The sequence below is a fragment of the Ranitomeya imitator genome, chromosome 3, assembly GCF_032444005.1.
Source record: "Ranitomeya imitator isolate aRanImi1 chromosome 3, aRanImi1.pri, whole genome shotgun sequence".
NCBI lineage: Eukaryota > Metazoa > Chordata > Amphibia > Anura > Dendrobatidae > Ranitomeya > Ranitomeya imitator.
The window spans coordinates 736,035,283-736,179,461 of NC_091284.1; the positions used below are offsets into that span (position 1 = coordinate 736,035,283).

At 44.7% G+C, this 144,179-nt stretch overlaps 2 protein-coding genes and 1 long non-coding RNA gene across 4 annotated transcripts in view; 2 read left to right on the forward strand and 1 right to left on the reverse strand.

Annotated features, from left to right (window-relative positions):
- Positions 1 to 17,626: 17,626 nt before the first annotated feature.
- On the forward strand, positions 17,627 to 32,566 carry LOC138671003 (germ cell nuclear acidic protein-like). Its single transcript, XM_069758831.1, has 4 exons — positions 17,627 to 17,669; positions 31,194 to 31,323; positions 31,421 to 31,628; positions 32,108 to 32,566. The coding sequence occupies exons 2-4, from the start codon at positions 31,206 to 31,208 to the stop codon at positions 32,193 to 32,195; spliced, it is 414 nt and encodes a 137-aa protein (XP_069614932.1). The 5' UTR covers positions 17,627 to 17,669; positions 31,194 to 31,205; the 3' UTR covers positions 32,196 to 32,566.
- LOC138671004 (uncharacterized) lies at positions 18,188 to 110,483 on the reverse strand. Of its 2 annotated transcripts, none has more exons than XR_011319409.1 (3): positions 110,457 to 110,483; positions 109,973 to 110,139; positions 18,188 to 19,001 (listed from the first exon to the last, which is right to left on the reverse strand). It is a non-coding gene; the product is annotated as an uncharacterized lncRNA (long non-coding RNA). The 2 variants fall into 2 exon arrangements; XR_011319410.1 differs by having other exon boundaries at positions 18,189 to 19,001; positions 109,973 to 110,122.
- A 29,224-nt stretch (positions 110,484 to 139,707) lies between these two features.
- Positions 139,708 to 144,179, forward strand: part of LOC138671749 (uncharacterized) — a 10,291-nt gene continuing 5,819 nt past the window's right edge. Inside the window, exons 1-5 of the mRNA XM_069759901.1 lie at positions 139,708 to 140,052; positions 140,137 to 140,223; positions 140,391 to 140,586; positions 140,733 to 140,892; positions 141,819 to 142,298. Of these exons, the coding sequence (XP_069616002.1) occupies positions 139,972 to 140,052; positions 140,137 to 140,223; positions 140,391 to 140,586; positions 140,733 to 140,892; positions 141,819 to 142,298 (1,004 nt within the window). The 5' untranslated portion in view covers positions 139,708 to 139,971. The remainder of the gene's footprint in view (positions 140,053 to 140,136; positions 140,224 to 140,390; positions 140,587 to 140,732; positions 140,893 to 141,818; positions 142,299 to 144,179) is intronic.

The following is a 144,179-nucleotide window of genomic DNA, read 5'->3' on the forward strand; positions in this document are numbered from 1 at the left end:
GCAGACCCGCGACAGCCCTACACAGACCCGGCAGACCCACGACAGCCCCAAACAGACCCCCGACAGCCCCACACAGACCGACAGCCCCACACAGACCCCCGACAGACCCGGCAGACCCCGACAGCCTCGCACAGACCCGGCAGACCCCTGACAGCCCCGCACAGACCCCTGACAGCCCCGCACAGATACCTGACAGCCCTGCAGATGCACCAGCAGACCCCTGCAGACTCATGGACAGCCCGCAGACCCCACCCGCACACACATACACAGTCACCGCCAACACACTCTCTCCTCTCGATCAGCAGTGTTTCATCCACAACTAAACCGCAGATCTTTTTTACATCTGCAGTTTTGCTGTGGATGTGCCCGACTCAATGCAAGTCTATGGGTGCAGAAACGCTGCAGATCCACACAAAGAATTGACATGCTGTGTAAAAAACAACGCTGCGTTTCCGCGCGTTTTTTTCCACAGCATGTGCACAACGGATTGGGTTTTCCATAGGTTTACATGGTACTGTAAACCGCATGGGAAACTGCTGTAGATCCGCAGCATCAAAAACAATGATTGGGGTGGTGGATAGGGCAATGATGGGGCTGGTGGGAGAGAACAATGATTAAGGTGGTGGAGAAGGCAATGATGGGGGTGGTGGAGTGAGCAATCATGAAGTGGTAGGAGAGAACAATGGTTGAAGTGGTGAGAGGGCAATGATGGGAGTAGTGGAGGAGAACAATGATTGGGGAGGTGGAGAGGTCAATGGTGGAGTTGGTGGGAAAGAAAAATTTATTGAGGTGGTGTTGAGGGCAATGATGGTTGTGGTGGAGGGGTAATGATGGTTATGGTGGAAGAGAACAATTATTGGTGTTGTGGAGGGGGCAATGATGGAGGTGGTGGAGAGGGCATTGATGAAGGTGAGGGAGAAGGCAATGATGGGGTGGTGGGGAAGAACAATGATTGGTGTAGTGGAGAGGGAAATGGTGGTGTGGGAGGGAGAACAATGATTGGGGTGGTGGAGAGGGCAGTGGTGGGAGAGAACAATGATTGAGGTGGTGGAGAGGGCAATGGTGGGGTGGTGGGAGAGAACAATGAATGGGGTGGTGGAGAGGGCAATGATGGGAGTTGTGGGAGAGAACAATAATTGAGGTGGTGGAGAGGGCAATGATGGGTGTGGTGGGAGAGAACAATGATTTAGGTGAGGGGGAGGACAATGATGGGGTGGTGGGGGAGAACAATGATTGAGGTGGTGGAGAGGGCAATGATGGAGGTGGTAGGGGAGAACAATGATTGGTGTAGTGGAGAGGGAAATGGTGGTGGTGGGGGAGAACAATGATTGGGGTGGTGGAGAGGGCAGTGGTGGGAGAGAACAATGATTGGGGTGGTGGGGAGGGCAATGGTGGGGTGGTGGGAGAGAACAATGAATGGGGAGGTGGAGAGGGCAATGATGGGGTGGTGGAGAGGGCAATGATGGGTGTGTTGGGAGAGAACAATGATTTAGGTGAGGGGGAGGACAGAGGCGTAGCTAGAGCTTTTGCCACCCGGGGCTGTTCCCGAGTTTGGCGCCCCCCCTCCCCCGGCTCAATACACACAAAGGTTACCAAAAATGGTTTTCCTGTTTTGTAGAACTTAAACTGGGCCTAATGGTGTCACCCCCACATGCCAAACCTGTGACTTAATACCACCACACCATGACCAGACCACATAGTGACCGAATAATACTACATACAAGGGACAAATACCACCGCACCATTTCCAGACCACATATTACCACCACATAGTGACTGAATACTACAATACTGATCAGTAATAAAAAAAAACCACAATAGTATCACCATAAGTGCCAGTATTCACAGGAGATCTGTACTTAGTATGCAGTGTCTGTGTAGAGGTAATACAGAGATCACTGGTGGTATTATATACAGGAACTCTGTATATAATGTATAGATAATACAGTGATCACTGGTGACATTGTACACAGGACCGCTGTATATAGTATACAGTGTATAGTGTCAGTGTATAGGTAACACTGACTCACCAGTGACGTCTCTAGGTGAAGTCCTTCATCTTTCATCCAGCACAGACCGCCATCATTCCTTCCAGCCAGGACTCGTTTCTGCAGGAAATAACACAGTTATCTCGAGCTCCGCTTGCAGAACACATTACTTAATTTTTCACAACTTCTACATTACACATGAAGAAAAAAAGGTGACATAGTGTCACTCTGCACAGTAACAGGACCGCCCCCTCATTTAAAACAGTGTCCTCAAAAAATAAAATAAATACATCACTGCAGTAATAATATCCCTTAATTAGCCCCTATGGTAATAATATTCCCCACCCTGGCCCCGTTTATCTCATTCCTGGCTCCAGCCATATGTTCTCGCATCCTGCCCTCATGAGTATCCATTCTACCCCATATGATCTCCCCATCCTGCCCCACCAGCCTCCATCGTATCCGTTCTGCCCCATGATCCAATCCTGCCCCATGATCCAATCCTGCCACGTGTCTCCAATCATGCCCCGTATCTACATTCTGCCCATGCCTCAAGTCCTGCCCCCAGTGTGTCCAGCATATTACCCCCATGTTGTCCAGCATTGCCCCAGTGTGTCCAGCATATTACCCCCAGTGTGTCCAGCAATCTGCCCCAGTGTCCAGCATTGCCCCAGTGTGTCCAGAAATCTGCCCCAGGGTCTCCAGCATTGCCCCAGTGTGCACAGCAATCTGCCACAGTGTGCACAGCAATCTGCCCCAGTGTGCACAGCAATCTGCCCCAGTGTGCACAGCAATCTGCCAGAGTGTCCAGCATTGCCCCAGCGTGTCCAGCAATCTGCCCCAGTGTCCAGTATTGCCCCAGTGTCCAGAAATCTGCCCCAGGGTCTCCAGCATTGCCCCAGTATATCCAGAAATCTGCCCCAGTGTGTCCAGAAATCTGCCCCAGGGTCTCCAGCATTGCCTCAATGTGTCCAGAAATCTGCCCCAGGGTCTCCAGTATTGCCCCAGTGTGTCCAGCATTGCCCCAGTGTGTCCAGCATTGCCCCCAGTGTGTCCAGCAATCTGCCCCAGTGTCCAGCAATCTGCCCCAGTGTCCAGCATTGCCCCAGTGCGTCCAGAAATCTGCCCCAGGGTCTCCAGCATTGCCCCCAGTGTGCACAGCAATCTGCCCCAGTGTGCACAGCAATCTGCCCCAGAGTGCACAGCAATCTGCCCCAGAGTGCACAGCAATCTGCCCCAGAGTGCACAGCAATCTGCCCCAGCGTGCACAGCAATCTGCCCCAGCATGCACAGCAATCTGCCCCAGCGTGCACAGCATTGCCCCAGCGTGTCCAGCAATCTGCCCCAGTGTCCAGAAATCTGCCCCAGGGTCTCCAGCATTGCCCCAGTATGTCCAGAAATCTGCCCCAGTGTGTCCAGAAGTCTGCCCCAGGGTCTCCAGCATTGCCTCAATGTGTCCAGAAATCTGCCCCAGGGTCTCCAGTATTGCCCCAGTGTGTCCAGCAATCTGCCCCATGGTCTCCTGTATTGCCCCAGTGTGTCCAGCATTCTGCCCCATGGTCTTCAGTATTGCCCCAGTGTGTCCAGCAATCTGCCCCATGGTCTCCAGTATTGCCCCAGTGTGTCCAGCATTCTGCCCCATGGTCTTCAGTATTGCCCCAGTGTGTCCAGCATTCTGCCCCATGGTCTCCAGTATTGCCCCAGTGTGTCCAGCAATCTGCCCCATGGTCTCCAGTATTGCCCCGGTGTGTCCAGCAATCTGCCCCATGGTCTCCGGTATTGCCCCAGTGTCTCCAGCATTCTGCCCCATGGTCTCCAGTATTGCCCCAGTGTGTCCAGCATTCTGCCCCATGGTCTCCAGTATTGCCCCAGTGTGTCCAGCAATCTGCCCCATGGTCTCCAGTATTGCCCCGGTGTGTCCAGCAATCTGCCCCATGGTCTCCGGTATTGCCCCAGTGTCTCCAGCATTGCCCCCAGAGTCAGATATAAAGAAAAAAAAAAATCCTCACCTCTCCCGTTCCTAGCGCAGGTCCGGTGCAGCCAGTCAGCGTCTCTCCGGCTCTGCAGCGCTCAGGACAGAGAGGCTGAGCGGCGCGCACAGTGATGACGTCATCGCGCCCTCTGCCCTGAGACGTCGCAGAGTCAGAGGGCGCTGAAGACGCTGCAGCTACCACAGGAACCAGGAGAGGTGAGTATTAGAGCGGGGGCCGGGGGTGGGGGGAGCCTGGTCTTGGCGGCGGACGGCGCCGCCCGAAGATTTAAAGTGCCCGCGTCTTTTTTTTTTTTTTTTTTCTTCCTCCTCCTGCAGCGCCGGCCGCCCCCCGCATTGTGCCGCCCGGGGCGGCCCCCCCCCCTTCCTACGCCACTGGGGGAGGACAAGGATGGGTGGTGGAGGGGGCAATGATGGAGGTGGTAGGGGAGAACAATGATTGGTGTAGTGGAGAAGGAAATGGTGGTGGTGGGGGAGAACAATGATTGGGGTGGTGGAGAGGGCAGTGGTGGGAGAGAACAATGATTGAGGTGGTGGAGAGGGCAATGGTGGGGTGGTGGGAGAGAACAATGAATGGGGTGGTGGAGAGGGCAATGATGGGAGTTGTGGAAGAGAACAATGATTGAGGTGGTGGAGAGGGTAATGATGGGGTGGTGGAGAGGGCAATGATGGGTGTGATGGGAGAGAACAATGATTTAGGTGAGGGGGAGGACGATGATGGGGTGGTGGGGGAGAACAATGATTGAGGAGGTGGAGAGGGCAATGATGGAGGTGGTAGGGACTTGTAATGAATTGAGAAGTGGCGGAGGATGCTCAGCACCTGATAGCGTCTTCTCCTATCTAAAAATTCATTATGATGCTATCAAAGACTTATAATTAATGAATGGGGGGGACACACAGCACTGGAACTAAGGCTATGTGCACATGTTCAGGATTTCCAGGATTTTCAGTCACATACTGAATAATTTATATTATTGGGTGATGGAGATTTTAGTTAATGGGGGGCACAGTGTTGCTTATCACTTTATATTTTTAATGGTGGAGTATATATCTGTATTCAGGGTTTCAGAGGGGAGACCCATGAATGTATACAGTATATGTGTCCCAGTTATTTTCAGGGCTGCGACGACCATCTCGACAAGACGAGTCGTGGCTGGGAGATGTCGATATGAGAGTCTGACCAAATGGAGAAGACGCAGCAGAAAACGGCTCTAATCAGACAAGAGGTCAGTGGTAAGTGCCTGCTTGTAAATTTTATTCTTTATCTGCACTGTGTAATGTGGAGTGGTAATGTTATCTGTAAAATCCCTTAAGGTACCGTCACACTTAGCGACGCTGCAGCGATACCGACAACGATCCGGATCGCTGCAGCGTCGCTGTTTGGTCGCTGGAGAGCTGTCACACAGACCGCTCTCCAGCGACCAACGATGCCGGTAACCAGGGTAAACATCGGGTAACTAAGCGCAGGGCCGCGCTTAGTAACCCGATGTTTACCCTGGTTACCATCCTAAAAGTAAAAAAAACAAAACACTACATACTTACCTACAGCCGTCTGTCCTCCAGCGCTGTGCTCTGCAACTCCTCCTGTACTGTCTGTGAGCACAGCGGCCGGAAAGCAGAGCGGTGACGTCACCGCTCTGCTTTCCGGCTGACCGACGCTCACAGCCAGTACAGGAGGAGTGCAGAGCACAGCGCTGGAGGACAGACAGCGGTAGGTAAGTATGTAGTGTTTGTTTTTTTACTTTTAGGATGGTAACCAGGGTAAACATCGGGTTACTAAGCGCGGCCCTGCGCTTAGTTACCCGATGTTTACCCTGGTTACCAGTGAAGACATCGCTGAATCGGTGTCACACACGCCGATTCAGCGATGTCTGCGGGGAGTCCAGCGACCAAATAAAGTTCTGGACTTTCTTCCCCGACCAGCGACAGCACAGCAGGGGCCTGATCGCTGCTGCCTGTCACACTGGACGATATCGCTAGCGAGGACGCTGCAACGTCACGGATCGCTAGCGATATCGTCTAGTGTGACGGTACCTTTATTCTACATTCTCACATTCGGGTGATATGTCTGTGTACTTCTAAATTTTTTTTTTTAGCAGACGGCACACATGGACTTGTAGAGTTTCATAGATAAATTCACACATCCGTGACAATAACGGCTCTGAGAATGAGAGTCAGAGAATGTCCTGTTTTGATCCGATGTTGAGGATCAGAATAGGACATGCTCAATGCATCTGTAAAAGCGGGCAGAACACCGACACTGCACATGGATACAGGAATTGAAACCTACAAAAGAAAAAAGTAAACGAAAACCCTGATGTAACTAAGTAAAAAAGCAAAAGTGCATTTAAATAACACAGAGTTTTTAGTAATACTGTTTTTTGATTAAAAAAAATAGCACAAAAGCCATCCCACCTCGTCACGGTAACTCTGATCGGGTGTGAATAAGGGCAGACAACAGAACTGGGCCCAACCAGTGAAACACTACTCTGGGGAAGCCTTATATAGTCTCTAGCTCGGAAACAGGGAGGCCACGCCCCGGCTTGCACAGAATGCAACAATACAGAGAAAAACAAACAAAATTGAGCTTAAATTGAGTTGCTACACATGCAGAGGTTAAACGCATGTTCACATTGGCCACAAAACATTGAAACCAACAAAAGAAAAAAGTAAACAAAAACCCTGATGTAACTAAGTAAAAAGCAAAAGTGCATTTAAATAACACAGAGTTTTTAGTAAAACTGTTTTTTGATAAAAAAAATAGCACAAAAGCCATCCCACCTCATCACGGTAAAGGTACTGTCACACTAGACGATATCGCTAGCGATCCGTGACGTTGCAGCGTCCTCGCTAGCGATATCGTCCAGTGTGACAGGCAGCAGCGATCAGGCCCCTGCTGGGAGATCGCTGGTCGGGGAAGAAAGTCCAGAACTTTATTTCGTCGCTGGACTCCCCGTAGACATCGCTGAATCGGCGTGTGTGACACCGATTCAGCGATGTCTTCACTGGTAACCAGGGTAAACATCGGGTAACTAAGCGCAGGGCCGCGCTTTGTAACCCGATGTTTACCCTGGTTACCAGCGTAAAAAAACAAACAGTACATACTTACATTCAGCTGTCTGTCCCTTGCCGTCTGGTTCCTGCACTGACTGCTGGCCGTAAAGTGAAAGCAGAGCACAGCCACAGCGGTGAGTCACCGCTGTGTGACTCACCGCTGTGCTGTGCTTTCACTTTCACTTTACGGCCAGCAGTCAGTGCAGGAACCAGACGGCAAGGGACAGACAGCTGAATGTAAGTATGTACTGTTTGTTTTTTTACGCTGGTAACCAGGGTAAACATCGGGTTACTAAGCGCGGCCCTGCGCTTAGTTACCCGATGTTTACCCTGGTTACCGGGGACCTCGGATCGTTGGTCGCTGGAGAGCGGTCTGTGTGACAGCTCTCCAGCGACCAAACAGCGACGCTGCAGCGATCCAGATCGTTGTCGGTATCGCTGCAGCGTCGCTAAGTGTGACGGTACCTTAACTCTGATCGGGACAGTCCTACACTGTCTAATATTAAAACCTTACATTGTGTCAATGTTGACCTCAGTGTGAATAAGGGCAGACAACAGGACTGGGCCCAACCAGTGAAACACTAGACTGGGGAAGCCTTATATAGTCTCTAGCTCAGAAAGAGGGAGGCCACACCCCGGCTTGCACAGAATGCAACAATACAGAAAAAAAAACACAAAATTGAGCTTAAATTGAGTTGGATACAGGAATGTAGCCTTATTATGTATAGCGCAGTGCGTTAGTATATAGTGTGCTCACTTATAATGTATAGCACATTCCCTTAGTATATAGTGTGCTCACTTATTGTGTATAGCACAGTCCATTAGTAGATAATGTACTCATTTATGCATAGCACCATCCCTTAGTATATAGTGTACTCACGTAATATGTATAGCGCCGTCTTTAGTTACATAGTTTTCTCTTTTATTATGTATAACACCATCCCTTATTACGTGTCATCCTCTCTAGTTATATGTAATGCTGTCCCTTATTATACAGCTTCCTCTGCCGTTATGTACAGCACTGTTTCTTACATAGTGTATTCTTATTATTCACTGTGCCCTCTTTTAGTATATAGTCCACTCTTGTTAGATATAAAATGACTGCTGATGGACCAGCATCTGACCAGAAGACCAGTGAATCAGCTCCTCCATTAGAACCAAAGCTTTTCTCAGGCTCCATCAGCCGTCATTGCATTATATATCTAGCAAGAGAGGACAGTATGTAATAAAGAAAAGGCTCTATATAATCCAATAGGTCACCGTGTAATAAGGGGCGTTAATATATGTAATAAAGGAGACTAGGTAAGATATATATGCAGGGCTGGCATTTGGGGCAGCCAAACAAGGCAGATGCCTAGGGCCCCCACCCACAAAGGGGGTCCCCTGTATCTGCAGAACTGTATGAAGTGCACAGAGGGAGTACAGCATTACTTACAGTGAATAATGATGTGCATCCTCTGCAGTCTCAAAGCGTATCTCTCTCCCTCTTTCATATCTCTCTCCCCCTCCCCATCTCTCTTCCTCTGCCCATCTCTCTTCCTCTGCCCATCTCTCTTCCTCTCCCCCATTTCACTCACTCTCCCCCGTCTCCCTTTCAACTTTCTCTCTCCCTCTCCCCCTTCTCTCTCCCTCTACAACCCCACTAACTCCCCCCCCCCCCCCACAGGGTCCAATTAGAACTTGAGAGTGAGGGGGAGGGACTGTCTCACAGCACAGCAGAGTTCAGACACCTGGGCAGGAAGATGCCTGCAGCCCTGTCTATGTCTGTGTCCTCTCCTCCTCCTCATGGCTGCTCCTAAACCACTGTCCTGGAATCTGCACAAGTGGAGCAACAGAATCTGGTGAATTTACATATATATGTGTATCTGTGCATGTACATATGCAGTATACAGTTTCTGTGTATGTCTATATAGTGTGATTGTGTAAATCTGTGGTGCGTGTGTGTGTATACAGTATATAGTATGTGTGTGCATATACTGTATACAGTATTTAGTATGATTGTGTATGTGCATATGTATATACTAGATTGTGGCCCGATTCTAACGCATCGGGTATTCTAGAATATGCATGTCCCCGTAGTATATGGACAATGATGATTCCAGAATTCGCAGCAGACTGTGCCCGTCGCTGATTGGTCGAGGCAACCTTTATGACATAATCGTCGCCATGGCAACCATTATGACATCTACGTCGATACTGTGCCCATCGCTGATTGGTCGAGGCGAATTCGCGGCAGACTGTGCCCGTCGCTGATTGGTCGAGGCAACCTTTATGACATCATCGTCGCCATGCTGTGCCCGTCGCTGAATCAGAGACGTGGGATTTCCAGGACAGACAGACAGAAAAACCCTTAGACAATTATATATATAGATATACACATATATGCATGTACATACAGTATATAGTGTATGTCTGTGTTTATTATATATGTATACTGCATATATGTATACTGCATATAAGCAGTATATTGTGTAAATATTGTGTAAATATATATATTGTGGTGCGGTTACCCACGTTACAGCCAGGGGGCGCTGCGTGTGCACTTCAAGATGCACTTGGAGTCATAGTTGTGATGAGACAAAGTATGGCAGAATTGTAGATGGTCGGTATGTGTGTCGCAGAGGAGGACACTCTGCGCTGTCAGTCTAAAGTTATGTTGTGGTCTGGGACCTGTAGTCCCACATGTAAATGTGTAAGCTCTAATGGGAGATTGGCAGGGCTAGTTATGTGAGATGGGCGGGACAAACTAGCCACACACACCCACACTCCCACCCAAGGGAGTGGTTACAGGTATGTAATGTGACCAGGGTGTCGGTCACATGGTTCCTGTGTTTGGATCTGAATGGTCCAAGTGCAAGGCCCAGGAAGCCTGTGTTGGAAATCCTGGGAATTCCTGAATAGCACATGGTTGGGCTTTGGCACTGAGTAGCCTGTGTGCTGTAGGTCCTGCACGGTCAGTGTTGGAGGCTCCTGGGATTGGAGTCATCCTGGAAGCACTGTGAGACCATCGACCTGGACGTTCCTGTTGTGGACCTTGGACTGACGTGGAGTCAACCTGTGGAGCAGGAGCTCCTAAGAGGTAACCCCTGGTATGGGGAAAAGAACTGTGTGCGCTAACAAAGGACAGTTGCTGAACTGTGCAGTCACCCGGTGACTGGAGAGATACCAGTGTGACCACTGAAGGATTTGTAAAGCCATATATGATGAACTAAAGGACTATGTGAGGTCGGTGATATGTAACATGGCCTACAGTGGTTTATGCTGAGAGTATAATAAACCACATGGACTGTTTATCTGAAAAAAACGTGCCTGTCTATGATTATTCTGCTGCCAAGCGAGTGGCCACAAGACACGTAGTGGGTGAAACGCTACAATATTTATAAAGTGTATTTGTATGTGAGCATACTGTATATGTGCTTCTGTGTGTTTATATATACACTGCTCAAAAAATAAAGGGAACACTTAAACAACAGAATAAAACTCCAAGTAAATCAAACTTCTGTGAAATCAAACTGTCCACTTAGGAAGCAACACTGACAATCAATTTCACATGCTGTTGTGCAAATGGAATAGACAACAGATGGAAATTATTGGCAATTATCAAGACACACTCAATAAAGGAGTGGTTCTGCAGGTGGGGACCACAGACCACATCTCAGTACCAATGCTTTCCAGCTGATGTTTTGGTCACTTTTGAATGTTGGTTGTGCTTTCACACTTGTGGTAGCATGAGAATGTCTCTACAACCCACACAAGTGGCTCAGGTAGTGAAGCTCATCCAGGATGGCACATCAATGCGAGCTGTGGCAAGAAGGTTTGCTGTATCTGTCAGCGTAGTGTTCAGAGGCTGGAGGCACTACCTGGAGCTAGGCCAGTACACCAGGAGACGTGGAGGGGGCCATAGGAGGGCAACAACCCAGCAGCAGGACCGCTACCTCAGCCTTTGTGCAAGGAGGAACAGGAGGAGCACTGCCAGAGCCCTGCAAAATGACCTCCAGCAGGCCACAAATGTGCATGTAAATAAATATATAACCCGGCACTCAACTTAGCAGTGAAAAATAGCAGTAGGTTTATTGATCCCAAAATATAACAAGACGTTTCGGTCCCAGATCAGGACCTTCATCAATCACGTTTTTAAAGGGATTTGTAGTAGTAAAAAGCGGCTGTGTGAGCCAGTGATAATAGCTAAACGTTTATGAGGAAAGAAATCCAATGGAAAGAGGGACGTAGCCTGTGTCCCGTGTGCTGCCGCTGTGTCCACCGCTGGGGAGAGTCACACGTCAGTGCCTCCAGTACGTGTGGTGACTGTTTCCTCACGTACCGGAGACACTGACACACGTAGAAACATTAAAATAAATGTGTCTCTGCACATGTCAACATGTTTTTACGGACCGTGTGTCCGTGTGCAAAACACAGAGACATGTCAGTGTTCATGGGAGCGCACAGATCACACGGACCCATTAACCCCTTCCCGACCTTTGACACATACGCTGCATCATGAAAGTCGGTGCCATTCCGACCCATGATGCAGCGTATGCGTCATGGCAGAATCGCGTTCCTGCAGGCCGGGTGAAAGGGTTAACTGTAATTTCACCCGGCGTGCAGGGACAGGAGGAGTTGTACTTTAGCCCAGGGGGGGTGGCTTCACCCCCCGTGGCTACGATCGCTCTGATTGGCTGTTGAAAGTGAAACTGCCAATCAGAGCGATTTGTAATATTTCACCTAAAAAACTGGTGAAATATTACAATCCAGCCATGGCCGATGCTGCAATATCATCGGCCATGGCTGGAAACACTAATGTGCCCCCCCAGCCCTCCGATCTGTGGTCCGCTCCCCTCCGTCCTGTGCTCCGCTCCCCCGTCCTCCTGTCCGCTCCCTCCGTGCTCCAATCCCACCCCCTGCACTCCGATCCACCCCCCCGCACACCGATCCACCCCCCCGCACACCGATCCACCCCCCCGCACACCGATCCACCCGCCCGCACACCGATCCACCCGCCCGCACACCGATCCACCCCCCCCATGCTCCGATCCCTCCTCCCTGTGCTCCGACGCCCCCCCCGTGCCCTGATCTCCCCCCCCCCTTATACTTACTGAGCCTCCCGGGGTCCGTCCGTCTTCTTTCCTGGGCGCCGCCATCTTCCAAAATGGCGGGCGCATGCGCAGTGCACCCGCCGAATCTGCCGGCCGGCAGATTCGTTCCAGAGTGAATTTTGATCACTGTGATAAAACCTCACAGTGATCAAAATAAAAAAAAAAACAGTAAATGATCCCCCCCCCTTTGTCACCCCCATAGGTAGGGACAATAATAATATAAAGAATTTTTTTTTTTCCCCCACTAAGGTCGGAGTTAGAACTAGGGTTAGGGGTAGGGTTAGGGATAAGGTTAGGGTTAGGGTTAGGAATGTGCACACGTATTCTGGTCCTCTGCGGATTTTTCCGCAGCGGATTTCATAAATCCGCAGTGCTAAACCGCTGTGGATTTATCGCAGATTTACCGCGGTTTTTCTGCGCATTTCACTGCGGTTTTACAACTGCGATTTTCTATTGGAGCAGTTGTAAAACCGCTGCGGAATCCGCGGAAAGAAGTGACATGCTGCGGAATGTAAACCCCTGCGTTTCCGTGCAGTTTTTCTGCAGCATGTGTACAGCGATTTTTGTTTCCCATAGGTTTACATTGTACTGTAAACTCATGGGAAACTGCTGCGGATCCGCAGCATTTTCCGCAGCGTGTGCACATACCTTTAGAATTAGGCTATGTGCACACGGTGCGGATTTGGCTGCGGATCCGCAGCGGATTGGCCGCTGCGGATCCGCAGCAGAGTTCCATCAGGTTTACAGTACCATGTAAACATATGGAAAACCAAATCCGCTGTGCCCATGGTGCGGAAAATACCGCGCGGAAACGCTGCGTTGTATTTTCCGCAGCATGTCAATTCTTTGTGCGGATTCCGCAGCGTTTTACACCTGTTCCTCAATAGGAATCCGCAGATGAAATCCGCACAAAAAACACTGGCAATCCGCGGTAAATCCGCAGGTAAAACGCAGTGCCTTTTACCCGCGGATTTTCAAAAATGATGCTGAAAAATCTCACACGAATCCGCAACGTGGGCACGTAGCCTTAGGGTTAGGGTTGGGTTGGAATTAGGGTTGTGGTTAGGGTTAGGGGTGTGTTGGGGTTAGGGTTGTGACTAGGGTTGGGATAAGGGTTAGGGGTGTGTTGGAGTTAGAATTGAGGGGTTTCCACTGTTTAGGCACATCAGGGGGTCTCCAAACGCAACAAGGCGCCACCATTGATTCCAGCCAATCTTGTATTCAAAAAGTCAAATGGTGCTCCCTCAATTCCGAGCCCCGACGTGTGCCCAAACAGTGGTTTACCCCCACATATGGGGTACCAGCATACTCAGGACAAACTGCGCAACAATTACTGGGGTCCAATTTCTCCTGTTACCCTTGAGAAAATAAAAAATTGCTTGCTAAAACATCATTTTTGAGGAAAGAAAAATGATTTTTTATTTTCACGGCTCTGCGTTGTAAACGTCTGTGAAGCATTTGGGGGTTCAAAGTGCTCACCACATATCTAGATAAGTTCCTTGGGGGTCTAGTTTACAAAATGGGGTAACTTGTGGGGGGTTTCTACTGTTTAGGCACACCAGGGGCTCTGCAAACGCAACGTGATGTCTGCAGACCATTCCATCAAAGTTTGCATTTCAAAAGTCACTACTTCCCTTCTGAGCCCCGACGTGTGCCCAAACAGTGGTTTACCCCCACACATCGGGTATCAGCGTACTCAGGAGAAACTGGACAACAACTTTTGGGGTCCAATTTCTCCTGTAACCCTTGGGAAAATAAAAAATTCTGGGCTAAAAAATTATTTTTTGAGGAAAGAAAACGTATTTATTATTTTCACGGCTCTGTGTTATAAACTTCTGTGAAGCACTTGGGGGTTCAAAGTGCTCACCTCACATCTAAATAAGTTCCTTTCGGGGTCTAGTTTCCAAAATGGGGTCACTTGTGGGGGGTTTCTACTGTTCAGCCACATCAGGGGCTCTGCAAACGCAACGTGACGCCCGCAGAGCATTCCATCAAAGTCTGCATTTCAAAACGTCACTACTTCACTTCCGAGCCCCAGCATGTGCCCAAACAGTGGTTTACCCCCACATATGGGGTATCAGCGTACTCAGGAGAAACTGGACAACAACTTTTGGGGTCAAATTTCTCCTGTTACCCTTGGGAAAATAAAAAATTGCGGGCTAAAAAATCATTTTTGAGAAAAGAAATTTTTTTTTTATTTTCATGGCTCTGCGTTATAAACTTCTGTGAAGCACTTGAGGGTTCAAAGTGCTCACCACACATCTAGATTAGTTCCTTTGGGGGTCTAGTTTCCAAAATGGGGTCATTTGTGGGGGATCTCCAATGTTTAGGCACACAGGGGCTCTCCAAACGCGACATGGTGTCCGCTAATGATTGGAACTAATTTTCCATTTAAAAAGCCAAATGGCGTGCCTTCCCTTCTGAGCCCTGCCGTGCGCCCAAACAGTGGTTTACCCCCACATATGGGGTATCTGCATATTCATGTGCATGTTCATATTGGCACCACCTAAATTCTGAATCAATAGTATCTGTGCGGGGTGCACAATTGGTTAGCCCAGAACAACTTAGTGGGAGAGAAAAACGTATACTTATCCCCAAAGTTGTTCTGGGCTAACCAATTGTGCACCCCGCACAGATACTATTGATTCAGAATAATATGAACATCTCTGGAGATCTAACCCTGGTTATAGTTATAAATCTTATCATCTATATATGCACATTTGCCTTGTTTAAAATCTGTGGGCACAAGTGAATACTTACCGTAATATACCGGATACAGCCCCTCTCACTACATCCAGGACCACCAGTCCAGAGGCCCCATGATATAGACAACATTGTTATATGATATCTCAATGCAGCATTATTGGAAGTTATAAATCGGTGCAAGATTTTCTAATGCCAGAATATATGTTTATATAAAGTAAATGTATTTCACATGTAATGGTGGATTTTGTAATAATGGAGTTATTTACTCGTTGGAGTAATTTTAATTGTTTTTAAATTGTGTGTAGCATTTCCTTGTAGAAATAAAATTTGATACTTTATTGCAACAAAAATTCTTTTGTGGAGTTCCAACCTTGGTGGGCATGTGCTTTTTTCTTTCTTAAAATTTTGAGGTACACAATACATGTCCGGTAGTGAACCCATTTGACTTATATGTGTTATTTTGGATGGTGCCCACTGAACTAGGTGTGTTTTTGCCTATTGTGTGGAATAGTGCCGTTTACTCTACTATTCCGCGCTGTCCCAGTCCAGCAGCCAGACAAGGACACCGGCCAGAAGACACTTAAAAAATAAATAAATAAATCTGTTGCACGTTGTCCTTCAGCATTTCTGTAGCGTTTTTGTCCCTATTCAAATGAATGGGAAACAAAAATGCAAGTGAAAAGGCTGCAAAAAAAAGCAGATTATTTGCTGTCAAAATCAGATTAATCCACAGCAAAAATGGCGCATGTGAACAGACACTACAGGGGTTTTCTAACAAGGTAAAAATAATTAGCATGAAATGATAAATCCCCCGCGTCTCCAGCACTGATGCTCCGAGGGTCTCCACCAGTCTCAGCACTGGGCTGCAGGGGTCTTGTGGCTCTGGGGGTCTCTGCCAGTCTTAGCACTGGGCTGAAGGGGTCTGGGGCTGCACCTTATATTATAGCTGCAAAGTGAATAATAACCATCTGGGACCCTGAACTGTCGAACATTTTTTTTAAATTGCTTTTTATTCTGCCGTTTGTGAGGTAGGATGTAGAAAAAGACGGCAGTTCTGCTAATGGTTTTTATTATGTGACTGTACAGTCTCCTTCACACAACTGTGTATCACGATTTTCACAGATGACACTTGTACGCTATTTAATCTACAGTGCTGCACTCATGTCCGTGTTTTCCCAGCAGCACAGGTGACAAGAGCCAATACAAGTCTATGGGTCCGTGTAAACATGCCATATGTGCGCCATTCGCGTGCCGTATGTGTGCCGTCCGTGTGCCGTATGTGCGCCGTCCGTGTGCCGTATGTGCGCCGTCCGTGTTTAACATGGAAAGTATGTGAGAAGCTTTGTAATTTAATTTCCAGTATCCATTACCAGAAAAACACGGATGGCACACTGTTTGAAAACAGTGATGACACCGATATCGTACGTGTTTTATATGGACATGGCTTAACAGTGTTGTTGGTGGAATATTTCAGGATTGGGGGCTCCACTTTGATTTTTTTCCCAGGGCCACAATTTGTCTAAAACTGGCCCTGTATATATGTATGTATAGGTGTATGTGGAAATATATATATATATCTGTAACTTTATCACCATAAAAGTAGAGGGGCTCAAACACATTTCTTCAACAGGAGCCCCAAGCGGTCAGTGTCCACCCATGCCCAGTCAGTTTTACCATATGGTGAACATGCTAAATAAAAAAAAACTATTGTGAAATTGCACTTTTTTTGCACTTTTAACGCATTTAGATTTTTTTTTTTACTATTTTCCAGTGCACTGTGGTAGAATGAATGGTGTCATTGAAAAGTACAATTCATCCCGCAAAAAACAAGCCTTCATATGACTACATTAATGAAAAAATAATGAAGTTATGGCTCTTGGAAGAAGGGGAGGAAAAAAGTGGTGCGCTTGGTGATGTCACATCAGTGTTCTACAGGGAATGTTGATGTCACACAAGTCGTGATGTCACAATATTAAGAGCTGATGAAAGTTCCGCTCGCTGTCACAGACTTTGAGGGTAATTAGAGTTTGTGGAGTGAAGGTTTTGCTATTTCTGTTGAACAAAATGTGTAAAAATATGCTCAAACATCGCTTTGTTATCGAGTCTGATATAGAGGATGACGGTATTATTGACCAGGTGAGTGGCGGCATCGATATGAAATGATTTAGTCTTAGTTTTTCCTCCTGGGTGTTCCTCCACCAGTGCCCATGCTGTGCACGTGTAATACTGCCCTGGGGTACATTTAGTAGTGCCCATATTTCAGCACACAGCAGTAGCTCCAGGCCTGGAATTTTCAGTGATTGTGACTTATGGAAATTTCAAATTAAAAAATGTAGTTATTTTTCTATTTTCCTTTCCCAGTTACCGGTCGATAAAAAATGCCGTAGTGTTTCTGCGTCCGACCTACAGGACGGCAGCGGTGATGAGAATCTCCGTCAGGTGAGCGCTCACTTCTCTCCAGCGCTTTCTGAGGCTGTGGGCGTCTAGCGGAAATCAATGGATGCCACATTCTGTGATTATACCGCTATATCGCTGCTTCTCCCTCAGTCTCAATGTTTGGGTCTTTGTGTTTCTTTATTTCAGTATCATCCACTTATTCGGAGGTCTCCAATGTGCCTTGGCTATGAAGATGGCGGCTCTGGTTCCCACCTGCTAAATACAGAGTCAGGTATGTAATAAAGCGTCTGAAAGGATCATAAACTCCTTCCTGTAAAATAAGAAATTAGACTTTTTATTGATTAGGAAAACTGAACGACACAGAAGTAAATGAAGATATTTGTTCTTTTCTCCAGAGCCCAATTTTCCTCGATCCAGCTTTGTAAAAGAGAAGACGGAGAGGTAGTGTATTCCTATATATCAATATTACCTGGGTCATGTTCATGCTATCTGGTCGCTAGGTGGCGCTACTATTGGCATTCTCTCCCATAATTTGTCAGTTGTGTGTCTGCAGGTCGTGTACGGCCTTAGTATATAACCAGTATTGATGTGTGATCCTCTCTGATGTTCTGTGACCAGGAGACAGGAGCGACCCATCAATTACTGTTTCCTGAGAGATCTGTCTTCTCTAAAATCTATATATGTCACCAACTTCCATAACAACAAACAGAAGTTGATACGGCGTCTGTACAAGTTTTATAACAGGACCGTCTTTGAGAACAAGGTATTAAGTCATAACACACAGCCCAGAATAGGGAGATATGGGGATGAAGTGTATATAGTATATACCTCTATATTCTGTAGGTATGGGGAATAGTGAATGGAGTGTTATACCTAGGGTTAGTGTATCCAGTATAAGTAGTATATACATAACAACAAAATACCCAAAAATCATAGCAAATATGCACAACTCAAAAAGCTAGGCTGTATCAAACAAAAAGGAAAAGAGTATATGTGCAATAAAAAATACACTTTATTAAATACACATTTAAAAGATAACTGTAGACATGATTGAAAACAGTAGGCTGCAATACCAAGTATAATAAATATGGGGGATAGTGACTGGAGGGTTAGAGTTAGTATCTAGAATATATAGTATATACGTCTATATTCTATAGGTATAGGGTGATATGGGGAATAGTGACTGGAGGGTTAGACCTAGGGTTAGTGTATCCAGTGTATGTAGTATATACCTCTATATTCTGTAGGTATGGGGAACAGTGAATGGCGTGTTATACCTAGGGTTAGTGTATCCAGTGTGTATAGTATATACCTCTATATTCTGTAGGTATGGGGTGATATGGGGATAGTGACTGGAGGGTTAGAGATAGGGTTAGTGTATCCAGTGTAAATAGTACATACCTCTACAGTCATGGACAAAAATTTTGAGAATGAGACAAATATTAATTTTTCCAAAGTCTACTGCTTCATTTTTTCTAATGGCAATTTGCATATACTCCTGAATGTCAGAGTGATCAGCTTAACAGCAATTACTGTACTTGCAAAGTCAATATTTGCCCATAAAATGAACTTTAACCCCCAAAACACATTTCAACATCATTGCAATCCTGCTTTAAAAGGAGCAGCTAACATCGTTTTAGTGATTGATCCATTAACACAGGTGTGGGTGTTGATGAGTGAAAAAGTTGAGTTTCAGCTCTTCCCCATCAGCAAATCCATGAGAGTCCACAGGAACATCCGAGCAAGGAAAACGCCACCGCCCAACGTCCTCTGCTGAGTAAGTAAGAAAAAAATAAAAATTAAAAAAAAATCCAGCTCCGGAGTAAAAGTCATCAATTTTATTTCCACATATTTAAAATTTGGTGTTGATGAGGACAGGGCTGGCGATCAATCAGTCATGATTAAGTAAGAATGATATCACTGGACACTTTAAAAGGAGGCTGGTGCTTGGTATCATTGTTTCTCTTCAGTTAACCATGGTTATCTCTAAAGAAACATGTGCAGCCATCATTGCACTGCACAAAAATGGCCTAACAGGGAAGAGTATCACAGCTACAAAGATTGCACCTTAGTCAACAATCTATCGCATCATCAAGAACTTCAAGGAGAGAGCTTCCATTGTTGTCAAAAAGGCTCCAGGGCGCCCAAGAAAGACCAGCAAGCGCCAGGACCGTATCTTCTACGAGCAGTGCCGAGCTTGCTCAGGAATGGCAGCAGGCTGGTGTGAGTGCTTCTGCACGCACTGTGAGGCGGAGACTCTTTGAGCAAGGCCTGGTTTCAAGGAGGGCAGCAAAGAAGCCACTTTTCTCCAGAAAAAACATCAGGGACCGACTGATATTCTGCAAAAGGTACAGGGAGTGGACTGCTGAGGACTGGGGCAAAGTCATTTTCTCTGATGAATCCCCTTTTCGATTGTTTGGGACATCTGGAAAACAGCTTATTCGGAGAAGAAGAGGTGAGCGCTACCACCAGTCTTGTCTCATGCCAACTGTAAAGCATCCTGAAACCATTCAATATCACCATTACACACTGAATGGGAAACCACTGGGTAAATCTGACAGGGAGAAGGACTTGGGGATCATAGTTAATGATAAACTTAGAAAAAAGAAGAAAATGTTCCAGCTTCCAAGTAAAATATTCAAACTTTAATCCAACATATTAAAATGAGACAACTCCTGGGACGGCATCATACACATGGTAGAGCGAGCGACGCGTTTCGACCAAGCGGTCTTTATCACAGCTGATCTGCTAAATGACATATCCGGTATAAAAAGAATATAGGACCAATCAAATGCTGAAAAAATGTCATGTGACACACAGGTCCTATACAATACAATATATACGGTATATAGATAGATACAAATAGTAAATGCATTGAAATGTTACAAAATATATAAAAGAAAAATATAAATGTGAATACAAAATAATAATTATATAAAAACAATAAGGGACATTGCTAGTAATGAAACATCAATTCATTTCGTTTATTTAGACCATTTGGAAACCTTGTACCCAAATTAAAGATCCAGAACGCTTCTCTGGTAAGTAACGCTCTGTGAATATCCCCACCGCGCGGAGGTTTTTTAATTTTCTCAATACCCGTTACTTTCAGAGAATCGGTATTTCGGGAGTGGAAATCAATAAAATGTTTTGCCACAGAGGAAATGGTGCGACTGTTATTTGTGGTACATTTTATATCATAAAGGTGTTCTGATATGCGATTTTTTAGTTTGCGAGTGGTGCAGCCGATATATGATTTATCACAAATTGCACAATCAATTTTATAGACTACAAAACGTGTATTGCAATTTATAAATGTTTGAATCTTATATTGATTTATATTGCCTCTAATGCCGAAAGATTTAGCGGTGATGAGATGTTTGCACGTAGTGCAGTTAGTTACGTTACATTTGTGACAGCCTGTGCAGTGCAGCCAGGTATTGACCGGATGTTCAGAAGAAAAATGATTAGGAGATATCATATTACCCAAAGTGGGCGCTCTTCTGGCCACTATATTACATCCATTGGACAAAATAAGAGCGAGAGTGGGATCTTCAAACAAGATTGGTATGGCTTTATTAATGATAGTTTTAATCCTATTAAATTGAGGACTAAATTGTAAACACACATATGGTTTATTGCCTATATTAATTTCGTTTCTATTTTTCTTTTTATTGATTCCACTATCCATTTCTGAAGGGATGAGATTTACTTGCTCTTTCTGATTGACTATATGTACCGCTCTGTCTAGCATCCAATGCGGATATCCCCGTTTTAAAAATTTGTTTCGTGATTGAACTAGATCTTTGGATAGATCATTATTGTTGTTACAGTTTCCCTTCAATCTAGTAAACTCACCCACAGGAATGGCTTTAACCGTATGACTGGGATGACTGCTTTTAGCATGAAGTAAACCATTGCCTGCCAATGGTTTTACAAAAGTCCGTGTGGAAATCAATTTATTGGGAACACCTGTCAACTCTAAATCCAAAAAAGAAATCTTGGACATGGTGTGAACATATGTAAATTTTAACCCCTTAAGCCCCGAGGGTGGTTTGCACGTTAATGACCGGGCCAATTTTTACAATTCTGACCACTGTCCCTTTATGAGGTTATAACTCTGGAACGCTTCAACGGATCTTGGCGATTCTGACATTGTTTTCTCGTGACATATTGTACTTCATGTTAGTGGTAACATTTATTCGATATAACTTGCGTTTATTTGTGAAAAAAACGGAAATTTGGCGAAAATTTAGAAAATTTCGCAATTTTCCAACTTTAAATTTTTATGCCCTTAAATCACAGAGATATGTCACGCAAAAAACTTAATAAGTAACATTTCCCACATGTCTACTTTACATCAGCACAATTTTGGAACCAAAATTTTTTTTTGTTAGGGAGTTATAAGGGTTAAAAGTTGACCAGCAATTTCTCATTTTTACAACACCATTTTTTTTTAGGGACCACATCTCATTTGAAGTCATTTTGAGGGGTCTATATGATAGAAAATACCCAAGTGTGACACCATTCTAAAAACTGCACCCCTCAAGGTGCTCAAAACCACATTCAAGAAGTTTATTAACCCTTCAGGGGTTTCACAGGAATTTTTGGAATGTTTAAATAAAAATGAATATTTAACTTTTTTTCACACAAAATTTATTTCAGCTCCATTTTGTTTTATTTTACCAAGGGTAACAGGATAAAATGGATGCCAAACGTTGTTGTACAATCTGTCCTGAGTACGCTGATACCCCATATGTGGGGGTAAACCACTGTTTGGGCGCATGGCAGAGCTCGGAAGGAAAGGAGCGCCATTTGACTTTTCAATGCAAAATTGACAGGAATTGAGATGGGACGCCATGTTGCGTTTGGAGAGCCCCTCATGTGCCTAAACATTGAAACCCCCCACAAGTGACACCATTTTGGAAAGTAGACACCCTAAGGAACTTATCTAGATGTGTGGTGACCACTTTGACCCACCAATTGCTTCACAGAAGTTTATAATGCAGAGCTGTAAAAATAAAAAATCATATTTTTTCACAAAAATTATATTTTCGCCCCCAACTTTTTATTTTCCCAAGAGTAAGAGAAGAAATTGGACCTCAAAAATTGTTGTCCAATTTGTCCTGAGTACGCTGATACCCCATATATGAGTGTAAACCATTGTTTGGGCGTATGGCAGAGCTCGGAAGGGAAGGAGCGCCATTTTACTTTTCAATGCAAAATTGACTGGAATTGAGATGGGATGCCATGTTGCATTTGGAGAGCCCCTGATGTGCCTAAACATTGAAATCCCCACAAGTGACACCATTTTGGAAAGTAGACCCCTTAAGGAACTTATCTAGATGTGTGGTGAGCACTTTGACCCAACAAGTGCTTCACAGAAGTTTATAATGCAGAGCCGTAAAAATAAAAAATCATATTTTTTCACAAAAATGATCTTTTCGCCACCAATTTTTTATTTTCCCAAGGGTAAGAGAAGAAATTAGACCACAAAAGTTGTTGTGCAATTTGTCCTGAGCGCGTCGATACCCCATATGTGGGGGTAAACCACTGTTTGGGCGCATGGCAGAGCTCGGAAGGAAAGGAGCGCCATTTGACTTTTCAATGTAAAATTGACTGGAATTGAGATGGGACGCCATGTTGCGTTTGGAGAGCCCCTGATGTGCCTAAACATTGGAACCCCTCACAAGTGACACCATTTTGAAAAGTAGACCCCTTAAGGAACTTATCTAGATGTGTGGTGAGCACTTTGACCCAACAAGTGCTTCACAGAAGTTTATAATGCAGAGCCGTAAAAATAAAAAATCTTATTTTTTCACAAAAATGACCTTTTCGCCGCCAATTTTTTATTTTCCCAAGGGTAAGAGAAGAAATTAGACCACAAAAGTTGTTGTGCAATTTGTCCTGAGTGCGACGATACCCCATATGTGGGGGTAAACCACTTATCTAGATGTGTTTTGAGAGCTTTGAACCCCCAAGTGTTTCACTACAGTTTATAACGCAGAGCCAGTTAAAATAATTTTTTTTTTTTCGCAAAAATTATTTTTTAGCCCCCAGTTTTGTATTTTCACAAGGGTAACAGAATAAATTGGACCCCAAAAGTTGTTGTCCAATTTGTCCTGAGCACGCTGATACCCCATATGTGGGGGGGAACCACTGTTTGGGCGCATGGCAGAGCTCGGAAGGGAAGGAGCGCCATTTGGAATGCAGACTTAGATGGACTGGTCTGCAGGAGTCACGTTGCATTTGCAGAGCCCCTGATGTACCCAAACAGTACAAACCCCCCACAAGTGACCCCATATTAGAAACTAGACCTCCCAAGGAACTTATCTAGATGTGTTGTGAGAACTTTGAACCCCTAAGTGTTTCACTACAGTTTATAACGCAGAGCCGTGAAAATAAAAAATCCTTTTTTTTTTTCCACAAAAATGATTTTTAGCCCCCCAAATTTTTATTTTCCCAAGGATAACAAGAGAACTTGGACCCAAAAAGTTGTTGTCCAATTTGTCTCGAGTACGATGATACCCAATATGTTGGGGTAAACCCCTGTTTGGGCACACGGGAGAGCTCGGAAGTAAAGGAGCACTGTTTTACTTTTTCAATGCAGAATTGGCAGGAATTGAGATCGGACGCCATGTCGCGTTTGGAGAGCCCCTGATGTGCCTAAACAGTGGAAACCTCCCAATTATAAATGAAACCCTAATCCAAACGCACCCCTAACCCTAATCCCAACTGTAACCCTAACCACACCTCTAACCCTGACACAACCCTAACCCTAATCCCAACCCTATTCCCAACTGTAAATGTAATCTAAACTCTAACCGTAACTTTAGCCCCAACCCTAACCCTAATGGGAAAATGGAAATAAATACATTTTTTTAAATTTTATTATTTTTCCCTAAGGCTAGGTTCACATTGCGTTAGGGAAATCCGTTTAGCGCTAGCGGATTGCGCTAACGCAATGTCTTTTTAGGTGTCGTGTTTAGTGGTCGCGTTAACGTCTCCGCTCTGGAAGATCGGGGATCGGACCTCGGGCGCGCCGCGCACGCTGCAAGCAGCGTCCGAGGCGCGCCACAAAAGAACGGCACCTTGCTAGCGCGAGCCGAAAATGGCACGCTCTAGCGATGCGCTACACCCGAAAATCACATTGCTGTCAATGGGTGTGCTAACGGACCCGTTGCACGGTGTTAATTGTGACATTTTCGCCGTGCAACGCTGTCCGTTAGTGTTAACCCATTAACGCAATGTGAACCTAGCCTAACTAAGGGGGTGATGAAGGGGGGTTTGATTTACTTTTATAGCGTTTTTTATATCGGATTTTTATGATTGGCAGCTGTCACACACTAAAAGACGCTTTTTATAGCAAAAAAGTTTTTGCGTCTCCACATTTTGAGACCTATAATTTTTCCATATTTTGGTCCACAGAGTCATGTGAGGTCTTGTTTTTTGCGGGACGAGTTGACGTTTTTATCGGTATCATTTTCGGACACGTGACAGTTTTTGATCGCTTTTTATTCCGATTTTTTTTGTGAGGCAGAATGACCAAAAACCAGCTATTCATGAATTTCTTTTGGGGGAGGCGTTTATACCGTTCCGCGTTTGGTAAAATTGATGAAGCAGTTTTATTCTTCGGGTCAGTACGATTACAGCGATACCTCATTTATATCATTTTTTTAATGTTTTGGCGCTTTTATACGATAAAAGCTATTTTATAGAAAAAATAATTATTTTGGCATCGCTTTATTCTGAGGACTATAACTTTTTTATTTTTTTGGTTATGATGCTATATTGCGGCTCGTTTTTTGCGGGACAAGATGACGTTTTCAGAGGTACCATGGTTATTTATATCCGTCTTTTTGATCGCGTGTTATTCCACTTTTTGTTCAGCGTTATGATAATAAAGCGTTGTTTTTTGGCTCTTTTTTTTTTTTCTTACGGTGTTCACTGAAGGGGTTAACGAGTGGGCCAGTTTTATAGGTTGGGTCGTTACAGACGCGGCGATACTAAATATGTGTACTTTTATTGTTTTTTTGTTTTTTTTTTAGATAAAGAAATGTATTTATGGGAATAATATTTTTTTTTTCTTCTTTATTTAGAAATTTTTTTTTTATTTTTTATTTTTGACACGTGTGGAAATTTTTTTTTTTTACTTTTTCACTTTGTCCCAGGGGGGGACATCACAGATCACCGATCTGACAGTGTGCACAGCACTCTGTAAGATCGGTGATCTTACATACAGCCGGGCAGGATTAGAGCTGCAGCTGCAGCCTGATCCTGACCCGGAAGTGCTCCCTGCAGGACCCGGATGCAGCCCCGCGGCCATTTTGGATCCGGGGACTGCAGGCAGAAGACGCTCGGTACACGGTGAGTACATCACCGTGTACCGATCGTCTCAGGGAAGCACGCAGGGAGCTCCCTCCCTGCGCGATGCTTCCCTGCACCGCCGGCACATCGCGATCATCTTTGATCGCGGTGTGCCGGGGGTTAATGTGCCGGGAGCGGTCCGTGACCGCTCCTGGCACATAGTGCCGGATGTCAGCTGCGATAGGCAGCTGACACCCAGCCGCGATCGGCCGCGCTCCCCCCGTGTGCGCGGCCGATCGCATATGACGTACTATCCAGTCACTGGGAATTAAGTCCCAGGTCACCTGGACGGGATAGTACGTCATATGGGATTAAGGGGTTAAATTAAAATTATTAACATTAATGTAATTCACAAAGTCCTGTACGGCAGATACATTGCCCTTTCAAATAATCAACGTATCATCGATGTATCTGCCATACCAGTGGATATATGAGGAAAACAGATTGGAAACCGCAAAGAGATGTGAATACTCCCAATAGGACATGACCAAATTTGCTAGGGAAGGTGAAAACTTAGCCCCCATGGCCACACCTGTGCATTGTAAAAAATACTCAGAATCAAAAGAAAAGAAATTGTGGGTTAACAAGAAAAAAGTTACCTGTAAAATAAAATTGGTCAAATCACTTGAATATGAGCTATACTTGTTCAGATGGAATTGTAACGCTTGAATTGCAACATCATGGGGGATACAGGTATATAATGAAACTATATCACAACTAAGCCAGGTATACTCAGATTTCCATTTCTTTTTTTGTTATAATACCCAATATGTCCTTAGTATCTTTAATGTAACCTGGAGTCCTGGAAACCAGTGGCTGCAATAAAGAATCAAGCCACTGGCCAAGAAATTCGTTCAAAGACACTATGCTGGAGACTATGGGTCTCATAGGTGGAAAAGCAGCTTGTTTGTGAATTTTGGAAAGCCCATATAAAATGGGCATAACCGGGTGAGAGACCCGTAAAAAATCAGCCTGTTTGATGGTTAAACCCCCCCAAAGAGACCCCTTCTTCAATGATTTTATCAATTTCTAATTTGTATGAGGAGGTGGGATCAGAGATTAATTTCTTGTAAACATTAGTGTCAGACAATGACTTCAAGATTTCATTTTTGTAGTCAAGGGAATTCATGATGACAATTACCCCTCCTTTATCACTAGTTTTTATAACTATGTCATTCATGTCCTTGATCTCTTGAATAGCTCGTCTTTGATTTTTGGATAAATTATTCTTAATTGGAACCCTTTGTTCTTGCAAGAGTTTGAGATCACGTTCCACTACTTCCTGAAATTTATTCATGCATTCAACCCGAGATTGTAAAGGGTAAAAAAAAAGGGTTCTTTGTTACCAAATTCAAAGATTGATTAACAGATCTATTAGACCCAATATCGTGATCTTGTAAATCCTGCAAAATCAAAAGGGACATTTGTTCATGAAAATCTAATGCATGAAAAACATTTGTTAACCCATTATTATCATCAGATGAACATTCCTCTTGGTCAGCTGAAAAAAAATGTTTTTTAATTGTAAGGTTCCGAATAAATTTATTGACATCCAAAATCGTTGCAAAAAGATTAAAGTCTTGATCTGGTACAAAATTCAAGCCATAAGTCAGCACCTGTAATTGGTCCTGTGTAAGGGATCTAGATGATAAATTTACAACATTGTTACTCATCTCATTGCGCCCTTTCTGCGGCGGGTCTGCACACCATTCAGGTTTTCTGTGCTTCCTCCCACCGCGCCTTTTGCGTTTTTTGGCTTACTCAATTGTCTTGTGGGACTGGTGTCTGTAAGCTCATTGAGGGAGATATCCGATGTGCTACAGCCATTATCATCAGAATCCCCCTCTCTTGAGCTAAAACTTACAAAACGCTTGTTTTGTTTTTTCCGACGGTTGGAGAAACGCAGAATGGATCTTGGCGTTCTAGAAGAGTCCATGCCTTCATTCCAATTGAAAACTTTGTTTGTCGCATAGTCATCCAAATCACGTTGAAACTTGCGTTTTATTCGTTGTATAATTTCATCTTCTAATGTTGTAACGTCTTCTTGGATTTTTTTATAAGAAACATTATTTTCAAAAATAACATTCATGCTCTGCAAGTTTGATTTAGATACGTCAATTTCTTTTTGTATATCATTCAGTTTTTTGTCCTCGTATTTCACAATTAGACGCATAAGATTGAGTGAACAGGTGCTCAATATTTCATTCCACTCCTCAGAGAAGGAAGAACCCAAATCAGTGGTGGCTTAATTCTTTATTCGCAAGCCTCTTGGCACCATATTTTTAGATATATAATTTTGAAATGTAGTTAAATCCCACCAAGTTTTGATTTCTTGAATCATAAGTTTTTTCAATGCAGACCATAAATTAAAGATTTCAGAGGTGGCAATAGTCTCTTCAAATGTACCAGAAAAAAACCTTGGCCGCCTTTTGCATGCGATGTATCTGCCATACCAGTGGATATATGAGGAAAACGGATTGGAAACCGCAAAGAGATGTGAATACTCCCAATAGGACATGACCAAATTTGCTAGGGAAGGTGAAAACTTAGCCCCCATGGCCACACCTGTGCATTGTAAAAAATACTCAGAATCAAAAGAAAAGAAATTGTGGGTTAACAAGAAAAAAGTTACCTGTAAAATAAAATTAGTCAAATCACTTGAATATGAGCTGTACTTGTTCAGATGGAATTGTAACGCTTGAATTGCTAAGGACATATTGGGTATTATAACAAAAAAGAAATGGAAATCTGAGTATACCTGGCTTAGTTGTGATATAGTTTCATTATGTACCTGTATCCCCCATGATGTTGCAATTCAAGCGTTACAATTCCATCTAAACAAGTATAGCTCATATTCAAGTGATTTGACTAATTTTATTTTACAGGTAACTTTTTTCTTGTTAACCCACAATTTCTTTTCTTTTGATTCTGAGTATTTTTTACAATGCACAGGTGTGGCCATGGGGGCTAAGTTTTCACCTTCCCTAGCAAATTTGGTCATGTCCTATTGGGAGTATTCACATCTCTTTGCGGTTTCCAATCCGTTTTCCTCATATATCCACTGGTATGGCAGATACATTGACGATACGTTGATTATTTGGAAGGGCGATGTATCTGCCATACAGGACTTTGTGAATTACATTAATGTTAATAATTTTAATTTAAAATTTACATATGTTCACACCATGTCCAAGATTTCTTTTTTGGATTTAGAGTTGACAGGTGTTCCCGATAAATTGATTTCCACACGGACTTTTGTAAAACCAATGGCAGGCAATGGTTTACTTCATGCTAAAAGCAGTCATCCCAGGCATACGGTTAAAGCCATTCCTGTGGGTGAGTTTACTAGATTGAAGGGAAACTGTAACAACAATAATGATCTATCCAAAGATCTAGTTCAATCATGAAACAAATTTTTAAAACGGGGATATCCGCATTGGATGCTAGACAGAGCGGTACATATAGTCAATCAGAAAGAGCAAGTAAATCTCATCCCTTCAGAAATGGATAGTGGAATCAATAAAAAGAAAAATAGAAACGAAATTAATATAGGCAATAAACCATATGTGTGTTTACAATTTAGTCCTCAATTTAATAGGATTAAAACTATCATTAATAAAGCCATACCAATCTTGTTTGAAGATCCCACTCTCGCTCTTATTTTGTCCAATGGATGTAATATAGTGGCCAGAAGAGCGCCCACTTTGGGTAATATGATATCTCCTAATCATTTTTCTTCTGAACATCCGGTCAATACCTGGCTGCACTGCACAGGCTGTCACAAATGTAACGTAACTAACTGCACTACGTGCAAACATCTCATCACCGCTAAATCTTTCGGCATTAGAGGCAATATAAATCAATATAAGATTCAAACATTTATAAATTGCAATACACGTTTTGTAGTCTATAAAATTGATTGTGCAATTTGTGATAAATCATATATCGGCTGCACCACTCGCAAACTAAAAAATCGCATATCAGAACACCTTTATGATATAAAATGTACCACAAATAACAGTCGCACCATTTCCTCTGTGGCAAAACATTTTATTGATTTCCACTCCCGAAATACCGATTCTCTGAAAGTAACGGGTATTGAGAAAATTAAAAAACCTCCGCGCGGTGGGGATATTCACAGGGCGTTACTTACCAGAGAAGCGTTCTGGATCTTTAATTTGGGTACAAGGTTTCCAAATGGTCTAAATAAACGAAATGAATTGATGTTTCATTACTAGCAATGTCCCTTATTGTTTTTATATAATTATTATTTTGTATTCACATTTATATTTTTCTTTTATATATTTTGTAACATTTCAATGCATTTACTATTTGTATCTATCTATATACCGTATATATTGTATTGTATAGGACCTGTGTGTCACATGACATTTTTTCAGCATTTGATTGGTCCTATATTCTTTTTATACCGGATATGTCATTTAGCAGATCAGCTGTGATAAAGACCGCTTGGTCGAAACGCGTCGCTCGCTCTACCATGTGTATGATGCCGTCCCAGGAGTTGTCTCATTTTAATATGTTGGATTAAAGTTTGAATATTTTACTTGGAAGCTGGAACATTTTCTTCTTTTTTCTTGGATATTCCTTACGTCACATCAGGACAGAGTTCCGGGCTTCCTGCATTTCTTCGGTGTGCTGGCTCCTTGTTTTCAATGATAAACTTACCTGGAGCAGCCAGTGCCAGGCAGCAGCTGCCAAAGCAAACAGAATCATGGGGTGCATTAAAAGAGGTCTGGATACACATGATGAGAGCATTATACTGCCTCTGTACAATTCCCTAGTTAGACCGCACATGGAGTACTGTGTCCAGTTTTGGGCACCGGTGCTCAGGAAGGATATAATGGAACTAGAGAGAGTACAAAGGAGGGCAACAAAATTAATAAAGGGGATGGGAGAACTACAATACCCAGATAGATTAGCGAAATTAGGATTATTTAGTCTAGAAAAAAAGACGACTGAGGGGCGATCTAATAACCATGTATAAGTATATAAGGGGACAATACAAATATCTCGCTGAGGATCTGTTTATACCAAGGAAGGTGACGGGCACAAGGGGGCATTCTTTGCGTCTGGAGGAGAGAAGGTTTTTCCACCAACATAGAAGAGGATTCTTTACTGTTAGGGCAGTGAGAATCTGGAATTGCTTGCCTGAGGAGGTGGTGATGGCGAACTCAGTCGAGGGGTTCAAGAGTGGCCTGGATGTCTTCCTGGAGCAGAACAATATTGTATCATACAATTATTAGGTTCTGTAGAAGGACGTAGATCTGGGGATTTAATATGATGGAATATAGGCTGAACTGGATGGACAAATGTCTTTTTTCGGCCTTACTATGTTACTATGTAAGGGTCAACACTGCAAATATTGACTTGCTGCATTAACTCATTCTAACTGCCAATATAACCTATTGGTACTCATAATATGATTGCAATTATATTTCTGTATGTGATATAAACATCAGGAAAACACTAATAAAAACCAGAGGGCAGCAGATCATGTGAAAATATAATTTTGGTGTCATTCTCAAAAATTTTGGCCATGACTGTATATTCTATATTTTCTCCTTCTTTCCTCTGTAGCTTCCTGCATATATGGACATAAGCTGGAATAAAAGGCTGTGTAAAGTGGCTGGTCGCACCGGCTTCCGGGAGAATAATGGGGTGCGCTACGCCATTATCCAGTTATCGGATAAAGTCTGCGATTCAGCAGGTAGGCTTCACATCGGGCACAATTTATAGATTTGCTTGTGTGACATCTTCCATACATCTTTACTCCCGATTGTAATTAAATGCTTCTTTGTCCTCAGAACGACTCCGAGACACAATGATCCATGAGATGTGTCATGCTGCCTGCTGGGTCATCGATGGCAATGGAGAATATGCCCATCACCAGCTATGGGAGCAATATTGTGGGAAGGCCGCACAGAGCCACCCCGACCTCCCACCCATTACTGCATTCCACAGTTGGGAGTACCACTACCCTGTGATATACCAGTGCTCAGAGTGCCCATACAGGTTAGATACAACTCACATAAACCACGGATAGATGGGAGTCTGATACTGGCCGTGGGAGTATGTGTTAGGCTACGTTCACACTAGCGTTGCGCCGCCCTGCGTCGGCGACGCAACGCACGAAAAAACGCGTTTTGCGACGCGTGCGTCGTTTTTTGACCAAAATCGGACGCACAGAAAATGCAACTTGTTGCATTTTCTTGCGTCCGACGCTAGCGTCGGAAACGACGCAAGTGTCGAAAAACGCCACCCTAAAAACGCACGCGTCCCCTATGTTAAACATAGGGGCACGTCGCCGCTGCGTCGCCGCTGCGTCGCCGGCGCAACAGCGACGCACATTGGCGGAACGCCAATGTGAACGTAGCCTTAGTTACTATCACTGCTTGCTTCTGCAGGCAGACATGGAAGGACTCTGTCAATGATGTTGGATGTGATTGCACATTTAGGATCATTCTTAATGTAAGCTTTATCTCCCACCCCAGAATCGGACGTTGGACGAATTCCCTCGACATCGAGAGGTTTGGGTGTGGCTACTGTGACAGCAAGTTGGTTCTTGCAACCACAATCTGAGAAGATCCATCAGTGACCACCCCGCTCTTTCATCAGTCCGACCATCGGCCCGGCCAAGATGGCAACGCATGGATCAAGCCATCCAGAAGACCGGTGGAAAGTTACAACTCAATCTTCCACCATAATAACATCTCACCATCTCATGGGCGGCACAGTGGTTCAGTGGTTAGCACTGGTGTCTGCAGTACTCGGGTCGTGGAAGAAAATCCGACCACAGGTGTCTGCATGGAGTTTGTATGTTCTCCCCGTGTCTGCGTGGGTTTCCTTTGGGTCCTCCGGTTTCCTCCCACACTCCTCCCACACTCCAAAAATATACCGATAGGTTAATTGGCTTCTTTACAAATTGTCCCTAGCATGAATGATGGGGAAACAAATCCATCATTAAATACAAATGTCTTACGCAAAGAAGTTTCATGTTGTCAATCATTCAGTATTCAGACCATTTACAGAAACACTTTAGCTTATAGAAATGTGTTGGCTCCAGCTTAAAGCCTAACCTGAGGGATTCATTACTTAAATTTAAGAGGGGACTGGATACCTTTCTGGAAAAGTATAATGTTACAGGGTATATACACTAGATTCCTTGATAGGGCGTTGATCCAGGGAACTAGTCTGATTGCCGTATGTGGAGTCGGGAAGGAATTTTTTTCCCCAATGTGGAGCTTACTCTTTGCACATGGGTTTTTTTTTGCCTTCCTCTGGATCAACATGTTAGGTTAGGCTATGGGTTGAACTAGATGGACATATAGTCTTCCTTCAACCTTAATAACTATGTAACTATGTAACTATGTAACCTTTAATGCAACTCCTGATATTAGTGCAGAATAATGCAAAATGTAGATTTTCCTTTCCTGAATCCAGAGCTTGTGCTTTTTCTGTCATCAGGGCAATGTCTTAATATATCCAGGGCCAGCTCCAGGTTTTTGACAGCCCCGGGCGAAGGAGTCTCAGTGGCCCCCCCCCCCCTTAACACATACCACGATTCATGATGCACAGATACAGCAGAGAAATATAGGGATAATCCAATGCTAGATTTCACTTCTTAAATGAGTGATAGTTATTGTAAATTCTACAATACCATAAAGCAGAGGGGCTTTATATAAGTCAACCCCTTATATGCCAATTTTGTGACCTACTCCCTCTTCCTCAGTTACCAGTAGGCATTTTATTGTTAGCTGAACTTGCTGCAAAGGAAAAACTGCATACATTGAATATAACAATTTTTTATTGGAAAACTTTTTAAAGTAAACATTAGAAAGTATTAACGTAGCACACTTGTAAAAGTGCAAACTGCGTAGCATATAGTACAGCCACGTGGTATATAGCACAGCCACGTAGTATATAGAACAGCCACATAGTATATAGCACAGCCACGTAGTATATAACACAGCCCACGTAGTATATAGCACAGCCACGTAGTATATAACACAGCCATGTAGTATATAACACAGCCACGTAGTACATAATACAGCCCTCGTAGTATATAGCACAGCCACATAGCATATAACACAGCCACGTAGCATATAGCACAGCCACGTAGTATATAACACAGCCCACATAGTATATAGCACAGCCACATAGTATACAACACAGCCCACATAGTATATAGCACAGCCACGTAGTATATAACACAGCCACATAGCATATTACACAGCCAACGTAGGATATAGCACAGCCACGTAGTATATAGCACAGCCAAGTGGTATATAACACAGCCCACGTAGTGTATAAACACAGCCATGTCGTATATAGAGCAGCCATGTAGTATATAACACAGCTGCCATAGTATATATCACAGCCCACGTAGTATATAGCAGAGCCACGTAGTATATAACACAGCTATGTAGCATATAGTAACATAGTAACATAGTTATTAAGGTTGAAGGAAGACTTTAAGTCCATCTAGTTCAACCCATAGCCTAACCTAACATGCCCTAACATGTTGATCCAGAGGAAGGCAAAAAAAAAACATGTAAGCTCCACATTGGGGAAAAAATTCCTTCCCGACTCCACATATGGCAATCAGACTAGTTCCCTGGATCAATGCCCTATCAAGGAATCTAATATATGTAACACAGCCAACGTAGTATATAGCACAGCCATGTAGTATATAACACAGCCACGTAGTATATAACAGCCCACATAGTATATAGCACAGCCATGTAGTATATAATAGTATATAACACAGCCCACATAGCATATAGCACAGCCACATAGTATATAACACAGCCCACATAGTATATAGCACAGTCATGTGGTATATAGCACAGCCACGTAATATATAACAGTCCACATAGTATATAGCACAGCCACGTAATATATAACAGTCCACGTAGTATATAGCACAGCCACGCAGTATATAGCTCAGACCACATAGTATATTGCACAGCCACGTAATGTATAACACAGCCCACATAGTATATAGCACAGCCACGTAGTATATAACACAGCCCACATAGTATATAGCACAGCCACGTAGTATATAACACAGCCCACGTAGTATATAACAGCCATGTAGTATATAGCACAGCCACATAGTATATAACACAGCCACGTAGTATACAACAGCCCACGTAGTATATAGCACAGCCATGTAGTATATAATAGTATATAACACAGCCCACATAGTATATTGCACAGCCCCATAGTATATAGCTCAGCCACGTAGTATATAGCACAGCCACGTAGTACAGTGTATAACACAGCCCACGTAGTATATAGCGCAGCCATGTAGCATATAACAGCCCACATAGTATATAACACAGCCGACATAGTATATATCACAGCCCACATAGTATGTAGCACAGCCACATAGTGTATAGCACAGCAACATAGTGTATAGCACAGCCGCATAGTATATAGCACAGCCACGTAGTATGTAGCACAGCCACGTAGTATATAGCACAGCCACGTAGTATATAGCACAGCCACATAGCATATAACACAGCCCATGCAGTATATAGTACAGCCACGTAGTATATAACACCGCTATGTAGCATATAGTAACATAGTAACATAGTTATTAAGGTTGAAGGAAGACTTTAAGTTCATCTAGTTCAACCCATAGCCTAACCTAACATGCCCTAACATGTTGATCCAGAGGAAGGCAAAAAAAAACCATGTAAGCTCCACATTGGGGAAAAAATTCCTTCCCGACTCCACATATGGCAATCAGACTAGTTCCCTGGATCAATGCCCTATCAAGGAATCTAATATATGTAACACAGCCAACGTAGTATATAGCACAGCCATGTAGTATATTACACAGCCACGTAGTATATAACAGCCCACGTAGTATATAGCACAGCCATGTATATAACACAGCCCACATAGCATATAGCACAGCCGACATAGTATATATCACAGCCCACGTAGTATGTAGCACAGCCACATAGTGTATAGCACAGCAACATAGTGTATAGCACAGCCGCATAGTATATAGCACAGCCACGTAGTATGTAGGACAGCCACGTAGTATATAGCACAGCCACGTAGTATGTAGCACAGCCACGTAGTATATAGCACAGCCACGTAGTATATAGCACAGCCACATAGCATATAACACAGCCCATGTAGTATATAGTACAGCCACGTAGTATATAGCATAGCCATGTAGCATATGACACAGCCATGTAGCATATAGCACAGCCCACGTAGTATATAGTACAGCCACGTAGAATATAGCATAGCCACGTAGCATATAACACAGCCATGTAGCATATAGCACAGCCACATAGCATATAACACAATCCATGTTGTATACAGCACAAGGGGAGTGGGGGCCCTAGGCAACTGCCTGCCCCTAACGCCGACCCTGCTAGCAGGGGCCCGACGGAGCCTCAGTGTACCGTACCATGTATGGGCCCCCGTCTAGCCAGGGCCCTGGCACTTGCCCAGGTGCTGACGCCGGCCCTGAATATATCCCCCATTCTGTAATGTATCCGCCTACAGAAGTTATTTGCCCTCCAGGGTCATATTCTCAGATTGAATTCAGATGAAGAACGAAGCAAGGAAGGTCCGTAAACTTGTATAGGCGATGCTGATAAAAGTCAAAAATCTCTTTGATTTTTTTGGGGGGAGAAACATCCTGCAAGAAAAAAAGAAAAAAGGGCATATAAACTATAGACTATAATAGAACTGAAATAATGAAAACCACAGATAGTTTATGTATGTGAGAAATGGACATCTGAATGAGACCTGTCATTACACATGCCAGGAGGAGAGCAAGACGGCGCGCACTGCAGCTGTAGTCTCCATGTAAATGACCACCGACCAACTATATACATGGCCTATTCACACAGGAGGACTGCACGTCTCCGTGCACATAGTGATTGTCAATATGTTCTGAGCAAGTAGGATGCCTTGTTTTCAGGAGCACATGTCCTGCTTAGCGGGAGCAATGTCTACCAATAACTATGATTTAAGCCTGCTAAAACTTGTGACATAATTGTTTTGCTCTTACATCAGGTGTCACGACTCTTTTGTTGAGTGTCCCAGGACCATGGGCTCCTTCCCTGTGCCTAACACTAGGGGCACTCTAGTTCATCCTGTTCCTTGGATTTCTTCTGATGGTGAAGACGCCGGGGCCACCTACCTTGCCTTTCTCCTGAATCTGCCCTCAGTCTGTACCTTTCCCCCACCCAGGGAAGAGGTGAGTAGTAGTGTACCGTAATACACCAACCAGACTAACAAGGTAATACGAACAGGGGTAACGGAAAATACCAAACATACAAATATACACACATAAACAACAGATGTAAGCACCGGGGAGTTGAGGATGGGGTTAAACCAAAGTAAAAGAAGGAAGGGAATTATCACACAGCAACAGTCACAGATAAATTCACCAAACGCCTTCTCAAATAACAACCACCAAGAACATCCTCCAGCCATGCAGCATAAGCTAGCTCTGACAACGAGTCCTAGCCAGGGCCCAGAATATATAGGAGAGGGGAGTGACTAACAGTAAACAGCTGAGAGCCTTAATGCAGGAAATTCCAGGAGCTCTCAACTGAGCAGATTAATCTTTGCACTGCTAAAAGTAACTTGCTCCGTTTAATATGAAGCTGAAGTGCTTCTAATCAGTGCAGGAGTAGGAGAAATCAGGCGCTGCTGCCTTCTGGCTCTTCTTTGTCGTGGTAAACCTGTGACAATGGGTGATTACTGACCTATTTAAATGAACCCATAAACAGGAAGGTGCGCTCCTAAGAACACACATTTCACCATTATTGGCTCGCCTAATTTGACCATAATTCAGTTTTTTTTAGGCTTGCAGGTCCGCAGCACAGACCACACATCATTGTTTGCTGCTGACCTGTGGTTCCACTATCTAGGGAGCAAGATTACAGAAGTTACAGGCGTGGGCCTGTGTTCTTGAAAATGTCAGAGCTGAATTTCAGCTCCAGTCCGGTCCTGGCTTGCTGTATATATGACGTGACATTTATCTCACTTGTCTTCCTTACAATATGCACATGATAGTTACTGTCACTGCTGCCCTGCGTGGAAGTAGTAGACATCTCTCAGCAGCTGTCTGCCATGTAGGTGCACATGGTACATGCTAAGTGCCCTGTGACCAGGCAGCTGAGGGGCTTGCCCTGTCTATGAAGACTCTGACCTTTCCAAGGACTCGGCCCCCCACCCCTTTATGCAGGGACAGGGAACCTAATCTGCTGACTAAGCACTGAGCCTGGGAAGGTTTTTTCTGTGCTAAATGTCAATGCTCTGATAACCTTTGCTGGCGAAACAGTCAGAGTAGCTCCAAACTCTTCATCTGTTCATTTGTAAGAGAGTTCTTGTAGTAAACGCATTGCTGAACAAGCGCTGATGACACAGATCTGTCTATAAGGGCGTATAGCCCTGATTGTGGCTACGAAGGATTAGTAAAGATCTCCCTGCCATCCTAAGGCCAGGGCTCGGGGTTTCCTCTCCAGCATGTATCAAATGTACATTGCAAGAATAGTACTGAGATCAACAGTCACAGCGGTTACTAAAATAGGACGGACTGCTGGCTCATAGACTTGACTTGACCTTTATTGCTGAGGGACACTTCAGGTTGAACACTCACTTCCTCTATGTAATTACACACACGCATGGCTATTTGTATTCAGTTTGTAAAGGATATATAATTATACACCATATTTTATATTGAAGCCTATCATACGGAAGACCAGCCCCAAAAGAGATGTCCGACCTAACTCACTTCTGCAAAGGGATGTTATGTGAATGGTACTGATGACTCTCCGATATCTGTCAGGACATTTACACAATCGGCAGGTATCCATCGACTTAGATCATCAACGTCGGTTAACTGTGGAAGCAAGCGACACCGGACAACCCTTTCAAAGTTTGATTCACAAGTCAATTGTACCGGTATGTGGGGTATTGCACATAACAATGAATAAATGTATACACAGTGACAGCATGTTCCTTTTTTCTGAGATGTTTCCACAAGGTTAAAGTAATTCACAAAAATCTACATCTGTTTTCTGCATTTGCTATGATCAATAGCATCCTCAATAATCAGAACCTCCCATTCCCGTCTCCAAGACTTTACACGTGCTGCGCCGATTCTTTGGAATGCACTACCTAGGTTAATACGATTAATCCCCAATCCACACAGTTTTAAGCGTGCCCTAAAAACTCATTTGTTCAGATTGGCCTACCGCCTCAACATATTAACCTAATGATCCCGGTGTGGCCTATCATAAAAAATAAAAAAAAAAGTTCCTCGTATCATGTTCTCATACACTTTATGCAGTTATTAGCCCTCTGTGTCTGTACTGCTACATACTTAGGCAGTTAACTGGTTCATGCAGCTTTACATGAACACCCGAGCCTTACACTATGGCTGGTCCGAATAACTAAAGCAATTGTTACCATCCACCTCTCGTGTCTCACCTTTTTCCTCATAGTTTGTAATCTTGCGAGCAGGGCCCTCACTCCTCTTGGTATCTATTTTGAACTGTGATTTCTGCTATGCTGTAATGTCTATTGTCTGTACAAGTCCCCTCTATAATTTGTAAAGTGCTGCGGAATATGTTGGCGCTTATAAATAAAATTATTATTATATTATTATTATCAATTATTGTTATACACTATGGCAGCAAGGTGGCTCAGTGGTTAGAACTGTTACTTTGCAGCACTGGGGTCCCAAGTTAAAATCCCACCAAGGAACACATCTGCAAGGAGTTAGTATAGGTTTCCTCCAGGTTCTCCAGTAATAGATGTGAGTCCCAGCGCCACAACACGCGTTTCATGGTTGGGTTCCTCAGGCTCTATCCTGCACTGCCCTTATTCACCATGACGTTGTGTGACACAATGTAAGGGTTTAATACTAGACAGGTTAGCACTGTCCCTATGGACACACCTTGTCATGGTGGAATGGCTTTTATACTTTTTTTTTTTTTTTATCAAAATAGCGTTAACTAAGTACCCTATGCTATTTAAATGTGCTATTACCATATACTTATTTACTTGCTCTTGGATATATCCTCATTTCTCATTTTGTTTAGTTTTGGATTTTGTCTGTAAAATGGCCACAGTGTTAACGTGCTCTTACACTTTGCACATCCTGGTATAGCTCATAGAGTCCCATGACTTTCAGTATCACCTCTAAGCTGATGACACATAGATCTACAGTGGGTACGGAAAGTATTCAGACCCCTTTAAATTTTTCACTCTTTTTTCATTGCAGCCATTTGGTAAATTCAAAAAAGTTCATTTTTTTCACATTAATGTACACTCTGCACCTCATCTTGACTGAAAAAAAACAAAGATTCATCTTCCAACAAGACAATGACCCTAAGCACACAGACAAAATAACAAAGGAGTGGCTTCAGATCAACTCTGTGACCATTCTTGACTGGCCCAGCCAGAGCCCTGACCTAAACCCAATTGAGCATCTCTGGAGAGACCTGAAAATGGCTGTCCACCAACGTTCACCATCCAACCTGACGGAACTGGAGAGGATCCCCAAATCCATGTGTGAAAAACTTGTTGCATCATTCTCATGGCTGTACTAGCTCAAAAAGGTGCTTCTACTCAATACTGAGCAAAGGGTCTGAATACTTATGACCATGTGATATTTCCGTTTTTCTTTTTTTATTAAATTTGCAAAAATTACTACATTTCTGTTTTTTACTGTCAAGATGGGGTGCAGAGTGTACATTAATGAGAAAAAAAATAACTTGTTTGAATTTACCAAATGGCTGCAATGAAACAAAGCGAAAAATTTAAGGGGGTATGAATACTTTCCGTACCCACTGTACCTCTCTGGACCCGATATCACCTCCCTATGAACCAGAATCACACAATGTCTGTCCGCTATTTCATCTTTGCTGTCTTCTAGATTTCTAAAACTTAACATGGACAAAGTAGAATTCATCATCTTTCCCCCATTTCACTCAACCCCACCAGTAGGCCTACCCATCAAAGTCAATCGCTGTTCACTCTCCCCAATCCCACAAGCTCGCTGCCTCGAGGCAACCCTCCTTCAAACCACATATCCAAGCCCTTTTCACTTCCTGGCGACTACAACTCAAAAATATTTCCCAGATCCGTACATTCCTCAACCAAGAATCTGCAACCTCCTGCTTTGTGGCCTCCCCTCTGGCACCCCTCCAATATATCCTAAACTTTGCTTGCCAACTAATCCACCTGTCCCCCTGACTATTCCCCAGCCTCTTCCCTCTGTCAATCCCTGCACTGGCTCCCCATTACCCAGAGACTCCAGTACAAAACTCTTACCATGCCATACAAAGCCATCAACAACCTGTCTCCTCCATAAATCTGTGACCTCGTCTCCTGGTACTTTCCTGCACGCAACCTCCGATCCTCACAAGATCTCCGCCTCTTCTCTCCTCTTATCTCCACTTCCCACAATCACATACCCTGGAACTCTCTGCCCCAACATATCAGACTCTCACCTACCATGGAAACCTTTAAAAGGAACCTGAAGAATCACCTCTTCTGACAAGCAAACAACCTGCAGTAGAACTTGTTCCACCATATTGCTTCACGACCAGCTCTACCCTCACCTATTGTATCCTCACCCATCCCTTGTAGACTGTGAGCCCTCGTGGGCAGGGTCCTCTCTCCTCCTGTACCAGTTGGTGACTCGTTTTCTTCCAGAATATTCTATTGTTTTTTATTATGAATACCCCTTTTCACTAGTAAAGCACCATGGAATAAATGGCGCTTTAGTAATAAATAATAATAATAATATACCAGCTTGTTGTCCAGCCCATTTATTTGGTTTTGCATGTTATTTTACATGAAATGTACGGTATATAAAAAGAATAAATCACAAATGCAGGAATCCTCATCTGTTCCATCAGGTTACAGCTCATACACAAGTATGGTCACTGGCAGAGGGCTACAGACTCGCTTGCTTGGTGTGCCGTCCTTGCTACATCAGCAATAGCAATGTCTTTCTTTATCTTTAATTTTATTCCCAGACACAGCTAAGAACAGAATTTCTTGCTATCTAGTTTCTGTCATTTTTAGAAGTGATGTGAAGGTGAATTGGCGAAATGTGCTGCTTTTCATTTTACATTTAGACTAGACACAATTTTGGATCTGGTGCTTTATAAGTTCTATTTAGTTGCAAAATTATTTTTTATTTCAATTTGCTATTAACCCTTTCCAGACCAGGCAATTTTTCATTTAATTTCAAGCTGTATGAGGGTTTTTTGGTTTTTTTTACGGGACAAGTCATAGTTTTGATTGACATCATTCATTTTACCAGATGTTATGGAAACAAAATTACAACTTGTGTGAAATAAAACAAAATGCAATCCATCAAATTATTTTTAAGACTTGGCAACATAATTTTTCAGGTTTGTGCGATTATGCTGATTAGGGCTCATTTCCACTTGCGAGAAAAACGGACGAGTGCAATCCGATAAAAAAAAATCGGATTGTACTCGGACCAATGTTATTCAGTGGGTGACATCTCATCTGCGATTAATTTCTCAGCTGAAATCGGACTGAGAAAAAATTGCAGCATGCCGCGTATTGCTACGATTCTCGGACGAGACTCGCCAATGTAAGTCAATGGGTGCGAGAAAAAAAAAATCGTACAGCACTCAGACCATGCGAGTGCTGTCCAATTTTTACGCAACGGTGTCCTTTGAAAAGCCGGCAATTCAGAGCGGTGTACAGTAAAATCACACTGACAGGTCAGAATAGATATATACACATAGAATAGTTATATATACATATATGTCACTGAGACATATATATATATATATATATATATATATATATATATATATATATTTAATGCAACGCTAGATAGCAGAAAAGCCGGTAATTCAATTGCCGGCTTTTGCTATCTCCCTCACAAACCCGACAGGATATGAGACATGGTTACATTCAGTAACCCATTTCATATCCATTATTTTTTTACATATTCCTCACTACTAATGTAAGAAGTGTCTTTGTGTAATATTTGGTGGCTCTAACTGTTAAAATAAAGGGTAAATCACGGAAAAAATTGGCATGGGCTTCCGCGCAATTTTCTCCGCCTGAGTGGTAAAGCGAGTGACTGAGGGCAGATATTAATAGCCTAGAAAGGGACCATGGTTATTGCCCCCCCCCCCCCTCCCCCCCCCGGCTAAAAACATCTGCCCCCAGCCACTCCGAAAAAGGCACATCTGTAAGATACGCCTATTCTGGCACTTAGCCTCTCTCTTCCCACTCCCGTGTAGCGGTGGGATATGGGGTAACAAAGGGTTAATGACACCTTGCTATTGTAAGGTGACATTAAACCTGGTTAATAATGGAGAGGTGTCAATAAGACACCTATCCATTATTAATCCAATACTAGTAAATGGTTAATAAAACACACACACATTAGGAAAAAAGTATTTTAATGAAATAAAGACACAGGGTGTTGTAATAGTTTATTATACTCTCAATCCAATTGAAGACCCTTGTCACCTGAAACAAACTTTAAATAAAAAAACAACAATATCCCATACCTCTCCGATGCTCAGTCATGTCCCACGCTGTAAATCCATCTAAAGGGGTTAAATAATTTTACAACCAGGAGCCTGCTAATGCAGCTGTGTTCCTGCCTGTAAAATCTGGTGAATGAATGGAAAGCAGGGGAACACAGCTACCTAGACTTGCGGTGCTGCGCCCCCTGCTGGTATAAACTCATATAAACTATAGCGTGAGAAAATATTCTGAAAAATTCCCAAGCTCGAGTTCATCTGAGGTTATACCAGCAGGGGGCGCAGCACCACAAGTCTAGGTAGCTACGTTCCCCTGCTTCCCATTCATTCTCCAGATTTTACAGGCAGGAACACAGCTATCTAGTATATGTAGTATATTGCCCAACGACGTAGTATATTGCCCAGCGACGTAGTATATTGCACAGCCACGTAGTATATTGCCCAGCCACGTAGTATATTGCCCAGCTATGTAGTATATTGCCCAGCCACGTAGTATATTGCCCAGTGACGTAGCATACAGCACAGAGCCACGCAGTATATTGCACAGCGATGTAGTCTACAGCACAGAGCCACGTAGTATATTGCCCAGCCACGTATGTCACAGGTTAAAAAATAAAAAATAAACATACTCACCTTCCGATGCGTGGGCCCTTTGTAGTTCTAACATACTCACCATACTTGTAGTTCTGTCGCCTGTGTGAGGTACAGGCGGCAGCTTCCGGTCCCATCCTGCTCACGCAGGCGCGCAGGGCCTGTGATGACGTCGCGGTCACATGACCGTGACGTCACGGCAGGTCCTTCTGCCAGACCATCTGTGCCACGGAACGTGGCGGTTGCATCGCGAGGAGCAGGAAAGGCGGAGTAGGTGAGTATATAATCGTTTTTTTTTAAATTATTTTTAACATTAGATGTTTTTACTATTGGCGCTGCATAGGCCGCGTCAATAGTAAAAAACTTGGTCACACAGGGTTAATAGCAGCGGTAACGGAGTGCGTTACACCGCGGGACGTTACCGCTGGCATTAACCCTGGGTGAGCGGTGAGTGGAGGGGATTACGTAGCGGGCGCCGGCAGTGAGTGCAGGAGACTGGAGTAGTGAGGGACTAATCGGACTGTGGCCGTCGCTGATTGGTCTCGGCAGCTGCCTGTCATGGCTGCCGCGACCAATCAGCGAACGAATAACCGTTACAGAAGGACAGACAGACAGAAGTACCCCTTAGACAATTATGTATATAGATAGGTGTCTCAGTGACATATATATATATACATATATATAACACTACCGAAAAAGGACCTTCACACAAAGACCAATAAGTAAAAAACATATATAATCTTTATTGAAATAATCATTAAAAACATAAATAAATAGTGCGACAGTAACCACTGATGCAGGACAAAAACAGTGGGACCCATGCAGGAACCAACCTCAAAAGAACAGTAGTACAATAGAGGTAACAGGCTAGGTATAAATCAATTAACATATGAAACTAAGTAAAGTGCGCATGAATAAGTACGAGCCCTATATACAGGTCCTTCTCAAAAAATTAGCATATAGTGTGTAAGGATTTCACTCACTCAGCTGTGACGGCTGACACTCAGGAGACGTGTTCCTTTAACCCCTTAGCGACCGCCGATACGCCTTTTAACGGCGGCCGCTAAGGGTACTTAAACCACAGCGCCGTTAATTAACGGCGCTGTGGAAAAAGTGTATAGCGCCCCCCACAGGCCGATTTTCTCCGGGGTCTCGGCTGCCGAGGGTAGCCGAGACCCCAGAGAACATGATTCGGGGGGTTTTTAACCCTCCCCGCATTTGCGATCGCCGGTAATTAACCGTTTACCGGCGATCGCAAAAAAAAAAAAAAAAAAAAAAAGCGATCTCTTTTTAATTTCTCTGTCCTCCGATGTGATCGCACATCGGAGGACAGAGAAAAGGGGTCCCAGGTGGCCCCCCAATACTCACCTAGCTCCCCCGATGCTCCTCGTGTCTCCCGGTGGGCGCCGCCATCTTCAAAATGGCGGGCGCATGCGCAGTGCGCCCGCCGGCCGGCACCGGGAGAATCTTTGGGGTCTCGGCTGCCGGGGGTAGCCGAGACCCCAAAGAGCATGATCGGGGGTCGGTTTTAGCGACCCCTGTTTTGCGATCGCCGGTAATTAACTGTTTACCGGCGACCGCAAAAAAAAAAAAAAAAAGTAAAGTGTAATTCTCTGTCCTCTGATGTGATCGCACATCAGAGGACAGAGAAATAGGGGGATTCGGGGACCCTAGCATACTCACCTAGGTCCCTGGATCCTCTTGCTGCTCCTCCTGGCCGCCGGCAGAAGAACATGGCGGACGCATGCCCAGTGCGCCCGCCATCTGTCTCCATCTGCCGGCCGGCAGGAGAACAGCAGTTAGGGCTAAAATTAGGGTTAGGGTTAGGGTAGGGTTAGGGGTAGGGTTAGGGTTAGGGGTAGGGTTAGGGGTAGGGTTAGGGGTAGGGTTAGGGTTAGGGGTAGGCTTAGGGGTAGGGTTAGGGGTAGGGTTAGGGGTAGGGTTAGGGTAGGGTTAGGGCTAGGGTTAGGTTAGGGGTAGTTTTACGGCTAGGGTTAGGTTAGGGGTAGGGTTAGGTTAGGGGTAGGGTTACGGCTAGGGTTAGGTTAGGGGTAGGGTTAGGGGTAGGGTTAGGTTAGGGGTAGGGTTGGGGCTAAATTTAGGGTTAGGGTTGGGGCTAAATTTAGGGTTAGGGTTGGGGCTAAATTTAGGGTTAGGCTTCTTTCACACTTACGTCGGTACGGGGCCGTCGCAATGCGTCGGCCCGACATACCGACGCACGTTGTGAAAATTGTGCACAACGTGGGCAGCAGCTGTAGTTTTTCAACGCATCCGCTGCCCAATCTATGTCCTGGGGAGGAGGGGCGGAGTTACGGCCACGCATGCGCGGTCAGAAATGGCGGATGCGACGTACAAAAAAACGTTTCATTGAATGTTTTTTTGTGCCGACGCTCCGCCAAAACACAACTGATCCAGTGCACGACGGACGCGACGTGTGGCCATCCGTCACGATCCGTCGGCAATACTATGGGCAAAAAACGCATCCTGCGGGCACATTTGCAGGATCCGTTTCTTGTCCAAAACGACGGATTGCGACGGAATGCCAAACAACGCAAGTGTGAAAGTAGCCTTAGGGCTAGGGTTAGGGTTGGGGCTAAAGTTAGGGCTAGGGTTGGGGCTAAAGTTAGGGTTAGAGCTGGGATTAGGTTTAGGGTTTGGATTAGGGTTGGTATTAGGGTTAGGGTTGGCATTAGGGTTACGCTTGGGATTAGGGTTAGGTTTGGGATTAGGGTTAAGGTTAGGGTTGTGATTAGGGGTGTATTGGGATTAGGGTTAGGGTTGAGATTAGGATTAGGGGTGTGTTGGATTTAGGGTTTTGATTAGGGTTATGGTTAGGGTTGACATTAGGGTTGTTATGGGGTAAGGGTTGTGATTATGGTTAGGGTTAGTGATTAGGATTATGGATCAGGTTGGGATTAGGGTTAGGGGTTGGAGCTAGAATTGGGGGGTTTCCACTGTTTAGGTACATCAGGGGGTCTCCAAACACGACAGCCAATTTTGCGCTCAAAAAGTCAAATGGTGCTCCCTCCCTTCTGAGCTCTGCCGTGCGCCCAAACAGTGGGTTACCCCCACATATGGGGCATCAGCGTACTCGGGATAAATTGGACAACAACTTCTGGGGTCCAATTTCTCTTGTTACCCTTGTGAAAATAAAAACTTGGGGGCTACAAAATCTTTTTTGTGAAAAAAAAAATATTTTTTATTTTCACGACTCTGCATTCTAAACTTCTGTGAAGCACTTGGGCACTCAAAGTTCTCACCACACATCTAGATAAGTTCCTTGGGGGGTCTAGTTTCCAAAATGGGGTCACTTGTGGGGGGTTACTACAGTTTAGGTATATCAGGGGCTCTGCAATCGCAACATAATGCCCACAGACCATTCTATCAAAGTCTGCATTCCAAAAAGGCGCTCCTTCCCTTCCGAGCTCTGCCGTGCGCCCAAACAGTGGTTTACCCCCACATATGGCACATCAGCGTACTCGGGATAAATTGGACAACAACTATTGCAGTCCAATTTCTCCTGTTACCCTTGTGAAAATAAAAACTTGGGGGCTACAAAATCTTTTTTGTGAAAAAAAAAATATTTTTTATTTTCACGACTCTGCATTCTAAACTTCTGTGAAGCACTTGGGCATTCAAAGTTCTCACCACACATCTAGATAAGTTCCTTGGGGGGTCTAGTTTCCAAAATGGGGTCACTTGTGGAGGGTTTCTACTGGTTAGGTACATCAGGGGCTCTGCAAATGCAACATAATACCCGCAGACCATTCTATCAAAGTCTGCATTCCAAAACGGCGCTCCTTCCTTCCGAGCTCTGCCGTGCGCCCAAACAGTGGTTTACCCCCACATATGGGGTACCAGCATACTCAAGACAAATTGGACAACAACTTTTGGGGTCCAATTTCTCTTGTTACCCTTGTAAAAATAAAAACTTGGGGGCTACAATATCTTTTTTGTGGAAAAAAAAATATTTTTTATTTTCACGGCTCTGCATTATAAACTTCTATGAAGCACTTGGGCATTCAAGGTTCTCACCACACATCTAGATAAGTTCCATGGGGGGTCTAGTTTCCAAAATGGGGTCACTTGTGGGGGATTTCTACTGTTTAGGCACATCAGGGGCTCTCCAAACGCGACATGGCGTCCGATCTCAATTCCAGCCAATTCTACATTGAAAAAGTAAAACGGCACTCCTTCTCTTCCAAGCTCTGCGGTGCGCCCTAGCAGTGGTTTACCCCCACATATTGGGTATCAGCGTACTCAGGAGAAATTGCACAACAACTTTTGTGGTCTAATTTCTCCTGTTACCCTTGTGAAAATAAAAATTTGTGGGCAAAAAGATCATTTTTGTAGAAAAAATGCGATTTTTTTTTTTTCACGGCTCTACGTTATAAACTTCTGTGAAGCACATGGGGGTTCAAAGTGCTCGCCACACATCTAGATAAGTTCCTTAAGGGGTCTAGTTTCCAAAATGGTGTCACTTGTGGGGGGTTTCCACTGTTTAGGCACATCAGGGGCTCTCCAAACGCGACATGGCGTCCAATCTCAATTCCAGCCAATTCTACATTGAAAAAGTAAAACGGCGCTCCTTCACTTCCAAGCTCTGCGGTGCGCCTAAACAGTGGTTTACCCCCACATATGGGGTATCGACGTATTCAGGAGAAATCGCACAACAACTTTTGTGGTCTAATTTCTCCTGTTACCCTTGTGAAAATAAGAATTTGTGGGCAAAAAGATCATTTTTGTGTAAACAAAAGCGATTTTTTTATTTTCACGGCTCTACGTTATAAACTTCTGTGAAGCACTTGGGGGTTCAAAGTGCTCGCCACACATCTAGATAAGTTCCTTAAGGGGTCTAGTTTCCAAAATGGTGTCACTTGTGGGGGGTTTCCACTGTTTAGGCACATCAGGGGCTCTCTAAACGTGACATGGCGTCCGATCTCAATTCCAGCCAATTCTGCATTGAAAAAGTCAAACGGCGCTCCTTCACTTCTAAGTTCTGCGGTGCGCCCTAACAGTGGTTTACCCCGACATATGGGGTATTGGCGTATTCAGGAGAAATTGCATAACAAAATTTATGGTTACATTTCTGTTTTTACACTTGTGAAAATAAAAAAAATGGTTCTGAATTAAGATGTTTGCAAAAAAAAGTTAAATGTTCATTTTTTCCTTCCACATTGTTTCAGTTCCTGTGAAGCACGTAAAGGGTTAATAAACTTCTTGAATGTGGTTTTGAGAACCTTGAGGGGTGTAGTTTTTAGAATGGTGTCACACTTCATTATTTTCTATCATATAGACCCCTCAAAATGACTTCAAATGTGATGTGGTCCCTAAAAAAAAATGGTGTTGTAAAAATGAGAAATTGCTGGTCAACTTTTAACCCTTATAACTCCCTAACAAAAAAAAATTTTGTTTCCAAAATTGTGCTGATGTAAAGTAGACATGTGGGAAATGTTATTTATTAACTATTTTTCGTGACATATCTCTCTGATTTAAGGGCATAAAAATACAAAGTTTGAAAATTGCAAAATTTTAAAAATTTTCGCCATATTTCCGTTTTTTTTCATAAATAATCGCAAGTAATATCGAAGAAATGTTACCACTAACATGAAGCACAATATGTCACGAAAAAACAATCTCAGAATCAGCGGGATCCGTTGAAGCGTTCCAGAGTTATAACCTCATAAAGTGACAGTGGTCAGAATTGCAAAAATTGACTCGGTCATTAAGTACCAAATTGGCTCTGTCACTAAGGGGTTAAAGTTCACTGGGTTTATTGCTTCATAAACCATGTGGCAAATAACAGAAAGCAAAATGGGCCTTTGGTTCAGGCAAAGAAAAGCAAGTGTCCAGTTCATCCGGCTCAGTCCTGAAGCCGTAACACACTCAGGAGGGTTTCACCTCCACACATATCTGCTGTGTAAAGGATTAGCCAGTCTTATAAAGAGCTAACCCCACCCAGTAACCCATCACATGATTAGCCATGTGGTCTGACATTACCACAGGTCCTGAAACACATATACAAGATTATGTGCAAGAAAGGAATACTCCGGGCTACATTACAGCAACCAGGCACTTATGTGGCACATACCTCCCATCGACTACAAACCCTTTAGCCATGCTACATACCTCCCCCCTCTGCCTAAAGCCGTGGGGCTTGGCACTTTCCCCCACTAAACAAGGGATTCTCGATAGGGCATCCGCATTACCGTGCAGCTTTCCGGCCCTATGTTCCACATGGAAACTGAAGTCCTGCAGGGCTAAGAACCAATGGGTGACTCTAGCATTTCTTCCTTTCGTTTCTCTCATCCACCTAAGCGGGGCATGGTCAGATACCAGTCTAAATTTACGTCCCAGCAGATAGTACCGCAATGTGTCCACTGCCCATTTTATGGCCAAGCACTCCTTCTCAACGACTGAGTAGTTCTTTTCAGATGAGGACAGCTTCCTACTCAGATAGAGAACAGGATGCTCCTCCCCATGTAGTTCTTGGGAAAGGACTGCTCCCACCCCAACATCTGAGGCATCTGTCTGAAGAATAAACTCTTTCTTGAAGTTTGGGGCCATCAGAACGGGTTGCTTACACAAAGCGTTTTTCATTTCTTGGAAGGCTGACTCTGTTTCTTCGGACCACTTAACCATTACTGATTTTGTCCCTTTTAGCAGGTCAGTCAGAGGCGCAGCCATCGTGGCGAAGTTTGGGATGAACCTCCTGTAATATCCCACGATTCCCAGGAAGGCTTTAACTTGTTTCTTGGAAACTGGTTTTGGCCATGTTTGGATTGCCTCCACTTTATTGATTTGGGGTTTTATTTCTCCATGACCCACTATGTATCCAAGGTACTTAGCTTCTTCTTTACCAAAGGCGCACTTCTTCGGGTTTATAGTAAATCCGGCCTCTCTTATAGCATCCAACACCGCTTGGACTTTCTCCAGATGACTCTCCCAGTCCGGGCTAAAGATGACGATATCATCTAGGTACGCAGCAGCGTAGGCCTTATGGGGTGCAAGGACTCTATCCATAGCCCTCTGGAAGGTCGCCGGAGCTCCCTGTAGGCCAAACGGCATCCGGGCATATTGGAAGCATCCATCAGGTGTCGAAAAGGCCGTCTTCTCCTTGGCTTCCTGTGCCATGGGGATCTGCCAATACCCCTTTGTCAAATCCAAGGTGGATATATATCTGGCGTGCCCAAGCCTTTCGATGAGCTCATCAATACGGGGCATGGGATAAGCGTCGAACTTGGAGACTTCATTCAACTTCCGATAGTCGTTGCAAAACCTCCACTCTCCATCAGGTTTTGGGACCAGGACAATTGGGCTCGACCAACCGCTCTTGGATTCCTCAATGACCCCAAGCCTCAACATACGCTCCACTTCCTTGGAGATAACTTCTCGACGAGCCTCAGGAATACGATAAGGTTTCACATTCACCCGCACATGTGGCTCTGTTAGGACCTCGTGCTCTATGACCTTCGTGTATCCTGGCAATTCTGAAAACAGGTCCCTGTTTTTTTCTGGGTCTTTGATAGCGTCTCTGCTATAGTAACCGCTCCAACCTCACCTTCTGGGTTGCTTAACAATGATGGAGTTGCTGTCGGCTCTCTATCTTGCCATGGCTTGATGAGGTTGACATGGTAAACTTGGAATGGTTTCCGTCTTCCTGGTTGGTGAATTTTATAATTTACCTTACCAAGTTTCTCGACAACCTCATATGGCCCTTGCCATTTGGCCAAGAACTTGCTTTCCACCGTTGGAACTAACACAAGAACTCGGTCTCCCGGATTGAACTGCCTCACTCTTGCAGACCGGTTGTAGACCCTGGCTTGAGCTTCTTGTGCTTGGAGAAGGTGTTCTTTCACGATAGGCATCACCTTTGCAATCCTCTGCTGCATCAGGGCCACATGCTCAATGACGCTTCTGTGGGGTGTGACTTCGGCCTCCCAGGTTTCCTTGGCTATATCCAGGAGTCCTCGTGGATGTCGGCCATATAGAAGCTCAAACGGTGAGAACCCTGTGGAGGCCTGTGGAACTTCACGAATGGAAAACATCAGATAGGGTAAGAGACAATCCCAGTCTCTACCGTCTTTCTCTATAGCTTTTCTCAGCATGCTCTTTAGTGTCTTGTTAAACCTCTCAACAAGGCCATCTGACTGGGGATGGTACACCGAGGTCCTCAACTGGGAGATCCTCAGGGCTTTGCATAACTCCCTCATCACCTTGCTCATGAAAGGTGTACCCTGGTCAGTCAGGATCTCCTTTGGCAGACCTGTCCGGGAAAAGACATGGACCAACTCGCGGGCTATGCTTTTTGAGGAAGAATTTCTCAAGGGAATTGCCTCAGGATAGCGTGTGGCATAGTCCAGGATGACTAATATATACTGATGGCCCCGAGCTGATTTAACTAAGGGACCGACCAAGTCCATGGCAATTCTCTCGAACGGTACCTCAATAATGGGCAGTGGCACAAGGGGGTTCCGGAAATGAGGAGTAGGAGCAGTTAGCTGACATGTAGGGCAGGACCTGCAATAGTTCACTATTTCCCGGTGACACCCAGGCCAATAGAACCTCTGCACAACCCGTTCCTGCGTTTTTTCCACCCCCAGGTGTCCACCCAAGATGTGTGAATGGGCCATGTCCAACACTTTCCGTCTATACGGACCCGGCACTATCAACTGCTCTACCAACTCCTCCCGTATTTTCGTGACACGGTACAACAACTCCCCCCTCAACAAAAAATGGGGAAATCTTGTGTCTGCCCCCGGCTCCTGTACCACCCCGTCAATAACTGTGACATTATTAAAGGCTTCCCTCAGAGTGGGGTCCCTATGTTGGGCAGTCCCAAAATTTTCACCGGTAACTTCTAACTCCAGAATGTCAGATGTAGGGGATACTTCCTCCTCATCCCCAACCAGAACACAAAAAGGAAAACTGTCTGCCTCTGGGTGTGGCGATACCCTTCCAGGGTTCACTGGTTCCCTGCCAGGGAGCTCAGAACCATTTCCCCACAAATCCCAAAACAAACAGAAATCCCGGCCAATAATTATAGGGTGCAACAAGTCCTGAACCACGCCGACTATGTGGGACTCAGTACCACATGCCGTTTCAATGTCCACCCTGGCCATAGGGTAGTCCTTTGCATCATCATGTATGCACCGCACTCCGACCTTCTTTCCTGGGAGCAGGTGGAGAGGAAAAATGGCCCTCACCAGGGTCACTAGGCTCCCCGAGTCTAACAGTGCCGTTACTGCTCGACCGTTCACCTTTACGGGACACGCTTGAGGTCCCTCGTTGGATGGAGAGTTCACACTACAGGCTGGATACGCATAGTATGAACAACGGCGTCCCATACTGCAGTCCATCTGCTCAGTGGTTTGGGAACAACGGGCAGCTATATGTCCTGGCTTGTGGCACCTCCAACAAATAATATCACCCGTGGGGACCTTGGGCACCACCTCCCCCGCCCTTTGTGACCTTGGACGCACCACCCCTTTTTGGGACTCAGCTGCCTTCTGGGACCCCCAGTACGGCATGGGCTGCCTCCCGAAGGAGCCTTCCAACCCTTGGTATCTCTCAACCAGTCCGATCAGCTCGTCGGCATTCTGGGGATCACCCTGGGCAACCCAAGACTGTATAGGCCTCGGGAGGGAATGGACAAACCGATCCATCATCACCCGTTCTACCATCTGTGCAGGCGCAGAGGATTCTGGCTGCAGCCATTTCTGGACCAGGTGCAACAGATCAAACATTTGGGAACGAGGTGGTTTGTCCCGGTGATAGCCCCAGGAGTGAACTCGCTGTGCCCTGACAGTCAGTGTCACCCCCAAACGTGCGAGAATCTCGGCTTTCAATTTGTGATACTCTTTGGCATCCTGCAAGGTCAAATCATAGTACGCCTTCTGGGGTTCTCCCGTCAGGTATGGCGCAAGTACCTCTGCCCACTGCTCTGGCGGAAGTTTTTCCCTCTCAGCGACCCTCTCAAACACCGTCAGGAAGGCCTCAACATCATCCCCGGGAGTCATTTTCTGCAATGCGCGTCTTACCGTCTTCCGGACGTGGGTGTCATCAGCCAAACCTGGGGTTGGGGCGCTCGCCTTGCCCTGGATGGCGGTTGCCAGAAGCTGCATCTGCTGCTGATGCTCCTGCTGGCTCTGCTGCATCTGCTGCCGCTGCTCCTGCTGACTCTGCCGTTGCTCCTGCTGGCTCTGTTGTATCTGCTGCATCAACAGCCTGTTGGTCTCTTGCTGCCTTTGCTCCTGCTGGCTCTGCCTTTTCTCCTGCTGTGACTGCATCTGGACCAAGTGTTTCAGCAGGTCCTCCATTTTCTCCGGCAATGCTTGCTGGCTTGCAACAGCCTTGACCCAGGACATTCAAAAATAAACTCACGTCTCCGCTGGGAACGCTGCTCGCACGTCTCCACCAATTGTAATGATTTCACTCACTCAGCTGCGACGGCTGACACTCAGGAGACGTGTTCCTTTAAAGTTCACTGGGTTTATTGCTTCATAAACCATGTGGCAAATAACAGAAAGCAAAATGGGCCTTTGGTTCAGGCAAAGAAAAGCAAGTGTCCAGTTCATCCGGCTCAGTCCTGAAGCCGTAACACACTCAGGAGGGTTTCACCTCCACACATATCTGCTGTGTAAAGGATTAGCCAGTCTTATAAAGAGCTAACCCCACCCAGTAACCCATCACATGATTAGCCATGTGGTCTGACATTACCACAGGTCCTGAAACACATATACAAGATTATGTGCAAGAAAGGAATACTCCGGGCCAGGGCTGCCACTAGAAATTTCGGGGCCCCATACTGGCAAAATTTTCGGGGCCCCCTTGAAACTCCGCCCAGGCTCCACCCCAGCCCCGCCTCCAGGCTCCACCCCACGAACTGTCCACAGTCCCACCACTCTCTCTTGGAAAATCTCCACTTCTCACCTATCACACATTTAGGCCGCCGTCACACATGCGAGTTTTACGGACGTAAGAGCGCAGAATCTACGTCCGTAAAACTCGCAAAAAATACGGCACAATTATTCTCTATGCCCCTGCTCCTATTTGCCGTATTTTACTGATCAGTATTATACGGCTTTCTACGGCCGTACAAAATCGCAGCATGCTGCGTTTGTCACCGTACTGCGCAAGAAATACGCCAATGAAAGTCTATGGAAGCGTGAAAAATACGGATTACACACGGACAAGCAGTGTGACTTGCGAGAAATACGCAGCGCTGTTAGAGAGAAAAGCCGGTAATTCAGTTCGGTGTACAGTAAAATCACACTGACAGCTTACAGTAGAATAGGTAGAATAATTGTGTACACATAGAATAGGTATATATATATATATGTCATTAGACACATATATGTATATATATTAATATTTATTCCAGCGCTAGACAGCTTGAAAGCCGGTAATTCAATTACCGGCTTTTTCCTTCTCCTTCCTAAAACCCGACATGATTTGAGACATGGTTTACATACAGTAAACCATGTCTTCTCTCCATTTTTTTTGCAGATTCCACACTACTAATGTCAGTAGTGTGTATCTGCAAAATTTGGCCGTTCTAGCTCTTAAAATAAAGGGTTAAATGGCGGAAAAAATTGGCGTGGGCTCCCGCGCAATTTTCTCCGCCAGAGTAGTAAAGCCAGTGACTGAGGGCAGATATTAATAGCCTGGAGAGGGTCCACGGTTATTGGCCCCCCCCTGGCTAAAAATATCTGCCCCCAGCCACCCCAGAAAAGGCGCATCTGGAAGATGCGCCTATTCTGGCACTTGGCCACTCTCTTCCCATTCCCGTGTAGCGGTGGGATATGGGGTAATGAAGGGTTAATGCCACCTTGCTATTGTAAGGTGACATTAAGCCTAATTAATAATGGAGAGGCGTCAATTATGACACCTATCCATTATTAATCCAATACTAGTAAAGGGTTAAATAAAACACAAACACATTTTTTAAAATTATTTTAATGAAATAAAAACAATGGTTGTTGCAGTATTTTATTCAACGCCCAATCCAGTCACTGAAGACCCTCATTCTGTGAGTAAAAAAACATAATAAACCAACAATATACTTACCCTCCGCAGATCTGTAACGTCCAACGATGTAAATCCTTCTGAAGGGGTTAAAACATTTTGCAGCAAGGAGCTGTGCTAATGCACGCTGCTCCTCGCTGCAAAACCCCAGGGAATGAGGCTAAAAATAGATCAATGATCTATATTTAGCTTCATTTGCGGTGAGGCGCCCTCTGCTGGATGTTCATAGATCGTGGGAAATTACCTAGAAAGCTCCCTGGCTTTCTAGGTAATTTCCCACGATCTATGAACAGCCAGCAGAGGGCGCCTCACCGCAAATGAAGCTAAATATAGATCATTGATCTATTTTTAGCCTCATTCCCTGGGGTTTTGCAGCGAGGAGCAGCGTGCATTAGCACAGCTCCTTGCTGCAAAATGTTTTAACCCCTTCAGAAGGATTTACATCGTTGGACGTTACAGATCTGCGGAGGGTAAGTATATTGTTGGTTTATTATGTTTTTTTACTCACAGAACGAGGGTCTTCAGTAACTGGATTGGGCGTTGAATAAAATACTGCAACAACCATTGTTTTTATTTCATTAAAATAATTTTAAAAAATGTGTTTGTGTTTTATTTAACCCTTTACTAGTATTGGATTAATAATGGATAGGTGTCATAATTGACGCCTCTCCATTATTAATTAGGCTTAATGTCACCTTACAATAGCAAGGTGGCATTAACCCTTCATTACCCCATATCCCACCGCTACACGGGAATGGGAAGAGAGTGGCCAAGTGCCAGAATAGGCGCATCTTCCAGATGCGCCTTTTCTGGGGTGGCTGGGGGCAGATATTTTTAGCCAGGGGGGGGCCAATAACCGTGGACCCTCTCCAGGCTATTAATATCTGCCCTCAGTCACTGGCTTTACTACTCTGGCGGAGAAAATTGCGCGGGAGCCCACGCCAATTTTTTCCGCCATTTAACCCTTTATTTTAAGAGCTAGAACGGCCAAATTTTGCAGATACACACTACTGACATTAGTAGTGTGGAATCTGCAAAAAAAATGGAGAGAAGACATGGTTTACTGTATGTAAACCATGTCTCAAATCATGTCGGGTTTTAGGAAGGAGAAGGAAAAAGCCGGTAATTGAATTACCGGCTTTCAAGCTGTCTAGCGCTGGAATAAATATTAATATATATACATATATGTGTCTAATGACATATATATATATATATACCTATTCTATGTGTACACATTTATTCTACCTATTCTACTGTAAGCTGTCAGTGTGATTTTACTGTACACCGAACTGAATTACCGGCTTTTCTCTCTAATATATGTGTCTACTGACACACATATATATATATATATATATATATATATATATATATATATATATATATATATATATATAGACAGTATATATATATTTTCTTTTCTTTTTGGGACACATGGATCACTTCTATAGCGGTATGTTGGTTTTGCTAGCCTGCGAGAAAACCACGCAGTACGGATGCCATACGGATTACATACGGAGGATGCCATGCGCAAAAAACGCTGACACACCCTGCCTACGGAGGAGCTACGGACCACTTTTTTCGGGACTTTTCAGCGTATTACGGCCGTAATATACGGACCGTATTGTTTTACGCTGTGTGTGACGCCGGCCTAACAGTTCCCATCACCAGATCACACATATAGCAGGCAGCTTTTGTTTTGGCCAAAAGATTTTTTAAGCCGCCACCACAACAAGGTAGACACTTTTGGCCGGGCCCTACTCTACTGTAACCTACTAAATATTTGTTAAAATATGCAATACAATTTAGGTATATTTTTATTTATTTTTCAATTTTTAAAATGACCTATAATACTACATACAAGGAACAAATACCACAGCACTATGACCAGATGACATATTACCACCACAGTGATCGAATAATATAAAATACAAGGAACAAATACCGCTACACCATGACCAGACCGCATATTACCTCCACATCATGACCAGACCACATATTACCAACAATGACTGAATACTACAATACTGATCAGTAATACAAAAAAAACCCACAATACTATCACCATCAGTGCCATTATGCACAGGAGATCTGTAATCAGTAAGCAGTGTCTGTGTACAGGTAATACAGTGATCACTGGTGACATTACACACAGGAGCTCTGTATATAATGTATAGATAATACAGTGATCACTGGTGACATTGTACACAGGACCTCTGTATATAGTATACAGTAAAAAAAAAGGGAAGAAGCCAGCACTGCTTATGGTCAGAACGCAATAACTGAAGTGCAATTGCACATAAATTCTAACTGTATTTCAAATATGAGACATTTAGCAAACAATTGATCAATTCTTTGAGCTACCCCGCCACTTCACGGCAATCTCATAATGGGGCAGTCCTAATCTTCGTATTTTATTTACGTTGTGCCATTATGGCTTCCTGAATGTATAATAAAAAAAAAAAAAAAAAAAAAAAAAGGACCACATTAAATGCAAACTGTACCTGGAGCATTTTCAGAATCACTCCCTTGGTGCCAGGAAAGGCAAGCACAGGTGAAGGCCGATCAGGTCCAGTGCGGACATATCCTGGCACTGGACCTGGCACCAAGGGAGTGATTCTGAAAATGCTCCAGGTACAGTTCGCATTTAATGTGGTCCTTTTTTTTTTTTTTTTCTTTTTATACATTCAGGAAGCCATAATGGCACAACGTAAATAAAATACGAAGATTAGGACTGCCCCATTATGAGATTGCCGTGAAGTGGCGGGGTAGCTCAAAGAATTGATCAATTGTTTGCTAAATGTCTCATATTTGAAATACAGTTAGAATTTATGTGCAATTGCACTTCAGTTATTGCGTTCTGACCATAAGCAGTGCTGGCTTCTTCCCTTTTTTTTTGCTTTGCATTGGTATGTGGCTGACCACCACTGTTGCCGCGCACGCTGGGTTATGTGCGCCATTCTTTCTGTGTTCACTGTGATTGATAGGCTGCTGTGCACACACACAGCAGCCCTGCCCCGCCTCAGGCTCAAGTTAATTGTGCACCTGTGTCTCAGCCTGTCTCACCCTTCATCTTTGGTGCGGGTTTGGCAGTGTGGAAGCCAGATCTGAAATGTCCGCACTGGATCTGATCGGCCTTTACCTGCGCTTGCCTTTCCTGGCACCAAGGGAGTGATTCTGAAAATGCTCCAGGTACAGTTCGCATTTAATGTGGTCCTTTTTTTTTTTTTTCTTTTTATACATTCAGGAAGCCATAATGGCACAACGTAAATAAAATACGAAGATTAGGACTGCCCCATTATGAGATTGCCGTGAAGTGGCGGGGTAGCTCAAAGAATTGATCAATTGTTTGCTAAATGTCTCATATTTGAAATACAGTTAGAATTTATGTGCAATTGCACTTCAGTTATTGCGTTCTGACCATAAGCAGTGCTGGCTTCTTCCCTTTTTTTTTGCTTTGCATTGGTATGTGGCTGACCACCACTGTTGCCGCGCACGCTGGGTTATGTGCGCCATTCTTTCTGTGTTCACTGTGATTGATAGGCTGCTGTGCACACACACAGCAGCCCTGCCCCGCCTCAGGCTCAAGTTAATTGTGCACCTGTGTTTCAGCCTGTCTCACCCTTCATCTTTGGTGCGGGTTTGGCAGTGTGGAAGCCAGATCTGAAATGTCCGCACTGGACCTGATCGGCCTTTACCTGCGCTTGCCTTTCCTGGCACCAAGGGAGTGATTCTGAAAATGCTCCAGGTACAGTTCGCATTTAATGTGGTCCTTTTTTTTTTTTTTTCTTTTTATATATTCAGGAAGCCATAATGGCACAACGTAAATAAAATACGAAGATTAGGACTGCCCCATTATGAGATTGCCGTAAAGTGGCGGGGTAGCTCAAAGAATTGATCAATTGTTTGCTAAATGTCTCATATTTGAAATACAGTTAGAATTTATGTGCAATTGCACTTCAGTTATTGCGTTCTGACCATAAGCAGTGCTGGCTTCTTCCCTTTTTTATATAGTATACAGTGTATAGTGTAAGTGTATAGGTAACACTGACTCACCAGTGACGTCTCTAGGTGAAGTCCTTCATCTTTCATCCAGCACAGACCGCCATCACTTTATCCAGCCAGGACTCGTCTCTGCAGGAAATAAAACAGTTATCTCGAGTTCCGCTTGTAGAACACATTACTTAATTTTCCCAACTTCTACATTACACCACATGAAGAAGGCAACATAGTATCACTCTACACAGTAACAGGACCGCCCCCCCATTTAAAACAGTATACTCAAAAAATAAAATAAATACATCACTGCAATAATAATATCCCTTAATTAGCCCCTATGGTAATATTCGCCATCCTGGCCACCGTGTGTCTCATTTCAGGCTCCAGCCATATGTTCTCTCATCCTGCCCTCATGAGTATCCATTCTACCCCATATGATCTCCCCATCCTGACCCATCTGTCTCCATCGTATCCATCCTGCCCCATCTGTTTCCAATCCTGCCCCATCTCTGTCCAGCACTCTGTCCCATCTCTGTCCAGCACTCTGCCCCATCTCTGTCCAGCACTCTGCCCCATCTCTGTCCAGCACTCTGCCCCATCTCTGTCCAGCACTCTGCCCCATCTCTGTCCAGCACTCTGCCCAGCACTCTGCCCCATCTCTGTCCAGCACTCTGCCCCATCTCTGTCCAGCACTCTGCCCCATCTCTGTCCAGCACTCTGCCCCATCTCTGTCCAGCACTCTGCCCCATCTCTGTCCAGCACTCTGCCCCATCTCTGTCCAGCACTCTGCCCCATCTCTGTCCAGCACTCTGCCCCATCTCTGTCCAGCACTCTGCCCCCCATGTGTCCAGCTTTCTGCCCCCCATGTGTCCAGCTTTCTGCCCCCCATGTGTCCAGCTTTCTGCTCCCCATGTGTCCAGCTTTCTGCCCCCCATGTGTCCAGCTTTCTGCCCCCCCCGTGTCCAGCTTTCTGCCCCGCCCCCCCCCTGTCCAGCTTTCTGCCCCCCCCCGTGTCCAGCATTCTGCCCCCCCGTGTCCAGCTTTCTGCCCCCCCCCCCGTGTCCAGCTTTACTGCCCCCTGTGTCCAGATTTACTGCCCCCTCTGTGTCCAGATTTACTGCCCCCTCTGTGTCCAGATTTACTGCCCCCTCTGTGTCCAGATTTACTGCCCCCTCTGTGTCCAGATTTACTGCCCCCTCTGTGTCCAGATTTACTGCCCCCTCTGTGTCCAGATTTACTGCCCCCTCTGTGTCCAGATTTACTGCCCCCTCTGTGTCCAGATTTACTGCCCCCTCTGTGTCCAGATTTACTGCCCCCTCTGTGTCCAGATTTACTGCCCCCTCTGTGTCCAGATTTACTGCCCCCTCTGTGTCCAGATTTACTGCCCCCTCTGTGTCCAGATTTACTGCCCCCTCTGTGTCCAGATTTACTGCCCCCTCTGTGTCCAGATTTACTGCCCCCTCTGTGTCCAGATTTACTGCCCCCTGTGTCCAGATTTACTGCCCCCTGTGTCCAGCTTTACTGCCCCCCTGTGTCCAGCCTTCTGCCCCCTCTGTGTCCAGCTGCCTTCTGCCCCCTCTGTGTCCAGCTGCCTTCTGCCCCCTCTGTGTCCAGCTGCCTTCTGCCCCCCTGTGTCCAGCTGCCTTCTGCCCCCCTGTGTCCAGCTGCCTTCTGCCCCCTCTGTGTCCAGCTGCCTTCTGCCCCCTCTGTGTCCAGCTGCCTTCTGCCCCCTCTGTGTCCAGCTGCCTTCTGCCCCCTGTGTCCAGCTGCCTTCTGCCCCTTCTGTGTCCAGCTGCCTTCTGCCCCCCTGTGTCCAGCTGCCTTCTGCCCCCCTGTGTCCAGCTGCCTTCTGCCCCTCTGTGTCCAGCTGCCTTCTGCCCCCTCTGTGTCCAGCTGCCTTCTGCCCCCTCTGTGTCCAGCTGCCTTCTGCCCCTCTGTGTCCAGCTGCCTTCTGCCCCCTCTGTGTCCAGCTGCCTTCTGCCCCCTCTGTGTCCAGCTGCCTTCTGCCCCCTCTGTGTCCAGCTGCCTTCTGCCCCCTCTGTGTCCAGCTGCCTTCTGCCCCCTCTGTGTCCAGCTGCCTTCTGCCCCCTCTGTGTCCAGCTGCCTTCTGCCCCCTCTGTGTCCAGCTGCCTTCTGCCCCCCTGTGTCCAGCTGCCTTCTGCCCCCTCTGTGTCCAGCTGCCTTCTGCCCCCCTGTGTCCAGCTGCCTTCTGCCCCTCTGTGTCCAGCTGCCTTCTGCCCCCCTGTGTCCAGCTGCCTTCTGCCCCCCTGTGTCCAGCTGCCTTCTGCCCCCTCTGTGTCCAGCTGCCTTCTGCCCCCTCTGTGTCCAGCTGCCTTCTGCCCCCTCTGTGTCCAGCTGCCTTCTGCCCCCTCTGTGTCCAGCTGCCTTCTGCCCCCTCTGTGTCCAGCTGCCTTCTGCCCCCTCTGTGTCCAGCTGCCTTCTGCCCCCCTGTGTCCAGCTGCCTTCTGCCCCCCTGTGTCCAGCTGCCTTCTGCCCCCCTGTGTCCAGCTGCCTTCTGCCCCCCTGTGTCCAGCTGCCTTCTGCCCCTCTGTGTCCAGCTGCCTTCTGCCCCCCTGTGTCCAGCTGCCTTCTGCCCCCCTGTGTCCAGCTGCCTTCTGCCCCCCTGTGTCCAGCTGCCTTCTGCCCCCCTGTGTCCAGCTGCCTTCTGCCCCCCTGTGTCCAGCTGCCTTCTGCCCCCCTGTGTCCAGCTGCCTTCTGCCCCCCTGTGTCCAGCTGCCTTCTGCCCCCTCTGTGTCCAGCTGCCTTCTGCCCCCTCTGTGTCCAGCTGCCTTCTGCCCCCTCTGTGTCCAGCTGCCTTCTGCCCCCTCTGTGTCCAGCTGCCTTCTGCCCCCTCTGTGTCCAGCTGCCTTCTGCCCCCGTGTCCAGCTGCCTTCTGCCCCCTCTGTGTCCAGCCTTCTGCCCAAACCTCCCCCCCCCCCGATCGCCGCTCTCCGCTCTTAATAGAAAAAAAAAAAGTTCTACTTACCTGCCGCGCTCCTCTCTCCACGCAGCTGCACTGTGCACTCGCCGGCGACTGACAATGACGTCAGACGCCGGCGACCTGCACGCTGCGGCTGGCGGCTGTTAACTATTGACGTGCGGGCGCGGGCCCGCATGTCAATAGCGTACAGCTGCAGCGCCGGCCGCCGCTAAGGGCCCGGTTCAGCCTGCGGCTGCCGGTAGGGGCCCGGTGAGCAGGTAAGAGGGGGCCCGATGCGGGCCCCCTCTGCTCACCGGGCCCCTTACGCCAGTCACGGCTGTAATGCCCTGATGGCGGCCCTGCTCCGGGCTACATTACAGCAACCAGGCACTTATGTGGCACATACCTCCCATCGACTACAAACCCTTTAGCCATGCTACAAGTGTTAAATTTCATTATTTACCATAATGTAATGATTACAATTAAACTTTCATATATTATAGATTCATTATCCACCAACTGAAATTTGTCAGGTCTTTTATTGTTTTAATACTGATGATTTTGGCATACAACTCCTGATAACCCAAAAAACCTGTCTCAATAAATTAGCATATTTCACCCATCCAATCAAATAAAAGTGTTTTTTAATAACAAACAAAAAAACCAACAAATAATAATGTTCAGTTATACACTCAATACTTGGTCGGGAATCCTTTGGCAGAAATGACTGCTTCAGTGCGGCGTGGCATGGAGGCAATCAGCCTGTGACACTGCTGAGATGTTATGGAGGCCCAGGATGCTTCAATAGCGGCCTTAAGCTCATCCAGAGTGATGGGTCTTGCGTCTCTCAACTTTCTCTTCACAATATCCCACAGATTCTCTATGGGGTTCAGGTCAGGAGAGTTGGCAGGCCAATTGAGCACAGTAATACCATGGTCAGTAAACCATTTACCAGTGGTTTTGGCACTGTGAGCAGGTGCCAGGTCGTGCTGAAAAATGAAATCTTCATCTCCATAAAGCATTTCAGCCGATGGAAGCATGAAGTGCTCCAAAATCTCCTGATAGCTAGCTGCATTGACCCTGCCCTTGATGAAACACAGTGGACCAACACCAGCAGCTGACATGGCACCCCACACCATCACTGACTGTGGGTACTTGACACTGGACTTCAGGCATTTTGGCATTTCCTTCTCCCCAGTCTTCCTCCAGACTCTGGCACCTTGATTTCCGAATGACATGCAAAATTTGCTTTCATCAGAAAAAAGTACTTGGGACCACTTAGCAACAGTCCAGTGCTGCTTCTCTGTAGCCCAGGTCAGGCGCCTCTGCCGCTGTTTATGGTTCAAAAGTGGCTTTACCTGGGGAATGCGGCACCTGTAGCCCATTTCCTGCACACGCCTGTGCACGGTGGCTCTGGATGTTTCCACACCAGACTCAGTCCACTGCTTCCTCGGGTTCCCCAAGGTCTGGAATCGGTCCTTCTCCACAATCTTCCTCAGGGTCCGGTCTCCTCTTCTCGTTGTACAGCGTTTTCTGCCACATTGTTTCCTTCCAACAGACTTACCATTGAGGTGCCTTGATACAGCACTCTGGGAACAGCCTATTTGTTGAGAAATTTCTTTCTGGGTCTTATCCTCTTGCTTGAGGGTGTCAATGATGGCCTTCTTGACATCTGTCAGGTCGCTAGTCTTACCCATGATGGGGGTTTTGAGTAATGAACCAGGCAGGGAGTTTATAAAAGCCTCAGGTATCTTTTGCATGTGTTTAGAGTTAATTAGTTGATTCAGAAGATTAGGGTAATAGGTCTTTTAGAGAACCTTTTCTTGATATGCTAATTTATTGAGACAGGTTTTTTGGGTTATCAGGAGTTGTATGCCAAAACCATCAGTATTAAAACAATAAAAGACCTGACAAATTTCAGTTGGTGGATAATGAATCTATAATATATGAAAGTTTAATTGTAATCATTACATTATGGTAAATAATGAAATTTAACACTATATACTAATTTTTTGAGAAGGACCTGTAAACAAAATAGGCATGTATAACAAATAGACAAAAAACTAAGGTAAACCCAGACAAATGATGGAGATACAGACTACTGCAAACAAAGTAATATAAGGCATAGTTACCTAGAGGAGGAACCCACCACACCCGACGCGCGTTTCTGCTTCGTCCAGGGGTGGTTGGGTACTGGCCAGGACTGGGTTATATGGCGGTCATGACCAATGAACAAAGACAAACAATAAATATGATAAGCGGCACCTGATGTTATCCTGTCGAGACCGGACCTGGATAGGTGAGCGGCGTAGCAAAGAGAAACCGAAAGTAACAGCAGCAAAGAATGACGTGGTCGGCGCATTCGCACAAAAGGTAAATGACTGTTGCTACAACGTGGGCCCCAGTGGATCAAAATGAAAAGCCAGTGAATTGCAAGGACAGACGGAAGCGCGTCCTATCCAAATGACGTTGTGAATGGTGCTAAAAAAACGCAGGATAGCCCAAATATAATACATATCATAACCATGGTGCGTTGTATAAATACTACAAAAATTGAGAAGCGCCAGAATAGAGACTTAATAAAGACCATGCAGCGCCGCAAAAAAAAATTCCTAACGCAGGAGCGTAATACCAACAACCATTACAAAAAGCGCCAGAGTAAGGACTAAGTTGCAACCATATAGCGCCACAGATAGATGAAAAATAGAACGCAGAAGCGTAATACCAAAACCTCGCAACACTAAGTTGTGTGGACCAGAAAAGATAAAAAACGCACGGTGCCAAAGACCCACTACCCCTAAAGCAGTGCTGAATATTGCAAAATGCAGAATATGAGGAGGCCCAAGTAAGTAATAACAAGTGTAAAAGAAAGACGCAGAATAGCCCGGATATAAAGGATATCAACATCGTGGTGCGATATTGATATATAGTATACAAAGAATGGCAAAGAGCGCCAAAATAAGGACTAAGTTGCAACCATAAAGCGCCGCAGATAGATAAACAATAGAACGCAAGAGCGTGATACCGAAACCAACATGGAAAAAATGCAGGGTAATGAAATAGGGCATAAATAGCGCATACGCCCTAAAAATAGGCAACAGTTGTTGCAGCAACTAGAACGACACTGCGTACGAACCTCCAATATACCGTATATACTCGAGTATAAGCCGAGATTTTCAGCCCAAATTTTTGGGCTGAAAGTGCCCCTCTCGGCTTATACTCGAGTCAAGGTGGGTGGCAGGGTCGGCGGGTGAGGGGGTGAGGGCGCTGAGGCATACTTACCTGCTTCCAGCAGTCCTGGCGCTCCCCCTGCCGTCCCACGGTCTTCGGTGCTGCAGTTCTTCCTCTATCAGCGGTCACGTGTGACCTCTCATTAGAGAAATGAATAGGCGGCTCCACCTCCCATAGGGGTGGAGCCGCCTATTCATTTCTCTAATCAGCGGTAACGGTGACCGCTGATAGAGGAAGAAGCTGCGGCACCGAAGACAGCTGTCCGGGAGAAGGAGCCGGACGCCAGGACCAGGTAAGTATCGCATAGTCACCTGTCCACGTTCCAGCCGCCGGGCGCCGCTCCATCTTCCCGGCGTCTCTGCGCTCTGACTGTTCAGGTCAGAGGGCGCGATGACGCATATAGTGTGCGCGGCGCCCTCTGCCTGATCAGTCAGTGCAGAGACGCCGGGACGAGACGCTGGGACCGGACGCCGGGAGCTGCAAGCAAGAGAGGTGAGTGTGTTTTTTTTTTTTTTTTTACTGCAGCAGCAGCAGCGACAATGGCAGAGCTTTCTATGGGGAAATATGAACGGTGCAGAGCACTATATGGGGCACAGCTATAGGGCAATAATGAACGGTGCAGAGCACTATATGGGGCACAGCTATAGGGCAATAATGAACGGTGCAGAGCACTATATGGGGCACAGCTATAGGGCAATAATGAACGGTGCAGAGCACTATATGGGGCACAGCTATAGGGCAATAATGAACGGCACAGAGCACTAGATGGGGCACAGCTATAGGGCAATAATGAACGGTGCAGAGCACTATATGGCACAGCTATGGGGAAATAATGAACGGTGCAGAGCACTACATGGCACAGCTATGGGGAAATGCAGAGCACTATATGGCACAGCTATGGGGAAATAATGATCTATTTTTATTATTAAGTATTTAGTCAGTCAGCAATAGTGCAAGTTCCACCACTTAAAAAGATGAGAGGCGTCTGTAATTTACATCATAGGTAGACCTCAACTATGGGAGACAAACTGAGAAAAAAAATCCAGAAAATCACATTGTCTGTTTTTTTAACATTTTATTTGCATATTATGGTGGAAAACAAGTATTTGGTCAGAAACAAACAATCAAGATTTCTGGCTCTCACAGACCTGTAACTTCTTCTTTAAGAGTCTCCTCTTTCCTCCACTCATTACCTGTAGTAATGGCACCTGTTTAAACTTGTTATCAGTATAAAAAGACACCTGTGCACACCCTCAAACAGTCTGACTCCAAACTCCACTATGGTGAAGACCAAAGAGCTGTCAAAGGACACCAGAAACAAAATTGTAGCCCTGCACCAGGCTGGGAAGACTGAATCTGCAATAGCCAACCAGCTTGGAGTGAAGAAATCAACAGTGGGACCAATAATTAGAAAATGTAAGACATACAAGACCACTGATAATCTCCCTCGATCTGGGGCTCCACGCAAAATCCCACCCCGTGGGGTCAGAATGATCACAAGAACAGTGAGCAAAAATCCCAGAACCACACGGGGGGACCTAGTGAATGAACTGCAGAGAGCTGGGACCAATGTAACAAGGCCTACCATAAGTAACACACTACGCGACCATGGACTCAGATCCTGCAGTGCCAGACGTGTCCCACTGCTTAAGCCAGTACATGTCCGGGCCCATCTGAAGTTTGCTAGAGAGCATTTGGATGATCCAGAGGAGTTTTGGGAGAATGTCCTATGGTCTGATGAAACCAAACTGGAACTGTTTGGTAGAAACACAACTTGTCGTGTTTGGAGGAAAAAGAATACTGAGTTGCATCCATCAAACACCATACCTACTGTAAAGCATGGTGGTGGAAACATCATGCTTTGGGGCTGTTTCTCTGCAAAGGGGCCAGGACGACTGATCCGGGTACATGAAAGAATGAATGGGGCCATGTATCGTGAGATTTTGAGTGCAAACCTCCTTCCATCAGCAAGGGCATTGAAGATGAAACGTGGCTGGGTCTTTCAACATGACAATGATCCAAAGCACACCGCCAGGGCAACGAAGGAGTGGCTTCGTAAGAAGCATTTCAAGGTCCTGGAGTGGCCTAGCCAGTCTCCAGATCTCAACCCTATAGAAAACCTTTGGAGGGAGTTGAAAGTCCGTGTTGCCAAGCGAAAAGCCAAAAACATCACTGCTCTAGAGGAGATCTGCATGGAGGAACGGGCCAACATACCAACAACAGTGTGTGGCAACCTTGTGAAGACTTACAGAAAACGTTTGACCTCTGTCATTGCCAACAAAGGATATATTACAAAGTATTGAGATGAAATTTTGTTTCTGACCAAATACTTATTTTCCACCATAATATGCAAATAAAATGTTAAAAAAACAGACAATGTGATTTTCTGGATTTTTTTTTCTCAGTTTGTCTCCCATAGTTAAGGTCTACCTATGATGTAAATTACAGACGCCTCTCATCTTTTTAAGTGGTGGAACTTGCACTATTGCTGACTGACTAAATACTTTTTTGCCCCACTGTATATATATATATATCATAGATGAAGGGGATAACAAAAATAGATTGAATAAAATTAAAAATAAAAATAAAAACTAAATGTAAAAATAAATAGAAATAGAAATAAAAATCAATATAAAAAAAAAAATAATAATAAAAATACCAATCAGTGACATATATATATACATATATATATATATATATATATCTCTATATCTATATCTATTCTATCTTTTCTATTCTAATCTGTCAGTGTGATGTTACTGTACACAGCACTGATTTGCCGGCTTTTCAAAGGACACCGGTGCGTAAAAATCGGACAGCAATACAGATGTTGCGATTTAAAAAAAAAAAAAAAAAAAAAAAAAAAAATCGCATGACACTCGCATGATTTACCTCCGTTTTTTCGATCCGTAAATCGTTTTTTTTCTCTCTAGTGGAAATGAGCCCTTAGGGACAGACACTGAAAGCTTGGGGCCCCTGTGCAAGAAATGTTTTGGGCCCCCTTACTTTTATCGCAACCAAGATACAGATATATACAGGACTGCTACAAAGAATTTCAGAGCCCCATACTGGCAACATTTTTGGGCCCCCTACTCTGCCCAGGCCCCACCCCAGCTCGGCCTCCACCCCAGATACACCTCCACCCCTCGAACATTCCACAGTACTGCGGCACACTCATGGAAAACTCCACTTTTGCACCTAACCAATCACACATTAACAGTTCTCATCGAACACCAGATGACATACATAGCCAGCAGCTGTTGAGGCATGGTCAACATTAGGCAGCTTGCTTTAATGTTATGATTGAATGATATATTACAAACAATTTTTGGAGGGTTATAATTTTGTTATCTTCAAAATGTACAAGTGCACAAAACATAATTGTGCCCAAATACTGTGTTCATATCATACACGTGATCGATCCTATCCAAAATTGGCAGTGCAGAGCTTTACTGCCCTCCAGTGGCCACAAATATGTTACACACTGGTGTTTGTTAAATGGTTATTTTCAATGTAATACGTTGTCTGAGTTCCATAAAATTGGGAAGAACTTACTGATCAATGGGGGTCAAAATATCCATCCTATCAAAATCGCTTCACAGAACAAAAATTCTGGTGATAACCTGGCTTCCTGCAGTCTAGATGTGGCACCCCAGGGTCTTGGTCATCACAGTAAAGTCGCTTTCCTCACGGGGAGAGTGATGCTACGTTTGAAGGCAAGAAAGGATAACTGTAACCAGGTACTACAAATATGCAACACATTCACACTCAGAGGGTTTACGGAGCTGTGCATGCCCTCAGAGCTGCAGCTCCCGGAAAGAGACATTTTAGAAAGCTGAATTGATTGCATTGAGCGTGCAGGAGAGGAAGCACAGGAGAGGATACTAGAAGGGGACCAGCCCCGAGTAGGCTGCCTCCTTCTGAGGTGCAGAACATTGGTAGCCAGAACACCGAGGTTGTAAGGAGCTCCACGCCTTACATCAGAGACCGGCAGGACAGCTAATTGCACGTTACCTGTCCGCACCCACACCCAGGAGGCACGGTGACACCCCACAGAGTCGGGTCATCTAAGAGACCCTATAAACAGGCTCAAGTCACCAGTCATATGGGTTTTGTCCTATCCAAACCGGGGGACAGAGAGAAAGAGATAACATCTGTGAGGACCTTATGTGAAGCTTAGAAGTAAGGGACTACACCACTACAGCGCAAAGAAAGGCTTCTATTTTCCACCTGGATAAGGGGACTCTGGACTTGCCTCCAAACCAGCTGGACCCTACCTGCCCTGTGATTCAGAGCTCTGGACTGTGGCTGCTGAAGTCTTCAGTAAACGAGGTAAAGAGACTGCAAACCTGTGTCCTCGTTCCTTACTGCACCTCTCACCATTCTACCATCTACACACTGGGAAGCCCTGGGGATATACTTCAAATGTGAGAAGGTATACCATCTAACTGCCATAACATCACCCCAGCGGACCCCTTAAAGCAGTGTCGTCACCCTGACAGAATACCACAGGTGGCGTCACGAACATAAACTTTATTCCCTTTAAAGACCTTTCCCTTTTACATGGGCGCCCTGGGTCACGAACCTGGTTGCCACCGTGACATCCCCCTGTGAACACCAGACCCAGTACCGAGTACCCCACGGCCCTGGCAGGGCGACTCATACACATTTCCCCAATATAAAACTTTTGGCATACTATGAAAGGAAAGATCTAGCAAATAAGCCCCAGGACTGTGGAGAAACTAGAAACCTACTACAAGAATGGGCCAACATTCCTGTCCCAAAACTGCAGCAATTGGTCTCATCACTTCCCAGAGTTTTACAAACGTTTCTAAAAAGAGCCGATGCTACACAATGGTAGACATGGTCCTATGCCAACATTCTGAGATGTGTTACTGTCATCAGTTTGTAAATTAGATAATTAAAAAAAAATGGAAAAATGTCTAATGTTCAGCTTCTGATCTGTGCTCGCTGCTTTGTTTTTTCATAAGAAAGGTGGAAAACCATTGTGTGATGGTGTCATATGTTATGTGGGTATCATTTTGTGTATATTTATACTTTACTGATTTTAATAGTGTTCTCTTGTTGCCCAGTATCTTTCCGTGTATTTCCCATATTGTCTAGAGTCTCAATTACCTTCCAAAAGGCTGATAATTGGATTTAGCTCACTTACTGTCTGCTGCCTGACTGTATCTATGCCTCTTGATGAACCTCCTGAAGTGCCTAAATCCCAGAGGCACCTTTGTCAGGTCTGGGAGGCCTGAAAACCACCCCAACCTGTCTGACAACCCCTGGAGATAAGAAGGGGGCTGGGGAGGACAGGAGCTGGGGAAGTCAGTTCCCCTGTGGTGAGGATGGTGTGAACTCAGCATGTCAGAGAGAAAGGGAAGCATATGGATTTTTTATCCTCTGTCTGCTGGATTATGGGACTCTCATCTCCTTGGACATTTTATCCTGTTAATGAACTGCATTCTCGTGTTCTGGACTATTGTATCCTCAGTGTGGTGGATTGTTTTTGGACCTTTTAGTTTTACCTATAATAAAGGTCTTGGGATTGTTCACACTTCCCTCACTCTGTTGATTATGTGGTATCGGAGAAGGACCCCGTGACAACTGGTGGCAGCAGTGGGATCAACAGAGTGTAACCCAATGGAGAACCACCCACAGAGTGAGTACAGAAATTGGACTGTATTCATTTTACAGGAGAGAGCCAGAGACCTGGTCCTGAACTACCAGGGACTGACTAAAAAAGGCTTAATTGACCTACTGGTGGGTGCTAGCCCGGCCACTTCCTAACAGATGTCTGAAGGACAGGCACTGGAGACAGGGATCCCCACCCCAAAAATCCAGTGGTTGGTGTGGTACGAAGAAGAGATGGCGGTTCTGGGCCCAGGTGTCTCTCAGGAGTATGAGGAGGAGGCTGCCCGCCAGGCACGGCGGGGACAAGAAGCAATGGAGCTTGAAAGAGAGAGTAATGCAATATGGAGTGTAAACCCAACGATCCGGGAGCCTGTACGGATCACCTAGACAGAGTTTAAGCCATTTGATGAGGCTTCTGCAGATGTGGAGGGGTTCTTCAAGGACTTTGAGCAGTAGTGTGCTGTGATGGAGGTGCCCCACTCTGGCTGGATGCGTTTGTTAGTGGGACTCCTGAACGGAAGCATGGCGGAGGCTTATCGAACCATTGACTCACAGCGGAATCGTGATTATAACATTGTAAAGCGGACTATCCTGGATTGCCATGCTATCACTCCAGACTCATATAGTGCCAAGTTCCAAAACCTCCCCTGCACCACGGGGGGATTATTTAGGATGTATGCACATAAGATGTCCCAGGCATGTCAGCGATGGCTGGAAGCAGAAAACGCCTTTACTGTGGAAGATGTTATACAGGCATTCCTTATAGAACAATTTCTTGCGAAGTGCCCCGCAGAGGTACGGGAATGAGTCTGGGAGTGCACGCCGTGTACCGTGGATAGAGCTGCAGCCCTGTCCAATGAAGCCCTTACTATCCGACCGCAATGGAGGAGGCTTCTGGACAATAAACCACGGCCTGCTCCCGCGCCCCATCCCCCTCCAATTATATCTGCCCTTCCACCTAGTCGCAAGCTGATGACAATCACGCCTCACCATCCAGGGCCCCAACAGTTCAGACCACGACCTGGAGGTATCACAGAGAGATGTTGTTATGGGTGTGGGCAACCTGGACATTTGCAGTCCGGCTGTCCCTCAAGGATTTGGGGGGAGCCCCATGCAGCCTCACCTCGTCCAGTGCATCTTGTGCACTCCATCCTGCCCGAGGAAGAGCTACCACCACCCCCACCAGAGTGGACCACCGACCACGGCACCATAGATACCCCTCCTGGAGTGTACGGACGCCGGCATTTGTTCTTTAGCTACCCAGAGCAACGGCAACGCCACCTGCAGGATGTCTTAATTGATGGATACAAAGTGTCAGAATTTAGAGTCAAGGGTGCATTCCTGACTATCGCTGACCCCCGTGTGGTGCGAACTTAAGCAATTCACCAGGGCCTGGGAATTCCCATTGTTCTGGCGGGGGGTGACCGCAAATATATACAACGAGCGTTGGTGCGTTTGGATTATGGTTTTGGAGAAAAACTGTGTTGGATTGGAGTTATGGGAGGACTTCCTGCAGATATCCTCCTTGGAAATGACATTGGGGAGTTGAAGTGTCATTTTATGTTATGATCAGGTGGCCTTGGAGCAGCATGAAATGACCTTCGCTAGAGCAGTGGTAACTTTACTGACCGCAATCCCTGATCCTATCACCGCAACTAGAAGTAGCCGTGGGGTGTGCCTAACCAGACCTAGACACCTCGACACAGCCTAAGGACTAAATATCCCTAAAGATGGAAATAGGAAAACTCTCTTGCCTCAGAGTAGACCCCCAAAGGATAGGTAGCCCCCCACAAATAATGACTGTGAGTAGGAGAGGAAAAGACACATGCAGACAGAAAACAGGGATAAGCAAAGGAGGCCACTTCTACCTAGATAGGAAAGGATAGTACAGGATACTATGCGGTCAGCATAAAACACTACAAAATATCCACAGCAGAAAAATACAAAAACTCCACCACCTAACTAAAGATGTGGAGACTATATCTGCGACTCCAACTAGACTGAGAAAAACATCAGGCACAGTCTAGCAGGAACAAAATAGAAACAAGATAAGCACAGAAAATAAACACACAGCAGTGTGTCTAAAAAAAATGAAGAAAACACTTTTCTTAGCTGAATTGGCAGCAAGCAGGAGGGGGCCAGGTGTTGTGAATTCTGTTGTCGGGCTCCCTCCTGTGGTCATGAATGGTACTTTGGCTGGTTCTGTCCATGGACTTCCTCTGGTGGGTGTTTGAGTTTCCTTCCCCAGGTGACGAGGTTAATTCGTTAGCTGGCTGCTCTATTTAACACCACTTAGATCTTTGCTCCATGCCACCTGTCAATGTTCCAGTATTGGTCTAGTTCTCTCCTGGATCGTTCTTGTGACCTGTCTTCCCAGCAGAAGCTAAGTTCCAGCTTGCATTTCTTTGGTTTGCTATTTTTCTGTCCAGCTTGCTATTTTTATTGTTGTCTTGCTTGCTGGAAGCTCTGGGACGCAGAGGGAGCGCCTCCGCACCGTGAGTCGGTGAGGAGGGTCTTTTTTGCGCCCTCTGCGTGGTCTTTTTGTAGGTTTTTGTGCTGACCGCAAAGTAACCTTTCCTATCCTCGGTCTGTTCAGTAAGTCGGGCCTCACTTTGCTAAATCTATTTCATCTCTGTGTTTGTATTTTCATCTTTACTCTCAGTCATTATATGTGGGGGGCTGCCTTTTCCTTTGGGGAATTTCTCTGAGGCAAGGTAGGCTTTATTTTTCTATCTTCAGGGCTAGCTAGTTCCTTAGGCTGTGCCGAGTTGCATAGGGAGCGTTAGGCGCAATCCACGGCTATTTGTAGTGTGTTTGATAGGATTAGGGATTGCGGTCAGCAGAGTTCCCACGTCCCAGAGCTCGTCCTTTATTATCAGTAACTATCAGGTCATTCCGTGTGCTCTTAACCACCAGGTCCATTATTGTCCTGACCACCAGGTCATAACAGTACAGGTGGCCCAAAGTACTAATGCATCTCAATAGAGGGATAAGAGAAGTTCTGAGACCATTTTTTTTTCTTTGCAGTGTGTTTTGTCTCTTTTTTCCCCTTTACCTCTGGGTGGTTCAGGACACTGGTGTAAACATGGACATTCAAGGTCTGTCCTCTTGGATGGATAATCTCACTACAAGGGTACAAAACATTCAAGATTCTGTGGTTCAGAATCCGATGTCAGAGCCTAGGATTCCAATTCCTGATTTGTTTTTTGGTGATAGATCTAAGTTCTTGAATTTCAAAAATAATTGTAAATTGTTTCTTGCCTTGAAACCTCGCTCCTCAGGTAACCCTGTTCAACAAGTAAAGATCATTATTTCTTTGTTACGTGGTGACCCTCAAGACTGGGCATTCTCCCTTGCGCCAGGAGATCCGGCATTGCGTGATGTTGATGCGTTTTTCCTGGCGCTTGGACTGCTTTATGACGAACCTAATTCAGTGGATCAGGCAGAGAAAATCTTGCTGGCTCTGTGTCAGGGTCAGGATGAAGCAGAGATATATTGTCAGAAGTTTAGAAAGTGGTCTGTGCTCACTCAGTGGAATGAATGTGCCCTGGCAGCAATCTTCAGAAAGGGTCTCTCTGAAGCCCTTAAGGATGTCATGGTGGGATTTCCCATGCCTGCTGGTCTGAATGAGTCTATGTCCTTGGCCATTCAGATCGATCGACGCTTGCGTGAGCGTAAAGCTGTGCACCATTTGGCAGTACTATCTGAGCATGGGCCTGAGCCTATGCAATGTGATAGGACTTTGACCAGAGCTGAACGGCAAGAACACAGACGTCGGAATGGGCTATGTTTTTACTGTGGTGATTCCACTCATGCTATCTCCGATTGTCCTAAGCGCACTAAGCGGTTCGCTAGGTCTGCCACCATTGGTACGGTACAGTCGAAATTTCTATTGTCTGTTACTCTGATTTGCTCTTTGTCATCCTATTCGGTTATGGCATTTGTGGATTCAGGCGCTGCCCTGAATTTGATGGACTTGGAGTATGCTAGGCGCTGTGGTTTTTTCTTGGAGCCCTTGCAGTATCCTATTCCATTGAGAGGAATTGATGCTACGCCTTTGGCCAAGAATAAGCCTCAGTACTGGACCCAATTGACCATGTGCATGGCTCCTGCACATCAGGAGGATATCCGCTTTCTGGTGTTGCATAATCTGCATGATGTGGTCGTTTTGGGGTTGCCATGGCTACAGGTTCATAATCCAGTATTGGACTGGAAATCTATGTCTGTGTCCAGCTGGGGTTGCCAGGGGGTACATGGTGATGTTCCATTTTTGTCTATTTCGTCTTCCACTCCTTCTGAAGTTCCAGAGTTTTTGTCGGATTATCGGGATGTATTTGATGAGCCCAAAGCCAGTGCCCTACCTCCTCATAGGGATTGCGATTGTGCAATTAATTTGATTCCTGGTAGTAAGTTTCCTAAGGGCCGATTGTTGAATTTATCTGTGCCAGAACACGCCGCTATGCGGAGTTATATAAAGGAATCCTTGGAGAAAGGCCATATTTGCCCGTCGTCATCACCGTTAGGAGCAGGGTTCTTTTTTGTGGCCAAGAAGGATGGTTCTTTGAGACCTTGTATTGATTACCGCCTTCTTAATAAAATTACAGTCAAATTTCAGTATCCTTTGCCGTTGCTGTCTGATTTGTTTGCTCGTATTAAAGGGGCTAGTTGGTTCACCAAGATAGATCTTCGAGGGGCGTATAATCTTGTGCGTATTAAACAAGGCGATGAATGGAAAACAGCATTTAATACGCCCGAGGGCCATTTTGAGTACCTGGTTATGCCATTTGGGCTTTCCAATGCTCCATCAGTATTTCAGTCCTTTATGCATGACATCTTCCGAGAGTTCCTGGATAAATTCCTGATTGTGTATTTGGATGATATTTTGGTCTTTTCGGATGATTGGGAGTCTCATGTGAAGCAGGTCAGAATGGTGTTCCAGGTCCTTCGTGCGAATTCCTTGTTTGTGAAGGGTCAAAGTGTCTCTTTGGAGTTCAGAAGGTTTCATCTTTGGGGTTCATTTTTTCCCCTTCTACTATCGAGATGGACCCTGTTAAAGTCCAGGCCATTTACGATTGGACTCAGCCGACATCTGTGAAGAGCCTGCAAAAGTTCCTGGGCTTTGCTAATTTTTATTGACGCTTCATTGCTAATTTTTTTACTGTTCCTAAACCGTTGACTGATTTGACCAAGAAGGGTGCTGATGTGGTCAATTGGTCTTCTGCAGCTGTAGAGGCTTTTCAGGAGTTGAAGCGTCGTTTTTCTTCTGCCCCTGTGTTGTGCCAGCCAGATGTTTCGCTCCCGTTTCAGGTTGAGGTTGATGCTTCTGAGATTGGAGCAGGGGCTGTTTTGTCGCAAAGAAGTTCTGATGGCTCGGTGATGAAGCCATGTGCTTTCTTTTCTAGAAAGTTTTCGCCTGCTGAGCGTAATTATGATGTTGGTAATCGTGAGTTGTTGGCCATGAAGTGGGCATTCGAGGAGTGGCGTCATTGGCTTGAAGGAGCCAAGCATCGCGTGGTGGTCTTGACAGATCAGAAGAATTTGACTTATCTTGAGTCTGCCAAATGGTTGAATCCGAGACAGGCTCGATGGTCGTTATTTTTCTCCCGTTTTGATTTTGTGTTTTCGTACCTTCCGGGCTCTAAGAATGTGAAGGCTGATGCCCTGTCAAGGAGTTTTGTGCCTGACTCTCCGGGTGTTCCTGAGCCGGCGGGTATTCTCAAAGAGGGGGTAATTTTGTCTGCCATCTCCCCTGATTTGCGGCGGGTGCTGCAAAAATTTCAGGCTGATAGACCTGACCGCTGCCCAGCGGAGAAACTGTTTGTCCCTGATAGATGGACTAGTAAAGTTATCTCTGAGATTCATTGTTCAGTGTTGGCTGGGCATCCTGGAATCTTTGGTACCAGAGATTTGGTGGCTAGATCCTTTTGGTGGCCGTCTTTGTCACGGGATGTGCGTTCTTTTATGCAGTCCTGTGGGACTTGTGCTCGGGCTAAGCCCTGCTGTTCTCGTGCCAGTGGGTTGCTTTTGCCCTTGCCGGTCCCGAAGAGGCCCTGGACGCATATTTCTATGGATTTTATTTCGGATCTCCCCGTCTCTCAAAAGATGTCGGTCATTTGGGTGGTTTGTGATCGCTTTTCTAAGATGGTCCATTTGGTACCTTTGTCTAAATTGCCTTCCGCCTCTGATTTGGTGCCATTATTTTTCCAGCATGTGGTTCGTTTACATGGTATCCCGGAGAACATCGTTTCTGACAGAGGTTCCCAGTTTGTTTCGAGGTTTTGGCGATCCTTTTGTGCTAGGATGGGCATTGATTTGTCCTTTTCCTCGGCTTTCCATCCTCAGACAAATGGCCAAACCGAACGAACTAATCAAACTTTGGAAACATATCTGAGATGCTTTGTTTCTGCTGATCAGGATGATTGGGTGTCCTTTTTGCCGTTGGCTGAGTTCGCCCTTAATAATCGGGCCAGCTCGGCTACTTTGGTTTTGCCGTTTTTCTGCAATTCTGGTTTCCATCCTCGTTTCTCTTCAGGGCAGGTTGAGTCTTTGGACTGTACTGGTGTAGATACTGTGGTGGATAGGTTGCAGCAGATTTGGACTCATGTGGTGGACAATTTGACATTGTCCCAGGAGAAGGCTCAACGTTTCGCTAACCGCCGGCGCTGTGTGGGTCCCCGACTTCGTGTTGGGGATTTGGTTTGGTTGTCGTCTCGTTATGTTCCTATGAAGGTTTCCTCTCCTAAGTTTAAGCCTCGTTTCATTGGTCCGTATAAGATTTCTGAGGTTATCAATCCTGTGTCATTTCGTTTGGCCCTTCCTGCTTCTTTTGCCATCCATAATGTGTTCCATAGGTCGTTATTGCGGAGATACGTGGCGCCTGTGGTTCCATCCGTTGATCCTCCTGCCCCGCTGTTGGTTGAGGGGGAGTTAAAGTATGTGGTGGAGAAGATTTTGGATTCTCGTGTTTCGAGACGGAAAATCCAGTACCTGGTCAAGTGGAAGGGTTATGGTCAGGAAGATAATTCCTGGGTTTTTGCCTCTGATGTTCATGCTGCCGATCTGGTTCATGCCTTTCATTTGGCTCATCCTGGTCGGCCTGGGGGCTATGGTGAGGGTTCGGTGACCCCTCCTCAAGGGGGGGGTACTGTTGTGAATTCTGTTGTCGGGCTCCCTCCTGTGGTCATGAATGGTACTTCGGCTGGTTCTGTCCATGAACTTCCTCTGGTGGGTGTTTCTGAGTTTCCTTCCCCAGGTGACGAGGTTAATTCGTTAGCTGGCTGCTCTATTTAACACCACTTAGATCTTTGCTCCATGCCACCTGTCAATGTTCCAGTATTGGTCTAGTTCTCTCCTGGATCGTTCTTGTGACCTGTCTTCCCAGCAGAAGCTAAGTTCCAGCTTGTATTTCTTTGGTTTGCTATTTTTCTGTCCAGCTTGCTATTTTTATTGTTGTCTTGCTTGCTGGAAGCTCTGGGACGCAGAGGGAGCGCCTCCGAACCGTGAGTCGGTGCGGAGGGTCTTTTTGCGCCCTCTGCGTGGTCTTTTTGTAGGTTTTTGTGCTGACCGCAAAGTAACCTTTCCTATCCTCGGTCTGTTCAGTAAGTCGGGCCTCACTTTGCTAAATCTATTTCATCTCTGTGTTTGTATTTTCATCTTTACTCTCAGTCTTTTTATGTGGGGGGCTGCCTTTTCCTTTGGGGAATTTCTCTGAGGCAAGGTAGGCTTTATTTTTCTATCTTCAGGGCTAGCTAGTTCCTTAGGCTGTGCCGAGTTGCATAGGGAGCGTTAGGCGCAATCCACGGCTATTTCTAGTGTGTTTGATAGGATTAGGGATTGCGGTCAGCAGAGTTCCCATGTCCCAGAGCTCGTCCTTTATTATCAGTAACTATCAGGTCATTCCGTGTGCTCTTAACCACCAGGTCCATTATTGTCCTGACCACCAGGTCATAACAGCCAGGCAGAGGACCAACACTTCCAAAGGAACATTGACTACTGGCAAGGACTAATGAGTCCTGCACAGCTAAATACCCCAGTCCGAATTGCAATTAGCAGAAACACCTGTCCAAGACTGCTGCTCAGGAATAACTGCATTACCATCAACAACCACAGGAGGGAGCCCAAGAGCAGAATTCACAACAATTTTGTGGGAGCAGTTACCTGACTACAGGCCCTTCAAGCACCATGACTTCTGGACCTCACAGGGGAGCAATCTGTTTAGCTGGAAGGTCCGTGGGCCTCTCACTCTTCTGAAAGAACAATTGGAGCGAGATATTACAGACATCAGAACGCCCATCATGCCCTACGTTCAAGAGTTCAGAGACCGTCTCGCCCAGCTAGCTACCTTGGCTAATGAACATCAGCAAATAACCCAGTCCAGTCAAAAAACCTGGTATGACTGTAATGCCAGGACCTGGGAATTAATGGAAGGACAACAAGTGCTCATAATTATTGCAACCTCTGCCACTGTACAAGGAACTATAAACAGTTGAGCAATGTGGACTAAAGTGAGCAGGCCAGAGGTCTGTGTAGACCTCATGGAGTGCACACTTATTATGAGGGGGGAGAGGTTGTGATATGTTATGTGGGTATCATTTTGTGTATATTTATACTTTACAGATTTTCATAGTGTTCTCTTGTTGCCTTGTATCATTCCGTGTATTCCCCATATTGTCTAGAGCAGTGGTTCCCAACCTTTCTGACCTTGAGGGCCACATTCAGCTCTGCAAGAGGGTTGTGAGCCACATCCAGTTCACGCTCCCCTTACAGTAGTGGCAACCAAAGCCCCCATTACGGGTATAATGATGATAAAATCTTTTCTACACAAATCACCCTGAAGCAGTATACCAAGATGCAGGGGTTCCCACCAAACCCCCATTCAGCATTCTTCCATTACGCACTCCCAATACACACAGTCACATCCAGCTTCAAGCTCATCCGCTGACCGGTAGTATCATCCTGTCTCCAGCGTACCATACTTACATTATCTCTAAACACCCAAAACCAGTAGATGTGTACCCAGATCTGCTCTTTTGTGCAGGGCTACTCACAAAGTTCACCATTTTGAGATGTGCTCTTCATACCAATTTACTAAATCTGGAGCTAATGCACCAAGCTGGCAGACAGCCGCGAGCCACAGTTAATGGGACTGTGAGCCACATGTGGCTCCCGAGCTACAGGTTGGGGACCCCTGGTCTAGAGTCTCAATCACCTTCCAAAAGGCTGATAATTGGATTAGCTCAATTACTGTCTGCTGCCTGGCTGTATCTATGCCTCTTGATGAACCCCTTGTAGTGCCTTAATCCCCGAAGCACTTTTGTCAGGTATGGGAGGCCTGAAAATCACCCCAACCTGTCTGACTACCCCTGGAGATAAGGAGGGGGCTGGGGAGGACAGGAGCTGGGGAAGTCAGTTCCCGTGTGGTGAGGATGCTGTGAACACAGCACGTCAGAGAGAAAGGGAAGCATATGGATTTTTTTCCTCTCTCTGCTGGATTATTGGACTCTCATCTCCTTGGACATTTTATCCTGTTACTGAACTGCATTCGTGTTCTGGACTATTGTATCCTCAGTGTGGTGGATTATTTATGGACCTTTTAGTTTTGCCTATAATAAAAGTCTTGGGATTGTTCACACTTCCCTCGCTCTGTTGATTGTGTGGCATCAGAGAAGGACCCCGTGACACATTGCTACCAAATCAATTTCAATTCCTAAAAAAGATAAAAGTAGTAACCAGACTGAAAGTTTTTCCGTTGGACAGGGTGACCCCAAAATGTGACATAAGACAATGAGTGACCACTTTGTGAATGAAACGTATGTAACTGACGCGTCCGTCATAATCCGAAATGCCGTTGCTTACCGATGAACCTTTGGGATGGGAAGGGTGTTGAATTAAACAAAACTTTCTGGCTTATTTCTTGGGAACAACTCCTAATGTGGAAACCCATAAATTGTAAAAAGGGGGTGTTTGTAAAAGGACCTTCAATTCTGCCCAAGGATCTCTCTCTTTGTAACTGTTCGGCAAAAACCTGAGGAAAATCCCTGGCTGGGGGGTTTAGTTGGCAGTTTTGTGGAAGGACGAGAGCACTTAACTGCTGCATGGAGGCCTCTGCAAGCTGAATACTCGTGTTTATATTTGTAGAGTCCATAAAAAAGGCAGTGACCTTTATTAAACAGTCAGCACAAACGAGTTTGCGGACAGCCACTGACCCCATGCTGGTGGTGGAATCAAAGGCCCCTGCATGAAATGGTGTTGGGGCATTTTGGGCTAACATAAGATGGGGCCAAGTATTTGTGGCCTTTAGCCTGAAACCCAATTGAGGATTTAGTGCTAACGCCATCTAAATTCCTCATCATAACACCACCAGGTGTTTCCAACATGGACTTTATAGAAATTATAAATAGTGTCAAGGTAAATAAATATCTCCGAGCAGCGCTCAGGTTGTTTTTGACCTATAAACACACTCCATGACAAAATATGCCTGCAGCCAATAATTAATGGTCTTAGTGACTTTCGGTTTTCGCTGAAAAACCCTATCCGCAGCATGACGTTCCTTATCAACTGTATGCTGGTCGGTGGACACCATGGACCAAATGTCGATGTAATCATTGGACCAAATCTTATTAATAGTCTCTTCAGCTAGGTGAGACCCTAGGAGGGTGAGACCACAGAAGAAACCATCTTTATGTATGCTAACACGGGTAGGAGGGGTGTCTTTTTTTAGTCATGGGGTTTTGACCTATAAACAGGTGTTTACAAGGATTTTAATGCTGTGTGGGGTTCTGGTATTAAGCAGACCCAAAATCATTTTAAGAGCTGACAATTCCTGTACTGTCCCCCCAAGCATCTAAATATTGGTAGTCACTGCTGGCTTGAGGAACCGAAGACACAGAAGGAAACAAGACCACCTGGGTATGTCCGACCATATCATTGGAGGGGGAAAGGACTGAAGAACTCTGGTGACGGCTGGACCTATGGAGGAAATGCATATGGGGACTTACTGATATATCTGACGATTCTTCCATGGTTGACTGTGAATGCCAGTATGAACATCTAGAACAGTGACTGCTACAGGAGTACCTTGAACTGCGTGACGAATGTCTATTACACCTACAGTGAGTTCTGCGTAGATCAGGACTATGGGAGGTTGATGTAGATTATAACTCAGTGGTGCGACTACGGCAGAAGTTGGTGGCATGGGAGGGCAACCGGAGAAATCAATAACTACAGCAGGTAAGGAAAGGGGGTTAGGAAACATCTAAAAGGGAAGTGCAATTTGTAAATGTGAATGGGGTGGCAACATGAATGTGGCCAAGTACAGAGATGTTGTGGATGAAAACCTCATCCAGAGTGCTCATATTTCATGTTTCAGAATGTTTCATGTTTCCTTCAATGGCAACCAGTCGTCCTGTCCTTGCAGCTGAAAAACACCCCCAGAGCATGATTCTGCCACCACCATGGGCAGGTGATGAGCAGTGCCTGGCTTTCTCCACACATACCACTTAGAATTATCACCAAAAAGGTCTATCTTTGTCTCATCGGACCAGAGAATCTTATTTCTCATAGTCTGGGAGTCCTTCATGTATTTTTTGTTAGAAAACTCTATGTGGGCTGTTGTGATAGGCAATTCAGTATCACAATGGACATAGCGGTCAGAGCACATACAGTGATCTGACAATAACCCAAAATAATAGAACGAGCTCTGAGACGTGGGAACTCTGCAGACCGCAATCCCCAATCCTCTCCAAACAACACTAGAGGCAGCCGTGGATTGCGCCTAACTCTGCCTATGCAACTCGGCACAGCCTGAGAAACTAACTAGCCTGAAGATAGAAAATAAGCCTACCTTGCCTCAGAGAAATACCCCAAAGGAAAAGGCAGCCCCCCACACATAATGACTGTGAGTTAAGATGAAAAGACAAACGCAGGGATGAAATAGATTCAGCAAAGTGAGGCCCGACTTTCTCAACAGAGCGAGGATAGGAAAGATAACTTTGCGGTCTACACAAAACCCTAAAGAAAACCACGCAAAGGGGGCAAAAAGACCCTCCGTACCGAACTAACGGCACGGAGGTACACCCTTTGCGTCCCAGAGCTTCCAGCAAAACAATTAGACAAGCTGGACAGAAAAAAATAGCAAACAAATAGCAAAGAAGAACTTAGCTATGCAGAGCAGCAGGCCACAGGAATGATCCAGGGAAAAACAAGTCCAACACTGGAACATTGACAGGAAGCATGGATCAAAGCATTAGGTGGAGTTAAGTAGAGAAGCACCTAACGACCTCACCAGATCACCTGAGGGAGGAAACTCAGAAGCCGCAGTACCACTTTCCTCCACAAACGGAAGCTCCCAGAGAGAATCAGCCGAAGTACCACTTGTGACCAAGGAGGGAGTTCTGCCACAGAATTCACAACAGTACCCCCCCTTGAGGAGGGGTCACCGAACCCTCACCAGAGCCCCCAGGCCGACCAGGATGAGCCACATGAAAGGCACGAACAAGATCGGGAGCATGGACATCAGAGGCAAAAACCCAGGAATTATCTTCCTGAGCATAACCCTTCCATTTAACCAGATACTGGAGTTTCCGTCTTGAAACACGAGAATCCAAAATCTGCTCCACAATATACTCCAATTCCCCCTCCACCAAAACCGGGGCAGGAGGGTCAACAGATGGAACCATAGGTGCCACGTATCTCCGCAACAATGACCTATGGAATATGTTATGTATGGAAAAAGAATCTGGGAGGGTCAGACGAAAAGACACAGGATTAAGAACCTCAGAAATCCTATACGGACCAATGAAACGAGGTTTAAACTTAGGAGAGGAAACCTTCATAGGAATATGACGAGAAGATAACCAAACCAGATCCCCAACACGAAGTCGGGGACCCACACGGCGTCTGCGATTAGCGAAACGCTGAGCCTTCTCCTGGGACAAGGTCAAATTGTCCACTACATGAGTCCAAATCTGCTGCAACCTGTCCACCACAGTATCCACACCAGGACAGTCCGAAGACTCAACCTGTCCTGAAGAGAAACGAGGATGGAACCCAGAATTGCAGAAAAATGGCGAAACCAAGGTAGCCGAGCTGGCCCGATTATTAAGGGCGAACTCAGCCAAACGCAAAAAGGACACCCAATCATCCTGATCGGCAGAAACAAAGCATCTCAGATATGTTTCCAAGGTCTGATTGGTTCGTTCGGTCTGGCCATTAGTCTGAGGATGGAAAGCCGAGGAAAAAGACAAGTCAATGCCCATCCTACCACAAAAGGCTCGCCAAAACCTCGAAACAAACTGGGAACCTCTGTCAGAAACGATATTCTCTGGAATGCCATGTAAACGAACCACATGCTGGAAGAACAATGGCACCAAATCAGAGGAGGAAGGCAATTTAGACAAGGGTACCAGATGGACCATCTTAGAAAAGCGATCACAGACCACCCAAATGACAGACATCTTTTGAGAAACGGGAAGATCTGAAATAAAATCCATAGAGATATGTGTCCAAGGCCTCTTCGGGACCGGCAAGGGCAAAAGCAACCCACTGGCACGAGAACAGCAGGGCTTAGCCCGAGCACAAATCCCACAGGACTGCACAAAAGTACGCACATCCCGCGACAGAGATGGCCACCAAAAGGATCTAGCCACTAACTCTCTGGTACCAAAGATTCCAGGATGACCAGCCAACACCGAACAATGAACCTCAGAGATCACTTTATTCGTCCACCTATCAGGGACAAACAGTCTCTCCGCTGGACAACGATCAGGTTTATTAGCCTGAAATTTTTGCAGCACCCGCCGCAAATCAGGGGAGATGGCAGACACAATTACTCCTTCCTTGAGGATACCCACCGGTTCAGATAAACCCGGAGAGTCGGGCACAAAACTCCTAGACAGAGCATCCGCCTTCACATTTTTAGAGCCCGGAAGGTACGAAATCACAAAGTCAAAACGGGCAAAAAACAGCGACCAACGAGCCTGTCTAGGATTCAAACGCTTAGCAGACTCAAGATAAGTCAAGTTCTTATGATCAGTCAATACCACCACGCGATGCTTAGCTCCTTCAAGCCAATGACGCCACTCCTCGAATGCCCACTTCATGGCCAGCAACTCTCGGTTGCCCACATCATAATTTCGCTCAGCAGGCGAAAACTTCCTGGAAAAAAAAGCGCATGGTTTCATCACTGAGCAATCAGAACCTCTCTGCGACAAAACAGCCCCTGCTCCAATCTCAGAAGCATCAACCTCGACCTGGAACAGAAGAGAAACATCTGGTTGACACAACACAGGGGCAGAAGAAAAACGACGCTTCAACTCTTGAAAAGCTTCCACAGCAGCAGAAGACCAATTGACCAAATCAGCACCCTTCTTGGTCAAATCGGTCAATGGTTTGGCAATACTAGAAAAATTGCAGATGAAGCGACGATAAAAATTAGCAAAGCCCAGGAACTTTTGCAGACTTTTCAGAGATGTCGGCTGAGTCCAATCATGGATGGCTTGGACCTTAACAGGATCCATCTCGATAGTAGAAGGGGAAAAGATGAACCCCAAAAATGAAACCTTCTGCACACCAAAGAGACACTTTGATCCCTTCACAAACAAAGAATTAGCACGCAGGACCTGAAAAACCGTTCTGACCTGCTTCACATGAGACTCCCAATCATCCGAGAAGATCAAAATGTCATCCAAGTACACAATCAGGAATTTATCCAGGTACTCTCGGAAGATGTCATGCATAAAGGACTGAAACACTGATGGAGCATTGGCAAGTCCGAATGGCATCACTAGATACTCAAAATGACCCTCGGGCGTATTAAATGCAGTTTTCCATTCATCGCCTCACCTGATTCGCACCAGATTATACGCACCACGAAGATCTATCTTGGTGAACCAACTAGCCCCCTTTAATCCTAGCAAACAAATCAGATAACAATGATGGAGGATCTGTTTATACCAAGGAAGGTGACGGGCACAAGGGGGCATTCTTTGCGTCTGGAGGAGAGAAGGTTTTTCCACCAACATAGAAGAGGATTCTTTACTGTTAGGGCAGTGAGAATCTGGAATTGCTTGCCTGAGGAGGTGGTGATGGCGAACTCAGTCGAGGGGTTCAAGAGAGGCCTGGATGTCTTCCTGGAGCAGAACAATATTGTATCATACAATTATTAGGTTCTGTAGAAGGACGTAGATCTGGGTATTTATTATGATGGAATATAGGCTGAACTGGATGGACAAATGTCTTTTTTCGGCCTTACTAACTATGTTACTATGTTACTATGTAATGGCAAGGGGTACTGAAATTTAACAGTGATCTTATTAAGAAGGCGGTAATCTATACAAGGTCTCAGCGAACCATCCTTCTTGGCTACAAAAAAGAACCCTGCTCCTAATGGCGACGATGACGGGCGAATATGCCCCTTCTCCAGGGATTCCTTCACATAACTGCGCATAGCGTTGTGCTCAGGCACGGATAAATTAAACAGTCGACCTTTTGGGAATTTACTACCAGGAATCAAATTGATAGCACAATCACAATCCCTATGCGGAGGTAGGGCATCGGACTTGGGCTCATCAAATACATCCCGGTAATCAGACAAGAACTCTGGAACCTCAGAAGGGGTGGATGACGAAATTGACAGAAATGGAACATCACCATGTACCCCCTGACAACCCCAGCTGGACACCGACATGGATTTCCAATCCAATACTGGATTATGGGCTTGTAGCCATGGCAACCCCAACACGACCACATCATGCAGATTATGCAACACCAGAAAGCGAATAACCTCCTGATGTGCAGGAGCCATGCACATGGTCAGCTGGGTCCAGTATTGAGGCTTATTCTTGGCCAAAGGCGTAGCATCAATTCCTCTCAATGGAATAGGACACTGCAAGGGCTCCAAGAAAAACCCACAACGCTTAGCATATTCCAAGTCCATCAAATTCAGGGCAGCGCCTGAATCCACAAACGCCATGACAGAATACGATGACAAAGAGCAGATCAAGGTAATGGACAGAAGAAATTTTGACTGTACTGTACCAATGGTGGCAGACCTAGCGAACCGCTTAGTGCGCTTAGGACAATCAGAGATAGCATGAGTGGAATTACCACAGTAGAAACACAGCCCATTCAGACGTCTGTGTTCTTGCCGTTCAACTCTGGTCATAGTCCTATCGCACTGCATAGACTTAGGTTTAATCTCAGGTAATACCGCCAAATGGTGCACAGATTTACGCTCACGCAAGCGTCGACCGATCTGAATGGCCAAAGACATAGACTCATTCAAACCAGCAGGCATAGGAAATCCCACCATGACATCCTTAAGGGCTTCAGAGAGACCCTTTCTGAATATAGCTGCCAGCGCAGATTCATTCCATTGAGTGAGAACGGACCACTTTCTAAATTTCTGATAATATACCTCTATCTCATCCTGAGCCTGACAAAGAGCCAGCAAATTTTTTTCTGCCTGATCCACTGAATTAGGCTCATCGTACAGCAATCCAAGCGCCAGGAAAAACGCATCGATATTACTTAATGCAGGATCTCCTGACACAAGAGAAAATACCCAGTCCTGAGGGTCGCCACGCAAAAAAGAAATGACGATCCTAACCTGTTGAGCTGGGTCACCAGAGGAGCGAGGTTTCAAAGCCAGAAATAGTTTACAATTATTTTTGAAACTCATAAATTTAGTTCTATCTCCAAAAAACAAATCTGGAATAGGAATTCTCGGTTCTAACAAAGAATTCTGAACCACAAAATCTTGAATATTTTGAACTCTTGCCGTGAGCTGATCCACACATGAAGACATTCCTTTAATGTCCATTGCTACACCTGTGTCCTGAACCACCCAAATGTCTAGGGGAAAAAAAAGTCAAAACACAGTGCAAAGAAAAAAAAATGGTCTCAGAACTTCTTTTTTCCCTCTATTGAGAATCATTAGCACTTTTGGCTTCCTGTACTGTTGTGGTAGGCAATTCAGTATCACAATGGACATAGCGGTCAGAGCACATACAGTGATCTGACAATAACCCAAAATAATAGAACGAGCTCTGAGACGTGGGAACTCTGCAGACCGCAATCCCCAATCCTCTCCAAACAACACTAGAGGCAGCCGTGGATTGCGCCTAACGCTCCCTATGCAACTCGGCACAGCCTGAGAAACTAACTAGCCTGAAGATAGAAAATAAGCCTACCTTGCCTCAGAGAAATACCCCAAAGGAAAAGGCAGCCCCCCACACATAATGACTGTGAGTTAAGATGAAAAGACAAACGCAGGGATGAAATAGATTCAGCAAAGTGAGGCCCGACTTTCTCAACAGAGCGAGGATAGGAAAGATAACTTTGCGGTCTACACAAAACCCTAAAGAAAACCACGCAAAGGGGGCAAAAAGACCCTCCGTACCGAACTAACGGCACGGAGGTACACCCTTTGCGTCCCAGAGCTTCCAGCAAAACAATTAGACAAGCTGGATAGAAAAAATAGCAAACAAATAGCAAAGAAGAACTTAGCTATGCAGAGCAGCAGGCCACAGGAATGATCCAGGGAAAAACAAGTCCAACACTGGAACATTGACAGGAAGCATGGATCAAAGCATTAGGTGGAGTTAAGTAGAGAAGCACCTAACGACCTCACCAGATCACCTGAGGGAGGAAACTCAGAAGCCGCAGTACCACTTTCCTCCACAAACGGAAGGTCCCAGAGAGAATCAGCCGAAGTACCACTTGTGACCACAGGAGGGAGTTCTGCCACAGAATTCACAACAGTGGGCTTTCATATGTCTTGCAATGAGGAGAGGCTTCCGTCAGCCACTCTGCCATAAAGACCCAACTGGTGGAGGGCTACAGTGATAGTTGACTTTGTGGAACCTTCTCCCATCTCCCTACTGCATCTCTGGAGCTCAGCCAAAGTGATCTTGGGGTTCTTCTTTATCTCTCTCACCAAGGCTCTTCTCCAAAGATTGCTCAGTTTGGCTGGATGGCCAGGTCTAGGAAGACTACTGGTGGTCCCAAACTTCTTCCACTTAAGGATTATGGAGGCCACTGTGCTCTTTGGAACCTTGAGTACTGCAGAAATTCTTTTGTAACCTTGACCAGATCTATGCCTTGCCACAATTCTGTCTCTGAGCTCCATGGCCAGTTCCTTTGACCTCACGATTCTCATTTGGTCTGACATGCACTGTGAGCTGTGAGGTCTTATATAGACAGGTGTTTCCAAATTAAGTCCTACCAGTTTCATTAAACACAAGTCCAATGAAGGAGTAGAACCACAAGATCACAAGGAAATGTACAGCATGTGACTTAAAAATGAGTGTTTGAGCAAAGGGTCTGAATACTTATGACCATGTGATATTTCAGTTTTTCGTTTTTAATACATTTGCAAAAATTTCTACATTTCTGTTTTCTTTTAGTCACATTAATGTGAAAAAATGACCTTTTTTGAATTTACCAAATGGCTGTAATGAAACAAAGAGTGAAAAATGTAAAGGAGTTTGACTACTTTCCGTACCCAATGTACACAGCTCTGCTACATGCACACTATATGCACATGTAGACACAACCTATATATTTACACATCCTGCAGTTCCTGATCTGGACCAGAATGGAGGCTACAGCAACAGAACATTTGCAGGACCTTCCACTTGATTAACTCAAGCACCTTTCAAATCATGTGATTAGTCACATGACCTAAAAGGTCCTGGAATTACTCGTGCAGAAGGTCCTGTCGCCTCCGTTATGGTAAGCGTCCTCTCCTGCTCTGAACCGATCACAAAGATCAGTGTCAGACAGGAGGAGAGACAGGAGCCCTCTCTGTGATCAGGAAGCACCCGGAGTCAGCACTCTTCTCCATCACAGGAAGCTGCCTCAGGACTATAAGACACACATTTTTAAACAATTCTTTCTAGTTAAAAAATGCATCTTATAGTCTGAAAAATATGGTAGCTTACATCAGTATTTGCAAGCCAAAACCAGAAGAGGGTGAAAAATTAAGAAGTGGTGACGTTTTTCTATTACACTTTTCCTCTCATTGCTCCACTCCTGACTTTGGCTTACAAATATTGACGAGTAGGGTTGAGCAAAACGGGTCGGTCATTTTCATAAGTCGCCGACTTTTGGCAAAGTCGGGTTTCATGAAACCCGACCTGATCCCTGTGTGGGGTCGGCCATGCGGTACGCGACTTTCGCACCAAAGTCACGTTTCAATGATGCGAAAAGCGCCATTTCTCAGCCAATGAAGGTGGACGCAGAGTGTGGGCAGCGTGATGACATAGGTCTCAATCCCCACCATCTTAGAGAAGGGCATTGCAGTGATTGGCTTGCTTTCTGCGGCATCACAGGGGCTATAAAGGGGCATTCCCGCCGACCGCCATCTTACTGTTGCTGATCTGAGTATAGGGAGAGGTTGCTGCCGCTTCGTCAGAAGCAGGGATAGCGTTAGGCAGGGTACATTAACCCCCAAACCGCTTGTGCTGTAGCGATTTCCACTGTCCAACACCACCTTTTGTTTGCAGGGACAGTGGAGGCTACATTTTTTTTCCTCAGCGCTGTAGCTCATTGGGCTGCCCTAGAAGGCTCCCTGATAGCTGCATTGCTGTTTGTACACCGCTGTGCAAACCAACTGCTTTTTTCAAAGCATAAATCCTGTTGCTCCTTCCTTTCTCCTTTCCTTTCCTTCCTTTCCTTTTTTGTGCAGCAGTCCACTCTTTGTTATTGCTGCCTGCCATACATTGCTGAGATTACTGCAGGGAGATAGTAATTGTAGGACAGTCCCTTTTTTTTTGTTGTTGTTTCGTTATATCTCTTCAAGCCACTTTTTGCCACAGAAAATATACTCTAATACAGTGGCCCAGATTTATTCACTAGTTTCCCTGAAGAAAAAAAAAAAGGGTGCAGATTAAAATTGGCAAATCTGTATCAGTGGCAGTCCTGTGTGTGGCATCTGTGTCTCATTTTCTGGCACAGAAAACATACAGTCTAACAGTGGGCCTGATTTCTTGCCAATTCTCCCATAAATAAAAAAAAAAAGAGTGGGAGATTAAGCTTGGCAATTTTGCCTCCGTGCGATGTGTGGCATCTGTCTCTAATTTTGTGCCACATTAAACCTAGTGTGTAATACTGGGCCAGATTTCTTTTAAATTCTCCCTGAAAAAAAAAATTTGTGGGAGATTAAGATTGGCATTTCTGCTTCAGTGCCACTCCTGTGTGTGCCACCTGTCTCAAATTTTGTGCCACATTAAACCTAATGTGTAATACTGGGCCAGATTTCTTTTAAATTCTCCCTGAAAAAAAAAATAATAGTGGGAGATTAAGATTGGCATTTCTGCTTCAGTGCCACTCCTGTGTGTGCCACCTGTCTCAAATTTTGTGCCACATTAAACCTAGTGTGTAATACTGGGCCAGATTTCTTTTCAATTCTCCCTGAAAAAATAAAAATAGTGGGAGATTAAGATTGGCAATTCTGCCTCATTGCCAGTGCTGTGTGTGCCACCTGTCTCAAATTTTGTGCCACATTAAACCTAGTGTGTAATACTGGGCCAGATTTCTTTTCAATTCTCCCTGAAAAAATAAAAATAGTGGGAGATTAAGATTGGCATTTCTGCCTCATTGCCAGTGCTGTGTGTGCCACCTGTCTCAAATTTTGTGCCACATTAATCCTAGTGTGTAATACTGGGCCAGATTTCTTTTAAATTCTCCCTGAAAAAAAAAAGTAGTGGGAGATTAAGATTGGCAATTCTGCCTCATTGTCAGTGCTGTGTGTGGCATCTGTCTCTAATTATGTGCCACAGAACATATACTGTATAAGAGTGGGCCACATTTCTTCAATATTCTCCCAGAAAAAATAAAAAAGGGGGAGATTTTTATTGGTAGTGTCTGCATCAGCGTCAGTCCTGTTAGTGGCATATCTGTCTGCCACTGAAGCTGTGTACTGTTATACATTGGGCCTGATTTTCCCTGCAGTCTCACACACCTATAAAGGGATATATAAATCCAACAGAAGTTTGAGTTCACCTTGTAACTGGTTTTACAGTAACAAATACCGTTAGTTTGGTTACGTTTTTCAAATAATGAGGAAGTTTGGTGGAAGAGGTCGTGGCCGTGGGCGGTCATTGCCAGCTGGTAATGATGGTAGTGGTGGTGGAGCATCAGGTGGTCGTGGGAAAAGCAATATAGCACCTAAGTCTCGAGTTGTTGAGCCAGGTTCGTCGTCTGGCTACACAAGGCCTCGAACACTCCCTTTTCTGGGAGTAGGAAAACCGCTTTTAAAGCCGGAGCAGCAAGAACAAGTTTTGGCTTTCCTTGCTGACTCAGCCTCTAGCTCTTTCGCCTCCTTTTCTGAAACTGCTAAATGTAAAAGCAGCGCGTCGTTAGTGGATGTTCACGGTCAGGAAAAAGTCGCTTCTTTGTCTTCTTCACCAAGAACAACAGAGAAGGATGCGTGAGGCAACACAACGGGTTACTCCATGGAGCTCTTTACACATACCGTTCCTGGGTTAGAAAGTGAAACAGTTAACAGGCCATGCCCATTACAAGTTGAATCGGACATGGAGTGCACAGATGCACAGCCACAGCCAGATTACTTGTTGTGAATTCTGTGGTCAGGCTCCCTCCTGTGGTCATGAGTGGTACTTCGGCTGGTTCTGTCCATGAGCTTCCTTTGGTGGATGTGAGTGGGGCTGCGGCTTCTGAGTTTCCTTCCTCAGGTGACGAGGTTAAGTCGTTAGGTGCTGTTCTATTTAACTCCACCTAGTTCTTTGTTCCTGGCTTCCAGTCAATGTTACAGTATTGGTCTTGCTCTCTCCTGGATCATTCTTGTGGCCTGTCTGCCCTGCATAAGCTAAGTTCTGCTTGTGTTACTTTTGTTTGCTATTTTTTCTGTCCAGCTTGCTATATTGGTTTGTTTTGCTTGCTGGAAGCTCTGGGACGCAGAGGGAGCACCTCCGTACCGTTAGTCGGTGCGGAGGGTCTTTTTGCGCCCTCTGCGTGGTTGTTTGTAGGTTTTTGTGCTGACCGCAAAGCTATCTTTCCTATCCTCGGTCTATTCAGTAAGTCGGGCCTCACTTTGCTAAAATCTATTTCATCTCTGTGTTTGTATTTTCATCTTTACTCAGTCATTATATGTGGGGGGCTGCCTTTTCCTTTGGGGAATTTCTCTGAGGCAAGGTAGGCTTATTTTTCTATCTTCAGGCTAGCTAGTTTCTCAGGCTGTGCCCAAGGCGCCTAGGTCTGGTCAGGAGCGCTCCACGGCTACCTCTAGTGTGGTGTGATAGGATTAGGGATTGCGGTCAGCAGAGTTCCCACGTCTCAGAGCTCGTCCTATGTTATTAGTAACTATCAGGTCATTTTCAGTGCTCTTAACCACCAGGTCCATTGTGGTTCTAAATCACCAGTTCATAACAGTACTGGAGGCCTAAAGTACTAATGCTTCTCAATAGAGGGAAAAGAGAAGTTCTGAGACCATTTTTTTTTCTTTGCACTGTGTTTTGTCTTTATTTTCCCCTAGACATTTGGGTGGTTCAGGACACAGGTGTAGTGATGGACATTAAAGGCCTGTCTTCTTGTGTGGATCATCTCACTGCAAGAGTACAAAATATTCAAGACTTTGAGGTTCAGAATTCTATGTTAGAACCTAGAATTCCTATTCCTGATTTGTTTTCTGGAGATAGAGCTAAGTTTCTGAGTTTTAAAAATAATTGTAAACTGTTTCTGGCTTTGAAACCCCGCTCCTCTGGTGACCCAGTTCAACAAGTTAAGATCATTATTTCTTTATTACGTGGCGACCCTCAAGACTGGGCATTTTCCCTTGCGCCAGGAGATCCTGCATTATGTGATATTGATGCGTTTTTTCTGGCGCTCGGATTGCTGTATGATGAACCTAATTCAGTGGATCAGGCAGAGAAAAAATTGCTGGCTCTGTGTCAGGGTCAGGATGAGGTAGAGATATATTGTCAGAAGTTTAGGAAGTGGTCTGTGCTCACTCAATGGAATGAATGTGCGCTGGCAGCAATTTTCAGAAAGGGTCTCTCTGAAGCCCTTAAGGATGTCATGGTGGGATTTCCTATGCCTGCTGGTCTGAATGAGTCTATGTCTTTGGCCATTCAGATCGATCGACGCCTACGTGAGCGTAAAACTGTGCACCATTTGGCGGTATTATCTGAGCATAAACCTGAGCCTATGCAATGTGGTAGGACTTTGACCAGAGCTGAACGGCAAGAACACAGACGTCGGAATGGGCTGTGTTTTTACTGTGGTGATTCCACTCATGCTATCTCCGATTGTCCTAAGCGCACTAAGCGGTTCGCTAGGTCTGCCACCATTGGTACGGTACAGTCGAAATTTCTTTTGTCCGTTACTTTGATCTGCTCTTTGTCATCCTATTCTGTCATGGCATTTGTGGATTCAGGCGCTGCCCTGAATTTGATGGACTTGGAGTATGCTAGGCGCTGTGGGTTTTTCTTGGAGCCCTTGCAGTATCCTATTCCATTGAGAGAAATTGATGCTACGCCTTTGGCCAAGAATAAGCCTCAGTACTGGACCCAACTGACCATGTGCATGGCTCCTGCGCATCAGGAGGATATTCGCTTTTTGGTGTTGCATAATCTGCATGATGTGGTCGTGTTGGGGTTGCCATGGCTACAAGTCCATAACCCAGTATTGGATTGGAAATCTATGTCTGTGTCCAGCTGGGGTTGTCAGGGGGTACATGGTGATGTTCCATTTCTGTCTATTTCATCATCCACCCCTTCTGAGGTCCCAGAGTTCTTGTCAGATTACCGGGATGTATTTGATGAGCCCAAGTCCAATGCCCTACCTCCGCATAGGGATTGCGATTGTGCTATCAATTTGATTCCTGGTAGTAAATTTCCTAAAGGTTGACTGTTTAATTTGTCTGTGCCTGAGCACGCCGCTATGCGGAGTTACGTAAAGGAATCCTTGGAGAAGGGTCATATTCGCCCGTCGTCGTCGCCATTGGGAGCAGGGTTCTTTTTTGTGGCCAAGAAGGATGGTTCGTTGAGACCTTGTATTGATTACCGCCTTCTAAATAAAATCACAGTCAAATTTCAGTACCCCTTGCCGCTGCTGTCTGATTTGTTTGCTCGGATTAAGGGGGCTAGTTGGTTCACCAAGATAGATCTTCGTGGTGCGTATAATCTTGTGCGTATTAAACAGGGCGATGAATGGAAAACAGCATTTAATACGCCCGAGGGCCATTTTGAGTACCTGGTTATGCCATTCGGGCTTTCCAATGCTCCATCAGTATTTCAGTCCTTTATGCATGACATCTTCCGAGAGTACCTGGATAAATTCCTGATTGTGTATTTGGATGACATTTTGGTCTTCTCGGATGATTGGGAATCTCACGTGAAGCAGGTTAGAATGGTGTTCCAGGTCCTGCGTGCGAATTCTTTGTTTGTGAAGGGGTCAAAGTGTCTCTTTGGTGTTCAGAAGGTTTAATTTTTGGGTTTCATTTTTTCCCCTTCTACTATCGAGATGGACCCTGTTAAAGTTCAGGCCATTTATGATTGGACTCAGCCGACATCTCTGAAGAGTCTGCAAAAGTTCCTGGGCTTTGCTAATTTTTATCGTCGCTTCATCAATAATTTTTCTAGTATTGCTAAACCGTTGAGTGATTTAACCAAGAAGGGTGCTGATGTGGTCAATTGGTCTTCTGCTGCTGTGGAAGCTTTTCAGGAGTTGAAGCGTTGTTTTTCTTCTGCCCCTGTGTTGTGCCAGCCAGATGATTCGCTCCCGTTCCTGGTCGAGGTTGATGCTTCTGAGATTGGAGCAGGGGCTGTTTTGTCGCAAAGAAGTTCTGATGGCTCGGTGATGAAACCATGTGCCTTCTTTTCCAGGAAGTTTTCGCCTGCTGAGCGTAATTATGATGTTGGCAATCGAGAGTTGATGGCCATGAAGTGGGCATTCGAGGAGTGGCGTCATTGGCTTGAAGGAGCTAAGCATCGCGTGGTGGTCTTGACTGATCACAAGAACTTGACTTATCTCGAGTCTGCCAAACGGTTGAACCCTAGACAGGCTCATTGGTCGCTGTTTTTCTCCCGTTTTGACTTTGTGGTTTCGTACCTTCCGGGCTCTAAGAATGTGAAGGCGGATGCCCTGTCTAGGAGTTTTGTGTCCGACTCTCCGGGTTTGCCTGAGCCGGCGGGTATTCTCAAAGAGGGGGTAATTTTGTCTGCCATCTCCCCTGATTTGCGGCGGGTGCTGCAAAAATTTCAGGCTAATAGACCTGACCGTTGCCCAGCGGAGAAACTGTTTGTCCCTGATAAATGGATGAGTAGAGTTATCTCTGAGGTTCATTGTTCGGTGTTGGCTGGTCATCCTGGAATTCTTTGGTACCAGAGATTTGGTGGCTAGATTCTTTTGGTGGCCGTCTCTGTCGCGGGATGTGCGTTCGTTTGTGCAGTCCTGTGGGAATTGTGCTCGGGCTAAGCCCTGCTGTTCTCGTGCCAGTGGGTTGCTTTTGCCCTTGCCGGTCCCGAAGAGGCCCAGGACGCATATCTCTATGGATTTTATTTCGGATCTCCCCGTCTCTCAAAAGATGTCGGTCATCTGGGTGGTTTGTGATCGCTTCTCTAAGATGGTCCATTTGGTACCCTTGTCTAAATTGCCTTCCTCCTCTGATTTGGTGCCATTGTTTTTCCAGCATGTGGTTCGTTTACATGGCATTCCAGAGAACATCGTTTCTGACAGAGGTTCTCAGTTTGTTTCGAGGTTTTGGCGAGCCTTTTGTGCTAGGATGGGCATTGATTTGTCTTTTTCCTGGGCTTTCCATCCTCAGACAAATGGCCAAACTGAACGAACCAATCAGACCTTGGAAACATATCTGAGATGCTTTGTTTCTGCTGATCAGGATGATTGGGTGTCCTTTTTGCCGTTGGCTGAGTTCGCCCTTAATAATCGGGCCAGCTCGGCTACTTTGGTTTCGCCGTTTTTCTGCAATTCTGGTTTCCATCCTCGTTTTTCTTCAGGGCAGGTTGAGTCTTCGGACTGTCCTGGTGTGGATACTGTGGTGGATAGGTTGCAGCAGATTTGGACTCATGTAGTGGACAATTTGACATTGTCCCAGGAGAAGGCTCAACATTTTGCTAACCGCAGGCGCTGTGTGGGTCCCCGACTTCGTGTTGGGGATTTGGTTTGGTTGTCGTCTCGTTATATTCCTATGAAAGTTTCCTCTCCTAAGTTTAAGCCTCGTTTCATTGGTCCGTATAGGATTTCTGAGGTTCTTAATCCTGTGTCTTTTCGTTTGACCCTCCCAGCTTCTTTTTCCATCCATAATGTATTCCATAGGTCATTGTTGCGGAGATACGTGGCACCTGTGGTTCCATCCGTTGATCCTCCTGCCCCGGTTTTGGTTGAGGGGGAGTTGGAGTATATAGTGGAGAAGATTTTGGATTCTCGTATTTCGAGACGGAAACTCCAGTACCTGGTTAAGTGGAAGGGTTATGGTCAGGAAGATAATTCCTGGGTCTTTGCCTCTGATGTTCATGCTGCCGATCTGGTTCGTGCCTTTCATTTGGCTCATCCTGGTCGGCCTGGGGGCTCTGGTGAGGGTTCGGTGACCCCTCCTCAAGGGGGGGGTACTGTTGTGAATTCTGTGGTCAGGCTCCCTCCTGTGGTCATGAGTGGTACTTCGGCTGGTTCGGTCCATGAGCTTCCTTTGGTGGATGTGAGTGGGGCTGCGGCTTCTGAGTTTCCTTCCTCAGGTGACGAGGTTAAGTCGTTAGGTGCTGTTCTATTTAACTCCACCTAGTTCTTTGTTCCTGGCCTCCAGTCAATGTTCCAGTATTGGTCTTGCTCTCTCCTGGATCGTTCTTGTGGCCTGTCTGCCCTGCATAAGCTAAGTTCTGCTTGTGTTACTTTTGTTTGCTATTTTTTCTGTCCAGCTTGCTATATTGGTTTGTTTTGCTTGCTGGAAGCTCTGGGACGCAGAGGGAGCACCTCCGTACCGTTAGTCGGTGCGGAGGGTCTTTTTGCGCCCTCTGCGTGGTTGTTTGTAGGTTTTTGCGCTGACCGCAAAGCTATCTTTCCTATCCTCGGTCTATTCAGTAAGTCGGGCCTCACTTTGCTAAAATCTATTTCATCGCTGTGTTTGTATTTTCATCTTTACTCAGTCATTATATGTGGGGGGCTGCCTTTTCCTTTGGGGAATTTCTCTGAGGCAAGGTAGGCTTATTTTTCTATCTTCAGGCTAGCTAGTTTCTCAGGCTGTGCCCGAGGCGCCTAGGGTCTGGTCAGGAGCGCTCCACGGCTACCTCTAGTGTGGTGTGATAGGATTAGGGATTGCGGTCAGCAGAGTTCCCACGTCTCAGAGCTCGTCCTATGTTATTAGTAACTATCAGGTAATTTTCAGTGCTCTTAACCACCAGGTCCATTGTGGTTCTAAATCACCAGTTCATAACAATTACTATGCTGTTCCTCTGACTCAGACCAGAACATTGCCCTCGCAGTGTACTGATCCAGAATCAGACCCTGATGAGACTATTGTGCCCTGTCACGAACGCTATACCACCGGCTTACACGGTGACACAGGCGAAGTTTCACACGAGATAGAAGAGGAGGTCATAGATGACCCAGTTGTTGACCCCGATTGGCAGCCATTGGGGGAACAGGGTGCAGGCGGCAGTAGCTCTGAAGCGGAGGAGGAGCCGCAGCAGGCATCAACATCGCAACAGGTTCCATCTGCCAGGCCTGTATCTGGCCAAAAACGCCTGGCAAAACCAAAACCAGTTGTAGGACAGCGTGGCCATCCGGTTAAAGAAGCTCAGTCTGCAATGCCTGAAAAGGTATCCGATAGTAGAAAGAGTGCAGTCTGGCATTTTTTTAAACAACATCAAAATGATCAGCGTAAAGTCATCTGTCAAAAATGTTCAACTACCTTAAGCAGAGGTCAGAATCTTAAAAGTCTAAATACAAGTTGCATGCATAGACATTTAACCACCATGCACTTGCAAGCCTGGACTAACTACCAAACGTCCCTTAAGGTTGTAGCACCCTCGGCCAATGAAGCTAGTTAGCAACGCTACATCCCTTCCCTCACTGTAAGCCCACCATTTCACGCACCACCTGCAGTAGATGTGCAGGTTTCGTCGCCAGGCCAAAGCAGTCAGGGAATCACCAGTTTCGTAGTAGGAAACACTGCATGTAGGGCACCAGCAAGAATACCATCACCAACCCTCTCTCAGTCTGCCATGTCCACCGGCACCCCCGCTAGTTCCACCATATGCAGCTCTCCAGTCCAGCTCACCCTACATGAGACTCTCGTTAGGAAAAGGAAGTACTCATCCTCGCATCCGCGTACACAGGGTTTGAACGCCCACATTGCTAGACTAATCTCATTAGAGATGATGCCCTACCGGTTAGTTGAAAGCGAAGCTTTTAAAGCCCTGATGGACTATGCTGTACCACGCTACGAGCTACCCAGTCGACACTTCTTTTCGAGAAAAGCCATCCCAGCCCTCCACCAGCATGTAAAAGACCGCATCGTCCATGCACTGTTGGGAATTCTGTGGCTGAGTTCACTTCTGTGGTCACAAGTGGTATTGCAGTCTCTGGGCTTCCTCCCTCAGGTGTTTTGGTGAGCTCGTTGGCTGCCTTGCTATTTAGCTCCACCTGAGTCTGTCTTCCTTGCTCCTTGTCAATGTTCCAGTGTTGGATCTGAGCTACTGCATCTTTCCTTGGGTCTGCTGCTCTGCTAGATAAGTGCTTCTAGTTTGTTTTCTGTTTTTTCTGTCCAGCTTGCTATTAACTTTTGCTGGAAGCTCTGAGAAGCAAAGGGGTGCACCGCCGTGCTGTTAGTTCGGCACGGTGGGTCTTTTTGCCCCTTTGCGTGGTTTTCGTTTTAGGGTTTTTTGTAGACTGCATAGTTCTCTTTGCTATCCTCGCTCTGTCTAGAATATCGGGCCTCACTTTGCTGAATCTATTTCATTCCTACGTTTGTCTTTTCATCTTGCTAACAGTCATTATATGTGGGGGGCTGCCTATTCCTTTGGGGTATTTCTCTGAGGTAAGTCAGGCTTGTATTTCTATCTTCAGGCTAGTCAGCTCCTCAGGCAGTGCCGAGTTGCATAGGTAGTGATAGGCGCAATCCACTGCTGCTTATAGTTGTGTGAGGATAGATCAGGTACTGCAGTCTACAGAGATTCCACGTCTCAGAGCTCGTCTTATTGTTTTTGGTTATTGCCAGATCTCTGTATGTGCGCTGATTACTGCACGCTGTGTTGCCTGATTGCCAGCCATAACAATGCACTCAGGCAATCTGTGAGTACAAAGGTGCACCTGACAACAGATGCATGGACCAGTAGGCATGGCCAGGGACGTTATGTGTCCATCACGGCATGTGGTGGATGCAGGGTCCACAGGGGACAGCAATATTGGGACAGTTCTGCCTTTCCCACGGTCTAGGAAACAGTTGGCTGTAGGTGTTTGCCGCCCCCCCTCCTCCTCGTCCTCCTGCAGAAGCGAGAGCTCGTCCACAGACCGCAGTCGCACAACCACTCCATCCGCAGCTGCCCATGTTGCACTCGAGGTGTCCCATTATGGGACAGCTAGTGGCAAGCGTCAGCAGGCTGTATTGGCAATGAAGTGTTTGGGCGACAACAGACACACCGCAGAAGTTCTGTCCGAGTTCTTGCAGAAAGAAACTCAGTCATGGCTGGGCACTGTAGATCTTGAGGCAGGCAAGGTAGTGAGTGATAACGGAAGGAATTTCATGGCTGCCATCTCCCTTTCCCAACTGAAACACATTCCTTGCCTGGCTCACACCTTAAACCTGGTGGTGCAGTGCTTCCTGAAAAGTTATCCAGGGTTATCCGACCTGCTCCTCAAAGTGCGCAGACTTTGCTCGCATATCCGCCGTTCGCCCGTGCACTCCACCCGTATGCAGAACCATCAGCGGTCTTTGAACCTTCAACAGCATCGCCTAATCATCGACGTTGCAACAAGGTGGAACTCCACACTGCACATGCTTCAGAGACTGTGCGAACAGAGGCGTGCTGTTATGTATTTGTGGGAGGATACACATACACGGGCAGGCAGTTGGATGGCAGACATGGAGTTGTCAGGTGTGCAGTGGTCGAAGGTACAAGACCTGTGTCAAGTCCTTCAGTGTTTTGAGGAATGCACACGGCTGGTTAGTGCAGACAACGCCATAATAAGCATGAACATCCCCCTAATGCGTCTGCTGATGCAAAGTTTGACGCACATAAAGGAGCAGGCGTCTGCAGCTGAGGAAGAGGATAGCCTTGATGACAGTCAGCCATTGTCTGGTCAGGGCAATCTACAGGACGAGGTAGCGGGCGAAGAAGAGGAGGACGAGGATATTGATGATGGGGATGAGTATTTTTTGAATGAGGAAGCTTCTCCAGGGCCAATAGAAACTGGTGGCGTTGCAAGGCCGGGTTCAGGTTTTTTGAGGGAGACAAGTGACGTAGATTTGACTGAAACTGCCCCTCAACCCAGCACAACCGCAGATTTGACAACTGGAACTTTGGCCCACATGGCGGATTATGCCTTACGTATCCTCAAAAGGGACCCACGCATTATTAAAATGATGACCGATGATGATTACTGGTTGGCATGCCTCCTTGATCCTCGCTATAAAGGCAAATTGCAAAATGTCATGCCACATGAGAACCTCGAACAAATATTAGCAGCCAAACAAGCAACTCTGGTAGACCGTTTGATTCAGGCATTCCCAGCACACAGCGCCGGTGATGGTTCTCACACGAGCTGCAGGGGGCAACAGGGCAGAGGTGTTAGAGGTGCACAAATCAGAAGTGGCGTTGGACAGAGGGGTTTTCTGACCAGGTTGTGGAGTGATTTCGCAATGACCGCAGACAGGACAGGTACTGCAGCATCAATTCAAAGTGACAGGAGACAACATTTGTCCAGTATGGTTACTAACTATTTTTCATCCCTTATCGATGTTCTCCCTCAACCGTCATTCCCATTTGATTACTGGGCATCCAAAATAGACACCTGGCCTGAATTGGCAGAATATGCATTGCAGGAGCTTGCTTGCCAAGCAGCTAGTGTGCTATCAGAAAGAGTATTCAGTGCTGCTGGTTCAATATTGACTGAAAAAAAGACTCGTCTGGCTACCCAAAATGTTGATGATCTAACCTTCATTAAAATGAACCACTCATGGATTTTGAATTATTTTGCCCCACCTTTCCCAGCTGACACTAGCTCTCCTATAAAAAGGTCTCGCTTGTGGACGGTCTTACTGACTGTTCCAATCTCTTAATTTGCAGCAGCTGTTTGTCCAGCATACAACATGTTTACACCTCCCTAAATGGGCTAACTTCCCCCCACGGGGCCGTGGTCTCGCCACTTGGCGCAAGCACCCGTGAGAGTGCCGTTTGTCAGAAGAGGTGGGTGTGCCCGTTTTTGGTCGACGGCACTGCCACTGGGTCCCTCATAGTACAATAAAGTGTCTCTGGCGGTGGTGGGCCTGTACCACCGGCCACAAGAGAGTTTCCCCCCACCAGCTCAAACACTGCTCTACCACTTGCAAAATTATCTCTCACAGCTCCATCAATGTTTAGTCTATGTGCTGACATCCTTCAATGCCTGGCACTGACAATACCAATTTGTTGACATGTATGATGCTAGTTAAAGTAGTCAGGGTCAGTGTCCTATATTGACACCAGTAAATACTTAGCGCCAAATTACTATGTCTGAAACTCAGCAGAGGAGCCCACCCCTGTACCTAAGTATGCCACCCTTTTGTTTTTTGGTTTTGTTGTTTTGCGAGACATTAACATCTATTTATTTTTTGGGAGTACTAACTGTGTCACACACTCCTTCCAATCGTCCTCCGCTGACCACACTAATGCTGCCTGTGTACCCCTGCAAGATAATTCAAACTGCTTTGAGCCTATTTTTTAAAATTTTAGGCCTACTAAGTCTGTCTGCGGTCCCTCCTTCCATTTGTCCTCCGCTGAACACACCAATGCTGACCGTGTACCCATGTAACTTTTTTTCATCCTGCAGTGAGCCTACTTTGTGGTGTAAGGCCTACTAGCAGTGTCTGTCTGCGCCACTTAATACAGCTGTCCTCCTTTAAAAAAAAAAAAAAAGGCTGATTTTCAGCTTGTCAGAATTATAACAATGTATTGGGGCTACAAGTTTCGTTGTGGTCTACAAACTGAGTCTTCCGCTCCAAGGTGTTCTCTCTGTTGCCTCTCCCTCGCTTCTATCTTGAAGCTAATGTTAAGTAGTTGTTGAAACAACACTGCATTAGGCCTACAAGTTGGGTCTGGGTTGTAGAGATGGTTTCTGCCGCTCCAAGGTGTTCTCCTGGTTGCCTTTCCTGAGCTTCAATCTTCAGGCTCTTGTTAAATAGTTTTTTAATCGAACAACTGCAGTGGGGCTACTAGTTTGGTTGGGGCCTACTAACAGTGTCTGCCGCTCCAAGGTGTTCTCCTGGTTGCCTTTCATGAGCTTCAATCTTCAGGCTCTTGTTAAATAGTTTTTTAATCAAACAACTGTAGTGGGGCTACTAGTTTGGTTGGGGCCTACTAACAGTATCTGCCGCTCCAAGGTGTTCTCCTGGTTGCCTTTCCTGAGCTTCAATCTTCAGGCTCTTGTTAAATAGTTTTTTAATCAAACAACTGTAGTGGGGCTACTAGTTTGGTTGGGGCCTACTAACAGTGTCTGCCGCTCCAAGGTGTTCTCCTGGTTGCCTTTCCTCTTCAGGCTCTTGTTAAATAGTTTTTTAATCGAACAACTGCAGTCGGGCTACTAGTTTGGTTGGGGCCTACTAACGGTGTATGCCGCTCCGTGCTGTTCTCCAGGTTGCCTGTCCTGAAATTCCATTTTCAGGCTCTCGTTAAGTAGTTGTTGAAACAACACTGCATTAGGCCTACAAGTTGGGTCTGGGTTGTAGAGACAGTGTCTGCCGCTCCAAGGTGTTCTCCTGGTTGCCTTTCCTGAGCTTCAAACTTCAGGCTCTTGTTAAATAGTCTTTTAATCGAACAACTGCAGTCGGGCTACTAGTTTGGTTGGGGCCTACTAACAGTGTTTGCCGCTCCATGCTGTTCTCCAGGTTTCCTGTCCTGAAATTCCATTTTCAGGCTCTCGTTAAGTAGTTGTTGAAACAACACTGCATTAGGCCTACAAGTTGGGTCTGGGTTGTAGAGACGGTGTCTGCCGCTCCAAGGTGTTCTCCAGGTTGCCTCTCCCTAGATTCTATCTTGAAGCTCTCGTTAAGTAGTTGTTGAAACAACACTGCATTAGGCCTACAAGTTGGGTCTGGGTTCTAGAGACGGTGTCTGCTGCTCCAAGGTGTTCTCCAGGGTGCCTCTCCCTAGCTTCTATCTTCAAGCTCTTGTTAAGTAGTTGTTGAAACAACACTGCATTAGGCCTACAAGTTGGGTCTGGGTTCTACAAACAGTGTCTTACGCTCCAAGGTGTTCTCCAGGTTGCCTTTCCCTAGCTTCTATCTTCAGGCTCTCGTTAAATTGCTTTTAATATAACACTGCATTTGGCCTACTTGTTTTGTTGGCCCTACTAACGGTGTCTGCCGCTCCTTGATGTTCTCCTACACTGAACAAACCAGTGCCGCCTGTTTGCTTCTGTTACCAATTTTGAACTGCATTTAGCCTACTTACTGATTTGGGCCTACTCACTGTGTCAGCCTCTCATTACAGTTGTACTCCACTGAACAAAGCAATGTCCCCTGGTTAGTCCTGTTACCTATTTTAAACTGCATTTAGCCCACTTTATTATTTGGGCCTATATCTGTGTTTCCTCCTCATCCTGCCCATTGCCCAGCCAGTGATAGATGAGTCTGCTGGTACATTGACCCATAACGCTACATTCCCCGTGCACGCTACACAGCCAGAATGTGACCCTGCTGAAAGTCAGGTTCCCCTTCCCGCATACCATACCACCTTACACGGGGACAAAGAGGAAGGTGCAGATGAAAGTGCAGGTTCCTTCATCAGGTGAGGGGGGAATACTCGTTGGCGACGTTACTGGCACAGGGCCCCTCATAGTACGCAAAAGTGTCGCTGCCGGTGGGAGGCGCCCCCGCCGTGCAAACACACCGCCGTACTTTGAGGGGCCCTGTGCCAGTGCCAATGCCAACGAGTGGGGCCCCTGCTTGCTCAGGATCACAGCACTTGCAAAGTTTAAATACTTACCTCTCCCTGCTCCACTGCCGTGACGTGGTCCAGATTTCCTGGGCCCACTAAATACTTGAACCAGCCCTACCCCCCACAACTTTAGCCAAATGACCCCCAATTTCCAATGCCTTACTATTATTATAAGGTAAATTAAGATTGACAAGCTTCAGTAACAAGAATGGATGTTTTTGCTATTAAAATGGGCACTGTAGGTGTTTTCCTGGCCTCCACTCACTGCCGACTATGCTCCCCCATTGACTTGCATTGGGTTTCGTGTTTCGGTCGATCCCCGACTTTTCGTGATAATCGGCCGATTCCACTCGACTCGACTTTTGAGATAGTCGGGTTTCGCGAAACCTGACTCGACCCTAAAAAACTAAAAGTCGCTCAACCCTACTGATGAGAAATACTGACCAAACACTGGACGTCAAAGAACAAAAGGACAAGTCTGTTGACCGAAATGTCGCTACAGGAGGCAGAATAAATGTAAGCTCTTATTTTTTTCACCATCCATTGTGGCGCTGTCTTTTTGTTCTTTGTGGTTTTGGTACTGTCCGGGATGGGCTCCCTGGTTTTGGACGTGCACCCTTGTGTCCGCTGAGACCTTCAATCTATAAAGAAAAGGGTGCGGTTTTGACTTTCTTTTGTTTTGACTCAAATACTAGACGTGTGAAAGTTACCACCCCCTGACGAAGGACGTGTTCCGAAACGCGCGTCGGGGTGCGCGATTCACGGGACATAGTGACCTCTGGTATAAGGTATATGATAGCAATATATTACCTCTTGTGAACTAGCCGATAGCATTATTTTGCACATTGCACATTGAACCTCAGCCGTGTGGTTAATCCACCTGTCTGTGGAACATATTATAACCTGTAGGCACTTTGTGCATTGATTGATAGCGTGATTTGCACACAGTACATTGCACTTTTTAGTGGTGTTGTCGTTCTACTTGATTGTAGCACACATTGTGCCCTGGTGGTACACAGCACAGTGCACTTTTTAGCGGTGTTGTTTATTCACTTGATTATAGCACGTATTGTGCCTTGGTGGTACTTTGAGATTTCTTTTTGCACACTATTGTTGTTATTTTTTGTAGCAGCACAATTTTAATTTTAGTATATATATTTAGTATATATTTTTTGAAATTTTGGTGTGTTTTTTGTAGTGCACTTTACAATATATTATATTTTTTTATTTATTTTTATATAATACTTTTTACTGTTTTTTCTCGCTATCATCAAATGAAATATATATATATTATATCCAGCAATTTTTACCAGGGTCACCCGTCTATATCCTAAATTGTTTTTATATATGTTTTTTGACTGTCCTGTTATTTTCGCGTACTATGTATTGAATTTTAGTAATTTCTTTGTGCCTATTGCCAATATAAATAAAGGCTTATATTTAATAATTCTCTGTGTGGACACACCTTTCTGGCTATCCGGGTTTGGGTTGTGGTTTAGTTCTCTAGTCTTAGTGTTTAATCACTATTTTTTGCTCACAGACACCATCGGGTTTTATTGATATTTATATATATATATATATATATATATATATATATATATATATTTATATGGTTTTTATTGGATATCCGTTGGTATTTTGTGTTATATAACCTTTTTGTTCTTTGTGGTTTTGGTACTGTCTGGGATGGGCTCCCTGGTTTTGGACGTGCACCCTTGTGTCCGCTGAGACCTTCAATCTATAAAGAAAAGGGTGCGGTTTTGACTTTCTTTTGTTTTGACTCAAATACTAGACGTGTGAAAGTTACCTTAGACTAAAATCTGCTGAAAGCGAATATCGAAAGGATCGGATGACCATCTTTTGTGTGCGGGTCTTTCTCGACTCTTCTTCAACAGATTATCCCTGGGAAGATAAGACTAGAGCCTGAATTCAAATTCCCAACCCTTCTCTTTTCTGGGAGAGATGTCTGACAGCAGTTTTCTGCTATGTAGGACTTGGCTATCGCATATATGCTCAGTAGCAAACTGAACCATTCTAAACATCTGAAAAAGAAGGAAACCAATGTATGCCTAGATCGTGGAGGTCAAGATAGACAAAGGAAATGGGGCCTAACTTTAACTGGTGAATGCCTGAGGTTGTCAACATTTTCCAGTCAGACTTGGTGGTCGCAATGTTGGGGCTGACAGGGAAAAAGGACAAACTAAGAGTAGATACTGATTGCTGTGCATTGGGGTTAATCAAGAATTGGGATTGTAGTTTTCTCTGATCCCAGCCACTACTGAACTTATACCTGATAGTTTTGTAAAAAAAGGATGACCTGTATATACAGAATTATTGGGAGAACTATGCCACATGCTCACCACAGGGGAGCCAAATAGCTTCTCATCTGTTTACTACAAAATTGGAGAGGAAGGATGTGTCCAGGGCTGGAGATGTGTGCCGGACCAGTAGATGCGTGAAGTGATTACAGTCAGTGGACGTAGGGCTGTTCTGCAGGTAGCCTGTGTACAGTCAGCAGAACAGTGAAGCTTCTGTCTCTCTGGCATTAGAAGTTACCATTCAATACTATAATTTTCATATGCATTATGATGTGATTAGGACAACTACTGAGGACTCTCAATTTTTATTATTAAAAATGATGAACTATTAAAATGGTGGGAAAGGCAAAGAATACAGGATTTATGTCAGACAATGCACCAAGGACAACACTAATGTGACTGGGTAGATCACATAGAAGTTGATCAACATGTCTAAAATGGAGAGACATTAACCCTTAGACCACTGTCAGAGGCTGGTCATACAGGCAAATCATGCATTGCACTGAGGAGGGGCAACACCACCGGAAACTGGAAATTGATATTCTGGTTTGGTTTTTATCCTAAGTTATGTCGCAAGGTCCGTAAAAGGGATGATAATGACTTTTAGATTTGCTACTTTCAGTAGGTGGCACTAGCGTTGTAGTCATCTTCCTCTCTGAAGAGTCTATTTCTATACTGAATTTGGAATAAATCACCGAGTGTCATTAGTAAAGCACCATCACCGCTCCCTCCATGCTTCATAGTGGGAACCACAGATGTAGAAATCATTTGCTCACCTTTTATGCATCTTACAAAGACTTGGCACATCTCTAATTTGACTCATCAGACCATAGTACAGATTTCCACTGAATAATTGTCCAAACTTTGTATTTGATTAAAACCATATCAATACTTAGCAATAATTAATTGGAGTGTTGAAACCATTAAAAATAACTTACTACATTGGCTTAAACAAGTCTCTTCTTGTTTGCAGTCCAAATTAGTGGTTTCTTTGCTGCATTTTAACCATAAAGGCCTTTTTTCACGTATCTGACATGTCGGAGAAGTGATTTCTGTGCATCGTCTATGAGGGTTGCCATCTAGTGGGTCATGGGAGAGCCACGTGAGTCAGGGAAAGTATTATTTTACTTGGAGGAAACCTAGTGATTGACAAGGGATTATCCAAGTAGTAGACAATCCCTTTAAATTTTGTATGGTCCTGCAGTGGGATTAAAAAAAAAAGCAAAATAAAAATATTTTATAGGAATAAAAGAAAAGTGAAAGTACAAAATCATCTTTTTCCTTTTCTGAAAGGAATTACATGCAGGAATGTTATTATTTTTGACTCCTAAACAAAATGTACAAACAAAGTGATTGAGAAGGGGTTGTTTTCCGAGTAGTGGACAATCCCTTTAACTTTGTGATAGCTGGTGTAACACATTGCAATGTTTCTGAAACAACGAGGTCAAATCACATATCTCTGTTTTTATTTTTGCACACAGAAAGCACATATTTTATTGTCTTGCCTATTTCACTTGCAGTTTCTTTATCTTAGATTAATCATTAAACAGGTATGGCAGGCAAGCCCTTATATTCAACTGACAAGTATAATTAGGCAACACATATGCAAGGATATACCCGCAAAGCTATGGCAGGCCATCAGGATAGTGACCTTAAAGAAATTACAGGCTGGATGGGATCAAAAGGATATTTAAAAGAAAATAAATTATTGCTAATTCATGAAGCTCGTTCCATCCTTCAGCAAAAGCAGTATATAAATGAAGCAGGAAACGCTATGCTTAGATACATGAACATCAGTCATGGATACCATTATATGCAAGTGCCATTTCCCATCACAAAAGTGCAACATGTCACCATTGAAGAATGCATGTCTGATATTCTGAAATCAGAATGTTTCAGAGCAAGTAGTAGGAAAAAATACTTTGAAGACCTTAACTTCTGGAGTGCACATATTTCTAAGGAGGATATCGACACAACTTTTGAGGATGCTTACCAGTCCATACAAGGGGATTTTCATCCTTGCTTCTTATCACTGTACAAACAGGACATAAGAGACCAATTTGCCAATTCTCCAGCCTTTAAGAATTCTGAGTCACGGTATGGAAGTTTTGTGTTTTCTTTTTCACTGTCTGATCTTCTAGACCTATATGAGACACAGCACTGTGATAACAAAAAGCCATTATTCAAGTATTTGGGCACCGACTTATTCAAAAAAGAGATTGCCCATTACATAGTTATCCACAGTCCTGACACTGATAAGTTTGATGACCTTCAACAGGTTCCCAAGTTTGATGACCTTCAACAGGTTCCCAGATTGTTTACTAATCTCCCAGTCTATTGGATGGAGCAAAAATTGTATTGGCGACCTGAATCTACCTCTGAAAAGTTAACAGTGCTATTTTCTGATCATTTTCTAAAGAAGTTACAATATGAGAAATTTTGTGTTTGGAACAACCTGGTATTTGCATTTCACTTACCAGAAGGACGTTCCCTACGGATCCAAAAAAAACCTGTCTGCCTGCCATCCGACAGTAACACCATATCTGAATGTAACAAAAACCACAAGAGAAGAATCAATTGAAATGATACAGTCTGAAAAAAGATATTATCAATATAATTAAAAGATGGATGATTGCTGCAGTATAAAAGCATGTGATTAAATCATATACTCATTTTATTAAATCATAAAAACAGAAATTTTGCGAAAATTTTGAAAATTTTGCAATTTTCCAACTTTGAATTTTTATGCCCTTAAATCACAGAGATATGTCACACAAAATACTTAATAAGTAACATTTCCCACATGTCTACTTTACATCAGCACAATTTTGGAACCAAATTTTTTTTTTTTGTTAGGGAGTTATAAGGGTTAAAAGTTGACCAGCAATTTCTCATTTTTACAACACCAATATTTTTTAGGGACCACATCACATTTGAAGTCATTTTGAGGGGTCTATATGATAGAAAATAACCAAGTGTGACACCATTCTAAAAACTGCACCCCTCAAGGTGCTCAAAACCACATTCAAGAAGTTTATTAACCCTTCAGGTGTTTCACAGCAATTTTTGGAATGTTTAAATAAAAATGAACATTTCACTTTTTTTCACAAAAAATTTACTTCAGCTCCAATTTGTTTTATTTTACCAAGGGTAACAGGAGAGAATGGACCCCAAAAGTGGTTGTACAATTTGTCCTGGAATTGAGATGGGACGCCATGTCGCGTTTGGAGAGCCCCTGATGTGCCTAAACGTTGAAACCCCCCACAACTGACACCATTTTGGAAAGTAGACCCCCTAAGGAACTTATCTAGATGTGTGGTGAGCACTTTGACCCACCAAGTGCTTCACAGAAGTTTATAATGCAGAGCCGTAAAAATAAAAAATCTTATTTTTTCACAAAAATGATCTTTTCGCCCCCAATTATTTATTTTCCCAAGGGTAAGAGAAGAAATAGGACCCCAAAAGTTGTTGTGCAATTTGTCCTGAATATGCTGATACCCCATATGTGGGTGTAAACCACTGTTTGGGCGCACAGGATAGCTCGGAAGGGAAGGAGCGCCATTTGACTTTTCAATGCAAAATTGACTGGAATTGAGATGGGACGCCATGTTGCGTTTGGAGAGCCCCTGATGTGCCTAAACATTGAAACCCCCCACAAGTGACACCATTTTGGAAAGTAGACCCTTTAAGGAACTTATCTAGATGTCGGTGAGCACTTTGACCCAACAAGTGCTTCACAGAAGTTTATAATGCAAGGGTAAGAGAAGAAATTGGACCCCAAAAGTTGTTGTGCAATTTGGCCTGAATACGCTGATACCCCATATGTTGGGGTAAACCCCTGTTTGGGCGCACGGGAGAGCTCGGAAGGGAAGTAGCACTGTTTTACTTTTTTAACGCAAAATTGGCTGGAATTGAGATCGGACGCCATGTCGCGTTTGGAGAGCCCCTGATGTGTCTAAACAATGGAAACCCCCAATTCTAACTGAAACCCTAATCCAAACACACCCCTAACCCTAATCTCAACAGTAACCCTAACCACACCCCTAACCCTGACACACCCCTAACTCTAATCCAAACCCTAATCCCAACCGTAAATGTAATCCAAACCCTAACTTTATTCCCAACCCTAACCCTAACTTTAGCTCCAACCCTAACCCTAACTTTAGCCCCAACCCTAACCTTAACTTTAGCCCCAACCCTAACCCTAACTTTAGCTCCAACCCTAGCCCCAACCCTAAACCTAACCCTAGCCCTAACAGGAAAATGGAAATAAATACATTTTTTTTTATTTTATTATTTTTCCCTAACTAAGGGGGTGATGAAGGGGGGTTTGATTTACTTTTATAGCGTTTTTTTTATAGCGGATTTTTATGATTGGCAGCTGTCACACACTAAAAGACGCTTTTTATAGCAAAAAAGTTTTTGTGTCTCCACATTTTGAGAGCTATTTTGGTCCACAGAGTCATGTGAGTTCTTTTTTGCGGGACGAGTTGACGGTTTTATTGGTAACATTTTCTGACACGTGACAGTTTTTGATCGCTTTTTATTCCGATTTTTGTGTGGCAGAATGACCAAAAACCAGCTATTCATGAAATTCTTTTGGGGGAGGCGTTTATACCGCTCTGCATTTGGTAAAATGGATAAAGCAGTTTTATTCTTCGTGTCAGTACAATTACAGTGATACCTCATTTATATCATTTTTTTATGTTTTGGCGCTTTTATACGATAAAAACTATTTTATAGAAAAAAATAATTATTTTGGCATCGCTTTATTCTCAGGACTATAACTTTTTTATTTTTTTGCTGATGATGCTGTATGATGGCTAGTTTTTTTGTGGGACAAGATGACATTTTCAGCGGTACCATGGTTATTTATATCCGTCTTTTTGATCGCGTGTTATTCCACTTTTTGTTCGCTGGTATGAAAATAAAGCGTTGTTTTTTGTCTCTTTTTTTTCTTACGACATTTACTGAAGGGGTTAACTAGTGGGACAGTTTTATAGGTGGGGTCGTTACGGACGCGGCGATACTAAATATGTGTACTTTTATTGTTTTTGTTAATTTAGATAAAGAAATGTATTTATGGGAATCATTTTTTTTTTCTTTATTTAGGAATTTTTTTTTTCACACATGTGGAAAAAATTTTTTAAACTTTTTTACTTTGTCCCAGGGGGGGACATCACAGATCGTTGATCTGACAGAGTGCACAGCACTCTGTCAGATCAACGATCTGACTTGGAGTGCTGCAGGCTTACCAAGCGCCTGCTCTGAGCAGGCACTTGGTAAGCCACCTCCCTCCCTGCAGGACCCGGATGCCGCGGCCATTTTGGATCCGGGCCTTGCTGCAGGGAGGAAGGTAGGAGACCCTCGCAGCAACGCGATCACATCGCATTGCTGCGGGAGTCTCAGGGAAGCCCGCAGGGAGCCCCGTCCCTGCGCGATGCTTCCCTGCACCGCCGGCACACCGCGATCATGTTTGATCGTGGTGTGCTGGGGGTTAATGTGCCAGATGTCAGCTGCGATAGGCAGCTGACACCCGCCCGCGATCGGCCGTGCTCCCCCCGTGAGCGTGGCCGATCGCATATGACGTACTATCCCGTCACTGGGAATTAAGTCCCAGGGCACCTTGACGGGATAGTACGTCATATGGGATTAAGGGGTTAAAGAGAATCTGTCAGATAGATCAACCCTCCTAAACTTTCTATATGGGTATATAGGTCATAGAAAGTTTAATAAAATGATATTTTTGTATCATGTGATCCGATGTTTTATTCCAGAGAAATCCACGTACTAACTGATATGTAATTGATCTGTTAAGATCTATGGGCAGGACAAAGATCTCCTTGAAAATCTGTCTCCAGAGATTATGATAAAAGAAATGGGGAGTTACCAGTGTGAGACATGTAGGTCAGGACAAAGGAAGATGAACAGCGCTCCAGCCGGGTGTCGTGGTATCAAAAAAGGAAACTTTATTGGTCCATGTAAAAGCAACGTTTCGACCAGTATCCTGGTCTTTTTCAAGCATGTAGCACAGTACAAAGTGTCGGCTTAAATGGTGTGGATACCACACAGGGCACCAATCACCAACCAGCCACTAATTACATATACAAATACAAAAAGTAACATCAATCAAACTATATATAATACATTAAAATAGATACATACAATATCTGCAGCGTTAGAAACAAAGAAAATCAAATCTCAAAAGCATATAACATAATATTGCTGCAATGTTTATATTCCGTCCAGCCAATTAGGTTCCGGCATATCCGTAGTCACGGCTACAAATTTCCAATGAAACAGTCCTTGCAGCGATCCTCCTGTCCAATCCGGATCAATTCTGCGGTGGGCGCCAAAATTCAACCAGCCTATCAAACCCCATCATGCTTCCAAGCCAGTCCCAGGTAACCAATCAGGCAAACACTTATATCATATACCATGACTACATCACAACCCTGCGACTCACTACGGCAAGCCACCTGGCCGCAGAGGACTCAGAAGCACCCTGATAGGTGTAGCTGTGCGTCATGACAACAGCCCGCCCACCTCACGTGATCACACAACCGGGTCCGCCCCACAGTGACGCAACCATCCATCCCCCATGCACAGGGGAAGCCGCGGATGCGCGCAGACTCAGTACCGCCGGAAACCGCCGCATCGTAAGCCACGATACAGGCAGATCCAGCGGCACAGTGAGATGCCACGCCCCCCGCCAACCCACATGCAAAGAGGACGCCGGCGCGTCACAAACAGGACGTCCCAGATGCGACGTCACAGAGTCAGCTAGCCAGATGCCAATACACAGGCGCCTATAACCATTGGATCTGTGCAGCCACGGCCACAACGGGTTGCCAAGGGAACCTAAATAAATATAAATAGATATAATTAGCCATCTATAAGGTGTAACTCAAGATAAAACATGGAAAAAGCCATTTTGATCAGATAGATCAATAGAGTGACACTACCTAGGGACGGAAAAGGACATTGTATAATCAATCGCTAAAAACAATAAAAAACGACAAAAACACTATAAAAACAATATACCGATGAATAATGCCATAACCAAGAGGAGAGAGAACAATAAACCAGGGGAGAGAAAATATTACCTAGGAATGCAGACCTGTAAATTAAAGTCTAAATTAAGGCCTCCAGGTTGTAAGGTCCCTAATGAGTAAATCCATCTCATTTCTTTCTTCCTAAGCAACGATAATCTATCCCCACCTCTCCTCAAAACCGGAACACTATCTATTACCCTAAAGCGTAATTGGTTGACAGAATGTTTATTGTCCAGAAAATGTTTGGGGATCGGCAAATCTGTAAGTCCTGTACGTATCGTGCTTTTATGCTTACTGATTCGCGCCCGCACCTCCATCGTGGTCTCCCCCACATAAGCTAACCCGCACGGGCACGTAATCATGTAAACAACAAAGCTCGAAGAACAAGTGTAACGTTCCTTCAGATAAATCTTCTTCCCCGTATGAGGGTGATAGAAAAATTCCCCTTTAAGCATGTTGTTACAGCTCGCACACCCCAGACATGGAAAATTTCCAAGTCTGGGTGTGCTTAGAGTCGATTGGACTAGGGAGCTCTTAGATGATCCAATATCCGATCTCACCAAACTATCACCCAGATTGCGACCCCTTCTGTATGACATCATTGGATAGTTTTTAAACGCTGGTATAGATGGTAAACCGCGCTGCAAACCCATCCAATGTTTTTTCAAAATCCTGTCAATTTGACCACTAGCTGAAGTGTATGTAGATACAAAAGGGATACGTTCCCCGGGCTGCTTCAAGGACCCTGATTTACGAGTGGACTCCCGTGATATATTCCGAGCCTTATGACTAAATCTGCAAAGCTCCTTCTTGGGATAACCCCTGTTGGAGAACTTCAGACACATTTCATCCAGCCTCCGATCAACCACAGTGTCATCCGACACTATTCTCCGCACCCTCAAGAGTTGGCTCCATGGTAAGGAGTTAACCATTCTCCGAGGATGGTTGCTATCAAATAGCAACAGGCCATTTCTATCGGTCTCCTTCACAAAAATGTCTGTCTTCAATTTATCTCCTTCTTTATAAACAAGGGTATCCAAAAACTGGAGCTGAGAAGTAGAAGAGGTCAAAGTAAACTGTAATTCCACGTATACTCCATTAAGATAATGGTGAAACTCATTAAGTTCTGTCACATTACCATCCCAAATCAAAAAAATATCATCAATGTAACGCCACCAGGCTCTGACGTGGCGCCAGAGGCTGGAACAGTACACAAACCTGTCCTCGAATACCGCCATATAGATGTTTGCATAAGTGGGGGCCACATTGGACCCCATGGCGGTACCCCTCAACTGTAAAAAGAACTCATCCCCAAAGAGAAAATAATTCCTCCTGAGGATGAGCTCTAACAGTGTGAGGACAAGTCGTGCACTCTCCGGGGCCACGTCAGAGCCCGATAGCGCACAAGAAACTGCGTCGAGCCCCTTGTCATGCTCGATCGACGTGTATAAAGATACAACGTCAAACGATGCAAGCAAGGTGGTCTCAGACACAGTGATGCCTTCAAGTTTGTCAAGGAAATCATTCGTGTCACGAATGTAAGATCTAGCTGATATAGCATAGGTACGCAATACTTTATCTAAGAAAATCGCTGTCTTATTAAATAGAGAGCCCCTCCCCGACACGATAGGCCTTCCGGGGGGGTTTTCCAAATCCTTATGAATTTTCGGTAGTATATACAGTGGGGCAAAAAAGTATTTAGTCAGTCAGCAATAGTGCAAGTTCCACCACTTAAAAAGATGAGAGGCGTCTGTAATTTACATCATAGGTAGACCTCAACTATGGGAGACAAACTGAGAAAAAAAAATCCAGAAAATCACATTGTCTGTTTTTTTAACATTTTATTTGCATATTATGGTGGAAAATAAGTATTTGGTCAGAAACAAAATTTCATCTCAATACTTTGTAATATATCCTTTGTTGGCAATGACAGAGGTCAAACGTTTTCTGTAAGTCTTCACAAGGTTGCCACACACTGTTGTTGGTATGTTGGCCCATTCCTCCATGCAGATCTCCTCTAGAGCAGTGATGTTTTTGGCTTTTCGCTTGGCAACACGGACTTTCAACTCCCTCCAAAGGTTTTCTATAGGGTTGAGATCTGGAGACTGGCTAGGCCACTCCAGGACCTTGAAATGCTTCTTACGAAGCCACTCCTTCGTTGCCCTGGCGGTGTGCTTAGGATCATTTTCATGTTGAAAGACCCAGCCACGTTTCCTCTTCAATGCCCTTGCTGATGGAAGGAGGTTTGCACTCAAAATCTCACGATACATGGCCCCATTCATACTTTCATGTACCCGGATCAGTCGTCCTGGCCCCTTTGCAGAGAAACAGCCCCAAAGCATGATGTTTCCACCACCATGCTTTACAGTCGGTATGGTGTTTGATGGATGCAACTCAGTATTCTTTTTCCTCCAAACACGACAAGTTGTGTTTCTACCAAACAGTTCCAGTTTGGTTTCATCAGACCATAGGACATTCTCCCAAAACTCCTCTGGATCATCCAAATGCTCTCTAGCAAACTTCAGACGGGCCCGGACATGTACTGGCTTAAGCAGTGGGACACGTCTGGCACTGCAGGATCTGAGTCCATGGTGGCGTAGTGTGTTACTTATGGTAGGCCTTGTTACATTGGTCCCAGCTCTCTGTAGTTCATTCACTAGGTCCCCCCGCGTGGTTCTGGGATTTTTGCTCACCGTTCTTGTGATCATTCTGACCCCACGTGGTGGGATTTTGCGTGGAGCCCCAGATCGAGGGAGATTATCAGTGGTCTTGTATGTCTTCCATTTTCTAATTATTGCTCCCACTGTTGATTTCTTCACTCCAAGCTGGTTGGCTATTGCAGATTCAGTCTTCCCAGCCTGGTGCAGGGCTACAATTTTGTTTCTGGTGTCCTTTGACAGCTCTTTGGTCTTCACCATAGTGGAGTTTGGAGTCAGACTGTTTGAGGGTGTGCACAGGTGTCTTTTTATACTGATAACAAGTTTAAACAGGTGCCATTACTACAGGTAATGAGTGGAGGACAGAGGAGACTCTTAAAGAAGAAGTTACAGGTCTGTGAGAGCCAGAAATCTTGATTGTTTGTTTCTGACCAAATACTTATTTTCCACCATAATATGCAAATAAAATGTTAAAAAAACAGACAATGTGATTTTCTGGATTTTTTTTTCTCAGTTTGTCTCCCATAGTTGAGGTCTACCTATGATGTAAATTACAGACGCCTCTCATCTTTTTAAGTGGTGGAACTTGCACTATTGCTGACTGACTAAATACTTTTTTGCCCCACTGTATATCACCGGTATCACTGGTGCATCAACGATCAAAAATTCTGACAACTTGTGGTCAATGAGTCCCATGGCTAGGGAGTCACTGACCACAAGTTGTAATTCCTTCTGAAAACGAGTAGTGGGATTACTTGGTAGTTTCTCATAGACACATCGATCTCCCAGTTGCCGTAAGATTTCTGCTTTGTATTTTACACTGTCCATAACGACAACCGCCCCGCCTTTATCGGCCTGTTTAATGGTCAACAAAGAATTATCTGCCAAGGCCCTCAAAACTTTCTTATCAGCCACTGTCATATTACAATTGCTCGGAGGTTTAAATGTCTTTTTTAATCTATCGATATCCCTCTGAACCAATACAATATAGGATTCTACAAAATGATCCCTATTGGGTGGCTGAAAATCACTTTTGGTATATAACCCCAACTCCCGCAGAGTAAAACCCCGTGATGGTACATTCGTACTAAACGACTCATCATTACATTTATCAGCAAAAAATGAAGATAGTCTTAACCTCCTAAAAAAGGCATGCAGGTCAACTTCTAACGAAAACCAATCAGGGTTACTAGACGGGCAAAATGAAAGGCCTTTAGACAATACTTTGAGTTCAATTTCAGAGAGAGTGACAGAAGAAATATTTACCACCAAGCTCCTATTGTCATTTAACTGTCCTTCGTGTTCCTCATTTTCATCGTGTTCTTCCTCGTTGGACGTTGTTCTCTGTGCATACTCCGATTTTCTGTGTTTCCGGCCGCCTCCACCACCGGAAACTGGAAATTGATATTCTGGTTTGGTTTTTATCCCAAGTTATGTCGCAAGGTCCGTAAAAGGGATGATAATGACTTTTAGATTTGCTACTTTCAGTAGGTGGCACTAGCGTTGTAGTCATCTTCCTCTCTGAAGAGTCTATTTCTATACTGAATTTGGAATAAATCACCGAGTGTCATTAGCAAAGCACCATCACCGCTCCCTCCATGCTTCATAGTGGGAACCACAGATGTAGAAATCATTTGCTCACCTTTTATGCATCTTACAAAGACTTGGCACATCTCTAATTTGACTCATCAGACCATAGAACAGATTTCCACTGAATAATTGTCCAAACTTTGTATTTGATTAAAACCATATCAATACTTAGCAATAATTAATTGGAGTGTTGAAACCATTAAAAATAACTTACTACATTGGCTTAAACAAGTCTCTTCTTCTTGTTTGCAGTCCAAATTAGTGGTTTCTTTGCTGCATTTTAACCATAAAGGCCTTTTTTCACGTATCTGACATGTCGGAGAAGTGATTTCTGTGCATCGTCTATGAGGGTTGCCATCTAGTGGGTCATGGGAGAGCCACGTGAGTCAGGGAAAGTATTATTTTACTTGGAGGAAACCTAGTGATTGACAAGGGATTATCCAAGTAGTAGACAATCCCTTTAAATTTTGTATGGTCCTGCAGTGGGATTAAAAAAAAAAAGCAAAATAAAAATATTTTATAGGAATAAAAGAAAAGTGAAAGTACAAAATCATCTTTTTCCTTTTCTGAAAGGAATTACATGCAGGAATGTTATTATTTTTGACTCCTAAACAAAATGTACAAACAAAGTGATTGAGAAGGGGTTGTTTTCCGAGTAGTGGACAATCCCTTTAACTTTGTGATAGCTGGTGTAACACATTGCAATGTTTCTGAAACAACGAGGTCAAATCACATATCTCTGTTTTTATTTTTGCACACAGAAAGCACATATTTTATTGTCTTGCCTATTTCACTTGCAGTTTCTTTATCTTAGATTAATCATTAAACAGGTATGGCAGGCAAGCCCTTATATTCAACTGACAAGTATAATTAGGCAACACATATGCAAGGATATACCCGCAAAGCTATGGCAGGCCATCAGGATAGTGACCTTAAAGAAATTACAGGCTGGATGGGATCAAAAGGATATTTAAAAGAAAATAAATTATTGCTAATTCATGAAGCTCGTTCCATCCTTCAGCAAAAGCAGTATATAAATGAAGCAGGAAACGCTATGCTTAGATACATGAACATCAGTCATGGATACCATTATATGCAAGTGCCATTTCCCATCACAAAAGTGCAACATGTCACCATTGAAGAATGCATGTCTGATATTCTGAAATCAGAATGTTTCAGAGCAAGTAGTAGGAAAAAATACTTTGAAGACCTTAACTTCTGGAGTGCACATATTTCTAAGGAGGATATCGACACAACTTTTGAGGATGCTTACCAGTCCATACAAGGGGATTTTCATCCTTGCTTCTTATCACTGTACAAACAGGACATAAGAGACCAATTTGCCAATTCTCCAGCCTTTAAGAATTCTGAGTCACGGTATGGAAGTTTTGTGTTTTCTTTTTCACTGTCTGATCTTCTAGACCTATATGAGACACAGCACTGTGATAACAAAAAGCCATTATTCAAGTATTTGGGCACCGACTTATTCAAAAAAGAGATTGCCCATTACATAGTTATCCACAGTCCTGACACTGATAAGTTTGATGACCTTCAACAGGTTCCCAAGTTTGATGACCTTCAACAGGTTCCCAGATTGTTTACTGATCTCCCAGTCTATTGGATGGAGCAAAAATTGTATTGGCGACCTGAATCTACCTCTGAAAAGTTAACGGTGCTATTTTCTGATCATTTTCTAAAGAAGTTACAATATGAGAAATTTTGTGTTTGGAACAACCTGGTATTTGCATTTCACTTACCAGAAGGACGTTCCCTACGGATCCAAAGGGAACAACTTTTGAAAAACCTGTCTGCCTGCCATCCGACAGTAACACCATATCTGAATGTAACAAAAACCACAAGAGAAGAATCAATTGAAATGATACAGTCTGAAAAAAGATATTATCAATATAATTAAAAGATGGATGATTGCTGCAGTATAAAAGCATGTGATTAAATCATATACTGACCAACGCAAATCTTCCCGGGAGCAACATCTGCTCATTATATAGGTTTATCTATGACTAGCTCATACAAACCATGGTACATTTACTCCTAACTATTCTACATTGGCATGCAGCACATTAATCATTGTCATTTGTGGGGTTTACATGGGCCATATTATAGTATTGATATTTATTATGCATATATAGGACAGAACTGTATGATCCTCTGATCTGAGATTTAAGAATATCATGTATAATGTTGAAATGAAACTTTCTATGTAAAATGTCATAATGTAAAATCCTTAAGAATAAGAGTAAAAAAGGAATTAAAAATCTAGATGTAATCTGAAATAAATCCTTAAAAAATAAAACTACACATTTGTAATCTCAAATTTTTCCCATGTGCTTTTTTTTTTTTTTTTAAACTACGGTAGATTAGTAAAAGACAATGGTTTTAACCTAAGTTTTGTCTTATAATCATTTCAAAAAAGGGAAGTAAAATGTCAGCGATGGCGCAGAGAAATCTGTTGGGAAATATTACAGCTCCCATACATGCACATAGTAAGTATGACCGTACAGTAAGTGATATGTTACTGAGTAATCAGCTTTTTACATAATACTGTAAAGTAAAACTACTTGGAGCTACAGTGACCTAATTATTACAGTGACTTCAGCTTCATCCTTACTTTACATGACTGACGTCGTATACAGAACATGAAAACTATATAAAAAGAAATAGAAAGCAATGACTAGAAAGTGCTGAGCCTTGTAGTGTCAGCTATGGCTACTATGACAGTATTTATACCACTAATAGAACCCCTTACGAAAATAATATGTGGAGGTCACCTTCTCATTTACAGTATATAAGAGGGGCCCGTCACCAGCAGAAAAGGCTGTGATTTTATTTAATAGTTTTAATTATGGCTCAGCATTATTATCCCCTTGTACTTTAGCCCCTTAAGCCCCGAGGGAGGTTTGCACGTTAATGACCGGGCCAATTTTTACAATTCTGACCACTGTCCCTTTATGAGGTTATAACTCTGGGACGCTTCAACGCATCTTGGCGATTCTGACATGGTTTTCTCGTGACATATTGAACTTCATGATAGTGGTAACATTTATTCGATATAACGTGCGTTTATTTGTGAAAAAACAGAAATTTTGCGAAAATTTTGAAAATTTTGCAATTTTCCAACTTTGAATTTTTATGCCCTTAAATCACAGAGATATGTCACACAAAATACTTAATAAGTAACATTTCCCACATGTCTACTTTACATCAGCACAATTTTGGAACCAAATTTTTTTTTTTGTTAGGGAGTTATAAGGGTTAAAAGTTGACCAGCAATTTCTCATTTTTACAACACCAATATTTTTTAGGGACCACATCACATTTGAAGTCATTTTGAGGGGTCTATATGATAGAAAATAACCAAGTGTGACACCATTCTAAAAACTGCACCCCTCAAGGTGCTCAAAACCACATTCAAGAAGTTTATTAACCCTTCAGGTGTTTCACAGGAATTTTTGGAATGTTTAAATAAAAATGAACATTTCACTTTTTTTCACAAAAAAATTACTTCAGCTCCAATTTGTTTTATTTTACCAAGGGTAACAGGAGAGAATGGACCCCAAAAGTGGTTGTACAATTTGTCCTGGAATTGAGATGGGACGCCATGTCGCGTTTGGAGAGCCCCTGATGTGCCTAAACGTTGAAACCCCCCACAAGTGACACCATTTTGGAAAGTAGACCCCCTAAGGAACTTATCTAGATGTGTGGTGAGCACTTTGACCCACCAAGTGCTTCACAGAAGTTTATAATGCAGAGCCGTAAAAATAAAAAATCTTATTTTTTCACAAAAATGATCTTTTCGCCCCCAATTTTTTATTTTCCCAAGGGTAAGAGAAGAAATAGGACCCCAAAAGTTGTTGTGCAATTTGTCCTGAATATGCTGATACCCCATATGTGGGTGTAAACCACTGTTTGGGCGCACAGGATAGCTCGGAAGGGAAGGAGCGCCATTTGACTTTTCAATGCAAAATTGACTGGAATTGAGATGGGACGCCATGTTGCGTTTGGAGAGCCCCTGATGTGCCTAAACATTGAAACCCCCCACAAGTGACACCATTTTGGAAAGTAGACCCTTTAAGGAACTTATCTAGATGTCGGTGAGCACTTTGACCCAACAAGTGCTTCACAGAAGTTTATAATGCAAGGGTAAGAGAAGAAATTGGACCCCAAAAGTTGTTGTGCAATTTGGCCTGAATACGCTGATACCCCATATGTTGGGGTAAACCCCTGTTTGGGCGCACGGGAGAGCTCGGAAGGGAAGTAGCACTGTTTTACTTTTTTAACGCAAAATTGGCTGGAATTGAGATCGGACGCCATGTCGCGTTTGGAGAGCCCCTGATGTGTCTAAACAATGGAAACCCCCAATTCTAACTGAAACCCTAATCCAAACACACCCCTAACCCTAATCTCAACAGTAACCCTAACCACACCCCTAACCCTGACACACCCCTAACTCTAATCCAAACCCTAATCCCAACCGTAAATGTAATCCAAACCCTAACTTTATTCCCAACCCTAACCCTAACTTTAGCTCCAACCCTAACCCTAACTTTAGCCCCAACCCTAACCTTAACTTTAGCCCCAACCCTAACCCTAACTTTAGCTCCAACCCTAGCCCCAACCCTAAACCTAACCCTAGCCCTAACAGGAAAATGGAAATAAATACATTTTTTTTTATTTTATTATTTTTCCCTAACTAAGGGGGTGATGAAGGGGGGTTTGATTTACTTTTATAGCGTTTTTTTATAGCGGATTTTTATGATTGGCAGCTGTCACACACTAAAAGACGCTTTTTATAGCAAAAAAGTTTTTGTGTCTCGCCACATTTTGAGAGCTATTTTGGTCCACAGAGTCATGTGAGTTCTTTTTTGCGGGACGAGTTGACGGTTTTATTGGTAACATTTTCTGACACGTGACAGTTTTTGATCGCTTTTTATTCCGATTTTTGTGTGGCAGAATGACCAAAAACCAGCTATTCATGAAATTCTTTTGGGGGAGGCGTTTATACCGCTCTGCATTTGGTAAAATGGATAAAGCAGTTTTATTCTTCGTGTCAGTACAATTACAGTGATACCTCATTTATATCATTTTTTTATGTTTTGGCGCTTTTATACGATAAAAACTATTTTATAGAAAAAAATAATTATTTTGGCATCGCTTTATTCTCAGGACTATAACTTTTTTATTTTTTTGCTGATGATGCTGTATGATGGCTCGTTTTTTTGTGGGACAAGATGACATTTTCAGCGGTACCATGGTTATTTATATCCGTCTTTTTGATCGCGTGTTATTCCACTTTTTGTTCGCTGGTATGAAAATAAAGCGTTGTTTTTTGTCTCTTTTTTTTCTTACGGCATTTACTGAAGGGGTTAACTAGTGGGACAGTTTTATAGGTGGGGTCGTTACGGACGCGGCGATACTAAATATGTGTACTTTCATTGTTTTTGTTAATTTAGATAAAGAAATGTATTTATGGGAATCATTTTTTTTTTCTTTATTTAGGAATTTTTTTTTTCACACATGTGGAAAATTTTTTTTAAACTTTTTTACTTTGTCCCAGGGGGGGACATCACAGATCGTTGATCTGACAGAGTGCACAGCACTCAGTCAGATCAACGATCTAACTTGGAGTGCTGCAGGCTTACCAAGCGCCTGCTCTGAGCAGGCACTTGGTAAGCCACCTCCCTCCCTGCAGGACCCGGATGCCGCGGCCATTTTGGATCCGGGCCTTGCTGCAGGGAGGAAGGTAGGAGACCCTCGCAGCAACGCGATCACATCGCATTGCTGCGGGAGTCTCAGGGAAGCCCGCAGGGAGCCCCGTCCCTGCGCGATGCTTCCCTGCACCGCCGGCACACCGCGATCATGTTTGATCGTGGTGTGCTGGGGGTTAATGTGCCAGATGTCAGCTGCGATAGGCAGCTGACACCCGCCTGCGATCGGCCGTGCTCCCCCCGTGAGCGTGGCCGATCGCATATGACGTACTATCCCGTCACTGGGAATTAAGTCCCAGGGCACCTTGACGGGATAGTACGTCATATGGGATTAAGGGGTTAAAGAGAATCTGTCAGATAGATCAACCCTCCTAAACTTTCTATATGGGTATATAGGTCATAGAAAGTTTAATAAAATGATATTTTTGTATCATGTGATTCGATGTTTTATTCCAGAGAAATCCACGTACTAACTGATATGTAAATGATCTGTTAAGATCTATGGGCAGGACAAAGATCTCCTTGAAAATCTGCCTCCAGAGATTATGATAAAAGAAATGGGGAGTTACCAGTGTGAGACATGTAGGTCAGGACAAAGGAAGATGAACAGCGCTCCAGCCGGGTGTCGTGGTATCAAAAAAGGAAACTTTATTGGTCCATGTAAAAGCAACGTTTCGACCAGTATCCTGGTCTTTTTCAAGCATGTAGCACAGTACAAAGTGTCGGCTTAAATGGTGTGGATACCACACAGGGCACCAATCACCAACCAGCCACTAATTACATATACAAATACAAAAAGTAACATCAATCAAACTATATATAATACATTAAAATAGATACATACAATATCTGCAGCGTTAGAAACAAAGAAAATCAAATCTCAAAAGCATATAACATAATATTGCTGCAATGTTTATATTCCGTCCAGCCAATTAGGTTCCGGCATATCCGTAGTCACGGCTACAAATTTCCAATGAAACAGTCCTTGCAGCGATCCTCCTGTCCAATCCGGATCAATTCTGCGGTGGGCGCCAAAATTCAACCAGCCTATCAAACCCCATCATGCTTCCAAGCCAGTCCCAGGTAACCAATCAGGCAAACACTTATATCATATACCATGACTACATCACAACCCTGCGACTCACTACGGCAAGCCACCTGGCCGCAGAGGACTCAGAAGCACCCTGATAGGTGTAGCTGTGCGTCATGACAACAGCCCGCCCACCTCACGTGATCACACAACCGGGTCCGCCCCACAGTGACGCAACCATCCATCCCCCATGCACAGGGGAAGCCGCGGATGCGCGCAGACTCAGTACCGCCGGAAACCGCCGCATCGTAAGCCACGATACAGGCAGATCCAGCGGCACAGTGAGATGCCACGCCCCCCGCCAACCCACATGCAAAGAGGACGCCGGCGCGTCACAAACAGGACGTCCCAGATGCGACGTCACAGAGTCAGCTAGCCAGATGCCAATACACAGGCGCCTATAACCATTGGATCTGTGCAGCCACGGCCACAACGGGTTGCCAAGGGAACCTAAATAAATATAAATAGATATAATTAGCCATCTATAAGGTGTAACTCAAGATAAAACATGGAAAAAGCCATTTTGATCAGATAGATCAATAGAGTGACACTACCTAGGGACGGAAAAGGACATTGTATAATCAATCGCTAAAAACAATAAAAAACGACAAAAACACTATAAAAACAATATACCGATGAATAATGCCATAACCAAGAGGAGAGAGAACAATAAATCAGGGGAGAGAAAATATTACCTAGGAATGCAGACCTGTAAATTAAAGTCTAAATTAAGGCCTCCAGGTTGTAAGGTCCCTAATGAGTAAATCCATCTCATTTCTTTCTTCCTAAGCAACGATAATCTATCCCCACCTCTCCTCAAAACCGGAACACTATCTATTACCCTAAAGCGTAATTGGTTGACAGAATGTTTATTGTCCAGAAAATGTTTGGGGATCGGCAAATCTGTAAGTCCTGTACGTATCGTGCTTTTATGCTTACTGATTCGCGCCCGCACCTCCATCGTGGTCTCCCCCACATAAGCTAACCCGCACGGACACGTAATCATGTAAACAACAAAGCTCGAAGAACAAGTGTAACGTTCCTTCAGATAAATCTTCTTCCCCGTATGAGGGTGATAGAAAAATTCCCCTTTAAGCATGTTGTTACAGCTCGCACACCCCAGACATGGAAAATTTCCAAGTCTGGGTGTGCTTAGAGTCGATTGGACTAGGGAGCTCTTAGATGATCCAATATCCGATCTCACCAAACTATCACCCAGATTGCGACCCCTTCTGTATGACATCATTGGATAGTTTTTAAACGCTGGTATAGATGGTAAACCGCGCTGCAAACCCATCCAATGTTTTTTCAAAATCCTGTCAATTTGACCACTAGCTGAAGTGTATGTAGATACAAAAGGGATACGTTCCCCGGGCTGCTTCAAGGACCCTGATTTACGAGTGGACTCCCGTGATATATTCCGAGCCTTATGACTAAATCTGCAAAGCTCCTTCTTGGGATAACCCCTGTTGGAGAACTTCAGACACATTTCATCCAGCCTCCGATCAACCACAGTGTCATCCGACACTATTCTCCGCACCCTCAAGAGTTGGCTCCATGGTAAGGAGTTAACCATTCTCCGAGGATGGTTGCTATCAAATAGCAACAGGCCATTTCTATCGGTCTCCTTCACAAAAATGTCTGTCTTCAATTTATCTCCTTCTTTATAAACAAGGGTATCCAAAAACTGGAGCTGAGAAGTAGAAGAGGTCAAAGTAAACTGTAATTCCACGTATACTCCATTAAGATAATGGTGAAACTCATTAAGTTCTGTCACATTACCATCCCAAATCAAAAAAATATCATCAATGTAACGCCACCAGGCTCTGACGTGGCGCCAGAGGCTGGAACAGTACACAAACCTGTCCTCGAATACCGCCATATAGATGTTTGCATAAGTGGGGGCCACATTGGACCCCATGGCGGTACCCCTCAACTGTAAAAAGAACTCATCCCCAAAGAGAAAATAATTCCTCCTGAGGATGAGCTCTAACAGTGTGAGGACAAGTCGTGCACTCTCCGGGGCCACGTCAGAGCCCGATAGCGCACAAGAAACTGCGTCGAGCCCCTTGTCATGCTCGATCGACGTGTATAAAGATACAACGTCAAACGATGCAAGCAAGGTGGTCTCAGACACAGTGATGCCTTCAAGTTTGTCAAGGAAATCATTCGTGTCACGAATGTAAGATCTAGCTGATATAGCATAGGTACGCAATACTTTATCTAAGAAAATCGCTGTCTTATTAAATAGAGAGCCCCTCCCCGACACGATAGGCCTTCCGGGGGGGTTTTCCAAATCCTTATGAATTTTCGGTAGTATATATATCACCGGTATCACTGGTGCATCAACGATCAAAAATTCTGACAACTTGTGGTCAATGAGTCCCATGGCTAGGGAGTCACTGACCACAAGTTGTAATTCCTTCTGAAAACGAGTAGTGGGATTACTTGGTAGTTTCTCATAGACACATCGATCTCCCAGTTGCCGTAAGATTTCTGCTTTGTATTTTACACTGTCCATAACGACAACCGCCCCGCCTTTATCGGCCTGTTTAATGGTCAACAAAGAATTATCTGCCAAGGCCCTCAAAACTTTCTTATCAGCCACTGTCATATTACAATTGCTCGGAGGTTTAAATGTCTTTTTTAATCTATCGATATCCCTCTGAACCAATACAATATAGGATTCTACAAAATGATCCCTATTGGGTGGCTGAAAATCACTTTTGGTATATAACCCCAACTCCCGCAGAGTAAAACCCCGTGATGGTACATTCGTACTAAACGACTCATCATTACATTTATCAGCAAAAAATGAAGATAGTCTTAACCTCCTAAAAAAGGCATGCAGGTCAACTTCTAACGAAAACCAATCAGGGTTACTAGACGGGCAAAATGAAAGGCCTTTAGACAATACTTTGAGTTCAATTTCAGAGAGAGTGACAGAAGAAATATTTACCACCAAGCTCCTATTGTCATTTAACTGTCCTTCGTGTTCCTCATTTTCATCGTGTTCTTCCTCGTTGGACGTTGTTCTCTGTGCATACTCCGATTTTCTGTGTTTCCGGCCGCCTCTCCGGCCCCTCCTCCTGGATCTGTTTTGTCCATATTTTCTCTCTCTAAAAAAGGCAAACGCCTAGCGCCCTCCATATTAGAATCCTCTGTGGAATCAGATTCAGCTGAGGTGAAGCCAAAATTCGAATGATTCTTCACCTGTTGCCTCCTGCGCTTTTTAGGCCCCCACTTATGCAAACATCTATATGGCGGTATTCGAGGACAGGTTTGTGTACTGTTCCAGCCTCTGGCGCCACGTCAGAGCCTGGTGGCGTTACATTGATGATATTTTTTTGATTTGGGATGGTAATGTGACAGAACTTAATGAGTTTCACCATTATCTTAATGGAGTATACGTGGAATTACAGTTTACTTTGACCTCTTCTACTTCTCAGCTCCAGTTTTTGGATACCCTTGTTTATAAAGAAGGAGATAAATTGAAGACAGACATTTTTGTGAAGGAGACCGATAGAAATGGCCTGTTGCTATTTGATAGCAACCATCCTCGGAGAATGGTTAACTCCTTACCATGGAGCCAACTCTTGAGGGTGCGGAGAATAGTGTCGGATGACACTGTGGTTGATCGGAGGCTGGATGAAATGTGTCTGAAGTTCTCCAACAGGGGTTATCCCAAGAAGGAGCTTTGCAGATTTAGTCATAAGGCTCGGAATATATCACGGGAGTCCACTCGTAAATCAGGGTCCTTGAAGCAGCCCGGGGAACGTATCCCTTTTGTATCTACATACACTTCAGCTAGTGGTCAAATTGACAGGATTTTGAAAAAACATTGGATGGGTTTGCAGCGCGGTTTACCATCTATACCAGCGTTTAAAAACTATCCAATGATGTCATACAGAAGGGGTCGCAATCTGGGTGATAGTTTGGTGAGATCGGATATTGGATCATCTAAGAGCTCCCTAGTCCAATCGACTCTAAGCACACCCAGACTTGGAAATTTTCCATGTCTGGGGTGTGCGAGCTGTAACAACATGCTTAAAGGGGAATTTTTCTATCACCCTCATACGGGGAAGAAGATTTATCTGAAGGAACGTTACACTTGTTCTTCGAGCTTTGTTGTTTACATGATTACGTGCCCGTGCGGGTTAGCTTATGTGGGGGAGACCACGATGGAGGTGCGGGCGCGAATCAGTAAGCATAAAAGCACGATACGTACAGGACTTACAGATTTGCCGATCCCCAAACATTTTCTGGACAATAAACATTCTGTCAACCAATTACGCTTTAGGGTAATAGATAGTGTTCCGGTTTTGAGGAGAGGTGGGGATAGATTATCGTTGCTTAGGAAGAAAGAAATGAGATGGATTTACTCATTAGGGACCTTACAACCTGGAGGCCTTAATTTAGACTTTAATTTACAGGTCTGCATTCCTAGGTAATATTTTCTCTCCCCTGATTTATTGTTCTCTCTCCTCTTGGTTATGGCATTATTCATCGGTATATTGTTTTTATAGTGTTTTTGTCGTTTTTTATTGTTTTTAGCGATTGATTATACAATGTCCTTTTCCGTCCCTAGGTAGTGTCACTCTATTGATCTATCTGATCAAAATGGCTTTTTCCATGTTTTATCTTGAGTTACACCTTATAGATGGCTAATTATATCTATTTATATTTATTTAGGTTCCCTTGGCAACCCGTTGTGGCCGTGGCTGCACAGATCCAATGGTTATAGGCGCCTGTGTATTGGCATCTGGCTAGCTGACTCTGTGACGTCGCATCTGGGACGTCCTGTTTGTGACGCGCCGGCGTCCTCTTTGCATGTGGGTTGGCGGGGGGCGTGGCATCTCACTGTGCCGCTGGATCTGCCTGTATCGTGGCTTACGATGCGGCGGTTTCCGGCGGTACTGAGTCTGCGCGCATCCGCGGCTTCCCCTGTGCATGGGGGATGGATGGTTGCGTCACTGTGGGGCGGACCCGGTTGTGTGATCACGTGAGGTGGGCGGGCTGTTGTCATGACGCACAGCTACACCTATCAGGGTGCTTCTGAGTCCTCTGCGGCCAGGTGGCTTGCCGTAGTGAGTCGCAGGGTTGTGATGTAGTCATGGTATATGATATAAGTGTTTGCCTGATTGGTTACCTGGGACTGGCTTGGAAGCATGATGGGGTTTGATAGGCTGGTTGAATTTTGGCGCCCACCGCAGAATTGATCCGGATTGGACAGGAGGATCGCTGCAAGGACTGTTTCATTGGAAATTTGTAGCCGTGACTACGGATATGCCGGAACCTAATTGGCTGGACGGAATATAAACATTGCAGCAATATTATGTTATATGCTTTTGAGATTTGATTTTCTTTGTTTCTAACGCTGCAGATATTGTATGTATCTATTTTAATGTATTATATATAGTTTGATTGATGTTACTTTTTGTATTTGTATATGTAATTAGTGGCTGGTTGGTGATTGGTGCCCTGTGTGGTATCCACACCATTTAAGCCGACACTTTGTACTGTGCTACATGCTTGAAAAAGACCAGGATACTGGTCGAAACGTTGCTTTTACATGGACCAATAAAGTTTCCTTTTTTGATACCACGACACCCGGCTGGAGCGCTGTTCATCTTCCTTTGGACTATTGTACATATCCAGGTTGGTTCCCTGGACAAGGAACGAGCGCCCGTTTGTGTGAGTGCTGTCAGCCCGATCTTTTTTCTACTACATGTAGGTCAGGACAACAGGCTGACTATTCGGAACCCACCATACCCTATTAATGAGCCAGAAGTCTCTTTTACAATGTAAGCCTATGGACCCCTGTCACATAGTGCGCAGTGTGACCCGGGGAGTGTGCAGAGTGGTGACGTCACTGAGAAGAGGAGCAGAATGGCACCGGATACCAGAGAACATTGGTGGTAGGTGACCATATTAATACACACTATAAGGCTGTGTGCACACGTTGCTGATTTTTTGCATTTTTGTTCGCTATAAAAATGCTATAAAACAGCAAAAAAAAAGCATACATTATGCATCCCATCATTTAGAATGAATTCCGCAATTTGTGTGCACATGATGCGTTTTTTTCCGTGAAAAAACCGCATCGCGGTAAAAAAGCAGCATGTTCATTAATTTTGCGTTTTTTTTTGCAGATGTTCCACTATAAAACGCATTGGGAAATGTCTGGAAAAAATTGCACCAAAAATGTGGTAAAAACACACCAAAAATGCACAAAAAACGCATGCAGATTTCTTGCAGAAAATTTCAGGTTTTTATCAGGAAATTTCTGCAATAAATCCTGAATGTGTGCACATAGCCTGAGATTCATTGAAAAAAAAAGGTAATGGGTGGGCTTTCTTAAAGGGAAAAAATGCACATGAGATTATGGATTTATGGTGTGTGTCCACAGCATATTTCAACAGACTCTGTAATTGGAAAATTTAATAGATTTGCCTCTTTTGCAAATGATTGATTTTAAAAAAGTATGGTAAGCTACTTGTGACTAAAGATAGTTTGCAAAGGAAAATAAATCTTAATGTATATGACCTTAGACTGCTGAGGATAAGGTGTCTGAGCAACAAGCACTTTGTGTTATGATACTCAAATATAGGTGGTGATATTCACTGGGAAACCTTCATGTACACCTCCCTTTGACTTCAGATAGTCAGATAGCTCCTCACGTGTACAGTATCCACTAACAGAATGCCAGCTGTTCCACCACACCATCAGAACGTGGTTACACTAGAGGACCACTGTCTGTATTGTCATGTCCAGACTAGAGATGAGCGGTGTTTCGAGTCGAACTGTTCGCCAATTTCAAATTCGAGCCGTTTTGGGCGGTGTTCAAGTCGTTCGACGAACTCGAACAATTTGCTTAAAATTCGGCTGTTCGAGTTTCTGTTCGATAACGGTTCGTTCACCAAAAGCCTAACTTGAATTGCACATTAACCCCTTCATGACCCAGCCTATTTTGACCTTAAAGACCTTGCCGTTTTTTGGAATTCTGACCAGTGTCCCTTTATGAGGTAATAACTCAGGAACGCTTCAACGGATCCTAGCGGTTCTGAGATTGTTTTTTCGTGACATATTGGGCTTCATGTTAGTGGTAAATTTAGGTCAATAAATTCTGCGTTTATTTGTGATAAAAACGGAAATTTGGCGAAAATTTTGAAAATTTCGCAATTTTCACATTTTGAATTTTTATTCTGTTAAACCAGAGAGTTATGTGACACAAAATAGTTAATAAATAACATTTCCCACATGTATACTTTACATCAGCACAATTTTGGAAACAAAAATTTTTTTTGCTAGGAAGTTATAAGGGTTAAAATTTGACCAGCGATTTCTCATTTTTACAACGAAATTTACAAAACCATTTTTTTTAGGGACCACCTCCCATTTGAAGTCAGTTTGAGGGGTCTATATGGCTGAAAATACCCAAAAGTGACACCATTCTAAAAACTGCACCCCTCAAGGTACTCAAAACCACATTCCAGAAGTTTATTAACCCTTCAGGTGCTTCACAGCAGCAGAAGCAACATGGAAGGAAAAAATGAACATTTAACTTTTTAGTCACAAAAATTATCTTTTAGCAACAATTTTTTTATTTTCCCAATGGTAAAAGGAGAAACTGAACCACGAAAGTTGTTGTCCAATTTGTCCCGAGTACGCTGATACCTCATATGTGGGGGTAAACCACTGTTTGGGCGCACGGCAGGGCTTGGAAGGGAAGGAGCGCCATTTGACTTTTTGAATGAAAAATTGGCTCCACTCTTTAGCGGACACCATGTCACATTTGGAGAGCCCCCGTGTGCCTAAAAATTGGAGCTCCCCCATAAGTGACCCCATTTTGGAAACAAGACGCCCCAAGGAACTTATCTAGATGCATAGTGAGCACTTTGAACCCCCAGATGCTTCACAAATTGATCCGTATAAATGAAAAAGTACTTTTTTTTCACAAAAAAATTTTTTAGCCTCAATTTTTTCATTTTCACATGAGCAACAGGATAAAATGGATCCTAAAATTTGTTGGGCAATTTCTCCTGAGTACACCAATACCTCACATGTGGGGGTAAACCACTGTTTGGGCACATGGTAAGGCTCGGAAGGGAAGGAGCGCCATTTGACTTTTTGAATGGAAAATTAGCTCCAATTGTTAGCGGACACCATGTCGCGTTTGGAGAGCCCCTGTGTGCCTAAACATTGGAGCTCCCCCACAAGTGACCCCATTTTGGAAACTAGACCCCCCAAGGAACTTATCTAGATGCATATTGAGCACTTTAAACTCACAGAAGTTTATAACGCAGAGCCATGAAAATAAAAAATAATTTTTCTTTCCTCAAAAATGATTTTTTAGCCTGGAATTTCCTATTTTGCCAAGGGTAATAGGAGAAATTGGACCCCAAATGTTGTTGTCCAGTTTGTCCTGAGTACGCTGATACCCCATATGTGGGGGTAAACCACTGTTTGGGCGCACGGCAGGGCTCGGAAGGGAAGGCACGCTATTTGGCTTTTTAAATGGAAAATTAGCTCCAATCATTAGCGGACACCATGTCACATTTGGAGAGCCCGTGTGTGCCTAAACATTGGAGATCCCCCAGAAATGACCCCATTTTGGAAACAAGACCCCCAAAGGAACTAATCTAGATGTGTGGTGAGGACTTTGAACCCCCAAGTGCTTCACAGAAGTTTATAACGCAGAGCCATGAAAATTAAAAAAAAAAATATTTTCTCAAAAATGATCTTTTAGCCTGCAATTTTTTATTTTCCCAAGGGTAACAGGAGAAATTTGACCCCAAAAGTTGTTGTCCAGTTTCTCTTGAGTACGCTGATACCCCATATGTGGGGGTAAACCACTGTTTGGGCACATGCCGGGGCTCGGAAGTGAAGTAGTGACGTTTTGAAATGCAGACTTTGATGGAATGCTCTGTGGGCATCACGTTGCGTTTGCAGAGCCCCTGATGTGGCTTAACAGTAGAAACCCCCCATAAGTGACCCCATTTTGGAAACTAGACCCCGAAAGGAACTTATCTAGATGTGTGGTGAGCACTTTGAACCCCCAAGTGCTTCACAGAAGTTTATAATGCAGAGCCGTGAAAATAATAAATACGTTTTCTTTCCTCAAAAATAATTATTTAGCCCAGAATTTTTTATTTTTCCCAAGGGTAACAGGAGAAATTTGACCCCAATATTTGTTGTCCAGTTTCTCCTGAGTACGGTGATACCCCATATGTGGGGGTAAACTACTGTTTGGGCACATGCCGGGGCTCGGAATTGAAGTAGTGACGTTTTGAAATGCAGACTTTGATGGAATGCTCTGCGGGCGTCACGTTGCGTTTGCAGAGCCCCTGATGTGGCTAAACAGTAGAAACCCCCCACAAGTGACCCCATTTTGGAAACTAGACCCCGAAAGGAACTTATCTAGATGTGTGGTGAGCACTTTGAACCCCCAAGTGCTTCACAGAAGTTTATAATGCAGAGCCGTGAAAATAATAAATACGTTTTCTTTCCTCAAAAATAATTATTTAGCCCATAATTTTTTATTTTCCCAAGGGTTACAGGAGAAATTGGACCCCAAAAGTTGTTGTCCAGTTTCTCCTGAGTACGCTGATACCCCATGTGTGGGGGTAAACCACTGATTGGGCACACATCGGGGCTCAGAAGGGAAGTAGTGACTTTTGAAATGCAGACTTTGATGGAATGGTCTGCGGGCGTCACGTTGCGTTTGCAGAGCCCCTGGTGTGCCTAAACAGTAGAAAACCCCACAAGTGACTCCATTTTAGAAACTAGACCCCCCAAGGAACTTATCTAGATATGTGGTGAGCACTTTGATCCCCCAAGTGCTTCACAGACGATTACAACGCAGAGCCGTGAAAATAAAAAATAATTTTTCTTTCCTCAAAAATGATGTTTTAGCAAGCATTTTTTTATTTTCACAAGGGTAACAGGAGAAATTGGACCCCAGTAATTGTTGCGCAGTTTATCCTGAGTATGCTGGTACCCCATATGTGGGGGTAAACCACTGTTTGGGCGCACGTCGGGGCTTGGAAGTGAGGGAGCACCATTTGACTTTTTGAATACGAGATTGGCTGGAATCAATGGTGGCGCCATGTTGCGTTTGGAGACCCCTGATGTGCCTAAACAGTGGAAACCCCTCAATTCTACCTCCAACACTAACCCCAACACACCCCTAACCCTAATCCCAACTGTAGCCATAACCCTAATCACAACCCTAACCACAACCCTAATTCCAACCCTAACCCTAAGGCTATGTGCCCACGTTGCGGATTCGTGTGAGATTTTTCAGCATCATTTTTGAAAAATCCGCGGGTAAAAGGCACTGCGTTTTACCTGCGGATTTTCCGCGGATTTCCAGTGTTTTTTGTGCGGATTTCACCTGCGGATTCCTATTGAGGAACAGGTGTAAAACGCTGCGGAATCCGCACAAAGAATTGACATGCTGCGGAAAATACAACGCAGCGTTTCCGCGCGGTATTTTCCGCACCATGGGCACAGCGGATTTGGTTTTCCATAGGTTTACATGGTACTGTAAACCTGATGGAACACTGCTGCGAATCCGCAGCGGCCAATCCGCTGCGGATCCGCAGCCAAATCCGCACCGTGTGCACATAGCCTAATTCTAAAGGTATGTGCACACACTGCGGAAAACGCTGCGGATCCGCAGCAGTTTCCCATGAGTTTACAGTTCAATGTAAACCTATGGGAAACAAAAATCGCTGTACACATGCTGCGGAAAAACTGCACGGAAACGCAGCGGTTTACATTCCGCAGCATGTCACTTCTTTGTGCGGATTCCGCAGCGGTTTTACAACTGCTCAAATGGAAAATCTGAAGACACAAAAGAGAATAGTAAAACCAAAAACACTCAGTTTGAAAAAATGTTGCAGTAATCCGCAAGTGCTAGTAAAAGATGTAAAAAACAGGGTATTTGGTTGATACGTTTTTTGCAAAAAAAAAAATGTATACTAAGCTGCTCTACCAATCTTCACGGTATACCCTTATCAGAAAAAACGCGGTAAATCCGCCATAAATCCGCAGCGGTTTAGCACTGCGGATTTATCAAATCCGCAGCGGAAAAATCTAGAGGACCAGAATACATGTGCACATACCGAAACCCTAACCCTAGCCCTAACCCTACCCCTAACCCTAGCCCTAACCCTAACCCTATTCTAACATTAGTGGAAAAAAAAAAATTCTTTATTTTTATATTGTCCCTACCTATGGGGGTGACAAAGGGGGGGGTATTTATTATTTTTTTTATTTTGATCACTGAGATATAATCTATCTCAGTGATCAAAATGCACTTTGGAACGAATCTGCCGGCTGATTCGGCGGGCGCACTGCGAATGCGCCCGCCATTTTGGAAGATGGCGGCGCCCGGGGAGAAGACGGACGGACCCCGGCAGGATCGGTAAGTATGATGGGGTGGGGGGGAGCACGGGGGGGTGGATCGGAGCGCGGGAGGGGTGGAACGGAGCACAGGGGGGGTGGAACGGAGCACGGGGGGGTGGATCGGAGTGCAGGGGGGGGTGATTGGAGCACGGGGGGGGTGATTGGAGCACGGGGGTGAGCGGACAAGAGCACGGGGGGAGTGGAGCACAGGACGGAGGGGAGCCGGAGCAGTGTACCGGACAGATCGGAGGGCTGGGGGGGCGATCGGTGGGGTGGGGGTACATTAGTGTTTCCAGCCATGGCCGATGATATTGCAGCATCGGCCATGGCTGGATTGTAATATTTCACCAGTTTTCATAGGTGAAATATTACAAATCGCTCTGATTGGCAGTTTCACTTTCAACAGCCAATCAGAGCGATCGTAGCCACGGGGGGGGGGGAGGGTGAAGCCACCCCCCTGGGCTAAACTACCACTCCCCCTGTCCCTGCAGATCGGGTGAAATGGGAGTTAACCCTTTCACCCGATCTGCAGGGACGCGATCTTTCCATGACGCCACATAGGCGTCATGGGTCGGATTGGCACCGACTTTCATGACGTCTACGTGGCGTCATGGGTGGGAAGGGGATAAAACTGTTTATCATTGTTAATAGACTGTTTCAGTGTATAGTGGGGGGGGGGTGGATAGGTCTGTGCTGAAATAATGCCATTTTTTTTTTTTCTCGCAGTGGGTCGATGCAGTCTTTCAGCAGTGCACACACACACAGCAATGTGCATGTGATGCACACAAGCAAGGGCATGTGTCAATGGCGGTGTATGTCACATGTGCTTGCCCTATAAGAACCAGCCATTTGCCCCGTCGCCACCATTTCCTCACTGCTGCAGCTTACTGTTAGATGACACCGCTGCTGCTGTGGGCACTATACAGTCTAAGGCTGCCGTCACACTAGCAGTATTTGGTCAGTATTTTACATCAGTATTTGTAAGCCAAAACCAGGAGTGGAACAATTAGAGGAAAAGTATAATAGAAACATATGCACCATTTCTGGATTTATCACCCACTCCTGGTTTTGGCTTACAAATACTGATGTAAAATACTGACCAAATACTGCTAGTGTGACGGCAGCCTAAGGCTACATTCACATTAGCGTCATGTGACGCTGCGTCGTCGACGCACGACAACGCATGCGTCATGCGCCCCTATCTTTATCATTGGGGACGCATGCGTTGCGTTGTCGTGCGTTTTCGGTAAAACGCACGACACATGCGTCGTTTCACCGCACCTGGGTGGCGTCGGAGACGCTACATGTTGCATTTTTGAAGCGTCAAAAATACGCACGCGTCGCACTTGCGTCGCTCGTGCGTCGTCATTGCGTTACAATTTCCCATTGAAACCTATTGACAACGCACTTGCGTCGCGTGTGTGCGTCGTGCGTGCGTTGTGCGACGCATGCGTCGTTAGATAAAATTAAACCAAAAAGTGTCTAGACAGTGTCTAGACAGTGCAAACAGTGATAAAAACATCCCCCATATATAAAGAAAATGTTGGATTGTTTGTCACTTCTGCTGCAGCATCTAGAGGCAAGACATCACACCAGACGACTTCTACTTTTATTCATCCGCTGTCCAGAGATGTAAGTATAGAATGATTCTGTGCATTTTCTACATGTTTTTTAAAATTGTTTTTGCAAGTTGTGTATTATATTCTGCACTGTGGTTGTTTAAAGATATTTTTGTATTTTTAGTCTGGTTGTGATGTATGGCGTTGTATAGAATGGCGTTTCATTGTCTGCGGCCTTGATTATTGTTCTTTCCAGGATAGATTTTTCTTTTCCATTTTTTGGTTTGGTGGTGTTTTTTGTATTCAGTTGTGATGTTTTATTCTTGCGTTATATGATGGCGTTTAATAGTCTCCGGCCCTGTGGGTTTTATTGTAAAGTATGGTAGTATAGAATGATTCTGTGCCCTTTTATTAAATGTAATAATTTATATTGCAAGTTGTGTATTATGTTCTGCACTGTGGTTATGTAAAGACATTGTTGTATGTTTCTGGTTGTGATGTATGGCGTTGTATGGCCTTTTATTGTATCCGTCCCTGTCGGTTTTATTGTAAAGTATGGTGTGTTATTGCCGTTTCTGCCCTTAATTTTTGGGTGTTGTTAATTTTTTCCTTTCAAAAATCTATTGTGGTTTTTGGGTTGCTCCATGCATACTGTACTTTTTAAAAAAAAAAAAACTCTCTTTTGGGATTACTACATAGGGTCTGTTGTAGATTAGTTTTCTTATCTTTAGGCTTTTGTTTACTCTGGCATTGGGTTGTCTCTGCCATTGTTTCTTTTAATCAATGTGGCAGTGTTGTTTGCTCAGCGTTAGTTCAGTTGGAGTGCAATGTTCTTTGTGGTTGAAATGAAAATGTTTTTTTTTTCTTTTATATTGCTGGATTGTGCATAGGAGCATAGGATCAATGTTATTTTGTTCTTTTTTTCAGAATCAGAATTGCATTATGGCCAGCGATTCCAGCAACACCCCACCGCTGAGGAGTCCGGTGAGTACATGATCTACTATTGCTTACTATATTCGCTGTCATTTGTAGATGGGTCACTCAACTTTTTGGTGAACTATTTTGCAGGCTTCTTCAAGTGAGGAGGAGAACCAGGAGGAACAGAGGGAGCAGGAGCAGAGACCACGGGGCCAAGCTGTGGTTGCAGGACGGAGAGTAAGTTTTTATTTCAAACCTATTCCTTTTTTTTCGTTAATTTTTTTGTTTTTGCGGGTATGGGGGGTGGTGGGAGGGGGTGGTGGTGTGTGTGGTAGGTGGCGGTGGAGGAGGTAGGGACAACATTTTTTTATCTTGCAAACATTAATATTTTCCATTTATTCTAGGTTTCACAACGGGCCCATGATGACCCACTGGATATCGATATGATGGTGGCATTCATAGAAGAACGGGGCCCGTTGTGGGACAGCCGTGACCCCCGGCACGCGGACCAGGGCATATTGCGCCGTTTGTGGATAGAGGTGGCACAATCGCTGTGGGATGGCTTCGACAGCGCTTCCCCCAAGGGCAAAGCTAGTTTTCGTAAGTATTTCCAAAATGCTGCTGTGACCCATCATGCCAGGATTACACAACCGTCTGTGATGTCTTCTATTGGGATTGCACACGGTTGCGTAATCGTTTTCAATATATTCTCTAAAACCTTTTTTATTTTTTTAATTTATACACAGTTAAACAATTGAAGACCAGATGGCGCTCCATGAAGGACCGTTTCAGGAGGGGCCTGAAAAAGGAGGGACAGACCCGTAGTGGTGCTGCAGCTTCAAGGACCTCTGTGTACAAATACAACCGTATATTGCAGTTCTTGCGACCGGTCCTTGAAAGCAGAGAGTAAGTATAGTACCTATGCACACACCTAGTTTTTACAACATGCATATTCACCTACTATATTCCAGCCACGTAGCTTATTGCCCAGCCATTTATTTTGGCAAGTACGAAGTATAGAAATGAAGAAAAAAATGCAAGCTTACCGAGGCGTGAAAAGTAAAAAATACATACTTTTATCCTCTTCAATCATAAGCAGAGGATGAAACATCAGCACAATACAATAGACACTATCTACGCGTTTCAGGTGACAGGGAACATCAGACCTGAAACGCGTAGATAGTGTTTTTATTGTATTGTGCAGATGTTTCATCCTCTGCTTCTGATTGAAGTGAATAAAGTATTTAGTTTTTACTTTTCACGCCTCGTTGACCTCGAATTTTTTATTCATTTCTGGTCTTCTCACACTTGACACAGCGGCTCCCTTCTGGGATTACTACAATGGTGAGCTTGACTTACTAGTTATTTCCCTGAAATCAGAAGTATACAGAACACAGAAAGATAGTAGATTGGCCATGCCCGGGCAATATTTCATAGTGGAGTAGTATAGTGCCCATCCAGGTGTATCCCAGTTTTTTTATACACAAAAAATTAAAATATAATAGACACGCCATACCTTCTACTGCAAGGCAGGTTATGTTCCCATGGTTGCTCAGCTCGCAGGACCTGTGATGACGTCTCGGTCACATGACCGTGACGTCATGGCAGTTCCAACGTAAGCATAATTGTCTGGCGTTACAAACCGCAACCATGGGTGACTATTTTGAATTAAATAAATGCATTTTTTTTTAATATTGATGGGGCATATGCAGTGTCAATATTAAAAATAGGTTAATATTAACGGCGGAAATGGATACCGGCGGTAAAGTTAATTAATGACGCATGTGAAATGTTATATTTAGTATACTAATGGTTTCCTTATGTTTTCACAGAACACACAGCAGCACCCGCGAGACTGTCCGACCCTCTGGAGCGGTCCTTCGTGAAGCGCCATCTGAACCGTCGCAGCCATCCCACAGCGAGAGCAGGTCTGCACCACCACAATCTGGCGAACCGGCAGCCGGTCCATCAGATGTTCCCCTGGCCGAGGCCTCTGGCGCTCCTTCCTTCGGGTCTTCCCGACAGCGTCAGCGGGCCTCGGACAGGGTGGTCATGCCCGAATTTTTACATTTGAGCACCGTATTTCAGAATGGTTTCAAGGCGCTGTGCGATAAAATGTCCAATATCGACCAGCGTCTTGAAAACATCGAATCGGAGCTCTCGAGGCCGGCCAAACATTTTTTTAGTGCCATTCACAAGGGCATGGTTGAACATCTTACGCCGGAACTCCAGATTTCGGTCATGCAGGGCTGCAACAACGCATATGTCACTGCTCTGCAGCAGGCTCGGGTCATGCAGTCAGCGACAAATGTGCCCGCAGTACCATCACTGGCTGCCATGACTCCGACTCCTGCTGCAGAGCACCACCACAGAGCTCCGCGTGCCGAGGGCCACCGCCACCACAGAACAGAGCCCTAAAGTTCTGATCATGCCAGGCCTTCAAGGGCACACAGACGGGAAGCCGACCCACACCCAGAGGGAGAGAGGAGGAAAAAAAAGAAGACGACGACGACAAGCACTACAACCTTGGCTATGGCTGCTCCCAAAACAACCACCACTACACAGCCTGGGTCTACACGGAGTACACCCAGTACCCAGCCTGGGTCTACAAGGAGTACACCGAGTACACAGCCTGGGTCTACCCGGAGCCGGAGTAGCCAGCCAAGGACACTGGTTGTCCCTCCTCCTCCCTCACCTCCTGCTTTGGCAGGATCGCCACCGTCAACTGGCTGGATTGATGTCGGCATCCCGTCTAGTGTCATAGACTATGCTGCTTCCTCCCCCTCGTCCTCCTCCTCGGTCTCCTCAACACCCCCCAAAAGTGGGGGATATCAATCCCCCTTAATTGCTGATATCGATACCCCCTAACATTTCCCATTTCTTTTTTTTTGTGTCCCTAATAAAATTGTTATTTTTTTTTTTTTTAATTATTTTTTATTGTCTCAAATAAAGTTTGCACCAAATCACACCGTGCGCCGTATACACAAATCTTGTCTTTGTAACAACTGATGTGCAATGTATGACAATATTTAATACATTTTTTTTTTCATTTTTTTTATAGGGCTGTCGTTCATTGTACTATGAGATGTTACAAACACAAACAGCATTGCTCAATATGTCAAGTTTAAAATGTACCATCACACAACGATTTCAGTAACGATATAGTTGGTTTTTGTGTGTAACCAACGTTATCTTTTCTGAAATCGTACAACGATTAGGCCCCTGCTGTGAGATTTTTGGTGTCAGCGAATGATTAGGAATTTCTTGGGGTAACTGATCACACGCTGTCATTGTTGGATCGGCGTGTTTGACACCGATCCAGCAATGTCTTTGCTTTAAACAAGGGAATATTGGGTTACTAGCGCAGTGTTTTAAACACTCAAATAAGTGAACAATACCCCCCAAAAAAAATAAAGGTGTCAACCACGTCCCTCGTCGTCATCTTTCCGCAGTCACTGACACTGTTTCCCGCCCGTAAAGCAGAGCACACCGTTGACTTAAACGCTGTGCTTTGCTTTAGGGCTGGCACAGTACGGAAAGCTGACGGCGATGGACGTGTCACACACCGGAATGAAAGGTTTTTTTTATTTTTTTATATTACATTTACAATGGTAAACAGGGAAAACATTGTGAGTGCGGCCATGCGCTTCATAACATTACCCAGATTACACGGGGACTTGCTCTTTTTTGGTCGCTGGAGAGCTGTCTGTGTGACAGCTCTCCAGAAACCACGCGACGACTAAACAACGGTCACGGTCCGGTCGTATCACTGGTCGGTATCGTTGGATAATAGTTTTATTAATGTACCTTAAGATTATTGGTCAGGTGAGGTGGTAGCAATGTTCACAGTGTCGCCACTATTTGACTCTGGACGTATTCCAGCATCCTGAGTGCAATAGTGTTAACTCTGTAGAGTTTTGCAAACATGATCGTCTCCCTCCTTGTCAAGCCAGGTTCCATATGCAAATAGTCTGCAGGATTAAAAATGGTTGACAAGGTGGGAGCCGATTATGTTATACGTCAAAACTATGGAACACACGGCTGAAATATTTTTTTGTTTTGTCACAGTCCATTTGTGTACTGGTGCTCACATAAATTTTGTGGGACACACATTACTTTACATAACATTGGATTTTACAATTTGATTACTATGGAAAAACATATGGGAGATTTTTTTTGTGAAAACGGAAAGG

What these genes read in the sequence shown, in the direction of transcription:
- LOC138671003 (XM_069758831.1), top strand. Translation starts at nt 31,206, where the DNA reads ATGGACATAAGCTGGAATAAAAGGCTGTGTAAAGTGGCTGGTCGCACC. An exon ending in TAAAGTCTGCGATTCAGCAG is followed by an intron (nt 31,324 to 31,420) that starts GTAGGCTTCACA and finishes CTTTGTCCTCAG; the next exon opens with AACGACTCCGAGACACAATG. An exon ending in TGCTCAGAGTGCCCATACAG is followed by an intron (nt 31,629 to 32,107) that starts GTTAGATACAAC and finishes CTCCCACCCCAG; the next exon opens with AATCGGACGTTGGACGAATT.